At 38.2% G+C, this 144,179-nt stretch overlaps 9 protein-coding genes and 1 pseudogene across 9 annotated transcripts; 9 read left to right on the forward strand and 1 right to left on the reverse strand.

Annotated features, from left to right (window-relative positions):
* The first annotated feature begins 22,926 nt into the window (after positions 1 to 22,926).
* On the forward strand, positions 22,927 to 26,473 carry LOC115805203 (popy Class I histocompatibility antigen, A-1 alpha chain-like). The gene is made up of 6 exons (XM_030765720.1): positions 22,927 to 23,149; positions 23,600 to 23,869; positions 24,910 to 25,197; positions 25,862 to 25,972; positions 26,160 to 26,195; positions 26,356 to 26,473. The coding sequence occupies exons 1-6, from the start codon at positions 22,927 to 22,929 to the stop codon at positions 26,394 to 26,396; spliced, it is 969 nt and encodes a 322-aa protein (XP_030621580.1). The 3' UTR covers positions 26,397 to 26,473.
* Positions 26,474 to 30,589: 4,116 nt separating this feature from the next.
* On the forward strand, positions 30,590 to 32,543 carry LOC115805211 (T-cell surface glycoprotein CD1b-2-like). Its single transcript, XM_030765732.1, has 4 exons — positions 30,590 to 30,956; positions 31,441 to 31,725; positions 32,266 to 32,307; positions 32,506 to 32,543. Exons 1-4 carry the CDS (start codon positions 30,590 to 30,592, stop codon positions 32,541 to 32,543), a joined length of 732 nt encoding a protein of 243 aa, XP_030621592.1.
* A 4,690-nt stretch (positions 32,544 to 37,233) lies between these two features.
* Positions 37,234 to 39,836, forward strand: LOC115805221 (major histocompatibility complex class I-related gene protein-like). Its single transcript, XM_030765746.1, has 6 exons — positions 37,234 to 37,417; positions 37,801 to 38,085; positions 38,463 to 38,747; positions 39,258 to 39,368; positions 39,554 to 39,595; positions 39,799 to 39,836. The coding sequence occupies exons 1-6, from the start codon at positions 37,234 to 37,236 to the stop codon at positions 39,834 to 39,836; spliced, it is 945 nt and encodes a 314-aa protein (XP_030621606.1).
* A 3,615-nt stretch (positions 39,837 to 43,451) lies between these two features.
* LOC115805228 (class I histocompatibility antigen, F10 alpha chain-like) lies at positions 43,452 to 46,055 on the forward strand. The gene is made up of 7 exons (XM_030765759.1): positions 43,452 to 43,575; positions 44,015 to 44,206; positions 44,237 to 44,320; positions 44,707 to 44,991; positions 45,483 to 45,593; positions 45,784 to 45,825; positions 46,018 to 46,055. Exons 1-7 carry the CDS (start codon positions 43,452 to 43,454, stop codon positions 46,053 to 46,055), a joined length of 876 nt encoding a protein of 291 aa, XP_030621619.1.
* A 6,108-nt stretch (positions 46,056 to 52,163) lies between these two features.
* On the forward strand, positions 52,164 to 70,128 carry LOC115805237 (class I histocompatibility antigen, F10 alpha chain-like). Its single transcript, XM_030765771.1, has 6 exons — positions 52,164 to 52,221; positions 63,135 to 63,392; positions 66,199 to 66,474; positions 67,979 to 68,269; positions 69,112 to 69,225; positions 70,088 to 70,128. Exons 1-6 carry the CDS (start codon positions 52,164 to 52,166, stop codon positions 70,126 to 70,128), a joined length of 1,038 nt encoding a protein of 345 aa, XP_030621631.1.
* Positions 70,129 to 81,571: 11,443 nt separating this feature from the next.
* LOC115805246 (DLA class I histocompatibility antigen, A9/A9 alpha chain-like) lies at positions 81,572 to 83,618 on the forward strand (annotated as a pseudogene).
* Positions 83,619 to 92,897: 9,279 nt separating this feature from the next.
* LOC115805256 (class I histocompatibility antigen, F10 alpha chain-like) lies at positions 92,898 to 98,642 on the forward strand. The gene is made up of 6 exons (XM_030765793.1): positions 92,898 to 93,084; positions 93,437 to 93,754; positions 94,152 to 94,436; positions 94,922 to 95,032; positions 97,969 to 98,259; positions 98,629 to 98,642. Exons 1-6 carry the CDS (start codon positions 92,898 to 92,900, stop codon positions 98,640 to 98,642), a joined length of 1,206 nt encoding a protein of 401 aa, XP_030621653.1.
* Positions 98,643 to 100,145: 1,503 nt separating this feature from the next.
* Positions 100,146 to 116,442, reverse strand: LOC115805266 (HLA class I histocompatibility antigen, Cw-3 alpha chain-like). Its single transcript, XM_030765805.1, has 8 exons — positions 116,328 to 116,442; positions 115,586 to 115,699; positions 104,191 to 104,439; positions 103,689 to 103,982; positions 102,086 to 102,373; positions 101,152 to 101,265; positions 100,622 to 100,663; positions 100,146 to 100,186 (listed from the first exon to the last, which is right to left on the reverse strand). The coding sequence occupies exons 1-8, from the start codon at positions 116,440 to 116,442 to the stop codon at positions 100,146 to 100,148; spliced, it is 1,257 nt and encodes a 418-aa protein (XP_030621665.1).
* Positions 116,443 to 119,299: 2,857 nt separating this feature from the next.
* Positions 119,300 to 122,467, forward strand: LOC115805275 (class I histocompatibility antigen, F10 alpha chain-like). The gene is made up of 7 exons (XM_030765817.1): positions 119,300 to 119,357; positions 120,053 to 120,310; positions 120,670 to 120,945; positions 121,251 to 121,541; positions 121,793 to 121,903; positions 122,067 to 122,108; positions 122,315 to 122,467. The coding sequence occupies exons 1-7, from the start codon at positions 119,300 to 119,302 to the stop codon at positions 122,350 to 122,352; spliced, it is 1,074 nt and encodes a 357-aa protein (XP_030621677.1). The 3' UTR covers positions 122,353 to 122,467.
* A 7,535-nt stretch (positions 122,468 to 130,002) lies between these two features.
* Positions 130,003 to 134,437, forward strand: LOC115819744 (class I histocompatibility antigen, F10 alpha chain-like). Its single transcript, XM_030783249.1, has 5 exons — positions 130,003 to 130,088; positions 130,485 to 130,760; positions 133,522 to 133,809; positions 134,080 to 134,190; positions 134,378 to 134,437. The coding sequence occupies exons 1-5, from the start codon at positions 130,004 to 130,006 to the stop codon at positions 134,398 to 134,400; spliced, it is 783 nt and encodes a 260-aa protein (XP_030639109.1). The 5' UTR covers position 130,003; the 3' UTR covers positions 134,401 to 134,437.
* The last annotated feature ends 9,742 nt before the right edge of the window (positions 134,438 to 144,179 follow it).

Raw genomic sequence — 144,179 nt, forward strand, 5'->3', positions numbered from 1 at the left:
GCTGTGAGGACACAGTGCTAACCACTGAGACACCGTGAAGCTCCGTGGCTCACTGCTTGTTGCTCAGTCTTGGAGTTGTCCTGGTTCTGAGCTCTGTTGTACAAGTGGAGTCAGTGAATTTTGAAAGTGCTTCAAGCCTTTAAAAGAAAGCAATTTTAGAATGAAACAAGCATAAAAATGAAAAATCCCCATAACCATTATTATCCTTCTTCAAAAGGGTGTGACAACTATGAATAATATTTCGTTAGAGCAAGAGCACTGTTTAAACGTTTTTCGTTAAGTCAATTAAATTTTCTGTCAGTAACAAGTGGTACCGCATAATGCCAACTAACTGCCAACTTTTTGCTTACAGTTTACACACATGAAATCCTTGCACAAATTTGTGTATTCAGCTAACCAGTTGTTCCCTACACTGGGTTCTTCTGCGAGGAGTTCAGACATTTGCAGCCACGCATCTGTAGTTTCGCTTTAATTCTTCATTGCTGACACGCAAACGTTTCCTCATACTTTTTGCTTGTCTCAATCTAATACCCTAAGCGAAAGATCTTGTAATCTCAGAATCTGCACAGGTGCCGTAGTCAGGACATCACTAAAATGTGGCATCCAAATCTGTCAGATTTAATCTTATCGTCGGATGATACTTATGTAAACTAATGGCGCAAATTCGATATTGCAAGTATTTATGTCGTCTCTCGGATCTCCTGTTCACATCGAAGAAACTTCCATCGGTATGAACTATCTCATAGGCGCACTGTGCATTCTTTCGCTGGCAACAGTGGTCGGTAAGTCGTTAAATAACTTTTTCAAAATACACAAATTACTTATTAGGAAATGGCCGTTAACCATCACATTTCAAAATGTCAAATTCAGACTATTAATCCATTCTCTATTACAATAACTGAGCACGTCTGTGACGGTGCGGTTGCGCTGCAGTCACTTAAATCGCGATAATGCGCTCCCGATATTTAGAAAAACCTTAACTTACCTATATTAATGGACGGGACCAAATGAATAGTTACTAGAACGGACTGACTGAAATACGAGTGAGTTCATCAAACCAAAGACACTACCCGCTGATGGACCGATAAACTATGACATTTTATTTGTTATTTCCAGTAAATATGAAAAACCATTTAACCGTGGTTGAGAACTAAGTGTTGGCTGTCTCCAGACTGCTAAAGGTCTTGTTTCACTATGGCAGACATTGGCAATACGTTTTTGGTGGTGCTTTATGGTGCCGTTTGTGAAAGAAAGTATTGAAAATGCATTGTGGAGAATGGGTTCGATTTAAGCCTAGATAATGTGAAGCGGAGACTATGGGAGAGAGAGGCTGTTCTGGCATGAGAGTGTGTGGTATAACCAGTTACCAGGACAAGTTCTTTGTCATCTTGAGTTTTTTTTTTTTTCATTTTCAGTTCTGTGTTGTTTGTTGTTCTTCTCCTTTTTCTGTTCACCTGCCGACAGATTCAAACCTGAATAGAAGAAAATCACCGTACCTGCAATATTTACCTGTACGCCTGCTCCTCCCATCTGCCGGACACGCTGCATTACAATGGCACCATGTGATGAAACCGATCACAAAGATCTTTTTTCACAAATGAGTGATCGCTAGACCCACAAAACAATGGATGTATTAATAAATACAGAGTTAGCGTGGGAAAGTGGCCTACTCCCTAGAGAAATCTCACCTAACAGGTCAATCAGCCAACACAAGTTTCATGTAACTCGAAGTGGAGGCTGCATCAAGTTTCAGACGAACTCAAGCAAGCAGTGCAAACACGATGATACAAACAATAACCTTAACAAACATGCCGTAATGTATGTCACGCTGTCAAAGGTTATTGCCTGTGCCATAAGTCATAATTTCATTTTTTCTTCACTTCACGTGCTTTTATATCATAAATTATTGCCATGTACCACGAGTAAAATAAGACCTTGTTAAAGGAAAGGTAATGATTTACCTTAAACAGTTAATCAATAGGGGGCACTGACAGATCATAATAGGAATTACACCCAGAATTCTATTATGCTAAGGGTGATTACTTTTTCATTTTTGATCAAAAGCATTCCTTCATCTTTGAATCTCACTATTTTTGTCACATAAACTTTTAAATGAGTGTTCTTTGATCTCTTTATATTATTTTCGTTTTCTTTGAGGAAAACATTCGTGTCAGTAGTAGTTTGCACTGGTGAACTTTTCTCACTCTTTTTCTTTTAAAACATTATTTTAACCAGATATGTACCCTTACCTTTACTCTAAAATAAAGAAATTGAGATGAAGACGTGCTGGGACAGATGCCTCACTGAACACCGTGATATGTTCATGTTGCTCCCTGCATATTATTGCATTGTTGGATCCTTGAGTTCCCAGACATGTCCCTCATCCTTGATATTGCATAAACACTGGTCATAATCACTGAATTATAGAAATACCATGGTCTGATTGAAACAACTTCATTCAGTACCATTTTAAAGCCATTGCCAAAAACAACACAAGTAAACATGGCAACATTTGTTCAATTCAGTATTTGATTCTGTTTGTAAAATTCTATGTTGGAGATGCAGGTTAGAAACTATTTTTAGTGAACGCTTTGTGAATCCTACCTAAAGTGACCATATTCATACAAACATTTACCGCCACCAAAATTAAAACATATTATTACAAAACAATGTTTCAGGAGTCTATATCTTATCTATCTAAATAACTATGGTAGGACCATTGATCTATGATTTGAGATGGACTGACATTTTGTTGATTCACAGAAAACTCTACGCAAAAACTTGAATCACATTGATTTCAAATAACTTCAGCAACCCTGTCTTTGATTACAAATTGGCAGAACTGTAGAAGCCCTTTTAAAATGTAAACACGCTGAAACACATGACAGTAATGTTAACCTTAGGGATCATTGTAGAGACCAGTAACACTGAATTGTCCTCTAAACGAGTGCTGTCATTAGGTGATTGTACGGGCTCATGTATTGTAGCTCATCTGCAGAGTGAAATTATTTTAGTGAGAAGAATTCAGATTTCACTTAGAATCTTTTGAGTCCGCAAACCAATTTATACAGAAAAGCACATGTAGAATGTTGACTTGTGTAACGACCTCGCCTCCTCCCTTGTCGGCCTCAGCCACTCAGCGCTCAGCGTCGCCGGTCTACTGATCACCGGTCTGATCACTCATCACCCGCACCTGTTCACTTGTTAATTTCATTAATTCTCCTGCCTATTTATACTCCTTAGTTCTGCACTTCCCCTGCGAAGTCTACTTTTGGTTACTTGCCACAGACCTTTGCCTGAGATCACGTTAGAGCCTGTTTGTATTGTTTAAGAGAGCCTTTTGTACCTCTTCAGTTCCTTGTTCCTTTCTGCCTGTTTTTTGGAATAAATTCCCGTGTTGCGCACTTGCGTCCGATTACAGTCTTGGTTCTTGACAACTTGATACTTAAAACTGACAGTGATTCAATTTGGGCTGAAGGGGATCTTTTGTTTGATGTTTTTCTTACCTTAATAAATGACAGTATTTAAAATCTCTTCTCCTCTACAGTTTCTCACTCTTTATTGGTCTTTGCAACGAGTATACTGGGAGAAACACCGTTTCCAGAATTCAGTCTGGTGTTGATGCTGGATGATGTTCAAGTGGGATACTACGACTCAATTAAAATGAAGTACATCCCTCAAAGATATAACAATTTAAGTTCACAAAATGAAGAGACAGAACATGAAGACATCAACAATGTATTTAAAATGCTTTACAATACCATGACATCCCGGGCAGCGCGGTTGCACAACTGTCTGAATCTCACAGACGACGGTAAATATTCCACGTATTTATAAAAGCATTCCGCCGTTACATTTACATGAGCACGACTTCAAGATTGTTCGACTTGCAATTTACATCATTGTTTTCCTGTCTCTGTGTCTCTCAGGAATACATGTTCTTCAGAGGTTTGCTAAGTGTGAGATAGTGAATGGCATTCCAGGACCGACTGTGACAAATAATTCCTTTAACGGCGTGAGAGGAGACGATATGGTTTATGATGTGCATGACAGCAGCTTTATAGTCAAGGAGAGATGGCCGTTAGAATGTTACAGAACAGATGGAGAGCATACTCAATGGCAGATGAAAGCCATCTACCACCCCCTCTGCATTAAATCCCTCACCAAATACCTGAAGGAGGAGAGTAACCTTGTGATGAGAAGAGGTACTGCCAAAGAAATAAATAAATAATGATAATAATAACAGTTTTAATAAATATGATGAAGTAAGAATGCCCTGCACCTCAGTGAAATACATTTCATGACAGCGATGATTTTACAAACTGACTTTATTTTTGTCTAGAACATTATATATTTCACAGTGATATGCTGTTATTGATACTGAGATGTGCATATAACATCACAGAGCAAGAATGAGTTAATTTGGTATCGAATGGTGGACTGCATATTATATGAAAGGCAGTTTTAAACCTTTATCAGTTTATCAAAAGTGGGTGTTACATATTTAAAGATTTTCTGAGTGAAATAAGTCCTTTCCCTCATCCATTTTCCTTGATTACTGAATTTGTAAAACATTTGATCTCTTCCAAGTAACATCTACATACATTAATAAATGTCCGAGCTTTATCTCTTTCTATGTCATACTGTAAAGACCTGAAGTAAATTAACCGTGCAAATGTTAAATAATGAAGTCCAGTTTATGCGATGTAGTGTTGTAATGAAGTTGCAGACTCCTTGCAGATTCAAAACACAAGAGAGCATCTTAATGCTTTAATGTTTTCTTAACCATGCCAGAGCCCTTTTGTTTCTTTTGTTTTTTTATTTGGTAGCATTTTAGAAAAAATATGCATAGTATTTTGTTCCATTCCTCCTAAATCTTTCACCAGATCTATATCTAGGGACTGTGATATGTGATGTCCTGTGAGTCCCTAGGACTGAAGTTTAGTTAAACTGTTGCATAGTGCATTATAAAAAGATGTGTACAGATTTGCATAGAGTTATAAAAGTTAGATTGTAGAATCTATTTATGTTTGAATTTAAGGCCTGATTTGTTTTACTTGTATCTCAGTGACATTTTATTTTATCCTGATTATCTGAACTGTAACCTTCCACTATTGTTGACTGATGCCATTAAAGGCATTGTGAAGCATTTCATCTTCAGTATTTCCACTCTCTCATCTACAGTGAAACCCACAGTCAGTCTCTTTAAGAAGACTCTCGCAGACTCTGGAGGGATTCAGGTGACCTGTTTCGCCACTGGTTTTTACCCTCGTCGCATCGACATGACCCTGCTCAGAGATGACCAGCTCGTGTCTGAGGAAAAGATGACTGGAGGGATACTGTTACCTAATGCTGATGGAACTTATCAGATGAGGAAGAGCCTCAGGGTCAGTGCAGATGAAACAGGAGAGAGGCATAAATGTACCTGCACTACCTCTCACCTCAGCCTTGAGAACAAGCTAAACAGACATATTGGTAATGTATATCAGACTGATTAATAATAATATATGGTACATTTCTGTGAAGATTTTGCTAGCTGATATTTCATCACATTGCTCTCAAGATTCGATTCATTGTTTGATGCGCAGTTTCCTTATGTCTAGTAAGCTGAGCTGAAGAATGGGATGTTCATTTTGATTCGGTACACATTCTGTAAACCATCACAAGTTTCTCGAGGTTTTTGGTGCTCATCAGCAGACGCGTGGTGATGAAGACAGTGAGATGTAGCTGATGGTTTACTATCATGATTTTTTTTGTTTGTTTGTTTGTTTTGCAGGTGTCACAATGTAGTTTTTCTGAGAGATTAGAGACCCCAAAGTAGTGTGTAAAAATCAGAACACATGATAATCCAATCAGAATCGCTAATTGTATGATCCCCTGCCTTTATAAAAATCTTTTAAGGTGTCCACCTTTAGGAACAAAAGATCCTCTGAAATCTACCCTGAGCTGTGTGATGCCCCATGGTCTCCAAATCCAAAAGTCTCCCAATGTTTTCTAAATCTAAATTCCAAAGGTTAGGATTTCTAAGAATGTGTAGTGTGTAACTGGTATAGGTCTCATATATTTCAATATTTGTATTCTGAGGCACATTAAAACAAGCCTCTCCTAAGCACATTTGGCTTTTCTTTCTCTTTTCAAAAAAAAAAAAAGTTTTCTGGCCTCCTTTAAAACTTAGATATGTAGCATTCAAACTGATTTCAGTATCTGTAGCCTACTTTTTTTTTTTAATTTCATCCCATTCAGGATGAAATACAACTTTTGGCTTTATAGTATCCACAGCCTGAAACTAAAGACAGGGACAAAAAACACAAATGGTAGAATGAGACCCATGAAATAACAGTTAACATCAAGTGGGACTAACAGGGATCATGGACATTACTTCTTATTTTGACAACCATATGATTCTCTACAAATTACTAAGAAATTTTCTGTTTACTTCCTTTGACAGATTATGGTCGACCTGAGCGATCCTCAGCAGTTCCTGCAGTGGTGGTCTTGTTTGTGTTGGTGTTGGTATCCATCATTTGCCGGATCCTATGCAGGAAATGTACAGGTACAACAGCACTGAGACATTACCAAGCCAATAAGAGTCACTCTCAGAAAGATCATTCTTGTTATGATATTTCTATGCGAGGTGTACTCCATATACAGTTAAATCTGTTGATTTATTTGAGTCATTGTGTTCCAGGTTCCAGATTTTTCACTAAGGTTGGATCTCCTCTTAATGCAAGTGAGTGAAGTTTTGATGAGTTCATTTCTTTCTTTCTTTCTTAAAGAATTCTGGTGTGTTTAAAGTACGCGTTATGTACCTGTCATGAGACACCTTTGTGTAAATAATCTCTGTGTTATATGCTCATAACTTTCTCTTTTAAAGCACTGCCGTAGTGTCTCCCATCTACAGAGTACAGCAAGTGTTCTCATAGTGTTCTCTCTTTTTTAGTGGCAGTGGAAAGTCATCCCTATACAGAGCCAAAGTCGTGAAGGTGTTCCTGATCAGATGACCCTAGACTCTTTTAATAGATCAAAACTGATCGTGTGGAATTATGACAGGAGTCACAATTGATTTTGAACTGATATAGTTCAGTGTTGATCATGTGACATTTTACTTTGCATGGTTGTTTTCAGCCCTGTTGTTCTGTTTGTTGTTCACTGAGTTCTAAATTCTTATTCAGTGAGTTTACTTTACATTCAGTCTTATAGCCTGAAGCAAAATCAGGTTTTATGCCCTTCAACCAGACTCCAAGCCAAAGACTGTCACCAAGCACTTGCTCACATCACGTCTCACTACCACTGTAATTTCATATTTTTGTATATTAAATAGTTGCATCTTCCTCACAGACAAACACTACTTTTCACATTTGTATATCCTGAAGCCTGGAATGAGGCTGCTATCAGCCTTTATCGTGTCTGTCGTGGAGCTGACAGCAAATGACTTTTCAAATGTAGCTCAGATGTAGTTTTGACCAGTTTTCATTTAATGCTGTGTCTACTTTTTCCACACTCATACTCCTCTTCATTTAACTTGGTCAAACACCTTTTTGAATTCACTCAGCGAGAGTCAGAGAAAGCGGTGAAACCACTCAGAGAAACCAGCGCAAGTGTTTGACTGCTTAAAATAATGCCAAAGCACTGCACAATTCACAATTAAAAAGTTAAACAGTTGTCTGTGTGTGTGTGTGTGTGTGTGTGTGTGTGTGTCTGTGTGTGTGTTTAAGAAAGATTGCATTAACATAATACCATTGACCACTGGAGAACAATGCTCAACCAATGACTGTTCAAGTTCGCCTGCCCATCAGGCTGTAATTTATTAGCTGGTCACCCGCACCTGTTTTCTGTAGTCTAAACTATTTAAGTTCCTTGTTGTTCAGTGCTTGTTTCTCAGTCTTTACATTTATAATTAATGTGTGTTTAGTAATACATTGTTATATAATTTTGCTTTAATGCAGATCATTGCTCTTGGAAAAGGTTTTATAATATTTTACATGAATTTCTCTCTAAATGTTTAAAAAAGTGACAGTTGAAAACTGTAGTGCATTTTTTATTTTCCACAGTGGTAAATGTGCAAAAACTGAGCAAGAAAACAGAAAGTGCAACTTTTTACAAACGGCGCCCCATACGGTTCAGCCGCTTGTCGTACTTTATTAACTTCACGTCAGACTGTAGTAAGATGTTGCAGGCACTTTCATGTTTTGTTGACCAACCAAGAGAGAGAGAGAGAGAGAACTCTCAGAGAAGTAAATAAAGAACTTCCTTAAAAACGTGATTTTGAATGCATTTGTTTCAGAGGATTATTATCCTGGCATTTTCACTAGTAAAATGCAGAAAGCATTATTATAAAGATAATAACGTCGTTATTATAAAGATAATAACGACTAAAATTAAGCTCAAATTAATTAATATTACCCATTTGAAATCTACCTAAAAAAGTGTATGCTGATATTGAGAGAGAATGTTCATACAGTAATGCTTGAACTAAAGCCAGCATATTACATAATTTTTTTTATTACATATTTCATATTACGTAATTTTTTTTGTTTGTTTATTTTTCCTGGCCTGTCCACATACTCATATTTTGGACAGAAGTGTACAGATTTATAAAACAACATAGAAATATACTGCTAAGCTTTTACAACTACAGTCAGTCCAAAGCAATGAATAATATTTCATCAGCCTTTCTGATTCATCAAGATCCTCTAGTAATAACATTTGAACAATAAGTCAAGCAGTACGTTAAATCTGGTGTGACCCCCACCAAAATCAAAGCTATGAAAACTATTAACCTCTCTGCCTACTCTCAGATCTTTATATAGTATGTTATTTTGAAACGTACTATGTCTCTGCATGTTCTGCTTCTCTATAATCATCATCATATCATCATCATAATAATAACAATAAATGTTCGATATTGCAACATGTGTTCACTGCGTCAGTATAATACGGGCCTGCAGGGAAGGAGGAAGGAAGGATCAACAGTTGTGCCTACAGGAAATGGAGGGAGGGTGGGTTAGATGCGGAACCCGAATATGGTCAGGGGTGTCCTCTATGTACTTTGTGACTTAACATTACTGAGGAGTTTAGAGGGACTTTCCACAACAGCAAGTAGGAAACCACAGAGGGTGTTAAATTACTCTAATTTTAACTCCGCAATCAGAGGCTTCTATATCAGTGGACACACGTCCAAAACAGAAAACTCGGTTTGTTGCCACCATTTTAATCCATGTCATGGTTGATGAACTGGTGTTCCGGAATGCTGAATTAGGAAATTCCTTATGCACAATGAACAGACTGAACATTCTAATGTGTCTTCTGACATTTTCATCAACTGTCAACGCAGGTAAGCGTCTCTTTTCACATGATTGTTTTAGTATATTCTTCTTATGACCATTAGGACTTGATATAGTCTAGCCAACTTTCAAAATTTTGAGAGGAGAAGGAGAAGAAGAATAAAAACAAGAAGAATAAACACAAGAAGAAGGAGAAGAAAAAGTGCTTTAATTAGTCTCTCACACACACTAGCAGTGAGTGGTGAAATGTGGCCTCTGCACTAAACCCATCCTAACACCACTGAGCACACACAAACACTACAATCAGTGAACACACACACACACACACACACACACTAGGGGCTAGAAGCAGTGGGCAGCCACACAGGGGCCCAGGGACAAACTCAAGTTCTTTTTGTCAGTGCCTCGGTCAAGGTCACTGACAGGAGTAATAATCCTAGCCTAGGATACATGTCTTTGACCTGTATGAAGTGTTGTGCCAGCTTGCCCTATCACAAGCTGGATAAATTCAGCAGTTTTTTGTGACTGTACTTTATTCTGGTAAAATAACAGGACGAGTATTATATGCCATTTCTGAAATTCAGAATCAAATCTGCATTAAGTTACATATGGACTATTTTACCACAATCGCCTCTTTTTTTAATACCTTATATATGGATTTTTAATGGAAACATTTCAACAGTCGACCACACAAACAAAAAAGAAGAACCATCCCTCCCCTCCCCTCCCACCCCGCCCTTCATGCAACATTGAGGACCTAAAAACAAGAAGTATAAAGATTAACTTAAAAAAAAAAAAAATCCAGAAACGCAATGGGTCCTAGTGGAAAGTAAGAATAACTGAACCACACAGAATGTGCATTTACAGTGAAAGCAAAAAAAGATAAAAATAATTCTGGCATTCCCTCTAAGAAAAAGACAAGCTGTTACATTATACTAATTGTAAACATTATACTAATAAAAACAATTATCCTATTACCCATGCACACGATATACACACGTTACACATCTATAAAGGAGACACAGCTCTTAGGCCCTCTTAACAAAATTGAATATCACTCATTCACCCCCACTCTAATAATAATCGTCTGAAGAGAATTAAATAAAAAAAATGAAAATAAATAGATAGACAGATTAAGGGGGGGGTGTCTTAGAGAGATACATGTAGGCTCTTTGCAAATTCCATAAAAGGAGACCATGTAGCCTTGAAATTCCCTTTGCTATATCTAAGTTTTTCTAAAGGAATTAAGCAGAGCACCCCCTTGACCCAGTGTAGAAATGGGAGGGCCTTTATCTGACTACCAATATTGTAAAATGAGTCGTCAAAATGTGAGTGAGGAAAATGCTGTAGCGTTAGGCTGGGATATAGCAATACCATTCGCTCCCTCAAGCACTCCAAAGATGGCCGTAATGTGATGAGGTTCTATTATTCTATCACATATGAAAGAGAAAGCCTCAAATATACTACTCCAAAATGTATTCAAAGTTGGGCAAGTCCAAAACATGTGACCCAGTATTGCTGCGCTCTGGAGGCACCTCGGACAGCTTGGATTAGTTTTGGGATATATTTTGGATAATCTTTCATCAGAGAGGTGCAAACGGTGTAATAAGGAATCACCTCTTTTTGTTTCATCAAACATTCTGCCCTAACTTTTCAATACCATTTAATCATTGGTGTCAGGCATGGTGGAAGAGGATGGATGCATGTGTAGGTCACTTTATTCAAGTCAAATAAGATTTCAAAAACTTACAACCTGAAGAACTGGCGAACAGAATAGAACCGACACCCTCCACAGAACAGCAAACAACACAGGACAAAGAAACAAGAAAACCAAAGAATATTTATACAAACCTTAACGAGGCTTAATGAACTAAAGACAGGTGAAAACTGAACAGAACTTAACGGGGCTAAACCAGGAGGAGACTAAACTAAAGGGACCAACAGGACTGAACCAAAACCCAAGTGCACAACAGATCCCAAACTGGCCACTAGAAGGGGGAAGAAATAAAACACAAGAACAAAAGAAACAGGGCGTGACAGTTGGCTGCTAATCTGAATCTATTCTGATTTGTTCTGACTTGTTTTGTTTTGTTTTTGTTCTGAAAGCTATCCAGTAAAAGTTTCTACGTTAAGCTGTGTTTCACACTGGACAAAACTGGATTTTCAACAACAAACAAAGAAACAAAGAAACAAAGAAACAAAGAAACAAAATCACAATTTACATTCTATCATACCCACAGGTTCACACTCTTTGCTTGCCTTTGCTACATATATAGCAGGCGAAACACCATTTCCTGAACTTAGTGTTGTACTGATGTTGGATGATGTGCAACTGGGATACTATGATTCAGCTGACAGAAGATATGTCTGCCGCCGCCCGCACACCAATTCAGAAGACTACGATAGTGAACAGAAAGATGCTGCTGTTGTGTTTGGAAATTTGTTTGAGCAAATGAAATATAAAACAACACGCTTAAGGAAACAGTTAAATTCCACTAATGGTAAGTTTTCAGTTTCTCATTTTCTAGTAAAGAACTGCCAATTATTAGTGTTTGAGGATGAGTATTCTACCCTGTTCTTGTAATTAGAGTGTGGATCACTCAATTAATCAACGAGCAGGCTTAATCACTCACTACAGAGTTGCAGGTCAGCAGTTCATGACGTCGATCTCCTTTCATATTTAAGGCCTTGTAGTATTTTGCATAGGCTTAGTGTTTAAAGATGTCTGCTCAGCATCAGCAAACAAATTCCTTTTATGATTTCATCTCTGTAAATGAATTGGCAATCTAAATGCAACCTCACTATTTGATGTCAGATTTTCACTGGAACTATTGTCATGACCTCATCTTTCTTTTACCCCCCCCCCCACCCATCACTGCCACCACCATCTGAAGAGATTGATGTTTTTCAGAGGATCAGTGGGTGTGAGCTGTTGGACGGTGACGTCCAAGGACAATTTAAGTTATTAGATTCTTACAGTGGCTTTGCCGGAAACCTACTGGAACTGAATTTCAACTTGCAAAAGAAGACTTCACTGTGGAGCATGGATTCGATAATCGACTGGGGCATTCACACTGAAAGTGGTACTAAAGTGATAGTGGAAAATATTTATCAGCCTATATGCATCAAAACCTTACAGAGGTACCTTCAGAGAGAAAAAAGATATTTGCTGAGGAAAGGTAAGAACATGTCTTTTCCACTAATTTTGTTGAGTTACACATAATGGGCTCCATACATTGGTTTAAATGTTGGGTTAAATCTATTTTAGTATAGATGGTTTAAACCTGTCCAGGGTGTTTCCCCACCTTTCGCCCTATGACTGCTGGGATAGGCTCCAGCACCCCCCGCGACCCTAATCAGGATAAACGGCTTAGATAGTGAGTGAGTGAGTGAGTGAGTGGTTTAAATCTGTGGTTTTGCTTTGGGTGTGCAGTTTATGATTTTTCAATGGATTTGGCCACACAGGTAAGAGTAAGTCAGATTATCAGAATAGCAGCATATCTGAAATAGTGTGTTAGCCTATGAATCTTTTAGTATATTTTGATCCACACATGTTTTTGGGCACCATCACCACTATAACAGATGTGTGATTGTTGTCCTGGATTTGTAAGGATTCTCAAGAGTGCAACAAATTTTGGCTTGTCTCTACTTCGTCCATCACAGTGAAACCCAGAGTCAGGCTTCTCAAGAAGACACTCACACACTCTACAAGGACTCAGGTGTCATGTCTGGCTACTGGTTTTTACCCCCGCCACATTAACCTGACACTGCTTAGAGATGGTCAGCCAGTACCTGAAGACCAGCTTACTGGAGGGATACTGCTACCTAATACTGATGGAACTTACCAGATGAGGAAAAGTCTGGAGGTCAGTGCAGGGGAAGTAAACCATAACTACACCTGTGTAGTCACCCACCTCAGTCTGGACAACAAGTTGGACATCAGTATGGGTAATGTAATGTACTTCTTTTTTGTTTGTTTGGTTTTTGTAATATACATACAGCACTTTTCATGTCTTCAGACAGTTATCAGTTCAGAACAGTGTACTGTAATCGTTCAGGATAAGGAACATCACTTTTCACAAATGATGTCAATATTTGCCATCAGTAAAAGTTACAAGTGTCAGTAGTTATGATTAATGGTTGATATTACTTATTTTAAGAATCAATATAACATAATCAACTTTATTTTCATCAGATAACTTACAAACTCTCTGTTTCATTGTTATGATAGATTATGATCCGGGTCCATCCATCCTACCCATAGTACTCTTTGTACTGTTGGCCTTGTTTGTGTTGGTGATGATATCCATTGGTGGTTGCATCATATGGAAGAAATGTGCAGGTATAATAAGAACAGTGAGACAGAGTTTACTAAAGCTAATTTGGATCAAGAGATGTTTTTCTTGTTGTGTCCATTTGTGTGTGAAATATAATGCTCTCTTTCAAATATTGTTAAATTCTGTAAATATTGAATATTCTGCATTCCAGGTCACAAAGAACTGACCAAGAGTAGAAACACCGCTACTGCAAGTGAGTGTGTGAAGTTTCAGTAAAATAGAATGAAAACTTGTGCAGTTTGTTTTTTAAAGTTTTGGACATAAATCACCATTGTGTCATTAATCAGTGTGCTACTCTCTCATGGATTAAAATTTTCATTGATAGCTGCAGTGATTCTTGTGTATGGTGAAGAACAAGCAAACACTTACATACCCTTACTCTCTTTTCAGGTACAGAGAACAATGAGTGCTCCCCAGAAACCAAATAACCTGAGAATGTTTTAAAAGGTCCCAACAAGGCATATTGAATTATGTTATGAATCATAACAGAATTAACTTGAATTCTTGGCATATTCTTGGCATATTCTTGGCATAATCTACCAGTTTTTTCCTTACTTGTTGCATTCTAAATTCAGATTCAGTGGGTTTACTCTGAGTCGGGGGGGGGGGGGCGGGGGTGGTTAAGATGATTTGAATGCATGCGATTCTGCTCAATTGGCTCAAGCGAAAACCTTGATGAGTTTTCAGCCCTTTGCAGAAAGTATATTTTACAGTTCCGTTCACAAAAAATCTCATTGTTGTGACCCTTTTGTTCAGAACTGTTTGGACAGATTTCTACAGATAACAAACTTATTTAAACAAAATGTATTTATTCATTCACTTATTGATTAGATAAAACATGCATACTACCAGATGAATGACTACTTACTGCACTCAGCTTAACAGTCATTGGAAAAACTGTTGTAGTTTGTACTGTATTTTTGGGGCATAAGATGTCCTGTCTGAATATTTCCTGTGTGATTTTGAGGAAAGCATTTCATCCAACACAAGTTAAATCATCAAACTGATTCAATGTTGACACTTTTTTCCTTTGTTTTAAGAGCAATGTATTATTGTGTTTATCTTATTCCCTATTGTAACAGATGATGTCTGGACCTAATTATCTAGACTTCTTTTATTTTACTTTGTCTTTTTTATTTTTGCATTCAATGCAAAACATCACTGTAACAACACTCAGACCTAACATTACGATGTAACATTCACATTCTGAACTCAAACAAGATCAGGGCTCACACTCACACCCTGCAATCAGATATCCAACCAAAGGCTGTCACAAAATACATTTACTTTGGATGTAGGCACTCAATGAGTGATTTTGGTGGGAGTGTAAGTGCTGATGCATAAATATTCTATGTTTATGATGCATAATAGATAATTGATTCATAAGTGATTCTGTAATTTCACACAATTAATGAATAAATAAATAATCTATTTGATGAAGTTTTAAAATTGAAATCTGACGTGATTAGTAAATTCATTTTTTACAGTTAAAATACAGTAAGGCACAAAATAACGCATCTGGGGAGAATGCGGAAGAGAAAGAAGTCAGGGTTGGTTGCTGTTCCAATGGACTGTAGGTGAGCAGATGTATGTCGTGAGACCCTGCTATGTTGCATTCAGGGTTATAATTATTGATGTCTGAAGCCAAAGCAGAAAGTCAAAAAGACTTTCAAAAGACTGTTGAGGACTCAAGAACCTCTTTTCATGCCAAGCAGAACAACGAAGTATTTGTTTATTTTTTGTCTTCAGGCTATGTACTGTATAATTTGTTGATGTGTTTAGTACAGTCTTCATTTACAAATATAGTTCTCACGGGCGTGATTAAGGCGTGGATACATCGGTGAGATAAGACGTGCCCAAATAAATGCCCGTTTCAAAGAACCAACCTGTGTCTGTGTTACTAAGAAGAGAACTACAGTTGTTGTTGTTGTTGTTGCTGATGTTGTGAGCATAAAGAGGTAGGACATACAGAGACGCAAGAGGGTTTACAAAATAGCCTACTATATAAAAATCCAAAAGGAAGCATTGAGCTTGATAGTTTTCATTGCTTTACTGTTGGTGGGGTTCACAATAAATTTCATATACTGTTTGACTTCTTGTTCAAATGTTATTACTTACTCAATCTACATCTATGTATATGCATTTTGGCAAGCAAAAGGCCAAGGTTAATGAAATAATATACATTGTTTTGGACTGATCATAGTTGTAGAAGCCAAGCAGTATGTTTTCATAGAACAAGGAGAGATCATTACACAAATACTGTTTTGTAAATCTGTAGACTTCTTTCCAAAATATGAGTATGTGTACAGTTACAGTTATGGTTACAGTGCATACGTTACTGTATGAACATTCTCTCTCAATATCAGCCTTCAACTTTTTTGAATGCTGCTTGCTCACATGTGTAAATCCTGAAGCCTGGGGGTGAGGCAGTTCATGTCATGATTTGCTGAAGAGGCTGGATGCATGTGCAGGTTAGTTTCAGTTTTATTTTAAAAGAACGATACACAAGACTTCTTGGAACTTACAGAATTGCGTATTCAGGCTTCACAACAGGTTAACACAACACACAGACAACCGAAGCCAAATATAGGAGTATTTATACAGGACCGGGTAGGACTAAATTAACAAGAAACAGGTGGGACTAATGATTAAACTAACAGGGTGAACCAAGGAAACCGGGAGGTAACAAAAACCTTAACCAAACTTCACCACTAGAGGGGGAAAGAGAGGACCAAGGTGTGACAGTTCTGTTGTTACAATCAGCATGTGTCATATATCTGTTGTGCAGGTTACAGCAACGAATTGAAAACTCATGAAAAAGAGAAAAAATGAAAGTGATGAAACACAATCCAACTTCATGAAAAACAGACGCGATGCAAATAATGTCTGGTTAGAACTTCAGTGAAAACAGTTTTGTTATTTTATTGGTTTTTATAAGGCCTAGGATTCTTTTATACGGAATGAAATTATAAATTTGGTTTTGAGGCATTTTTCTGCATTTCTTTTAAAATGTAATGCATGGAAACTCCTTCATCAGAGCCAAACATGGTGAAGCATGGGACTTCATAATGTTTTAACTGCATTAAAAGCGTCAGGCAATGACACCTCATCTCCCCATGTCTGCCTTTTATCTCGTCTCTGATCAACAGCTCCCTGTGTACTGGTACAGTTCCCTCTGCCCTGAAGAGCGCACGGGTCAAACCACTGCTTAAGAAGCCCACTGTAGACCCAGCTGATGTCAGTAGCTACCATCCAGTATCTCTTCTACCGTTTCTCTCCAAAACCCTGGAACGTGTAGTCTATAACCAACTCTCTCCCTGTCTTCTCAAGAACAATCTCCTGGATCAGAATCAGGATTCAAAGCTGGCTGCTCCACCCTCCTTGCTGTCACAGAAGAGCTCCACTTGGCCAGAGCAAAGTCGCTCAGCTCTGTCCTCATACTCCTGGACCTCCCCCCAGCATTTTACACAGTTAACCTCCAGATTCTCCTCTCATCCCTTGCTGAGATGGGCTTTGCGGCATCTGCACTCACATGGTTCGAGTCCTATCTGTCCGACTGTTCTTACCAGGTTTCTTGGAGGGAATTGGTCTCCTCCCCCCGCCCTTTCCACACTGGGGTCCCATAAGGTTCTGTACTTGGTCCACTCTTTTTCCCTCTTTACACCAGATCACTCAGACAAGTTATCTCCGCCCACAGTCTCTCTTACCACTGTTACGTCGATGACACACAGTTGTTCTTCTCCTTCTCCCCCTCCGACTCTCAAGTTCAGCCTCGCATTGCAGCCTGCTTAGCCGACATCGCCTCCTGGATGTCCGCTAACCATCTCAAGCTCAACCTGGAGAAAATAGAGCTTCTCTTTTTTCCCTCTGGTGTCCCCCTCCAGAGCAGCCAAAAACCTTGGCGTGACCCTGGACGACCAGTTGAACTACTCTAGTCACATTGTGGCGGTCAGTCAATCCTGTAGATTCTCCCTCTACAACATCAGGAGGATCTGCCCCTTCCTCATGCAACAAGCGACCCAGCTCTTGGTCCAAGCACTTGTCATCTCCCGCCTTGAGGCCGCGCCATCAGGCCACTGCAGCTTGTTCAGAACGCCGCTGCATGCCTGGTATTCAACCTCCCAAAGCACTCTCATGTCACTCCGCTTCTTACTGCACTCCACTGGCTTCTGGTAGCAGCCCGCATCCAGTTCAAGCCACTGGTGCTGGCCTACCAGGCCACAAGAGGCTCCGTCCCATCCTACCTCAAGTCTGTTAACTCCTTATATCCCTGCTAGAGCTCTCCACTCTACCACTTCTGGTCAGCTGACGGTCCCCTCACTTCGGGAACCCGGCAGCCGTTCTTCTCGACCACGCCTCTTCTCTACCATGGCTCCAAGATGGTGGAATGACCTCCCTCACTCAGTCAGGACTGCAGAATCTCCTGCCATCTTCCACAGGAAACTGAAAACCCACCTCTTCAGGACCCACCTGTACCACTGCCTAACCTCCCCTGTCTATATCAAAAAACAAAAGAAAAAAAATCCTACTAACCTTGTCCCTATATCACAAGTCTTGTACTTATCATTTACTGTCACAGAATTCCAGGAGCATAATACGGAGGGTAATTAATGTACAGCCTTACTGTGATCTCTGTTTATGGGGCAATGGGATCTGATTGATGCACTTATTGTAAGTCGCTTTGGTTAAAAGCGTCTGCTAAATACCAAATTGTAAATTGTTTTCATATATTCTCCTTGCTATTCAGCTAACTTCAGCATTTATTCTTTAAAGTGATGCTAAAAGGATCTCAATAGCTGGTTGTCAGATTAACAGTTAGTTCGCTGATGACACTGCATTATTTCCGAATAATGCATCACAGTTTGTTTAGGTTACAAATTATATAAAGATATTTTCTTAAGTTTCAGTTCTACATTTGAATCTCAGAAAATTGGAACGTCTGCCAATTAAGGAATGTACCAGTCCATCTATATACAACATTCCTGTGAAGTACCAAATCACATATTTAAGAATTGTGGTTACTAATGATACCTCATTTTTGAAAATCAGGCACACGGTTCAAAAGTTACGTGCATAAACCCACCCCCAACTTTTGAACCATTGGTGAGGTAGTAGTAGTTGCCACAGAAAGTCCCAAGCCATTTGGCGGATGTCATTCACCCTCTTTCTCGCCTGTCTTCCCTATCTCTCTCTACTATTGCTATCAGATTTGATTATTAGAATTTTCAGTGGTGCAGAAATTTTGGGCAAATGCTTCTGAGGGTATGTTGTAATTTTACTGAAATTTCTTTAGGATGGAAGTGTCCGTACAGAGGACACACCATAAATCTATGGAATTTTCCATTTTAGGATTGAAGGAAATGTCCATAAATTAATCGAAAAGGTACTGGTAATTTTCTGCCAAGACATTATCTGTTTTTCTACGGATTCTTTTCTTGCTGTTTGGTAATCGGTCACAGATGAAAAGCTATTGCCAAAAACGGACAGTCCTAAGATTAAAGGAAGGATGTATGAATTGAACGTTTTATTACCATGTTTGAACTTGTGCAACATGGGCTGTTGGGGAATCCTCTGTATGTTTCTCTTGGTTGTCTGCTCTCTCTCTCTCTCTCTCTCTCTCTCTCACTCTCACAATTCCCAAACCTCCCAACGGCCAGTCTGCGCCTGGTCATGTGTAGGTTAACACAGCGTCAACGGTGCAATGAAATGTGTTGGATGAGAGAAACAGGTTAGCTAAGCAATAAGATCACTAGTCATGGAAATATATAATGTAAGATTTAAATAAAAATGGTATGAGCTATAAATAAAATATAAAACTGTATCAATGGATGAAAAGAGGATTAATATGTAGAAGTAAAGTGACGAGTGCATTGCACATACTGTATTGCACATAGGGTATGCAGTCATGGTTGATAGAGCATTAAACAGTAACCAGTGCAGAGAGCAGGTAAGCGAATATGCAATGTGGAATATTTAGATAAGTGAGTTGAGAGGCCTGATGGACTGGTGGTAAAATCCATCCTTAAGTCTAATAGTACGTGCCGCCATGCTCCTGTATCATCTGCCAGACGGTAGCAAGGAGAACAGTCTTTGATGGTATTTGATGATAACAGGGAGCAAAAAACAGGGGAGCAAAAAGTGAAGGTAGTAAAAATAAAATTCACTACAAAAAGTAAAAGTAACATTCAAAAAGTATTTTGAATTTTTTTCAATTGTACATGCTTTTGTCCCTGTTTTATAGTTTTAGAGGGCTGCTTGCTATTTATATATTTGTTTATTCATTTATTTTTTAATTATTTTTTTCTATTTATTTATTTATTAGTATTAGTGCTTCTCATCAGACAGGTAAAGACCTATTCTGCAGTGTGTGATTGTCTGTAGTGCTGTCAGTTGTGTTGAATTATTTATTCACGTAATCACTGTGTGGTGTAGGTTGGGTTTTCCTTATTTAGGCTTTTTTTCTTGGCATCATAAGCTGGTTGTAAATTAATTACGGATTGCTGTGGACGGCTCCTTTAGATGTTTTACTCATTGGCTGATTGGCAACTGGTGTTCTTTTAAGATTCGTTATGGTCTTACGGCCGTTAAGGCAGCACCTCTAGACCCCCAACATTTTAGCCCATCGTTTGCTTTTTAGTATTTGTGTTTTTATAAATTTCACTTGCATATTTTACAACCTTTTATTTGTAATAAAAGCACCTGTTTATTCTGTGTATCTGGGTCTCGTTCTAGTTGTTGTCTCAGACACTGGTAACCTAAACGTGGGGGCAAGAGCAACTATACTGCTGTCTACCATATTGACACAGTATTGCCATTGAATTATCATGATCAAAGTTCTTTCGCCCGCAGTTAAATATTCGTCAAAATCTTCTATCAGCTCCTGCCTCCAAGCATAAGAGGGTTTCACTTTCGGCTCATTGTGTTAATTGCATTTACAGAATTAAGAATTCAGGAGTTCAGAATTGCGGATACTTAATATTTTTTTAGGATCTACACCTTCAGCAATATGAACATACTGTCTACACTTTTGTGTTTCCTAACATTTTGTGCTGTTGTGAATGCAGGTATTGTATTCAATTTTTACTACTCAGGCTTACCAGTTTTACTTTGTTCTATTTACAAAAGGCTTCCGTGTACCGGGTAATCACAATGTAAGGTCATGTAAACGATAAGAAAATTTAAGGTTTTGATTTCTGTTATAACAATGGTATTTACAGTTTACAACCGACAGTGTTGTTTTCAACATGCAGTAGTTTACCTCAAATTAAAACCAATGTCTCTCTCTCTCTCTGTCCTTCTCTGTGTGTATACAGACTGCTTGAAAAAATGTGAACGTTTTAGGACGTTTAACAGAAATACTTGCGCTTATTGCACTGTCCTATCGTATGTATGCCAAAGGTTTAACCACAATCTAAGAAGGTGTGGGCGAGCGTGACACTCCAGTTTATAGTTTACAAATATTTGGAGAAAACATATTTGAAGACAAATTCGATACAAATTCAAATAAATTCGAAAATAGTTTGGGAAAAGACAAACAATTAGTTAATTCTTAGGCTATGCCAAAAACAGCGGATGCTGAAAGGTGATGTCAGTAACATAAATGAAATGGTGTTCAGTTTTCCCCGCAAGCGCTCGTTTCTCATAGTTGAAGTTGGTTAGACTTTGAAAAGCTGGGCAAAATGGACTTCGTACAGTAATGTGCCGCGACTGAGGGAGTAACAGGTTGGCAGGTTGAAACTGGAGTTACTGGCATTCGGAAAATTATGTAACACTAGATCAGCAAACCCGGCTCTTAACCAAACAAAAATAGCCTGATATAAAATGTCACTTCCCAGCCGACATTTCAAGGCTTACTCATGGTTGAGTCAACGTCATGGATCAAGGTTGAATGACCGCTGAATTTGGTTTCGATTTTGAAAATCGAACCAACGTTCACACAGCGATGTTGTTTCAACGTCTCAATTTTCAACGTGGGTGAAAGTGTTGCGCCAACATTGAGTTAAGTATTGACATTGAAAATAGAATCAACATAGACATCGCGACATGGTTCACACTAGAAGCATTACTTACACTAGAGAATTGAATTATGTTTCGCTTCTAAATTACTCTTATTTGTTTATTTAATTATGTTACAATATGATGCTGTGCTATGACTAAAATATACTCAACTTACTCAGTCAATCTAAACTATAAGATGTTACAATGAAGCAAAGGTCACTTATTAATAAACAAAAGAATCTAAAAGTACAGAACAACCAACCTGATACCTAGGCCTACACTTCACCAAATGGTGACGTCCCAAATTACTATCTGTAACATAAAAACTTAAAACTTAGAAAAAGGCATCCCAAAAACACCGGTAAACATCCCCCAACATACATCTACTTCAAACATGTTGTCTAACAACAAACAAACAGTAAACTTGCCCAACAGAGTAAAAGGGGCGAGGCCAACGACCACTCTCCGACGCTGCAATATTATAACCTAGTTTCCAATTGGATCAACATGACAATACTGTCTTGATCAGGAATTTAATGTAGGCTACACCTCATATGTTTTCAGTGTAATTGCGATATGTAATGCAACTTGCTGTGCATAACTTGCAATACTGATATGCCTATACTATAAACATGAAAATAAACAACTCTAAATAAGTCAATAGTAAAGCTTGAATGTGATCAAATGAAACTCCCTGGAAAAGGATATTATGACACTTTCCTGAATAAATATGAGAGAAAGCAGCTGTTACAATTTCCTTTTGCTTATTGTTGAAGACATTGTTGATTCAATGTACAGATCTTTCACCGTTGAAATTTCAACATTGATTGAAGTATTTTGTTAACATTTCTGCAACCATTGGCATTAATGTAACGACCTCGTCTCCTCCCGCACCGACTCCAGCCATTCAGCGATCGGCATCGCCAGTCTACTTATTTTACAGTCCTCTCCCACAACAACTGACACAGGAACTCTCAACATTATATATGAATTTAAGTAAGGTCTCAAAAATCCACAGTTCATGCAGGCAGCTAGGTTGACAACAGCAAACCTCTGTCCATTATCTGATCTTTTGCATCTTTTTGTTTATGTGGGTCATAGAATTTTAAATTGTAAGTAAGCTTCCTCACTTGCTCTCTCACATACAAATCCATACAGTATGTCAATTCAATAAATTTCTTGTCTTTGTAATTCACTCTGTTGATTGCAAAAGAAGCCTTGCTCTCAAAGCAGTTGACTTTAAAGGCTGAAAAAATACTTTTATACTCACAGGCTCTCACTCTTTGCTTGCATTTGCAACATACATCATGGGAGAAACACAGTTTCCTGAGTTTGGTGCGGCGGTGATGCTGGATGATCTGCAAGTGGGATACTATGACTCAACAGAGGAAAGGTTTTTCCACCGGAGGCACAACAATACTGAAGACTATGTTGCAGAGCAGAAAGATGCTCGCCTTGTATTTGGAAATATGCATAGTGATGTCAAATTTCTAACAACATATCTAATGCATCAACTCAACCACACAGATGGTGAGAGCACTTCAAATTTGCAGCACAGTTATACCTTATCAAGATGATTTTGGGATGCTAGTTACCCAGTTCATATGGAGTCATACTGGCTAGATCCTGTCATGCTTTTTCCCCATAGAATCACCCTATCATGTTTTTGTCTTTCTGAAGTCATGAGTACAATATGTTGGCACATGTTAAAAGCACTTAGTAGTTCTTGATGTATCCTTGATATAAATCATAAAATTTTGAGCAAACTATTTTCATTAATCAGTTAATTTCTGTAACACATTCAATTAGCAATCCTAACTGAAGGCAAGTGCAGTGATACATATCCACAACCACCCTGGGCAAGACTGCTATCCCATACTATATTAAACAGGCTTACAGGCTCATCACATATTACTTGCTACACTCTCTGTGGAATTAGTTAATTATTTATTTGCTTACTTTTTCCCTTGATATTTTCAGGAGTTTATGTTTATCAAAGAATCTTCGGATGTGAGCTGCTGGATGGTAGTAAATCAGGACAAATGAAGTTGCTGGATGCTTTCAGTGGCATGAACGTGGTGGAAGTTCAATTCAACATGCAACAGGGCACCTTTCGACGGAACTTTGAGTCGATAAAGGCTAATGAATGGACCGCAGATGATTTGCTGGTGAGGATGGTTTATCGTCCTATCTGCATTAAAACCCTGGAGAGATACCTTCAAAATGAGAAAAGATATGTAATGAGAAAAGGTAAGACCAAATACAAACACCTGCTCCTATCTGGTCTTATACATTGTTGTTTTGACCTTCATATTATGGAGAAAAATTGATATTTGGGTCAGAGTTCATGAGTCCTCAAGTACACCCTCAAACTTTGTTAAAAAGTTGTTTGATAGTTATATCAGAATTTTATTTTACTAAATTACAGCAAAGCAAATTTCTTAATAACCTAAGTAGGGCTGATCCTATTCCTCATGAGGCTCTTAACAATATTTTCTGAAATCTTTTGTCTCCCAGTGCCATTGTATGAATTGCTTTAAATCAAGATTTGACTCTTAAGACAAAAACATTCTTATATTTTTTCATTGGGCAGAGTAACATTTTAAATTGATACCATGTTGGATGTAGTCACCGACTCAGAGATGTCTGTATTCCTTTTCTTTTCTTTTTTTTTGGAGTGGTCAATTGCTTGCATTACTGTACGTCCCCCTATGGTTTGACACCCATGGGAGTATAGGAGGGTGTGAAATATTGTATGCATTCTCCAATACATGCAAAAGTCAGCCACCACTGTCATTTCTTTTATGCTAGCTAGCATGGCAAATTGTCAGCTTATTAGCATTTATTATTTCTCATGCAACTGTGTCTTAACTTAAATCTAATATTTTAAATCAATGGCTGGGTCTAAGTTTATGTCCTTTGTTAATGCTCAATTCATTTTTCTTATTTGTTATCCCTTAACAATATTCTTTTTCTTAGCTGGCTGTCTGGTTGTAATTATTTACCTTATATCTGTTGAATACTACATATTAATCCAATTCTATCTCAAGAACACTCTGCACTTACATAGTATCAACATTTTGTCCATGTCATGCCAAAATAGTGGTGTGACATCTCTGGTGAAGTAAGAAATTTCCCAGTTTACTTATTTTGGAAAAACACATTTTTGGAGATGCATGGCTGATCACAACAGATTTAGCATAATTCAGCACCACAAACACCACAGCTGGTAATGACTCATTGGAATGTGCTGAAGGTTTTTTTTAGAGTGTCCATTTTCTCTACCACAGTGAAACCCAGAGTAAGACTCCTGAAGAAGACACTTAGAGACTCTGACAAGGTTCAGGTGACATGTCTGGCCACTGGTTTTTACCCTCGTCACATCAACCTGACTCTGTTCAGAGATGGTCAGTCTGTGTCTGAGGACCAGATCACTGGAGGGATACTGCTACCTAATGGAGATGGAACCTACCAGATGAGGAAGAGTTTGGAAGTCAGTGAAAAGGAACTGAGGGAGAGACAGTACACCTGCACAGCCACCCACCTCAGCCTGGACAACAAGCTGGACATCAGTGACGGTAACATATATCATTTTGGTTCATAATATACAGAACACTTTTGTAGTGCTGTTGCTGGGCAGCCTTTCATTTTGTCATGTTGTGCAAGTTTGAAATTGACTGTTTTGTGTTTATTATTTGTAGTTATTCTAGATAATTGGCAGCCCTTTTGGTAGTGATATCTTTGCATGGGATAATTTTGTGGCCTCACTGAAGGTTTGCTTGAAAGCTCTGTTTTCACTGAATATTAAATCATCTTTTAAGTGCAATCCTATCCTGAAAAGAAAGAAAGAAAGAAAGAAAGAAAGTACTGTTTATAGGATTACTTGCACCTTTTCATTGTAAAACAGTATTTGAGATTTGGTATTTGCTTAATAAGGGAGTTAACAATTATATTTGGCATTTCAACGTGTGGAGGTACCCCTTTGTGCTTTGACTCTTCATCTTAATCTTGTATATGGCTCTAGCCAATCGTGAGCGATCTGTTTTTTAAAAGTAAAGGAATCCCATAAATGTAAGCCAAAGATGAAATGGCATATGGAAAGCCTGTGTGTAGTACATGACTCAAACTTGGTATTTGGTGTGATTTTCCCACCATGGCAATGAAATTAATACTAAACTTTGCACAATATTTTTTTTTGCAGTTTTAAATATTAACAAAGTCTCTGTTTACTTGCTTTGACAGATTATGGTCCAGATCTGCCGATTCTACCCCTAGTGATCCCTATACTGGTGGTCTTGTTTGTGTTGGTGATGACTATTATCGCTGGCTATGTCATATGGAAGAGATCCACAGGTACAATAACAACAGCGAGAGAGATATTAGCCAAGTTAACAAGGATCACAACCAGACAGATTATTTCTTATTGTAACATCTGTATGTCAGCCATCACGTGCCCTGTCAAATATTGCCAAATTCTGTAGAGGCTGAGCATGGTATTTACACTGTAATGTGTTGATTTATTTGAGTCATTACGTTCTAGGGCAACGGCATCAGGGAGAATACTCTGCTACTACAAGTGAGTGTTTGAAGTTTTAGTGGAACTAAAGTTTTACATAATAGCTCGGCAGTATGTTTAAAGTGTATGATATAATCCTGTCATTTGACAGCTTATTTTAATGATCTCTGCAGTGTACAGTGTATCACACCCATATTCACAGTCTCCTCTCTGTTTTCAGATGCGGAACAAAATATGCCATCTGCAGATCCCACATTATGACACAGTTTCTGCTCAAATGACCTCAGAATACTTAGTGTATCAAAGCTAGTAAAATTGAATTATGGCGTGAATTGTAATTGATTCGGACCTAAAAGCTTTCAGTGTGACATGTTTTACTTTGCATGATTTTTTCAACTTTACTGCCCTATTTGATCTTCACTTTGTTCTAAATTCTTCATTTCAACTCAGTGAGTTTAACTTTTCGGTCTTACTGCCTTAAGCAAGATCAGATTTCACATCCTCACCTTTCAACCAGACTTCAAGCTAAAGAGTGACCAACATTTTCCCTTATCACTACTTACTGCTACTGTAAATATTACATGTTAAATAGCTGCATGTTCCTTAAAGTTATAGTTTTGTTAACAGACTTACTGTCACAGCCTGCACCACATTTTGGACTTTTGTTTTGATATGGCTTTTGCTCTTGTTCTGTGTCTGTCTCTGCCCCTCACCTGATCCTCTTTATTCTATTTATTAACCTTGTTTCAGCCTTGTTAATTTGCACCAATCATGTTTCTCCAGCTTAGTTCTCCTCTTGTATTTAAGCCCTTGTGTTTGTCTTGTCCCTGGTCTATTGTTGTTTGTTTTCATTTGCAGACACTGTTTGGCTGCACTGTTTATATCCAGTTTTTGTTCCTGTCTATTTATCTACATTTTGTAAGTAAAGTCCTCCTTTTAGTTATCACCATCAATGTGTCTTGCGTTTGGGTCCAGCTCCACTGCACGCCTTACATTTGTACTATCTTTTAAAACCTTTACCAAGTGAGTGCAAATGTACCTCAGATGTAGTATTATCCAGGGCTCATTTAATATTGTGTCCACTATTTCACACCATTGACTTTCTCCTTTAGTCTGGCCACAGATATTTCTGAGCTCACTCAGAGGAAGTCTCAGTTAAGAGACTGAGTAAATTCTGCCAGGTACCCTCTAAAGCTGACTTCTTAAAATAATGCCAATGACAGCACAAATCATAGCTAAACAGTTGTGTGTGTGTTTAAGAAAGACTGCATTAACATAATGCCTTTGACCACTGGAGAACAATGCTCAACCAATGACTGTTCAAGTTCACCTGCCTATAAGTCTGTAATTTATTAGCTGGTCACCTGCACTAGCAGGAAAACAGAAGTTGCAACTTTTTACAAACGACACCCCATATGATTCAACCACTTGTGGAACTTGATCAGCTTAATGTCAGACTGTAGTAAGATGTTGCAGGGAGTTTTTAAATTTTCATGTTTTGTTGACCAACCGAGAGAGAGAACTCTCAGAGAAGCAAATAAAAAACGTCCTAAAAACATGTGATTTTGAGTGCATTTGCTGCTGAAGATTATTATCCTGGCATTTTCGCTACTAAAATGTGGAAAGCAACTCTTAAATTAAAGATAATAGTGACTAAAATCAAGCTCAAATTAATTAATATTACCCATTTGAAATCCACTTAAAGTTTATGCTGATATTGAGAGAGACTGCTCATACAGTAAAGCATGAACTAAAGCCAGCATATTACATGGCTTTTTTGTGGTGGGGGGGGGGGGGTCCAGACCTGTCCACATAGTCATATTTTGGACAGAAGTGTACAGTTTTATAAAACATAAATATACTGCTTGGCTTTTGCAACTACAGTCAGTCCAAAGCAATGAATAATATTTCATCAACCTTGCTGATTCATCAAGAACCTCTAGTAATAACATTTGAACAATAAGTCAAGCGGTATGTTAAATCTGGTGTGACCCCCACCAAAATGAAAGCTATGAAAACGATCAACCTCTCTGCCTCCTCTCAGATCTTTATATAGTATGTTATTTTGAAACATACTGTGTCTCTGCATGTTCTACTTCTTTATAATCATCATCATATCATCATCATAATAATAACAATAAATGTTCGATATTGCAACATGTGTTCACTGTGTCAGTACAATACAGGCCTGCAGGGAAGGAGGAAGGAAGGATCAACAGTTGTGCCTACAGGAAATGGAGGGAGGGTGGGTTAGATGCAGAACCCGAATATGGTCAGGGGTGTCCTCTCTGTACTCTGTGACTTAACATTACTGAGGAGTTTAGAGGGACTTTCCACAACAGCAAGTAGGAAACCACAGAGGGTGTTAAATTACTCTAATTTTAACTCCGCAATCAGAGGCTTCTATATTAGCGGACACACGTCCAAAACAGAAAACTCGGTTTGTTGCCATCGTTTTAATCCATGTCATGGTTGATGAATTGGTGTTCCGGAATGCTGAATTAGGAAATTCCTTCTGCACAATGAACAGACTGAACATTCTCATGTGTTTTCTGACATTTTCATCAACTGTCAACGCAGGTAAGCGTCTCTTTTCACATGATTGTTTTAGTATATTCTTCTTATGACCATTAGGACTTGATATAGTCTAGCCAACTTTAAAAATTTTGAGAGGAGAAGGAGAAGAAGAAGAATAAAAACAAGAAGAATAAACACAAGAAGAAGGAGAAGAAAAAGTGCTTTATTAGTCTCTCACGCACACTAGCAGTGAGTGGTGAAATGTTGCCTCTGCACTAAACCCATCCTAACACCAGTGAGCACACACAAACACTACAATCAGTGAACACACACACACACACACACACTAGGGGCTAGAAGCAGTGGGCAGCCACACAAGGGCCCAGGGACCAACTCCAGTTCTTTTTGCTAGTGCCTTGGTCAAGGTCACTGACAGGAGTATCAATCCTAGCCTAGGATACATGTCTTTGACCTGTATGAAGTATTGTGCCAGCTTGCTCTATCACAAGCGGGATAAATTCAGCAGTTTTTTGTGACTGTACTTTATTCTGGTAAAATAACAGGAGGAGTATTATATGCTATTTCTGAAATTCAGAATCAAATCTGCATTAAGTTACATATGGACTATTTTACCACACCTCGCCTCTTTTTTTTTAATACCTTATATATGGATTTTTAATGGAAACATTTCAACAGTCGACCACACAAACAAAAAAGAAGAACCATCCCTCCCCTCCCACCCCACCCTTCATGCAACATTAAGGACTACAAAACAAGAAGTATAAAGATTAACTTTAAAAAAAAAAAAATCCAGAAACGCAATGGGTCTTAGTGGAAAGTAAGAATAACTGAACCACATGGTGGAAGAGGATGGATGCATGTGCAGGTCACTTTATTCAAGTCAAATAAGATTTCAAAAACTTACAACCTGAAGAACTGGCGAACAGAATGGACACCCTCCACAGAACAGCAAACAACACAAGACAAAGAAACAGGAAAACGAAGGAGTGTTTATACAAAACTAAACTAAAGACAGGTGAAAACTGAACAGAACTTAACGGGGCTAAACCAGGAGGAGACTAAACTAAGGGGACCAACAGGACTGAACCAAAACCCAAGTGCACAACAGAACCCAAACTGGCCACTAGAGGGGGAAGAAATAAAACACAAGAACAAAAGAAACAGGGCGTGACAGTTGGCTGCTAATCTGAATCTATTCTGATTTGTTCTGACTTGTTTTGTTTTGTTTTTGTTCTGAAAGCTATCCAGTAAAAGTTTCTACGTTAAGCTGTGTTTCACATTGGACAAAACTGGATTTTCAGCAGCAAACAAACAAACAAACAAATGAAATCACAATTTACATTCTATCATACCCACAGGTGCACACTCTTTGCTTGCCTTTGCTACATATATAGCAGGCAAAACACCATTTCCTGAACTTAGTGTTGTACTGATGTTGGATGATATGCAACTGGGTTACTATGATTCAGCTGACAGCAGATGTGTCCACCGCCGCCCGCACACCAATTCAGAAGACTATGATAGTGAACAGAAAGATGCTGCTGTTGTGTTTGGAAATTTGTTTGAGCAAATGAAATATAAAACAACACGCTTAAGAAAACAGTTAAATTCCACTAATGGTAAGTTTTCAGTTTCTCATTTTCTAGCCAATTAATAGTGTTTGAGGATGAGTATTCTACCCTGTTCTTGTAATTAGAGTGTGGATTACTCAATGAATCAGCGAGCAGGTTTAATCACTCACTACAGAGTTGCAGGTCAGCAGTTCATGACGTCGATCTCCTTTCATATTTAAGGCCTTGTAGTATTTTGCATAGGCCTAGTGTTTAAAGATGTCTGCTCAGCATCAGCAAACAAATTCCTTTTATGATTTCATCTCTGTAAATGAATTGGCAATCTAAAAGCAACCTCACTATTTGATGTCAGATTTTCACTGGAACTATTGTCATGACCTCATCTTTCTTTTACCCCCCCACCCATCACTGCCACCACCATCTGAAGAGATTGATGTTTTTCAGAGGATCAGTGGGTGTGAGCTGTTGGACGGTGACGTCCAAGGACAATTTAAGTTATTAGATTCTTACAGTGGCTTTGCTGGAAACCTACTGGAACTGAATTTCAACTTGCAAAAGAAGACTTCACTGTGGAGCATGGATTCGATAATCGACTGGGGCATTCACACTGAAAGTGGTACTAAAGTGATAGTGGAAAATATTTATCAGCCTATATGCATCAAAATCTTACAGAGGTACCTTCAGAGAGAAAAAAGATATTTGCTGAGGAAAGGTAAGAACATGTCTTTTCCACTAATTTTGTTGAGTTACACATAATGGGCTCCATACATTGGTTTAAATGTTGGGTTAAATCTATTTTAGTATAGATGGTTTAAACCTGTCCAGGGTGTTTCCCCACCTTTCGCCCTATGACTGCTGGGATAGGCTCCAGCACCCCCCACGACCCTAATCAGGATAAACGGCTTAGATAGTGAGTGAGTGAGTGAGTGAGTGGTTTAAATCTGTGGTTTTGCTTTGGGTGTGCAGTTTATGATTTTTCGATGGATTTGGCCACACAGGTAAGAGTAAGTCAGATTATCAGAAAAGCAGCATATCTGCAATAGTGTGTTAGCCTATGAATCTTTTAGTATATTTTGATCCACACATGTTTTTGGGCACCATCACCACTATAACAGATGTGTGATTGTTGTCCTGGACTTGTAAGGATTCTCAAGAGTGCAACAAATTTTGGCTTGTCTCTATTTCATCCATCACAGTGAAACCCAGAGTCAGGCTTCTCAAGAAGACACTCACACACTCTACAAGGACTCAGGTGACATGTCTGGCTACTGGTTTTTACCCCCGCCACATTAACCTGACACTGCTTAGAGATGGTCAGCCAATACCTGAAGACCAGCTTACTGGAGGGATACTGCTACCTAATACTGATGGAACTTACCAGATGAGGAAAAGTCTGGAGGTCAGTGCAGGGGAAGTAAACCATAACTACACCTGTGTAGTCACCCACCTCAGTCTGGACAACAAGTTGGACATCAGTATGGGTAATGTAATGTACTTCTTTTTTGTTTGTTTGGTTTTTGTAATATACATACAGCACTTTTCATGTCTTCAGACAGTTATCAGTTCAGAACAGTGTGCTGTAATCGTTCAGGATAAGGAACATCACTTTTCACAACTGATGTCAATATTTGCCATCAGTAAAAGTTACAAGTGTCAGTAGTTATGATTAATGGTTGATATTACTTATTTTAAGAATCAATATAACATAATCAACTTTAATTTCATCAGATGACTTACAAACTCTCTGTTTCATTGTTATGATAGATTATGATCTGGGTCCATCCATCCTACCCATAGTACTCTTTGTACTGTTGGCCTTGTTTGTGTTGGTGATGATACCCATTGGTGGTTGCATCATATGGAAGAAATGTGTAGGTATAATAAGATCAGTGAGACAGAGTTTACTAAAGCTAATTTGGATCAAGAGATGTTTTTCTTGTTGTGTCCATTTGTGTGTGAAATATAATGCTCTCTTTCAAATATTGTTAAATTCTGTAAATATTGAATATTTTGCATTCCAGGTCACAAAGAACTGACCAAGAGTAGAAACACCGCTACTGCAAGTGAGTGTGTGAATTTTTCAGTAAAATAGAAGGAAAACTTGTGCAGTTTGTTATTTAAAGTTTTGGAAATAAATCACCATTGTGTCATTAATCAGTGTGCTACTCTCTCATGGATTAAAATTCTCATTGATGGCTGCAGTGATTCTTGTGTATGGTGAAGAACAAGCAAACACTTACATACCCTTACTCTCTTTTCAGGTACAGAGAACAATGAGTGCTCCCCAGAAACCAAATAACCCGAGAATGTTTTAATAGGTCCCAACAAGGCATATTGAATTATGTCATGAATCATAACAGAATTAACTTGAATTCTTGGCATATTCTTGTCATATTCTTGGCATAATCTGCCAGTTTTTTCCTTACTTGTTGCATTCTAAATTCAGATTCAGTGGGTTTACTCTGGGTCGGGGGAGGGGGGGTGGGGTTAAGATGATTTGAATGCATGCGATTCTGCTCAATTGGCTCAAGCGAAAACATTGATGAGTTTTCAGCCCTTTGCAGAAAGTATATTTTACAGTTCCGTTCACAAAAAATCTCATTGTTGTGACCCTTTTGTTCAGAACTGTTTGGACAGATTTCTACAGATAACAAACTTATTCAAACAAAATGTATTTTTTCATTCACTTATTGATTAGATAAAACATGCATACTACCAGATGAATGATTACTTACTGCACTCAGCTTAACAGTCATTGGAAAAACTGTTGTCGTTCGTGCTGTATTTTTGGGGCATCAGACGTGCACATAAGATGTCCTGTCTGAATATTTCCTGTGTGATTTTGAGGAAAGCATTTCATCCAACACAAGTTAAATCATCAAACTGATTCAGTGTTGACACTTTTTTCCTTTGTTTTAAGAGCAATGTATTATTGTGTTTATCTTATTCCCTATTGTAACAGATGATGTCTGGACCTAATTGTCTAGACTTCTTTTATTTTACTTAATAAAAGTGAGAACTTTGTCTTTTTAATTTTGCATTCAATGCAAAACATCACTGTAACAACACTCAGACCTAACATTACAATGTAACATTCACATTCTGAACTCAAACAAGATCAGGGTTCACACTCACACCCTGCAATCAGATATCCAACCAAAGGCTGTCACAAAATACAATTACTTTGGATGTAGGCACTCAATGAGTGATTTTGGTGGGAGCGTAAGTGCTGATGCATAAATATTCTATGTTTATGATGCATAACTGATAATTGATTCATAAGTGATTCTATAATTTCATACAATTAATGAATAAATAAATAATCTATTTGATGAAATTTTAAAATTGAAATCTGACGTGATTAGTAAATTCATTTTTTACAGTTAAAATACAGTAAGGCACAAAATAACGCATCTGGGGAGAATGCGGAAGAGACAGAAGTCAGGGTTGGTTGCTGTTCCAACGGACTGTAGGTGAGCAGATGTATGTCGTGAGACCCTGCTATGTTGCATTCAGGGTTATAATTATTGATGTCTGAAGCCAAAGCAGAAAGTCAAAAAGACTTTCAAAAGACTCGTGAGGACTCAAGAACCTCTTTTCATGCCAAGCAGAACAACGGGGTATTTGTTTACTTGTGGAATGTTGTTTACTTGTGGAATGTGAATGAATTCATGCAAGTGCCATTTGTATATTTTTTGTCTTCAGGCTATGTACTGTATAATTTGTTGATGTGTTTAGTACAGTCTTCATTTACAAATATAGTTCTCACGGCGTGATTAAGGCGTGGATACATCGGTGAGATAAGACGTGCCCAAATAAATGCCCGTTTCGAAGAACCAACCTGTGTCTGTGTTACTAAGAAGAGAACTACAGTTGTTGTTGTTGTTGCTGATGTTGTGAGCATAAAGAGGTAGGACATACAGAGACGCAAGAGGGTTTACAAAATAGCCTACTATATAAAAATCCAAAAGGAAGTACTGAGCTTGATAGTTTTCATAGCTTTACTGATGGTGGGGTTCACAATAAATTTCATATACTGTTTGACTTCTTGTTCAAATGTTATTACTTACTCAATCTACATCTATGTATATGCATTTTGGCAAGCAAAAGGCCAAGGTTAATGAAATAATATACATTGTTTTGGACTGATCATAGTTGTAGAAGCCAAGCAATATGTTTTCATAGAACAAGGAGAGATCATTACACAAATACTGTTTTGTAAATCTGTGGACTTCTTTCCAAAATATGAGTATGTGTACAGTTACAGTTATGGTTACAGTGCATACGTTACTGTATGAACATTCTCTCTCAATATCAGCCTTCAACTTTTTTGAATGCTGCTTGCTCACATGTGTAAATCCTGAAGCCTGGGGGTGAGGCAGTTCATGTCATGATTTGCTGAAGAGGCTGGATGCATGTGCAGGTTAGTTTCAGTTTTATTTTAAAAGAACGATACACAAGACTTCTTGGAACTTACAGAATTGCGTATTCAGGCTTCACAACAGGTTAACACAACACACAGACAACCGAAGCCAAATATAGGAGTATTTATACAGGACCGGGTAGGACTAAATTAACAAGAAACAGGTGGGACTAATGATTAAACTAACAGGGTGAACCAAGGAAACCAGGAGGTAACAAAAACCTTAACCAAACTTCACCACTAGAGGGGGAAAGAGAGGACCAAGGTGTGACAGTTCTGTTGTTACAATCAGCATGTATCATATATCTGTTGTGCAGGTTACAGCAATGAATTGAAAACTCATAAAAAAGAGAAAAAATGAAAGTGATGAAACACAATCCAGCTTCATGAAAAACAGACACAATGCAAATAATGTCTGGTTAGAACTTCAGTGAAAACAGTTTTGTTCTTTTTATTGGTTTTTATAAGGCTCAGGATTCTTTTCTACGGAATGAAATTATAAATTTGGCTTTGAGGCATTTTTCTGCATTTCTTTTAAAATGTGATGCATGGAAACTCCTTCAACAGAGCCAAACATGGTGAAGCATGGGACTTCACACTGTTTTAACTGCATTAAAGGTCTCAGACGGTCACAGCCTGTGAGGCCTGGGATAAGGAATATGGACCCAGAAGCAAACTCTTGAGAGGTTCTTTTTAAAAAGGTGATTTTAATGATCAAAAAATTTCAACAGTACAGAAAACAGTTGGCAGTGTTCGCAGTCAATTCACAGACAGGCAAAATGGGGATCAGGCAAAAAATGTGGTTTGAATCCAGGCAGAGTCTTAAAAAACTAGAGATAAGGCCAATACAAAAAACAGAGGTACAGAGGAGGGCAAAGCAGTAATCAAAAGTGAGCAGGCACAGGTCACATACTGGGAGGGCAAAACAGTCCAGGCATTTCCCAAAAACCAAAGGGGCAAGACAAGACCAAAAATCCAAGAAACAGGCAGAAGTCAAAACATGAGCAAAAAAAAAAAATCAGAAACACATGACACCCCAAGAGATCCTTCCAAAAACTGGCAAGGATAATCTGGCAAGGGGTAAATGTTGAGTCAAGGCTTTAAAACAGACTAATGAGAAGATGGTGAACAGGTGAGCTGAGGGAAGGCTGGTGATTGGTGTGAATGCAAAACATGGAGTGGAACCCAGGAACAGGACACAAACGGGAGAAAGGGAAAATGTGGCTTAGACAGTGGAAGGACCAGGCTGGATTGTGCCACAGGCAATGACACCCTATTTCCCCATGTCTGTTCTCATATATTCTCCTTGCTATTCAGCTAATTTCAGCATTTACTCTTTAAAGTGATGCTCAAAGGATCTCAGTAACTGGTTGTCAGATTAACAGTTATTTAGCTGATGACACTGCGTTATTTCCAAATAATACATCACAGTTTCCTTAGGTTATAAATTATATGAAGATATTTTCTCAAGCTCCAGTTCTATATTTGAATCTCGGAAAACTGGAACTTCTGCCAGTTAAGGAATGTGCCAGTCTATCCATATACAACATCCCTGTGAAGTACCAAGTCACCTATTTAAGGATTGTGGTTACTAAGAATGTGGATATTAGATGCTCCTTTAACTGAGGGGAGGACTGAACTATTGAGAAAGGATCCAGAAATATTTCAACCTGTGGCTGCAAAGAGACTTGACCCTATGAAGTAGAACTCTACTAACCACATGAGATATTGAGAATGACATAAACAGCATGCTCTCTTTATGTGCATAACTCTACTGGTAAGTCGACAGATAGAACATTATTCACTATCATTATTTCTCTGGCAATCAGAACTCATTATGTAAAGGACTTTGTAGTCGTGACTTCCACAGATTAGAGTGGTCTCAGTTTTCTTCATTTTTCCCAAGTTATGTATCCTCTCTTTTAGGCAGCCTCCTCCTTTTTAATGTGTTATTACTGTTCTAATCAACCTGTTTTGCTGCCCTGTTTTCTTAAACAAATGCATTTATCATAGTTCCTAATATACAACCATAATTTGCTTTCCCATAGCTACCTAATTCGTTCAAATTAATTAAGTAATATTAACCATCTACAAGACACCCAAAAAAGTTGAGGGCTGATATTGAGACAGACTGTTCATAAAGTAATGTGTGTACAGAAACCAGTATATTTCATGTTTTTTTGGACCTGTCAGCATAGTCATATTTATAAAACATCATCTGTGTAATAATTTTTTTTGTCAAATAAAAATATACTGTTTGGCCTCTGCAACTATGATCAGTCCAAAATAATGAATATTATTTCATCAGCCTTGTCCTTTTGCTTGACAAATCAATTTCTAAAATGCAGAAACAAATCCGTAATTTGCTTGCTTGTTTGTTTTGTTCTAAGAACTATCCGATAAAAATTCTAATTTAAGCAGTGTTGCACATTGGACAAAACTGGATTTTCAACAAAAAGGAAAACAATCAAAATTTACATTCTGTCATATAGGTTCGCACTCTTTGCTTGCCTTTGCAACATACATAATAGGCGAAACACCATTTCCTGAGGTTAGTGCTGTTGTGATGTTGGATGATGTGCAACTGGGATACTATGATTCAGTTGACGGAATTGCTCTCCACCGCCTACACACCAATTCAGAAGACTATGATAGTGAACAGAAAGATGCTGGCGTTGTGTTTGGAAGAATGTTTGAGAGTATGAAATATACAACAACACGCCTAAGGAAACATTTTAATTCCACAAATGGTAAGTTCTTCAGTTCTTTACGGTCATTTTCTGGTAAAGCAGTGATGAATAGTGTTTGGTGATGAATGTTCTATCCTGTTCTTGTAGTTAGAGTGTGAATCAATTCAGTGAATCAGCCAGAAATCAATCTTTACAGAGCTGCAAGACAAAGATTCATGAGGTTGATCTCCTTTCATATTTCGGGTCTTGCAGTACTTCTGTACTGCTTAAAGAAACCTGCTCGCTATCAGCAAACAAATTCCTTTTGTGGGTTTATCTAAATCATATATAGTTGGCAATCTAAATGCAACCTTACTATTTGATATCAGACCCTCTCACTGGAACTACTTTCATGATGTAATCTCCCCTCCCCCCACCCCCATTACTACCACCACCATCTGTAGAGATTGATGTTTTTCAGAGGATCATTGGGTGCGAACTGTTAGAAGGTGATGTCCCAGGACAAATTAAGTTATTAGATACTTACAGTGGCTTTGCCGGAAACCTGCAGGAAATCAACTTCAACATGCAAAAGAACACTTTAGCATGGAGCATGGATTCAGTGATTGACTGGAGTTTTTTCCCTGAAAGTCGTATTAAATGGGTGGTGGAAAATATTTATCAGCCCATATGCATCAAAGTCTTAAGGAGGTACCTTCAGAGAGAGAAAAGATATTTGCTGAGAAAAGGTAAGACCAAGTGTTTTCCACCAATTTTGTTTACAGTTAAGTTAAATATAAGAGGCAACATAGGTTGGTTTGAAGGTTGGGTTAAATCTATCTTAGTGTAGATGGTTTATTAAATCTGTAGTTTTGCTTTGGGTGTGCAGTTTATGATTTTTTTGTGGATTTAGCTACACAGGTAAGAGTAATATCTTTAGCGCTGTAGCTCAGTTTATCAAAATAGCAGCATATCTGCAACAATGTGTTAGCCTATTAAACATTTAGTATATTTTGATCCACACATGTTTTTGGGCTCCATCATAGATGTGTGATTGTTGTTTTGGATTGTAATGATTATGTAGAGTGTCAGGAATCTTTTCTCGTCTCTACTTCATCCATCACAGTGAAACCCAGAGTCAGGCTTCTCAAGAAGACACTCACACACTCTACAAGGACTCAGGTGACATGTCTGGCTACTGGTTTTTACCCCCGTCACATTAACCTGACTCTGCTTAGAGATGGTCAGCCAGTACCTGAAGACCAGCTTACTGGAGGGTTTCTGCTACCTAATACTGATGGAACCTACCAGATGAGGAAAAGTCTGGAGGTCATTGCAGGGGAAGTAAACCATAACTACACCTGTGTAGTCACCCACCTCAGTCTGGACAACAAGTTGGACATCAGTGTTGGTAATGTAATGTACTTCTTTTTTGTTTGTTTTGTTTTGTTTTTGTTACATACGACACTTGTCATGCCTTCAGAGTTATCAGTTCAGAACAGTGTACTGTAATTGTTAAGGATAAGGCAGTGGTTCTCAACCCCAGTCCTGAGAGCCCCCTGTCCTGCACATCTGTGTTTTAACCCATCATTATCACAGTTAATTGAGCTAATCAAAGGCTTGATGATTAATTGATCAGTGGAATCCGGTTTGTCAGTCCTGAGCTCAGAGGCATTAAAACAAAGACGTGCAGGACAGGGGAACCTCAGGACTGAAGTTGAGAATCACTGGGAAAAGGAACATCACTTTTCACAACTAATGTCAATATTTGCCATCAGTACGGGTTATGAGTGTCGGTAATTATGATTAATGGGAGTCATGGTTGATATTAATCATATTAAGACAACCATTAAGACAACCATTAAGACAACTCTATTTTCATCAGATGACTTACAAACTCTCAGTTTCATTGTCATTACAGATTATGATCCGGGTCCATCCATCCTACCCATAGTACTCTTTGTACTGTTGGCCTTGTTTGTGTTGGTGATGATACCCATTGCTGGCTGCATCGTATGGAAGAAATGTGCAGGTATAATAAGAACAGTGAGTTTACTAAAGCTAATACGGATCAGTTCAGGAGAGATGTTTTTCTTGTTGTGTCCATTTATATATCAAATATAATGCACTCTTTTAAATATTGTTAAATTCTCTAAATATTGAGTATACCATTGTCTACTGTCTTCTCTTGATTTGCCTGAGTTTTTTGTGTTCCAGGTCACACAGAACTGACCCAGAATAGATACATCGCTACTGCAAGTGAGTATGTGAAGTTTTAGTAAAATAAAATGAAAAGGTGATCAGTTTGTTTAAAGGTTATTTAAAGTTTCTAACGTAAATCACCAGTGTAGCATTGATCAGTGTGCTATTCTCACATGGATTAAAATTGTCTTCAATACCTGTGGTGACTCTTGTCTGCTTAAGAAGAAGCATACCCTTACATACCCTTACTCTCTTTTCAGGTACAGAGGACAATGAATGCTCCACAGACCCCAAATGACCTGAGAATGCTTTAATAGATCCCAACAAGACATATTGAATTATGTCATGAATCATAACAGAATTAACTTGAATTCTTCAGTGTTCATAATCTGCCAGTTTTTCCATACTTATCATTCCGTTCACAAAAAATCTAATTGTTGTGATCCTTTTGTGCAGAACTGTTTGGACAGATTTCTGCAGATAACAAATATATTCAAACAAAATGTATTTTCTCATTCACTCATTGATTAGATAAAACATAAAACAACTCTCTTTGATAGCTGCGGTGACTCTTGTGTGCTTAAGAAGAAGCATACACTTACATACGCTTACTCTCTTTTCAGGTACAGAGGACAATGAGTGCTCCACAGACCCCAAATAACTTAGGAAGGTCCCAATAAGGCATATTGAACTATGTCGTGAATAATAACAGAATTAACTTGAATTCTTCAGTGTTCATAATCTACCAGTTTTTTCCTTACTTGTTGCATCCTAAATTCAGATTCAGTGGGTTTACTCTGGGTTTGGGGGGGCAGTGGTTTAGATTTGAATGCAGTTCTGCTCAATTGGCTCAAGCGAAAACATTGATGAGTTTTCAGCCCTTTGCAGAGAGTATATTTTACAATTCCGTTCACAAAAAATCTAATTGTTGTGACCCTTTTGTGCAGAACTGTTTGGACAGATTTCTACAGATAACAAACTTATTCAAACAAAATATATTTATTCATTCACTTATTGATTAGATAAAACATGCATACTACAGATGAATGACTACTTACTGCACTCAGCTTAACAGTCACTGGAAAAACAGTTGCAGTTTGTACTGTATTTTTGGGGCGTTAGACATGCACATGAGATGTCCTTTCTGAATATTTCCTGTGTGATTTCAGGAAAGCATTTGATCCAACACAAGTTAAATTTATACAGGGCCAGTCAAGTCTAAGTTAATAAGAAACCAGTCGGACTAATGATTAAACTAACAGGGTGAACTGAGGAAACCAGGAATTTACACAAGTTCAATATTTGAATCTGGGAAGTGGGAGCTCCTGTAAAATTAAGGAATGTGCCAGTCCTTTTATATACAACATTCCTGTTAAGCACCAAGTCAACTATTTAAGGATTGTGGTTAGTGAGAATGCGGATATTAGATGAGGGGAGCACTGAACTATTGAGAAAGGATCCAGAAATATTTTAACCTGTGGCTGCAAAGTGACTTGACCCTATGAAGTAGAACTCTACTAACCACAGGAGAAGGGATATTGAGAATGACATAAACAGCATGCTCTCTTTATGTGCAAGTCAACAAAGAGAACATTATTCAGATTTCTCTGGAAATCAAAACTCATTATGTAAAGGACTCTGTAGTCATGAATTCCACAGATTAAAGTGGTCTCAGTTTTCTTCATTTTTCCCACGTTACGTATCCTCTCTTTTAGGCAGCCTCCTCCTTTTTATTCATTTGTTATTAATGTTATTAATGTGCTAATCAACCCGCTCTCCTGTCCAGTTTCCATAAACAAAAGCATTTATCATAGTTCCTAATATACAAACATATTTTTTTTTCCACAGCTACCTAATCTTGAGTAACTGTAATATCCTCTCTATATATAAAATAAATAAATAAAATATTTCAAGGACTGATGTATCAACATTATTTCATTGGTCACTCGGCAATCTATTCACAGGGCCTTTTACTTGCCTACTCTGAATTCCTTAATAAATATGGTGTTCTGGTAACACCAATAAAGTGTTCTGTTGTCATGATGAATGCTATATCTAAAGGGGTTTATGATGCTACTTAGAGATGCACCATTGTCTTTTGAAACCCATATGATACTCCAGTAGGGAAAATGTGCTTTATATCTTTCCCTTCTACCAACAACAACAACAAAAAAGGATCTCTTTTCCACAAGAAATTGTTACAGATTCCTGCACCATCCCACACTGGAATTCTTTGTTGTTGCTGTTAACTAGAAAAATGTCTTGATCGTCCCTCCTTCTTATTTATATCTTCTTATAAGAAGGGGGCGGTATTGTTCAAATTAATTAATTAATATTAATTAACTAGAACCCACCCAAAGAAGTTGAAGGCTGATATTGAGATAGATTGTTCATAAAGTAAAGTGAAGAAATCAGCGTAGTTCATGTTTTTTGGACCTGTCAACAACATACTCATATTTTGGAAAGAAGTGTAAAGATTTATAAAACATCATCTGTGTAATGATCTTTTCTTGTTACATAAAAATATACTATTTGGCCTCTGCAGCTATGATCAGTCCAATGAATATTATTCCATCAACCTTGCCCTTTTGCTTGCCAAATTTCATACGCATAGATGTAGATTTAGTAACCAAGAACTTCTAGAAATAACATTTGAAGAGGAAGTCAAGCAGCATATTAAATCTATTGTGAACCCCACCAACAGTAAAGCTATGAAAACTATCAACCTCTGTACTTCTTTTCAGATCTTTATATAGTATGTTATTTTGTAAACCCTCTAGTGTCTCTGTATGTCCCACTTCTTTATGCTCACAACAACAAGAACAATAATAATAATAATAATAATAATAATAATAATAATAATAATAATAAGTCGGCAATACTGCAGCATGTGTTTGCCATGTCAATGTAATACAGGCCCGCAGGGAAAGAGGAAGAAAAGGCCAACAGTTGTGCTTTGACGGAGTGTAGGGTGGGCGGTTGCATATGAAACTCGAATATGGTCAGTGGTGTAATCTGAGAACCTTGTGACCAAACATTGTTGAGGAGTTTAGAGGGACTTTCCACAACAAGAAGTACGGCACCACAGAAAGTCTTAAATCATTCTGAAATAAGCTTAGCAAAGAGAGGCTCCTACATCAGAAGACACATGTCCAAAATAGAAAACTTGAGTTTGTTGCCACCGTTTTAATTTGCATCATGTTTCATGAATTGGTGTTCCGGAATGCCGAATGTGGAAGTTTCTTCTGTACAATGAAGAGACTGAATATTCTCATATGTTTTCTGACATTTTCATCAACTGTCAATGCAGGTAAACATCTCTTTTCACACAGTTTAGTACACTCTTCTTATGACTGTTAGAGCTGGATATAGTCTAGCCAACCTCAAAAACTTTTAGAGAACAAGTAACATGTCAGCTTACTCTGGATGAATTCAACTGTTTTTCTTTTTTTTTCACTGTATTTTACTCTATGTTACAGATCACAACACTAAACTAATCAAAGAGAATAAAATGTTTCAACTGTTAAAATAACAATACGAGTATAACATGCCATTTCTGAAATGCAGAGTCAAATCTGTGTTAAGCTACACGTATATGGACTGTCATGGGACTTCTGCCAAAATCGCCTCTTTCTCTTTCATCAAACATTCTGCCCAAACTTTTCAATACAACTTAGTTATTGCCTGCTAATCTGAATCTATTCTGATTTGTTTTGACCTAAGTTCTACAAACTATCCAAAAAAGTTTTAAGCTAAATTAAGCTGTGTTTCATATTAGACTAAACTGGATTTTCAGCAAAGGGGAAAAAATCACAATTTACCTTCTGTCATATTTACAGGTTCACACTCTTTGCTTGCCTTTGCTACATATATAGCAGGCAAAACACCGTTCCCTGAAGTTAGTGCTGTAGTGATGTTGGATGATGTGCAACTGGGATACTATGATTCAGCTGACAGAAAATATGTCCACCGCCACCCACACGCTAATTCAGAAGACTATGATAGTGAACAGAAAGATGCTGGTGTTGTGTTTGGAAGTATGTTTGAGGACATAAAACATAAAACAACACGCCTAAGGAATCAGTTTAATTCCACAAATGGTAAGTTTCTCTGTTCTTTGTGGTCATTTTATGGTAAAGAACTATTGATTAATCATGTTATGTGATGAACGCTCTATTCTGTTGTTGTAATTGAAGTGTAGATCACCCAGTGAATCAGCCAGAAATCACTCATTACAGAGTTGCAAGTCAGTTGTACATGAGGTTGATTTCCTTTTATATTTAAGATCCTGTAGTCCTTTGTGTACCATTTAAAGGAATCTGCTCATTATCAGCAAACAAATTCCTTTATGACTTTATATCTGCAAATCATAGTTAGCATGATTTGAGTTAGCAATCTAAATGCAACCTCACTGATCTGGTCTTCGACTATCATTGGAACTATTTTTATGATGTAATCTTTCTGTTATCCCCCACCCACCACCCTCACCATCTGAAGAGATTGATGTGTTTCAGAGGATCATTGGGTGCGAGCTGTTGGATGGCGACGTCCCAGGACAGGTTAAGTTATTAGATTCTTACAGTGGCTTTGCAGGAAACCTACAGGAACTCAACTTCAACTTGCAAAAGAAGACTTTAGTGTGGAGCATGGATTCGATTATCGACTGGGGTATTCACACTGAAAGTGGTACTAAAGCAGTGGTGGAAAATATTTATCAGCCTATATGCATCAAAATCTTACGGCGGTACCTTCAGAGAGAGAAAAGATATTTGCTGAGAAAAGGTAAGAACATGTCTTTTCCTCTAATTTTGCTTACTGTTACATTTATTGCAATGGGCTGCATGAGTTGGTTTAAAAGTTGGGTTTAACCTGTTTTGGTCTAGAATCTAGACTCTAGATGGTTTAAATCTCTGGTTTTGCTTTGGGTGTGCAGTTTATAATTATACCATGGTTTTGACTACATGGGTATGAGTATGAGTAATTTCTTTAGCCCTGCCACAGTACAGCATATCTACTATAGAGTGTTAGCCTATTTACCTTTTAGTATATTTTGACCCACACATGTTTTTGGGCACCATCACTATAACAGATGTGATTGTTGTCTTGGACTTGTAAGGATTCTCAAGAGTACAAGAAATTTTGGCTTGTCTCTATTTCGTCCATCACAGTGAAACCCAGAGTCAGGCTTCTCAAGAAGACACTCACACACTCTACAAGGACTCAGGTGACATGTCTGGCTACTGGTTTTTACCCCCGCCACATTAACCTGACTCTGCTTAGAGATGGTCAGCCAATACCTGAAGACCAGCTTACTGGAGGGATACTGCTACCAAATACTGATGGAACCTACCAGATGAGGAAAAGTCTGGAGGTCAGTGCACGGGAAGTAAAACGTAACTACACTTGCGTAGTCACCCACCTCAGTCTGGACAACAAGTTGGACATCAGTGTTGGTAATGTAATGTACTTCTTTTTTTTGTTTTTGTTACATACGACACTTGTCATGCCCTCAGAGTTATCAGTTCAGAACAGTGTACTGTAATTGTTAAGGATAAGGCAGTGGTTCTCAACCCCAGTCCTGAGAGCCCCCTGTCCTGCACATCTGTGTTTTAACCCCTCATTATCACAGTTAATTGAGCTCATCAAAGGCTCAATGATTAATTGATCAGTGGAATCCGGTTTGTCAGTCCTGAGCTCAGAGGGGTTATAACAAAGACGTACAGGACAGGGGAACCTCAGGACTGGAGTTGAAAATGACTGGGAAAAGGAGCATCACTTTTCACAACTGATGTCAATACTTGCCATCAGTATAGGTTATGAGTGTCAGCTATTATGATTAATGGGAGTCACGGTTGTTATTAATCATATTAAGACAATCATATAGCATAATCAACTCTATTGTCGTCAGATGACTTACAAACTCTCTGTTTCATTGTTATGACAGATTATGATCCGGGTCCGTCCATCCTACCCATAGTACTCTTTGTACTGTTGGCCTTGTTTGTGCTGGTGATGATACCCATTGCTAGCTGCATCATATGGAAGAAATGTGCAGGTATAATAAGATCAGTGAGACAGAGTTTACTAAAGCTAATACGGATCAGTTCAGGAGAGATGCTTTTCTTGTTGTGTCCATTTATATATCAAATATAAGGCACTCTTTAAAACATTGATAATTCTGTAAATATTGAGTATACCATTGTCTACTGTCTTCTCTTGATTTGCCTGAGTTTTTTGCGTTCCAGGTCATAGAGAACTGACCCAGAATAGATACATCGCTACTGCAAGTGAGTGTGTGAAGTTTTAGTAAAATAAAATGAAAAGTTGTGCAGTTTCATTAAAGTTTCGGGCATAAATCACCATTGTGTCATTAATCAGTGTGCTACTCTTACATGGATTAAAACTCTCTTTGATAGCTGTGGTGACTCTTGTGTGCTTAAGAACAAGGATACACTTACATACCCTTACTCTCTTTTCAGGTACAGAGGACAATGAGTGCTCCACAGACCCCAAATAACTTAAGAAGGTCCCAATAAGGCATATTGAACTATGTCGTGAATAATAACAGAATTAACTTGAATTCTTCAGTGTTCATAATCTACCAGTTTTTTCCTTACTTGTTGCATCCTAAATTCAGATTCAGTGGGTTTACTCTGGGTTTGGGGGGCGGTGGTTTAGATTTGAATGCAGTTCTGCTCAATTGGCTCAAGCGAAAACATTGATGAGTTTTCAGCCCTTTGCAGAGAGTATATTTTACAATTCCGTTCACAAAAAAATCTAATTGTTGTGACCCTTTTGTGCAGAACTGTTTGGACAGATTTCTACAGATAACAAACTTATTCAAACAAAATGTATTTATTCATTCACTTATTGATTAGATAAAACATGCATACTATCAGATGAATGACTACTTACTGCACTCAGCTTAATAGTCATTGGAAAAACTATTGTCGTTTGTGCTGTATTTTTGGGGCATCAGACGTGCACATAAGATGTCCTGTCTGAATATTTCCTGTGTGATTTTGAGGAAAGCATTTCATCCAACACAAGTTAAATCATCAACTGATTCAATGTTGACACTTTTTGCCTTTGTTTTACAAGCAATGTATTATTGTGTTTATCTTATTCCCTGTTGTAACAGATGATGTCTGGACCTAATTATCCAGACTTTTTTTTATTTGACTTTGTCCTCTTTATTTTTGCATTCAATGCAAAACATCACTGTAACAACACTCAGACCTAACATTACAATGTAACATTCACATTCTGAACTCAGACAAGATCAGGGTTCACACTCACACCCTGCAATCAGATATCCAACCAAAGGCCGTCACAAAATACATTTACTTTGGATGTAGACACTCAATGAGTGATTTTGGTGGGAGTGTAAGTGCTGATGCATAAATGTTTTATGTTTATGATGCATAACTGATAATTGATTCATAAGTGATTCTGTACTTCCATGCAATTAATAAATAAATAAATATTTGATGAAAGTTTAACATTTAAATCTGATGTGATTTGATGTACAGTAAATTCATTTGTTACAGTTAAAACACAATAAGGCATGGCATAACGTGTCATGTGAGAATGCACCGCTGCATTTGGCGGAAGTGACAGAACTCAGGGTTGGTTGTTGTTCCAATGGGCTGCAGGTGAGAAGATGTCTCTCACAAGACCTTGCTATATTGCATTCAAGGTTATAATTATTGATGTCTGAAGCCAAAGCAGAAAGTCAAAAGGACTTTCGGAAAACTCGTGAGGACTAAAGAACCTCTTTTCATGCCAAGCAGCCAACGATTTGTTGTAGTTGTGGAATGTGAATGAAAGCGTATTCATGCTAGGGCCAAGCGCCATTTGTATATGTACTGTATAATTTGTTGATGTGTTTAGTACTATGTTCATTTACAAATATAGTTCTCACGGCGTGATTAAGGCATGAATACTTCAGAGAGATAAGACGTGCCCAAATAAACGCCCGTTTCAAAGAACCAACCTGTGTCTGTGTTGCTGTGAAGAGAACTACAATTGTTGTTGTTGTTGTTGTTGTTGATGTTGTGAGTATAAGGAAGTAGGACTTACAGAGACATCAGAGGATTTACAAAATAGCATACTATTTAAAGTTACAGTACACACATTACTGTATGAACAGTCTCTCGCAATACCAGCTTTCAACATTTTTGGATGTATTTTAGATGGATAATATTAATTAATTAATTTGTAAGATACCCCCACTTCTATCTTAAAAAGAAGATATAAGTTAGTTAAGGGTATGGTCCTGTCACATCCTGTTCCTCATGTTTCCCCCTCTAGTGGTCAGTTTGGGTTCTGTCTCTGTGTCCCTCTTGTCTCCCCCTGTAGTGGTCAGTTTGGGTTTTGTTCCCCTGTTGCTCTCGTTTCCCCATTGCTCCCATTTCATGCCCTGCTCCTCTGGCTTCCCTCTTTCTATTGGTCAGTTTATGTTTATTTCTTGATTCTTTAGTTCAGCCCTGTTTAACCTTGTTAGTTTAATCATTTGTTCCACCTGTCTTTTGTTAGTTCAGCCTCATTTAGTTCTGTTTAAATACCCCTGCTTTTCAGCTGGTTCTTTGTTTGACTTTGTTTAGCCCATGTCATGTTGATTTCTCTGTCTTCTTGAATCCTTGAACCTGCACTTTGTATGTTTTTTGAAACTCTTTTTGTTATGTTTGCTTTTAATTAAGGAGAACACTGACCTCCCAGAAACAGCCCATCCCTCCTAATACAATCTCATCGAAAGTACTGTAGGCTACTGCATTTTTAGATGCTAACACTGAAGAAATGATATACTTTTGCATTCACGTTCGACAAAATACACAGAAAGCTTATGAGTGTTTGCAATTTTCACATTCTGCTTTAACTACAAATCTTGACGATTGAGACAGAGATATGCAATTTTATATAGGCCTATATAAAATCAGGGGTGGACAGGAACGAATAACATTTACTTGAGCACTGTACTTTAGTACATTTTTCGAGTATCTGTACTTGAGTGGGTTTTTTTTGGAAACTCATGACTTTTACTCCACTACATTTGAGAGACAAATACTGTACTTTTCGCTCCCCTACATTTTATGAAGGTTCTTCTTACTTTGAAGCATAGCTTCGAAGTCAGCGGATGAAGTTTCTTTTCTAAATGCGATAGGCCATATTGTGTTCGTCACAGGAGAAAAAACAATCATAGTAAACTACTCCAATGCTGTCAGTCAAGAGCATGCTACATTTTTTTACGGTGGAAATTGGTGGTTTTACTGATGGCCACTATTACGGCAGATAAAGATAATAAGGATAAAGGTTCCTCACCGTCACCAGAGCACCCATAGCCATTAACTGGTTTTCAAGCTAACTGCCTTCCGCGACTTGAAAATCACGATTAATATGTTTGTGAATGTGTTACGAATCAGGTGACAGAGGCAGACCACAACTGCTGTTAACACAGTGTGTGAACACGTACGGAAACCAGTTAGCTTGGAAACCATCTGGGCAATAACAACGGGTCCTGTGTGAATCCACTGCTGACGCATAGTTAGCTAGCGAAAATGCCGAGTTAACGTTACTGACAAAAGTCTTTTCAGGAATAGGCTATATGTTTTAATCTTGTCGGATAAACACAGTACTATTCGTAAGGCCGCACGAACGTAGTGGATTCACGTTGGACCAGGTCCTAATAAGACGAGGACGAGGGGGAGCAGGAATCATGAGAACAATCATCCAGCTGTTTCACATTTCAGGCAGTGCTATGTAGTGGAAGTAAAATTAACCAGGCCTACAAGATTATGACGTGTTTTTCCTTTAAAGCCAATTGGAGTTTACCAAGGGCCTATTCAAAGTATGCCACAGTTTTTTTTATAGAGGAAGCATTCGATTTAACTGTGTTTCTATAGGCTTTATGGCATATTCCACAAACTTTTATTTGACAGCAAAAAAAATTATAACATGGCAGTGTTAAAATAATGTTTGTCAGGTATATTTTATGTATATGCGGAAAGAAACGGTATTACTTTTTACAAATTCATGTTATGCTTTACAGATAAGAATATGTACAGATATAGTAAAATTATGTTAATATGAAGGGTTTAAAGAAAAAGGTGACATGTCAATACATCAGTAGGCCAGTAGTAAAACTATACTATAGTACCGTAGTGCAATGTCATTTGGTAATATTTATAGTACCTTAAGGCCATTTTAAATGTAAGAGTGGCGATTACTTAATTATCGGGAAAGCAGACAGCCTGGTGAAGTTAATGGCTAGTGGCTGAGTTCGCGCCCAGTCTACCAGTGAATGGAGCTGTGCGTCTGAATGCGAACAGTAGCACTGGTAAGATAACAATTCACTTTCTTCAAACTGGAAAGACCCTACTGTTTGTTACCAGAACAGCAGTCAGCAGATTGAGAAGCACCATGCCCACACACAGATATAACGCACACACACACACACAAAGACAACAGGGAGAGCACAAGAGATGCAAAGGAGAGGGAAACACTGGAAATGTAGGGAAAGGCCGTAAACACCTCCGAGACCGTGACCCGTGACAAACAGTAGCTGCTGCAGTGACTTGTGGGTTAGGGGACTTGTCATTGTACCTTTTTACTATTATAAGTGATTTTAAAATAATAGCTTGAAAAAGATGATTGTGAACTTTTTTGTTGTTAATGAAGCTGTTTTATTATCAATACACTCGACTGTTTCTTTTATTTCCCAAGGTGTTTTTTCTCCAACCCAGAGAAGAGAAGAAGACAAACATCCTGTCTTCAGGTGAACCCTAGAGTCCTGACATTGAATCAGGAACTCTCAGGTCATGAGTGGTGTGATGTTTGAAATTGTCCTTAAGACATTTTTGGGAGGAAAGTCTTTTCCCTCTTTCTCGCCCTCTCTTTCTGTATTTTATCTCCTTCACTCTTTGTTCCTCTCATCTTGATTTCTTTCCCCCTCTTTCCTCTTTCAGTTCTGATGTTTGTAAAGTACATATTAGGAATATGTACGCTGAGAAATAACATATGTTTTTGTTCACTGCTCTGAGGTTAATAAATTCTTGGAAAGGCAAGTTGTTGTTGTTGTTATTATTTAACTCTCAAGGTATATCTAGCTTTGCTTTTCAGTTTTTAAATGCTTAGTCTGTGTTCACTGGGTTACATTTTTCACATTTTCGGTAAAAGTCAAAGATCTTTTAGAAGGCAGTGCAGTTTAAGTGAAATCGTCTAAGCTGAAAAGTGTTCAATATGCCTGTAATGTATAGAAACTGTTTCTATACATTCAGTGAGCAATAATCCTAACAGGCGATGAGAAATGCTTTTAAACAGTTATACGGTTTGTATTTAAGATTGGCATTAGATAGGAGTCATAAAACAGGATTTTATGCCTTTAAATTGTAATGAATAAATTTTACAAAATGTTCAGTTGCAGTATTGAGGTGTTACTTTCACTGTTAACTTGTGTCATTAATACTGCAAAAGATACTACATTATGAACCACTTTTCAGTAAAATTTGCAGAAAAATCCAGTTAAGTAACAGTCTTATGTGGCTTTTACAGTTGGACAGTGTTCATTGTTTGGTATTTTTCAGTGAAACTGAATGGGATTCAATGCACAATAAGCAACAACTCCATGTAAATCTTTCTGAAAAAATTTGTTTAATAGTAGCATGGTCATGCTAATTTATCAGAAAAAGGCTGTTGGAGTTACTGGTTTAAAATGTAATTTTTTGTAAATTACAATGGTTTTAAACTGTAAATTGTACAGATTGTTCTGTAACACCATTCACATTTTTACTGTATTTTTTTACAGAATTATTCTAGCAAACACAGCTGCTAGTTTGTTTGTTTTTTTTTCATAAAAACAACAGGATTATTTTACAGTGTGTGTGTGTGTGTGTGTGTATATACTGCCTGGGCAAAAAAAAGTCGTCGTTTCGAGCCTCTGGAAGCAGTGTTATAATCTGCTGTTGCTTCAATTGGTCAGGTCTAGGCTCAGCTGTTTTACGTGGCAATAATAAAGTCAGCTAGGTACCTAAACATACTGAATAACCAGGTTATCCCATCAATGGATTTTTGTCCCTGATGGCATGGGCATATTCCAGGACGAGTCGTGACGTTGCATTAGGTTGTGGAAACAATCTGCCACGGCGAATGCGCGCCGTAATCAAAGCTAAAGGTGGTCCAATGAAATATTGGAATGTGCGCCTTTTTTTGGCCAGGCAGTGTATATATAGCTAAATATGCGGAACTGTGACGTCAAACTGTTAATCAGTATTTCATTTTTGTTGACCAACCAGGGTAGAGCGAGAGAAGCAAATAAATAACTTCCTTAAAAACGTGATTTTGAGTGTATTTGTTGCAGAAGATTATTACCCTGGCATTTTCACTAAGTTGCAGAAAACTACTCTTAAACGGAATGCAAATCAGCATGGTTTGGTAGAACCTGAAAATCACGTCCCCCTCTCTCCCAGCTGCTTTTCGTCATCCACAGAAGAGTTTACTTTTGGTTTCACTTCTTGTTTTTTGTTTTTTTCTTTTGGTTAAGAACGTTCTAGAATATTTCTTGATTAGCGACGGGAACAGAACAGTGCTGAACAGAATTCTGAGCTCACAAGATTTGTGGCTTCAGGAAATGGACCAGTTACACGCACTTATATACTTTTTGACCTTTCCTTCAACTGTGAATACAGGTAAAAGTCTTTTTTTATTTCAATTTACTTAGTTCGGTTAAACCCATATAAGGCAGATCTTGGTTTGTCTTATTACATTGCTTCAAAATACTTGTGCTGGTTTTGTTTCTATGGTGCCTGAAGAAGTGATGACGTGCTGCAGCCGGTTGCACCAGCAGAGCGTAAATTCAAACTTTACCTAGTTCGAACGTAAATCGTTACTACGTTCGAGTTTACCAACAAATTTGCAAAAATTACACCCTTGCACCAAATCATACATTCAACGTAGATGTAAGTTATATCTTAAAACTTACACTTAACACAAACTAGGTGCAACCTCGGCCGTAAAAATAAATAAATAAATACATACATAAACAGAAATAAAAGATCATTTTAAAAGCGTATTAGGCTAAGGCTTTTCGGTTTGAGCAAGCGGAAAACCGGATGCAAATGAAGAAAATGAAGAAGGACAAAGTTTAGGCAACAAGATTAAATCCACTGGACCTGTAGGACGACACTGATAGCGTTTCAGATTTCGGCTCACAGAAATTCAGCGAATAACAGACCCCCTTTGCGTTGGCAATTGTTAAAACGTTAACTTATCTCTTATTGTTTCATCGTTTTTGTGTAGTTTTAATGTTACGGTTTACAACTCCAGGTGGCTCTTTTGATAGTTGTTCAGCGAAATTTATTCCGTTAAATCGGTTAAATATTGTTGCTAAACAACCTTCAGCACCTCGAGAGAAAGCGCACTCCACAAACCATAGTGAATGAGCATATGCACATCGGTACAAAATGAATACACACAAGAAATGTTTCACTTCTCCTCAGTTACAGTGAGTTGGACTTAATAGTCTCTAGCGGTTGCTTGTTTATGTTCATAATGAATGTCTTTTTTTCTTGTATTTCACTTAATGCTAGCGATAACACTCAGAGAAAATCAATATTTTTATTTTATATGGGTGAGAAGGCAATTTTTTTTTTTGCATGAAACACACTCAAAACCGGAGGTTGAAAAATTCTGGGTAAATCAAGGGGGAGATGAAATTCCTCTTGACCACAGTTCTATTAAATCAGCAGGATTGGCTATTCTGTTCTGTAGCTCATCGAGTAAAATAGTTACATCTGGAATTAACAATAATGGTCATTGGCTAGTCTGTGTCCTGAGTAATACTTGATGAGTAATATTGTGCTCTGCTCAGTGTTTATGGATTTAATAACCTAACTCAAAACAGACAGTTAATTTCAGATGTTTCTGTCGCCATTGAAAACCTTAAGCTCACCTATCTGACTCTTGGCGCGTTAAATATCTAGACCCAAAGCCATATTCCTGTTTCATCTCCTTGCCATACAAGATGCAAAACAGGAGTCCCTTGGGTTTAGCCCAGCTGAACTTGTATTCGGTCACAATGTTCGTGGCCCACTCAAGGTATTAAAAGAGCGGTTTATGTTGAGTGCTTCTCCAAAATCTAGCGTGCAAGGTTTTGTTTCTCAGTGTAAGGTGTGTCTGCATCATGCATTTTCTCTGGCAAAAGAAGCCCTTTCCTCCTTGCAGGAGAGTATGAAGAAGCACTTTGACAGGAAAGCAGTTGAGCAACAGTTTCAGCCCGGTGATCAAGTTCTGGTCCTATTGCCAGTGCCTGGGTCTTCTCTTACCGCCCATTTCTCAGGCCCGTATGTCGTGAAAAGTAAAGTGTCTGACACAGATTATGTCATCTACACCCCTGAATGGAGAAAAAAAGACACGGTTGTGCCATGTTAACATGCTCAAGCCCTATCATTCCAGGGAGGCTGCTCAGGGGGAGCAGGAAAAAACTCCAGAGACTGCTGCCCCTGGTAAGACATCTTCTTCCTTGGTTTGTGTAGGATCTTTGTCTGAGGATGGCTTGAGAGGGCCAACTGTGGTAGGTTTTCGAATTCTGAGTTTCTGTCTAAAATAGAAACCCACTTGTCCTGTCTTCCTAAGTGTCAGAGGGATGATGTAGTCACTTTACTACCCCACTTTGTTTGATGACGTACCATCACGCACAAATATATTAAGCCATGACATCGATGCTGGTAGTGCTGCTCCCATTAAACAACATGCTTACCGCTGTCCTGTACAGAAGAGGGAAATAATGAAGAAAGAGGTTAAGTACTTGTTGGAAAATGATTTAGCCAAAACCAGTTGCAGTCCCTGGAGTTCCCCATGTTTGCTAGTTCCCAAGTCTGATGGCACCCATCGTTTCTGTACAGATTTCCATAAGGTTAATGCAATTACTGTACTAGATTCATTCCCATTGCCTCGTATGGAGGACTGCATTGACAGCATTGGCCCAGAGGTGTTTATCACTAAGCTTGATCTCCTAAAAGGGTACTGGCAGGTTCCTTTAACACCCAGAGCATCTGACATTTCTGCATTCGTGACACCTGACCATTTCCTACAGTACACGGTTATGGCATTCGGCATGAGGAATGCGCCTGCCACATTTCAGCCCTTGATGCACCTGGTGTTGGGGGGTGTTGCCCATTATAATGTCTACCTTGATGATCTAGTAGTGTACTCAAATAACTGGGCAGACCATATTGCCAGTCTAACTATGGTGTTCCAGCGACAGGTTGGTCAGGGACAGGTCCGTCCAGTCGATGCCAAAGTCACAGCAGTGCTGTCCTACCCAGTTCCCACTACCAGACATGAACTGTGTCGTTTTCTGGGCATGACTGGTTATTTCTGATGTTTCTGTAAAAACTTCTCTGTGGTGGTTGCTCCCCTCACCAAATTGTGTAGTCCTGCTGTTCCTTTTGAGTGGAATGATGAATGTCAACATGCCTTTGACGCTGCTAAGTCTCTCCTCTATAGCGCTCCGGTCCTGGCTGCACCTAACTTCTCTCTTCCTTTCAAACTAGAGGTTGATGCTAGTGCCTCTGGAGCCAGTGCTGTATTACTGTAAGATGGGGACGGTGATGTGTGCCATCCTGTATGCTATTTCTCGGTCAAGTTCAAACATCGTCAGCTGAACTACGCTACTATTGAAAAGGAAACCTTAGCCATGCTACTTGCCCTTCAGCACTTTCGAAGTGTATGTTGGCTCCAGTTCATCTCCCGTAATTGTGTACACTGATCATAATCCTCTTGTTTTCTTGGCCAAGATGTACAACCATAACCAGCGGTTGATGCGTTGGGCTCTACTGGTGCAAGGCTGCAACATTGAAATCAAACATAAAAAGGAACAGACAATGTTGTGGCTGATGCACTTTCTCATGGGTAAGAGCATCCATTTAAAAAAAGAAAAAAGAAAAATGAAATGGTGTACACGTTAGGTTTGTGTTTATGTAATGTCATTTGTATATTTATAGTGAAATACCTGTTCGCTCTTATGGGAGGGGGTGTTACGGCTGTGGTGTTGGGGTATGTTTTTTTTTCTCTATGTCTCTCTCCAGGTACCGCCCTCCCCTGTTCTCATCGTTGCCATGAGTGGTTAACAGCGCCAGTGCTTAATTGTTCACCAGAACCGGCTGTTTTAAAAGACCTGGGGAGATCTATAGATGGGGCCAGTGGGCCAGATGGCAGGGTTGACGCTGTGTGTGTGTGTGTGCGTGTGCGCACGTGTCTTGTAACTATTACAGTGTATATCTGTGTGTATTTTATTGCCTGTTTACAGCAGTTATGCTGTGTGTATAAATCGGATGAGGGCGATTAAATAGATTTGGATATTACTTTTGGTTTTGTTATAACCCTTTATTTTCTCTTGACTCAATAAATTCACAACCCACATATTTCCGTTTCCCATCTATCTTTTTAAATTTTTTGTTGTTGTTGTTGTTACCTCCCACAGTCGCTAGACCTAACTCGCGGGGACGTAACACAAGACTGTCCTATTTCTCCATTTCTCTTTATAATCGCTACAGAGATGCTCTCTATCTTCATTAAAAATTCTAACATCGCTCTGTTAGATGGATTTGGGAAACCAGTAATCATTAGCCAGTTAGCAGATGATACAGCCATTTTTATTAAGTAGCTAACTGAAGTCCTCAAGATACTACAATCGATTCACACTTTCTCCAAAGCCTCTGGTTTAAAGCTAAACTTGAGGAAGCCAATTCATAAAAGTCATCTAACTGGGGGATACAACATTCCTATTAAATCCACTGTCAAACACTTGGGCATTCATATATCTAATGATATATAATCTAATTCAACTGAAAGTGAAAATGTGAATGTGGACGGTAATAGATGAATGCCACATTAGACTTAACTCATGCTTGTTGAGAGACATTAGTTTACTTGGTTGAATCTTTTTGACTAGAATGGAAAGCATCTCAAGGTGTATCTATCATACTCAATTGCTATTCCAAATAGAGCTGTTAAAAAGATCAATTAGGTTCATTTTGATTATATTTGGAAAAGGAAAATCCACCATGTTAAGCGAGCAGAGATGACCAAAGAATTTACAGATGGAGGCCTACAAGCTATTGATTTTGATTTTATGAACGGAACCTTGAAAATCAATTGGATAAAATATTTCCTTAATAATGGATATATTACAATTAAAAACAAATGGTTGTACAACAAGGACTGGATGGAGAAAGGTATTTGGTTAGTGATACACTTTGTTGATAGTAGTGGCTATATCATGTCAAATGAGAATTTCTGCCTTAGATATGACTTAATTAGCAATCATAACATATTTAAATCCATGACTAAAGCCATCCCCTACTCTATTATGTTTAATTACTACTCCTATCACGCCTTGTCTCCCACAACTTTTAGTTGGAGGCTTTAGTGAAGTCAAAATCCCAAACAAAACAATTAGAAATATGTTTAATAACATGTCATACCCTACTCTATCTTATAGAAACTCAGTTTCTATTTGAATTGTATTATTCAAAAGTAACAAACTAAATATTTAAAATTCCGCATAGCTCCCAAAGCAAAAGAAATACATTAAAAAATTTTAAATGGAAAGTATCCATCCAGTTACTTGTTACAACAGCAGTGTGGGATTGAAACCAATAATTGAGTATTTTGTGATGATACTGAAACCACTGGTCATTTAATTTTCCAGTGTATGTATTCTGAGGCTTTGTGGCTTGATGTACATGACTAGCTTTACCCAAAGGTTCTTCAACTTGAAAACTTTCCTCAAAAGGACATTGTTTATGGACTTGTCATGGACAATAGCAAATATGACATTCTAATAACATTCTTGTTTTTGAAAAATTTTATATACACAAATCAAGGTCTATGAAAGTTTAGTGCAGTGATTCTCAACTCCAGTCCACTGTCCTGCACACCTTTGTTTTAACTCAGGACTGATACACCTGATTCCACTGATCAATTAATCATCAAGCCCTTGATTAGCTCAATTAACTGTGATAAGAACCACAGATTTAGTGTGTTTCATAATGAGCTTCCTTCTTACATAAAACCCCTTAAAGTCATAAAAAATAAAAATGCAATGAAACTTTAATAAACTAGAAGAACATGACTTACAAAAAAGCCCTAGCCCTTTTAGTTATTAATTTTTCCCCCTCTACCTCTATTTGTTATGTTTAATATTATTTTTTCAGTCTTGTCTGTTTTGATTTGTCTTTTTCTGTCTTTTTGGTATGCACCTGTTCATACTGCTATATGCTAAGATTTCAAAGCCATGATATTTGTGTATGGAAAAAAAAAAAGTTGCGTCTTAAGTGATCATGGTGCAATCAAAATTCAGTAGGTTAAGATGGACTTTACACCCAAACTTACAATCGAACTTACGCTCTGCTGGTGCAACTGGACACTTTTCTCCCTTTGTTGTTGCTGAACAGATTTTGATACTCTGCCAAACTCCAGTCAAAACAACAAGATTTAACAACTTAGCTCTGAGGTTTATTAAATCATTAAGTCATACTAAGGAAATCCAAAACAAGACAATTTAGTGGTGTACTCCTAAATACAAAACTCAATAGACATAGCGGTATACTATATAAAAAACAAACTGCTCATACACATTAACAGGTAAAGTATTGTACTTTAACAGTTGTATTTGTGAAATGATTATCTATGGCCTGTATTAAGATGACTGGTTTAAATGGTTTCATATTTAAAGGGAATGCTGGGAATGGAACACTGATGAGATTTCTTTTCTCTTGAAAAGAGAAACACAGCATGCAAGTACATAGATATCACAGCAACAAAACAGCCAAATTAATCGTAAAGTGAAAGGACAGAGTAGGTGAGCAACACTGGTAAATTAGTTGTCCAGCCAAATGTGTCAAATTCACTTGCTTTATATGTTCGGTGTAATTACTTTCAGAATCAACATTGTATTCTAGTTCGATCAGAGGGGAAAAATTAAGGAAACAGACATCCTCACATTTTAACACTGTTTTCCATTTGTGAAATGACTATTATTAATCAGCAAGAGCTGATTGTTGTAGCCACCTTAATCCAGCCTTGCTGAGCTACTAAGGCAATGTTCACATTGTCAGTCCAAATCTGATTTATGTGCATATCCAATTGGAATCATATGTAGCAAGTCTGAACAGCCAAAAATCACATGAGATCCGATTGTTACAAATTCGTTTCAAACCACATTCGTATGTGGTTTGAAAACCAGTTCAAATCACATTTTTGCAAATCCGTTTAGGTCTGACGGCACTGATAGGATTTCAGGTGTTTTCTTTTTACGCTTGTGGTTGTAGGTCATTGGACAGTGATACCACTGGTGATGGCTTCACAAAATGAAGCGGCAAGCCTTCTCCGTCTCTGACGCGGTCTCATTATTTTTTTTATAAAACTTGCACTGCAGCTCCACATTGCCATGTTGTAAATAAGCAAGTTCATTTCATTACCCTCCACTTTAGTTTGTTTACATCAACTACTTCTACTTTCGGGTGCAGTGTCATTACTATAGCAACAAATGTGGATAAGACCAAAAATGAGGATAGCCACCCGGACACACGGATTGGATCTGATCACTTGCAATATATAATGCGAACAGTCAGTCAGGAAGATCGGATTCTGATCGGATATGCAGAAAACTGGGTTTGGATTGACAGTGTGAACCTAGCCTAAGAAACCATTTGCACAACAGTCATTTTTGATGCTCTACTTCAAAATTTCGGTTGGTGGAGACAATCAGTTTCAGTTTTATGTAGAAATATATTAATAAATGAGGTGGGTCATGCAAAATCCAGACTTCAATATTCTTGAAGTATGGTCTTTATAAAGGAGACTCCTCTGGAATTACAAGTTCACTGCCCCCATGATAAAGCCAGGGTTTGTTGCTTACTCCAGCCTGCACTCTTCAACTGAATCCTAGAGCTTGTTTTAACAACTCTCAGTTTCCTAATTTTTCTCATCTGGGTCACTCCATACCACTCACCTAGGCCCTCCAGCTCATGTCATGGATTTTCTTGAAAAAAATTCATGCGGAAATCATGCGAAACTATTAAATCCATGAGACCTTGCTAAATCCTGTAGCTCTACTCCAAATACTTTTTTAGTTATGAATTTGTCAAGTTTGGCTCTCGGCACTGAATTTCATCATTTTTGGGGTTCTTTCTAAGTCTTACCAATTACTTATTTTTCACTGGATTGTGCAGAACTTTGTGCTGAGCATCCAAGAAACCCTAAGGATAATTTGCACCAGGTATTCATAGAAATAGTTGTTGCTGAATGTCAGTAATCAAATTAATAAAAATAAATTACCTGAACAAAGAAGAGGGAAAAAATGAACACAATCAAGATGTCGGTTAATAGTCACTTTAAAGCAGTGTTACAATATGCTCAGTGCCAGCCACAATCCAAAAGACGTCAGTTCACAAAGTACAGCTCCAAACACAATAAATCATTCTTAAGATTCAGTTCACCAGACTTATTTACACATAAGGGTAACAATGAGCATTCTTTCACCATGAAGAAGTTAGATAAAAGATAAAAAAAAAAAAAAAAAAAAAAAAAAAAGAGCAATTTCCTTCCTAAGAACTGGTCTATTCCGTAAAGATATGCAGATATCCCACCTGGTAGCAACAGCAATATACAAAATCGTTGCCACCAATGTCAGCTGAATTTCAAAAGGAGGGAGAGCGTCAGACAGGAAGGTTTAAGACGGGAGGCAGTTACCTGGGGGAAAGCCAACAGGAAGAGTGAGGAGTCAGGGCAACAATTCGCATGGAAGTCTAACAACCGCTATTCCAGTGAAATAATCCTTTTCGGTAAGGAGCAGGTAATCCAATGCCAAATGTACAAAACGAGTCTCAGTGTAGTAAACCACTGCACTAATTAAAGAAAACAGAGAGCATACGCCTCATTGACAGGAGGGAATAGCAACGCTATTAGCTCAATCTTCCCTCACCTTAGCAGGAATCACACCTATATTCTACGGTGGCCTACCCAAGTCAATGACGAGTAACCAATGATGTTCCGCAATTAAGAAAATAGAGAAATAAGTTTTATGATGGAAAGATCAATATTTATAAAAAATATAGTAAAGAGAAAGTGATAGGAAAGGAAAGTGCAGTAGAAAATAGAAAGGCAAGTTATGTAGCGAATTATTAAAATAAATGAGCAGGACATTGGGAAGGCTCCATGTCATAATCTTACAGCCAGTGAGAGGTATGAAAAATCAGCTATTTTCAAAAAATTATGAAATGATGGAGTGATAACATCTTTAAACTTACACCTTACAGCCAGTGAGAGGTATGAAAAATCAGCTATTTTCAAAAAATTATGAAATGATGGAGTAATATAACATTTTTAAACTTCTTATATATCTGCAATGAATAATAACACTTTCCCATATAAAACAACCAGTCAAAATATCGTAAAATGTGGGGTTTTCAGCTCTGAGGCTATATCTAGCAAGATACATGGCAAGATATGTTTTTATGCAGGAACAAATAACTTCTCCATGTGATAGAACTGTATTAATACTACACAGAATCAAAATTTGGCTGCAAGACAGTAAAAAACTAGTGGACATATTAATTTTGGAAAATTAAAGATTCTTTGTTCGTGTAATTTATTTTTATTAATTGTTGTAATATCTAGGCAATCTTGCAGATCATTGTTAAAATACATGACACCAGTGCTCCAAATATTCCATTTTTATCATTCATCTTTGTGTAAGCTCACATCAAAATGCCTCAGATGTACGCTAAAAGTGTATTCCTGCATGGATTGACACAAAAACAAATATTTCACAAATGTTAGTGATTTTAATAATGTTTCAGCATGAAATCCTTCAAGTTTCAGGGACTGAAAGAAGGCCCACACTTCAGAACTCAGAGTGGAAGGAGGTGGTATAGGGAACAAACTGGAGATTTGTGATGACAAGTTTCCCTTTGAAGTGTTGTGGTGACCCCACTTGCAGATCAGGTGTTCGCAGAAGAAATGAGGAGATAAAAAAAGATTTAACTATGCTTTTTTTACTGTTCTTCTGCACTATTTTCATTTCTGAGGAATCCAGTTACCTTAGATACAACAGAGCCACACTGCTGGGACTCGACAATCTCCTACACAATTCCAGAATTTCTCCACTGGAACCCCCTACTCACTCGAAACGCTGACGCTGAGGGCCCACATATTACAGCGGTGCTCCCACAAAAGCGTTGGAGGTGTCGCCGGAGAAGAGGAAGAAGAGCCGGTGTGCTGGTGAGGCGCGTCAGCCACCTCCCACTCCCCAGCATTCTGCTAGCAAACGTTCAGTCTCTGGACAACAAGCTGTGCGAGCTGAGAGCAAGGATCACCTTCAGCAGGAAACATGGGATTGTGACTCTGCTTTGCAGAGACTTGGTTGTCGGAAGAGATGCCAGACCTTGCCATCATACCCCTGGTGTTATCCGTGCTCCGCGTGGACAGAACAAGAGAACACTCTGGGAAAGGAGAGGGAGGGGGATGCGTGCTTCATGGTCAACAACGCTTGGTGTGATCCTAGTAACGTTCATCCCTTCAAGTCTCTCTGCTCCCCTGACCTAGAATATCTCACAATCCTGTGTCGGCAGTTCTGGCTGCAGAGGGAGTTCACGGCTATTGTTGTGATAGCTGTGCACATCCCGTCACAAACCAACACAGACCTGGCATTCAAAGTACTATATGGGACAATTGGTAATTCGGAAAAAAAAGTACCCAGAGGCTGCCTGGTGATGCTTGGTGACTTCAATCAAGCATCTCTGAGGAAAGTATTACCGAAATACTTTCAACAAATCAATGTAAACACTCGAGGAGACAGTTTACTTGATCAATGTTACTCTCCCTTCCACTATGCCTACAAAGCCCTCCTCCGCCTGCCGTTCGGCAAATTGGACCACTCCTCCGTCCTGCTCCTGCCCGCTTAGAAGAGGCTGAAACAAGCAGCACCCACTGTGAGAACGACCCACAGCTGGTCTGACCAATCAGATGCTGTACTACAAGACTGTTTTGATCAAGTGGAGATGTTCCGGGTGATGGCCACATCATCGGGTACACAGATACAGTCACATCCGGAAGTGTGTAGAGGATGTCGTCCCCACAAAAACCATGCGGATGTATCCAAACCAGAAACCATGGATCAACAGCACTGTTCGAGCTGCAGACAGCCCAGAACATCAGTGGATGTTCATCCAGGATATTTACAATGGTCACTGCATCAACAATGCCCATAGGATTATCAAACACTTTTATACTACCTTTCCTTACTATTTTTGCTACAATTTTCCTTGTATTTTGCACACACTTAAAACTAGTTTTATCTCTCCTTTTTTTTTACTATACTGTTGTTATTCATTACTATTGCTGCTGCATCTGTCGAGGAGCCAAAATCTAAGAATTTTATTCTCTTATACTTGTATAATGAAACGTAACAATAAAAGGAATCTTGAATCTCAAATGACTTCAAAATTACTGATGTATTGTCATTTTTGTTCAAGCACATGGTCTTTAAATCCTGTGAATTCTTTGTGAATTTTGGATTTTTTCTTTCTACACACAGGTTATCACTCATTCTTTGCACTGGCAACCTTTATATTTGGAGACACACAATTTCCGGAGTTCAGTGCAGTGCTGATGTTGGATGATGTGCAAGTGGGATACTACGATTCAGTTGAGAAAAAAGCAATCCACCGTGTATACAGTAATTTAAAGGACTATGATGCAGAGCAGAAGGATGCAAAAACTGTAATGGAAACTATATACGACGGAATGAAAACTCAGGCATTACATCTGACGCATAAGTACAACTTAACTAATGGTGAGTGTTACATAAACATAAACATAAGTATAACTTAACTGACGGTGAGTGTTGTGTAAATAAACTGACATTCATTCATTCATTTTCAAAGCCGCTTATCCTAATTGGGGTTGCGGGGATGGTGGCGTCCATCCCAGTGCTTGCAGGGTGAAAGCCGGGGGAAACACCCTGGACAGGTTGCCAGTCCACCACAAGGCAGACACACACACAAACACACTAATATTCATACCTAGGGGCAATTTAATTTCTCCAATTTGCCTAACCTGTGGGAGAAAACCCACGCAGACACAGGGAGAACATGCACACTCCATAGGGAAAGGACCCCATTTGCCTGGCCAGGAATTGAACCTCCTTGCTGTGAGGCGACAGCACTACCCACTGTGCCACCCCATAAACTGACATACAGTATCAATTTAGGCCCTTTGTAATACATTGCATAGCAGGTACTTGCCACACAGAACATGGTGACCTAATTGGCAAGGCTCTGCAGGAGTTAGTAATGACACTGGGTGCAGTACATACTTGACACCACCTATCTACTAGGTTCGCTACAGAGGATTTGGAGCACACCACACCAGGAATATGGTTTGAGAAATATTGTATTAGAAAAAACATGACATGCAAAAGCAACTGACAATGATAATGAGGCCTCAAAAATAAGAGAGAAGAAAACAGAGCTCTCTAAGTCCCAATGCTTTTCTACCCAGGTAGTATGTAGTTTTGTTTGTTCCAATGGATATATGTATCTCTTGGGTTTCCCTAATATGAATTCTCTGTTCAGTTCCTAGGAACTTGTGTACACTTTGTTTTTTCTTATCTGTCACTCTGGTTCTGTCACTGTCCCTATCAAAACAGTAACAGGGTAGATGTTTTGAATCACAGGGACTAGGCTCACCACTCTCACGCCTTTTATCCTCTTGGTGTGCACGGCTAAAATCAGCTTATCAAAAAAGAAACAATTTGTGAAATGAAGTACAATCAATATTACTTTTCACATATCACTATACTTAAATCTTAACACTCTACAAAAAACTGTGTATTTAGAAATACTTCATGCCGACATATAAAACACCTTCTGAGCATGTGACACTTCGTCCGATGCACTGGACAGTATGCATTACTTCGATACATGAACTCTCTTGTTGCACGAACATATTCTAAAATTCTATCACTAATCAAGGGGGTAGGTTTGGTCTTAACATTGCCAGAGGAGGGGGGAGTACACTGCAAAGTGCCTAATGCAAAACCAATGAATAGGGAGGGTGTGTGACCACTGCAAAAAAAAGAAAAAAAAAAAAAAAGGTCTGCTTAATGCCAACAACCGAATGGTTTATTAACATGTAAGATCTGTATTTACATTATATGATAGAATATTAGGATCACATTAATTGGGGGAAAAAAAGCTGAGATTGAGACTAAAGTCATAATTTTACAAGAACAAAAACATAATGTTCAGGAAAATATATTACCAGCATCCAAAAAATGGGCGAGAGGTCCTGACACTTATGGCGCTGATGTATCAGAAAACTAAGTATCTTTGTGAAACCTACTATTGCATCCTTGTTACAATGTGATATACAGAAGCAGACATTAGGGGGCGAGAATATCATACAGGGGAAGCAGGATGGAGGCAGAAGGGAGTATGTGCCGTATTAAAAAAAAGAGAGTAGAGAGGATAGTAAAGAGGCTCAGTCAATGAACACTGTATGGGGGATTATTACAACATTACTCTTATACTAAAGTATAACTTCACAAGAACCACCTTGCAGTGTTAATTTTGGCAGGTGATTTTGATTTAGTCTTAGTTTTAGTCTTTTGATGTGAGGCGTGCAGTGGAGCTGGACCCAAACGCAAGACATAGTGATGGTGGTAACAAAAACGGAGGACTTTACTTACAAAATGCTGATAAATAAACAGGTGCAAACCGGAACAAAAACTGGATATAACCGGTGCAGCCAAACAGTGTCTTCAAATGAAAACAAACAACGATATACAAGGGACCGGTCAAACACAAGGGCTTAAATACAAGAGGAGAACCAAACAGGGGAAACGTGATTAGTGGAAATTAACAAGGCTGAAACGAGGTTAATAAATAGAATAAACAGAATCAGGTGAGGGGCGGAGACACACATGGAACAGGGGCACAATTCAAAACAAAAGTCCAAAAACGAGGTGCAGGCTGTGACATTTGACTAAAATACATATTCATTATGGTCATATTTTAGTCATTTGATCATTACTAGTTTTAGTCTAGTTTTAGTCAACGAAAACTAGACAAGTTTTAGTCAAATTTCAGTCAAATGCATTTGTCACATTTTCATCAATTTGCATTTTTTTTTAATTAAATCATTAGAGTCATCTCATCAAGCACACAGATACTCTTAGGCTTGCTATCCTATGCACAATTAACATTACCACGTCAAGTGAACTAGAAAACATAGCCGTCTGCTTCTAGCTAACAAAAACGATGAAATGAACACTGCCACCTTGGCCACTTTAATGCAAGCAGCAGGCTGCTCTTCTGATATTTCCCCTGTAAAATAACACGTAGCCAAAAGTTACGACTTTATTCTCCTCAAATAACGACTTTACTCTCCATAAAGTATTCAACTTGTCCCTTCAGGAGCAAAAACAACTCGTGTCAAGTTACATTTCTCTACATTACAGTTCTCATATAAAAGGACAATACAACCAGGTATTCACTGCATGATAGATGGCATTACATTTATAACCTATGACTTGCTACATTGTCAGATATCACTATACTATAAATATCATTGTAACCACCCCTTCCTTTCTGTCCCAGGAGTTAATGTTCACCAGAGAATTACCGGGTGTGAGTTTTCGGAGAGCGACAATTCAGGAAAAATGACAGTAAAGGATGCTTTCAACGGTGTAAAACTGGACGAAATGCAGTTCAGCAAGCAAAAAATCAGTCACCAAACCAATGGGAAGTGGTCGGAATTCTTCAATTTTAATCCTGTTCATTACGAACTGGTGTACTCAAACATCTATTATCCTATCTGCATCAGTGCATTAAAGAGGTACCTTCACAGTGAAAAAAATATTGTGAGGAGAAAAGGTAAAGATAAATACACAATACTCTTTGTAATAACCCTGTTTAGCTATGTTATGACTGCTGCTGTGGAAGATTATTGTTGATCTGTCTAGGTATCACGCATCAAGTTAAGAATTAAAGTTCAGTGTTTTTTTAAACATAAAGGATAAATATGACAAGTTTATTGAGAGACATGGTGAGTAAAAAATGGATTATGGACCCAGTGTAGTAGATGGAAATGCATTATCAGAAGAGTGCACTAAAACTCTTGAAAGCAGTATGTCTTGCTGATATTTATTCCAAAGATGTATTGAAATGCCTAATTTGGCACACATTTTCAGATCATCTGGATTATACAGTGATTGCAGCAAGTTCTGTTGTGCCTGTTAATTTTAATAACAATGGGCCTCACTCACTGTCCGTGAGGGTAGCGCAGGTAAAGGAAGAACCCATTAAATTTTTGGAGCGGATACGAGGCACGAGGGGGATCCACGTATTATTTTCCACTTTCGTAACACCGGTGTCTCTGGCAAAATGAACTGATTTTGTGGCGCATGGGCGAACCCGTTGTACTTACAGAGAATAGTGTGCCGCGCCATGACCAAAAGAGTGGATTGTTAGCTTTGACGGAGGTCTGCGCTCTCCGAGTGCCCTTCTACATTTTCATACTTTTGTACAATGAACAAAAAGAGCAATGTGAGAATATATTGGTTGATGGATACTGTGATAAGTGAACAGTAGTTTCACATACACTGCTTATGGGTTATCGTATCTGAAACCAGAGAGACTGTGAAGCAGGTGTGTGACAGTCAGTTGATTTTACTTTTATTCATATGGAAAAATACTGAAAACCTGGACAGAGCAGACGTAGCCATTGTAGTCTTCGCTCCTGTCTGCTACCATACCCGCGTATTGAACCGTTAAAGCGGGAGCGGAATTGCTCAAGTTAAGTACTTGTTGGTTGATAGAATAACGAGAAATAAAGTTGGAATTCCGAGGTGGGAAAAGTCAGAATTGCGAGAAATAATGTCGGGATTGTGAGAAATAAGTCGGAAGTCCTAGAAATAAGTTTGCAATTACGCAATTTTTTTTTTTTTTTTTGATTTGTCAGAAACGGGCCTCCATAGATTTCTGTGTGTGCACACGGCCTTGCAGTCTTATGCCCTTTTATGGGGATTGGCGGGCCTTTTATCTGTGTTAATTAGGAACAACTGGCACGCGCTTTCAACTTACCAGGACAATGGGATTCATCACAATCAGAACAAAGGTGCGAATAATTGTGCGGGTTAAGAACACGTCATGAATCTGACGTAGACTTTTTCTTAGGGACCATTCTCAAGAACAAATTTAATAAAAAAAAAAAAAAAACTTAGGAAGATATTGGTGAATGAGGCCCGCTGTCTGTTTGATCAATATTTTTAGTATATAGTCGATCATGTTGAATCCCTTTACAAACTGAAATGTTCCTGGGCATTACAATGATTTTATGAAGTGTTTCCAGTCTCATTGTTTAATCTGCTGTACACAGTGAAGCCCAGAGTAAGACTCTTACAGAGGAGACTGCTCTCTAACTCTGGAGGGATTCTGGTGACCTGTTTGGCAACTGGTTTTTACCCTCGTCACATCAACTTGACTCTGCTCAGAGATGGCCAGTCTATGTCTGAAGACCAAATCACTGGAGGAATTGTGCTACCTAACTGTGATGGAACTTATCAGATGAGGAAGAGTTTGGAGGTCAGTGAAGAGGAACTAAGAGGGCATAAATACACCTGCACTGCCACTCACCTCAGCCTGGATAACAAGATTGACATAAACATTGGTAATGTATATCTGTCATATGTATATTGCATTTTTTTATAAAATGAATTTGAGAAAACCATATGTTTGTCAATAACAAATGATAATGTCCACGATCCCCACTACTCACACTCATGATGTTAACTCATTTAACATCACAGTGTGAGTAGTAGGAATCATGGTCTAAGTCAATGCATACAATGAAGGCTAAAGCTGTATTTCAAGGTGAATGGGAAACTGTAGTCTACAGACACGGAAATCAGTTTGAATACTAGATAAGTAACATGACAGAGATAACCTTCTTTATCTTCAAATGAATCTCATTTATTTTCATACCAAGAGGTGAGATTACATGAAATTCAAACCCCTGAGATAAATAAAAATGTATTTGGGCATATTTTTCAAGAGAAGGTGCATGGATGTTTTCATATTTGTAACATTACAGAAGTGAAATTAATTTGTAGATTTTAATGAAGTAGGGGCCATTTTCCAAGGCAAGTGTAAGTGGATAATCTGCAGGTAGTCAGCTTCCAGTCTAAATTTATTAATGTTAGCATAAAAGGACAGCAAAAGATTTTTATGTTCGCCCTTAACAAAGATCTGCGAAGATCTGTAGTCTGCTAAAGGTGCCACAAGTTTTGTTGAATGCGATTAATTTGCAAAAAATGGCATTTAGTAATCATAACACTCTCAATTTTCACACCACCAGCCTAAATGTTCCCACCACTTCAGAAAATTAACTATGTCTGTGTACAGATACAGTGAAGTGCTGAAAAGACTGAATAACTGAAGAAATGAAAACTTAATTTTCATTTCCCTAACTATCACATGATAAATTTCAAAAAATATTCTTTGTGCTGACAGAATATAATCCAGGACCACCTATTGCAGTCATAGTGTCCTCTATACTGGCAGTGATCCTGCTGTGTGTGATTGCAATGACAATAGCTGTCAAAAAATGCAGGACAGGCACTGCAGGTAAGATATGAACAAAAAAAGAAGACATTTTTGTAATTCAAAAAGTTTTTATTTTGCAATGTTAGTATAGAGTGTATAGAATCACCAAGGACATTTTCTAAGACATTTTTGAAGCTCTGCTATAACCGTATATTATTATAGAGCATGTTGTGACAAATTGATTTTCATGGCCTGAGATATTTTGTAAAGTGCGATCAGCAGCTGAGAATCAAATCTCCTTTTAGGGAGGTACAGTTCAGCCAGTTTTTTGACTCTGATGAAAACAGTTGAGATTACTTTCTATTCGGAAACATTTTTGCCAAAGAAAGTCAAATTTTCATCGAAAGAAACAAAACTGTTTCATCTTAACAATTAAATATAAAAAATACATATATTGTAACTAAGCCTTTTGAATCATTTCCTTCTAGGTTCACAGGCATCGCTTCAGTCTGAATGCACTGCAGCTTCAAATTGAGTATATCAGGTTACAGTGAAATTTGTGTGTCAAATTATTGTCTAGTTCACTTAAGAGAAGTCAATGAGAATCTAAATATTACTTATATTCATCATATAATATATAACATTACATTGCTTTTATTAATAAGACATTATTTAACATGCTATCACTACCTCTGTACTATGCATACACAAACCAATTGATCTTTTTCATGAAGATTACAAAATCTTCAATTTTCAGTGTGTATAGTAAATCACATTGATCAATGAATAGTTCCCCGCTTATCGGATACTTCACGTCAGTGTGTCCAACCTCATAGATTTCTCGTACATGAAAGTAAAAGCTAAAGGCCTCTGGTTCTTATGTAACCTAAAATACTGTAAGTCAACAAGGGACTTATGAGTAATCTTGTGTCTTTCTCTTTAGAAACAGAGAAGCAAGAGATGCCTGAAGATGCCGCATCTTGAATCCTGTCTTGCTCTTGTTGGGCAGACACTATGCAGCTTTCAGAAAGAAAAGGATATGGGGCGAGCACAACTATTTGTAGGAGCGGGCTGAATGCACTAGTTTAGTTTCCTGTAGTGTTCGATTCTCCTGTTTCCTTGTCGAGCATTAAGTTCCACTCCTATTCCTGTTCCCTTTCCTGTGTGCATTGAATGCTAAGCAGTAAGCTCTCTATTCTCCCTCTCTTTACTAACATATATTTTCACAGTTAATGACAGTAGTTTGTTATTCGCAGCAAGAAGCGCAGCCGTTCTTAGATATTTACGACATATTGATGTCCCTTTACCTGATGTTTAAGAGTAAGTTTACTTGTGTAAACCTGTTATGTACCCATAATTAATATACATCATAAATAACCGTTTGGTAATTTGATAATGACTCAGCATTTCAGTTAGTTAACACTGCGCACTTTGTCCTTGTCGTTCCTGTAACACGTATGCCATCTGGTGGATGATTTTACATACTGTGTATATGTTCCGTGTGTGTTAATATTCCAGAACTGGCACTATGTCAAGAAAAAAAATCCCACTGAATTGCTATCTCACATCAATGCATGCTAGTTTAGATCTTTTGCATTTTTTATGCTATCAAACCATGCCTCTGTGGGTCATGGAATTTTAATTTATTTCATCATCTTGCTCATTCTCTCTCACACACAAACAAATGCATACAGTATATCAATCCAATAAATTTCCTGCATTTGTTAATGCACTCAGTTGACTGCAAAAGAATTCTTGCTCTCAAAGCAGTTGACTTGAAAGCATTTGTTAATGCACTCAGTTGACTGCAAAAGAAGTCTTGTTCTCAAAGCAGTTGACTTGAAAGTCTAAATAAATTCTTTTATACTCACAGATCCTCACTCCTTGCTTGCGTTTGTGACATACATCAGGGGGGATGCACAGTTTCCTGAGTTTGGTGCAGTGGTGATGCTGGATGATGGATACTATGACTCAACAGAGGAAAGGTTTTTCCTCTGGAGGCGCAACAATACTGAAGACTATGATAAACAGCAGAGAGATGCTGGTCTTGAATTTGGAAATATGCATAGTGATGTAAAAGTTCTAATATATCTAAGGCATCAACTCAGCTACACAGATGGTGAGAGCAACACAAACTTGCAGCACAGTTATACCTTATCAAGGGGATTTTTGTGATGCTTGTTGCCCAGTTCATATGGAGTCAACCTGGAGTTCAATTCTTTCGGTGGGCTTTTCTACACAACCACCCTATCATGTTTTTGCCGTTGTGTCCCTTTCTGAAGTCATAAGTAAGCTATGTTGACTCATGTTAAAAGCACTTAATTGTTCTTAATATATCTTTGATATAAATCATTTTGAGTGAACCATTAATCATTAATCAGTGCACTTCTGTAACACATTCAATTAGCAATCCTAACTGAGGGCAAGTCCAGTGATACAGATTGAAGACCATCATAGGCAAGACTGGTATTAAACAGACTTGCAGACTTATCACATCTTACTTGCCACACTCCCTTAGGAATTGAGGGAGACTTTACCTTATGAAGTAGATCTCTACCAACCACAGGAGATGGGATATTGAGAATGACATAAACAGCACGCTCTCTTTATGTGCAATACTCTACTTGTAAGTCAACAAAGAGAACATTATTCAGATTTCTCTGGAAATCAAAACTCATTATGTAAAGGACTGTCACAACCTGCACCGCCATTTTGGACTTTTAGTTGGATATGTCTTTGTGCTCCCGTTCTGTGTCTGTCTCCGCCCCTCACCTGTACCTGTTTGTCTCATTATTAACCTTGTTTAGTTTCAACCAATCCTGTGTTGCCCTGTTCAGTTCTCCTTCTATTTAAGTCCTAGTGCTTGCCTTGTACTTTGTCTATCGTTGTTTGTGTTTTAGAGCACTCTGTCATGCTGCACCTTTTGTTATCGGCTTTTATTAGTTTGCACTTGTATTTTTATCCTCATTTTAAGTAAAGTCTTCTGTTTATCACCGTCAAACATCGTGTCTTGCACTTGGGTCCTGCACCACACCACCAGCCGTGACAGAACGATAGACCTAACAAGGACACAGCAAGACACTTCTGTCTTCCGGGCAGAGACGGCTCCAGCTCCTGACCTGGGTGCGGCGGGGCTCCCTCTCTCGGTAGGTTCTCCAGCCCCTAACCCAGGGGGGGGAATTTTTTGCGGGGGGGGCTCCCAGCCCTAGACCCAGGCACCACTTGGATTGTGGTGCTGGGCCCAACCATCTCTAGGGCTGTGTCCGCTCCTGGGTCTCCTGTCTCTGCCACCCTGAATCCCCTCAAGCCCCTTCTTCAAGCAGTGACTCCGAAGGCTCCATGGAGGGTGCGCTGCCCAGCGCGAGGAATGCGCTGCCCGGCGCACCATGGAGGGTGCGCTGCCCAGCGCGAGGAATGCGCTGCCCGGCGCACCATGGAGGGTGCGCTGCCCAGCGCGAGGAATGCGCTGCCCGGCGCACCATGGAGGGTGCGCTGCCCAGCGCGAGGAATGCGCTGCCCAGCGCGAGGAATGCGCTGCCCAGCGCGAGGAATGCGCTGCCCGGCGCACCATGGAGGGTGCGCTGCCCAGCGCGAGGAATGCGCTGCCCAGCGCGAGGAATGCGCTGCCCGGCGCACCATGGACGGTGCGCTGCCCAGCGCGAGGAATGCGCTGCCCGGCGCACCATGGACGGTGCGCTGCCCAGCGCGAGGAATGCGCTGCCCGGCGCACCATGGAGGATGCGCTGCCCAGCGCGAGGAATGCGCTGCCCGGCGCACCATGGAGGATGCGCTGCCCAGCGCGAGGAATGCGCTGCCCGGCGCACCATGGAGGATGCGCTGCCCAGCGCGAGGAATGCGCTGCCCGGCGCACCATGGAGGATGCGCTGTCCTGCCCTGTTCCTGAGGCCGCTTTCCCGGCCCTGGTCAGCTCCCATGCTGACGCCCTGTCCAGGTCAGCTCCCATGCTGACGCCCTGTCCAGGTCAGCTCCCATGCTGACGCCCTGTCCAGGTCAGCTCCCATGCTGACGCCCTGTCCAGGTCAGCTCCCATGCTGACGCCCTGTCCTGGTCAGCTCCCATGCTGACGCCCTGTCCTGGTCAGCTCCCATGCTGACGCCCTGTCCTGGTCAGCTCCCATGCTGACGCCCTGTCCTGGTCAGCTCCCATGCTGACGCCCTGTCCTGGTCAGCTCCCATGCTGACGCCCTGTCCTGTTCCCGAGGCCCTTTCCCCGAATCAGCTCAGCCCTCTAGCCGACGTCGAGGCTGTTTGAAGAGTTTGCTCCATTCCTGTTCCTCTGCCAGTTTGGAAAATCTGTTCCGGCCAACCCCTCACCTGCTCGGCCGCAGAGGGGGCCCGTCGGCTGCAGCACCTTCGGTCATCCCTCTGTGCGCCCCCCCCACCCACCCGGTCTGTTCTGGACTTTGTTTTTCTTTTGGGCCGTCTGGGAGCCGCCCCTTAAGGGGGGGGCTCTGTCACAACCTGCACCGCCATTTTGGACTTTTAGTTGGATATGTCTTTGTGCTCCCGTTCTGTGTCTGTCTCCGCCCCTCACCTGTACCTGTTTGTCTCATTATTAACCTTGTTTAGTTTCAACCAATCCTGTGTTGCCCTGTTCAGTTCTCCTTCTATTTAAGTCCTAGTGCTTGCCTTGTACTTTGTCTATCGTTGTTTGTGTTTTAGAGCACTCTGTCATGCTGCACCTTTTGTTATCGGCTTTTATTAGTTTGCACTTGTATTTTTATCCTCATTTTAAGTAAAGTCTTCTGTTTATCACCGTCAAACATCGTGTCTTGCACTTGGGTCCTGCACCACACCACCAGCCGTGACAAGGACTCTGTAGTCATGAATTCTACAGATTAAAGTTGTCTCAGTTTTCTTCATTTTTCCCAAGTTATGTATGCTCTCTTTTAGGCAGCCTCCCCCTTTTTATTCATTTGTTATTAATGTTATTAATGTGCTAATCAACCCGCTCTCCTGTCCTGTTTTCATAAACAAAAGCATTTATCATAGTTCCTACATATTTTTTTTTTTTGTTCCACAGCTACCTAATCTTGAATAACTGTAATATCCTCTCTATATATTAAATAAATAAAATATTTCAAGGACTGATGTATCAACAATATTTCAGTGGTCACTCGGCTATCTATTCACAGGGCCTTTTACTTGCCTACTCTGAATTCCTTAATAAATATGGTGTTCTGGTAACACCAATAAAGTGTTCTGTTGTCATGATGAATGCTATATCTAAAGGGGTTTATGATGCTACTTAGAGATGCTCCATTGTCTTTTGAAACCCATATGATACTTCAGTAGAGAAAATATGCTTTATATCTTTCTCTTCTACCAACAACAACAAAAAAAAATGGATATCTTTTTCACAAGAAATTATTACAAATTCCTGCACCATCCCAGACTGGAATTCTTTGTTGTTGCTGTTAACTAGAAAAATGTCTGGATCATCCCTCCTTCTTATTTATATCTTCTTATAAGAAGGGGGCGGTATTGTTCAAATTAATTAATTAATATTAATTAACTAGAACCCATCCAAAGAAGTTGAAGGCTGATATTGAGACAGATTGTTCATAAAGTAAAGTAAAGAAATCAGCGTAGTTCATGTTTTTTGGACCTGTCAACAACATACTCATATTTTGGAAAGAAGTGTAAAGATTAATAAAACATCATCTGTGTAATGATCTTTTCTTGTTATATAAAAATATACTGTTTGGCCTCTGCAGCTATGATCAGTCCAATGAATATTATTTCATCAACCTTGTCCTTTTGCTTGCCAAATTTCATACGCATAGATGTAGGTTTAGTAACCAAGAACCTCTAGAAATAACATTTGAAGAAGAAGTCAAGCAGCATATTAAATCTATTGTGAACCCCACCAACAGTAAAGCTATGAAAACTATCAACCTCTGTACTTCCTTTCAGATCTTTATATAGTATGTTATTTTGTAAACCCTCTAGTGTCTCTGTATGTCCCACTTCTTTATGCTCACAACAATGACAACAACTGTAGTAATAATAATAAGAATAATAATAATAATAATAATAATAATAATAATAATAACGTTATTTTGGTGTCTGTGACTGATAAATCTTTTCTCAGCTGAATCAGTTCAGTAGTATCTCACCTGCATATCATCCAACACCACCACCATGAACTCAGGAAACTCTCCCATTATGTAGGTGGAAAATGCAAACAAAGCATAAGAGTCTATGGTCAGACAAGAGCACACCATGTAAAGTATTGTGATACCTTGTGTGTGTGTGTGTGTGTGTGGGTGTGTGCGTGCGTGCATGCACGTGTGTGTGTGAGTAAGAGAGAGAGAGAGAGAGAGAGAGGATTAAGTAACCTGTGACTTTGTGGGTGCATTGGGGTATCTCCTGCCTTGCAACTTCCATGAGTACTCTCATGCTGCAGCTAAAAGTAACTCTACTTTGATTTTTTCCCTTTCATGTGTCAAAGACCAAATGTTCACAGAGAAGTGTGAAGAAAAAGTGTCAGTAGTAATAATCCGTAGTTATGTGACTGGATTTTTAGTTTTATCATCGGTAATTATTAAACCAGGGGTAAAAGCTTTGACTCTCTGCTGGAACAAGCTTACCACGAATGAGCCATTGAAATAACCCATTATTTGTTTCAGCGCCACCTCTCACCAAGTTGACTTGAAAACCACTTAACATTCTGTTTGTTTTTCCTCTTCCTCTTCTTGTTCATTTCCTTCATTTTATAAACCCATTTTCTCCTGCACATTTCATGAGACAGCCTAAGATCATGTGGTAGGCACACTTCAGCCCTCATGACTTTTTTGATACACTGAACAGTGTTTGATTAAATGCTGATTTTACAGAAAATAGCTGTGGTTGTGGTGATTTTCTTGGTGGCCCACACAAATACGATAAGCAGATGATTATAAGCATTACCACTCAAAAACATTATGCTGTTTTTCCTCGAATGTAATTGGTAAAGTTAAAACGAGGTGTATGTTCTCTGAAAACTGTCCTATTTTGCAACTCTGTGACTGTAAAAAAGTAACTTTACCTCCCTTAGCTACATTCTGAATGATATAGGACAGACTATGATATGTTTACTAGTCCAAACCCCAGTTAACTGTGTATTGTGTTAAGCCACATGGACAAATTGTGCACATTCCATATTTCATCACAATTTAAACAGCAGTAAATACAGGTAAGGTGTCTGATTTCTGAAAAAAAAATGAAATTGTTAGTTTGTAAACACCAGGGGGATTGTATGCATCATTTATTACTTATTTAAAAATGTGGTGTTCGTTGATTATGTGGTGTTGTGAAAATGTGTAAAATTGTGTTGCTCCAAGATTATATAGTTCTTTTCTTGAAGTGATCTTCAATGCAACAAAATACTACTGTTTTCCTTGTGAGCAAACTGACGGCAAGCATCACATGTACAGCCTCTCCATTGTCGGTAGAAAACAACTTTACTTAAACAATTAAACCAGTGCCTGATATGTGTGCATGAATAACTTGGGAGAAAAAAAAGTACAAAACGGATTCAAAACTACAACACTCTGAGGGGGGGGGGGGGGGGGGGGGGGGGGGGGTCAGCATGTGGTGGTTTCAGCATGTGGACCTCGTGGACCTACAGGAACACAGTGTGCTGTGGTGGCTCAATGATATAAGCTGACACCCTCCCCTGCTCAGACTGTTACATGTTTGAATCCAGTTTGTACTTTGTTTTTCCTTCCAAGTTAAGGTTTTTAGCACCTCCAGTGGACATTTGTTTCTAAAAACCAGCAGGATTCGGTATATGTGAACCGATTTTCAGGGCATCAACACTCGGTGTGCGTATTCCGATTTCTCAGGAGACCATGTTGGAGCAGTCATTGCAACATTTAACTTTTAAATAGTAGCCTAAGCTAAACTTGTATGAGATTCTTAAATGTTTCGATTTTTTGTAAAAGACAAAATATCAAATATATTTACTCTGAATATTTATATTCTGGGGCACTTAAAATTTGTGTCCATCTGAAAAATTTGCACATTTATGTAACATTCATAAAAACTTTCATATTTGTAGCCATAGGTGACATAGACCTTTTGATCATTTTGGACACACAGAGGGTGTGTTAATCCTGAAATTAAAAACAAGGAGACTGCCATTAAAGTATAAGCAGTATATAGGCTTTTTCAAAGCGTCACAGATATAGTTCTGTCAGATTCTCATCAAAAGTTATTAGCTCCATGCCTATGCATTTCTTCCCTTATAAGTTTCCAAGCTTTGTCCTGGATAATAAATTTGACATTTTTAGCCAGTCTAAATAATTATTGACAAACATTTTTAAGGTTGCATAGAACTGACTGCCAAGCATGGGAAGCACAATGCAACAGCTTTCTGAATCTGTTTCTTACGTTTCTTACGTCTCACGATATGTATACGATCTGCAGGATTACCTGTTACCTAGCTTTATGACGACGACATACTATGTTGTATGTATGTCCTGTTGTCAGACTCAATAAAAGGGGGGGGGGGCAGAACTTCGCGTGTCCTGGTCCCTCGTTGTTGAACGAGTGAGATTGAGATCGCGGCCTCGTAGATGGCCGTTACAGTTGAGGAATTTAACACCATTGTTTCATCTAAACCGGTGTCCAAACAGCATCTAAAATGACACCGACCTTGCACAACTCCAGCACATCTTTTCCAAACGATCTCAGAAGAAGCCCCAGTACATTGTTAGGGATGCCTGACACCCATCTCCTGCTCTGCTCACCCATTGCTGTCACTTTATTTCTCTTGTTTGCTACTTATTGTGGCTCTAATATTTTTGTGTAGCATGCGATACCCACAACCCACCCCCTTCTTCTTATTGTACTGTACTTCCCTTTTACACTTTTTATGTTGTTGCAGTAAATGACTTTGCTCTAGCAAAACAATTTAATTGTATTCAAATGCCCTCTGTGTCTTGAATGCATATGACAATAACTGTTGCAGGCGTGCTGTGTTTTTGCGTGTGTCTGCAATTAAAGCGGAAAAGACAAGATTCTGTAATCGGTTTCACTTTCACTTCTACGCAGTTGTATTTAAGACGCGCTTATCAGAGTACAGTTTCAGAACATCAAACTGTAAATGTTTGTATGCTTAAACCGTAAAGTAAGTTGATTGTGTCAAGTCCAAATTATCTGCATTAAGGAACCTTCCTTCTGCAAAACTGAATTTGAAAGTTAAACTTTGTTCAGCGACATGAAAGTACTGCTCCTTCTTGCGTATTTTCTCACATTTTCAAACATTACAAAAGCAGGTAAGGTGATCGCTTTTACTGAATATGGTATTTTTCCTAGATTTAAGACTTCGAATTGCAATTTGGAGTAATGCATTATTAGTTTTCCTCTAATTGTAAAGTGCATATGTTTCATGGCGTCATGCGTATGAGAGACCGTTTTATTGCGCACTATAAGTACAATCATGGAAACGGATTCAATATATTCATAATAAAAATAACCAAATTTGGAATCCAGCTATATATTTATGTTGCTATAGTCTGAGAGTTGATGGTGGAGCCCAAATAACTAGTTAGCAACAATGGGTTTGCATATATGAGACTGAATTACTGTCACTTTCAGCCTTCTACACAGTTGTTTAAGACGATTAAACAAAGTCTTAACAGAGTAACTTTTCTGAATACTGCCAAAATAAATTAAACATTTTTAAATATCAGTACAGCACTAAAGTATAAATATAGTTTTGCCCAGAAAATAGTTTCGTGAGTTGCCGTGGCACGGCACAACTTGGCTTGTGTCCAGGGGCGGAACCTATTCTTGTAAACATTCGGGGCTTAGCCCAAATCTAGGTGGTTCAGAACCCTGATTGTGATAATCTTACAGTGCTGTCCAACTAAAAATAAAAGCACCAAAAGACTTGGGCTGCATGTTTATACATGATAGGTGAACAATACATATTCAGCTCTAATCTCAAAAAAAGACTGGTGGTGATTGATAAATATCATTTTCACCACTTTACTAATACATAGCTTTAATAAAATGTTCAACTTTTTTTTCACTTGACATAATCTGAGTTAATTTAGTATCATGACAGTAACTTTACGTTATCTTAAAATAAGGATAACTTGCCACATATCAAATTCATCATGTTTATAACAGTAAAATATTCCAAAATAACTTCACATCTGTGAAATATTATTTCCTGTTGCTTGGTTTTGGTATTTCTTCCACTAGAACATCCAAAAGTTGCACAAAAGTCGGGCATTTTCTACTATTTGAACGAGTCAGAGCACCTGTGCAAGACGGCAGTGGCACAGACGCATCTCACAAGCTCCAATGCGGCATACACTGTGTATGTCTATGCTCAGACACAGTCAAATGAGACAACATTAGCTAGCAAGCTAACCGCTGCTAATGTTCACTAGCTAGGCAGCAGCAACCGAACTGAATGAAACACAACGCAAGACAATAACCCCCCAAGTCGATGTTAGGGCAGACCAAAAAAATGTTGTTATTTCCCAAGTAATAAATCATTTGTTCAAATGACCTGCCGGTCCAGCCAGAGAGACTGAGGGGGAAATGACACATAGTTGAAGTTATTTTAAAAGCCAGATTCGGGGCTTTTGAGAAGACATTCAGTCCTTGAGCCACAAAAGCCATCCCCTGCTCCCCCGTTGCTTGTGTCATACTGAAGCCTCACCTTCTCTGAGCAGAGACTTGATTAATAAAATATTTATTAGGACTTGAAACTTGACTCATACTGGACACCATAGATTTGACACCTGATTTGGTCTCTAGATAAGAGATTTGATGCTTAATTTTGACTTGCATTACCTGCAATTGCATGACCTGTAAAAGTATATTGGATTGAGCAGACTTGCTTAATTCTCGGCTGACTTCACTTAGTTCCCTTGATTTTGCTCTATTTACTCAATTTGAAAAATTCAGAGAACTGGCTCCGCTTGAAATTTGAAGGTTAGCTCTTTATCTGTCACTTGCTTCCTTTTTGCTGCAACTGTCATTTTATTGTTTGGAAGTTAATGATATCATTTCTAAGCGTCAGCTGAAAAAAAACATATTTAATGGTACACAATCTTTTAACAGATTTTCATTCATCATGACAAACATGACTGACATATAAAATTAACACAGTTCATGTTTTGTTCAAGGTAAACATTGCCAATAGTAACAAGAAATGAGAAACAAGTTTTTTCTTATGATGTACTTTTTAAATTATAATTTATTTATCATTGTATTTATATTGTATACATAAACTGTCTTCACACAATCCATTGTTTTTACATTGTCTTATATCTCAAAATGATCTGAACCGCATATTTCTGCACTAAATTGATTTTGTTCAATCACAGTGACAACTGTGCTCTGCTCTGTTCTTTGTGCAGTTTAGAAATATGTGTGTGTGTGTGTGTGTGTGTGTGTGTGTGTAATGGTAGCCAGCGAGTAGAGAGCTGCGCAGTGAGTATACCCCACTCCCCACTCCCCCGACACCTTAAGTGGCATACTAGCGACTGATGCTATCGCCCGTGGGTTTTAGCCTCCTTTCTAGCACGCCTGCTCCCATCCCAAGTGTCGCCGGTTCGAGCTCAGTGTGATACACAACGCAGAGCAGTAACACATGTGTGTGTGATGAATGTGGTGGGGGCTAGAGCCACTGCGAGTCCAAATGTCTCTGCTTCGAGTGCTGTGAAAAACGGGAAAACATCTGGGTCAGAACAAATAGAAAGCATACCTTTATTCCCATGATAATAACTTAAAAAGCTCTCAACTGAACTGTGGTCTTTTACCTTTTTTCCAAAATGTCATCAAACTGTATAATGAACTTAACTAACTTAACATTTTTGCAAAACATTACATATATGGCTGGTGGTAAAAAACAAAAAAGCAAAGAGAACCCTAAATGTGTAGGAAGGCTTGTCTGATATTGTGTCTGAAGTAAAGAAAGGCTTGTCTAAGTTTGTTTTATGCATCTGTGTAACGTGTATGTTACTCTGTAGTGCTTCTACAAACCAAAAATATGCAAACAGGTAGTCAGGGCTGGGAGCAATGACTTTGCTCTTTTTAAGTGCCAGATCACAAAGTTTAAGTGTGTAGCTCTGTCTGAAATCATTTTGATGTTGTGTTTCTCCACAAGGCTGTTGTGTTTTGGGCGTCAGTTTTTATCATTTCCTTTTCTATTTACAGGTTCTCACTCTTTGTTCATATTTGCAACATATATAGAAGGAGAGACACAGTTCCCTGAGTTTACTCTTGTGGTTATGATGGATGATGTGCAAGTTGGATATTATGATTCAACCAATAGAAGATATATTCGTCATATGCTACACCATTCAGAGGACCAAACAGAAAAAGAACAAAAGGTTGCCATTGTATTTCAGGATATTTGTGAGAATGTGCAATTTCGAACATTATATCTAAAACAACAGATGAATTCTACTGATGGTAAGTGTAAGACAATTGGGCGGTATTCTCATGAAACAACACACTGTTTAGAACTAACATGAATTCATCGTGAGCATCGATGAATCTGACAGAAACAATTGGACACTAGCTCATGTCCCAATACTTTCCACACTGTTCGTTGTAAATGTCATCATTAATTATTTCATCATTTTGGTTTTTTTGTACTCCCTTTGTCTTTCTCAGAAATTCACGTTCATCAGAGAATTGCAGGGTGTGAGTTAATGGACAATGGCATTCCGGGTGACATGATGACATGGGATGCATTCAATGGTGTAGATATAGGGGAACTGCACTTCAGTTACCAACAGAGCAACATACAAATGAAAGTGGAGCACTTTGGGTTGGATGGCATAAGTCCAATCATTGGAAAATTGCGGTACAAACACATTTATCATCCTGTCTGCATTGAATACTTAAAGATGTACCTTCAAGAAGAAAAAAACAGAGTACAGAGAAAAGGTAATATCAAATACATATCCCTATAGCTATCTCAGAACTATGGGTTGACTACAACAGGATATGATCCAAAAAAAAAAAAAATTGAGCATAAATCTAATCTAGTCTAATTAATGTCTGACATTCTTATGAAGAGAGAATTAAAATAAGATCAGAAATATCATCTGTGATATTCAGATAATTCTGCTACAACATGCATGCCATTTGAGCTATTTACATATGTTATATGACATACTAGATGTCCAGGGCAGCAGAAAGTTATAAGTTAAGTGTCCTGTCTTAGCACATGAATTAATACATTTGGAATGCAAAGGAACCTTTCCTCCAGTTGTAGCTGGTGCCCAAAGATGGTGACAGAAAATTTGTTTATTCTTCCTCCACAGTCAAACCAAGACTAAGGCTCCTCAAGAAGACTCTTACAGACTCTGGAGGGATTCTGGTGACTTGTCTGGCCACTGGTTTTTACCCTCGTCACATCAACCTGACTCTGCTCAGAGATGGTCAGCCTGTGTCTCAAGACCAGATCACTGGAGGAATCCTGTTAACTAATGGAGATGACACCTACCAGATGAGGAAGAGTGTGGAAGTCAGTGCAGAGGAACTGAGAGTGAAAAGAAACTATACCTGCACGGTGACTCACCTAAGTCTGGACAACAAGCTTGATATTAGTATTGGTAATAAAATTCATTTGGAGTCATGCACTTTTTGTTGTTGTTGTTGTTCTATCGCTGCTTGCAAGCATTGTTGCTTCTTTCTTTCATAACATAATGATTGTAGGTATTGAAGGTCCATTAGGGTACTGATATTACATATTAGTATTTGTCACGCATCTTTATGTGATAATAAGCATCAACACAACCGCGATGAGGACACTGATTTTCTCAGCTTGGGATTCTTCAGCTTTCTTACATTTTCTCGTGTTATTTTCCATGACAGATTATGACCCAGATACATCCATGTCTCTGTGATGTCCTTGGTCCTGGTAGTGGCTGCGGTGATGCTTGTATTGACGGTGATATCTGTTGCTGGATTTATTATATGGCCCAAAAGATGTGCAGGTATAGCAACACTAGTGTGATGGAGAATAAGCAAGCTGCAAAACGACAGACCAGGATGTTTTCATCCTGTGTCCACAGTAGTCCTAATGACGAAATTAAAATATTCAGTCACATAAGAGATAGCCTTTTATTTTAGCAATTTTGTGACAAATATACTTTGTGCTACTAGGATCTTATTTTTATGTACTTGTCTTTTATCATTATACTCCAGGATCCAAAGCAGTGCTTCAAGATGGATATACTGTTACTTCAAGTATATGTATGAAGTTTTTGAAAAGTTAAAATTTGTGTGTAGTACATTTAAGTTTTATGTTCTGCACACAATATCAATGATACTTGTATTTATAATCTGTTTACTATTTTACCTTAGAACAATGGAAATAAAATTGTTAACAAAAGTGAAACACAAAAATGGTGTAGGCTAACCATTTTAAATGTTGTCTCTCTGTTTTCAGGTGCAGAAGGAACTACTACAGACTCCAGTTCCTCAAAATAGTCTTGCTCTACAGTACAGATTTTTTTTTAATGTTCTTACATTTTAACCCTAACACTAACACATTTACCACCCTAATACTGATTTATGCTTTTATATTATTATTTTATACATAAAAAAACCTTCACAGTCATATAAACTTTTTTCTTGATTATTGCCATAGCTTCAGGTAACTGGAATGATTCCCACCAGAGGCTGTTGTGGAGATACTCTGATTCCTCCAGAAGATTTGCCCTGTGTCACTGATTACTCCTTTATCTTGTTGTGCTCCTTGTTTAAGCTTTGCTTATTTTTTGCTCTGTGCTCAATCCTGAACCAACTTTGATAAAGGCAAATAAGAGTGCATTGTGTCTTTGTTCTTGACTTTCATGGTTTTTGTAACCCTTTCTACTCCACTGCTCATTTTCACTTTGTCCTCCCACAGAGTGTGTTGTTTGAGATCTTATCTAGTAAAAGTTTAATTTTTGATTTCACAACTTTCTTTATAAAGGAGTTGCCAAGAGCCAGCCCCAAATAGGCTTTAAGTTAACAATTTCTTACAAATACATAAATAAACTCAAAATCACACAAGATCTTTGGTAGCACACGGTAAAGTGATTTATTGAGGTATTTGATTCATTCAGAGCTTACTTTTGTTTAACAGATTGAGGTGAGTTGTTTCTAATTAATCTTGGTTCTTTGGACAGTGAAGACGGGACACACAAGCTTTCCTGGAGTAAGGTTTTTTTTATTGAGAGATGGTCCCAAATGGCCCTGAGGGGATACTCCAGAGCACTCCCTTATCATGTTCTTTTCTATATTCCTCAAGTTAATGGGAGGTCACAGAAGCAGTTCATTGCTTTGGCAGTCATACAACTGATCTGCAGACATTTGTGCACTCCTTAATATCAGAAGATATGGCAAAATTAAAATACAACTTTCTATAAAGTTAGATATACAGGAATTCACAGCAAAGCATATGGTGGTTAAAAGAACTTGCATATGGTGGTTAAAGTAATTACCTTCCCACAGATTAGATGTTAAGTTAATATTTAGAGTTAGATCTTGGTTTGTCACTTTTATATCTACCGTGTGCCCTGCTTTGCCTGGTACCTATGGGGACCTTTTTCCCACTTAACAGGCCTGGGCTATTCCCTGTTAGTTTAATGTTAATTCTATGTTAACATAAAAACTGTTAAAAAAATGACACTGGAGTAAGATACTGAGTAAAGTCAAGAACATACACAATAATTATAACAAATAAATATCAGTATGTCACTGATTTGAAGTCAGGTCATACTGTTACTATACCTCGCATGCCTGCCTTAGTTATACCGACTGACAGATATACTCTCATTAGAGCAAGACAGGATTCAAGATGTAGCATCTGCAAATGTCCCTGACTCTTCTCTGTCTAAAGAGAAACACACAAGATTATCCAGAAGCCTTTTTGCTCCCTTATGATATTAAATAGAATCCAAAACCCTTTTACTTTCATTTATGAGAAGTGTATGAGATTAAGTGAAGCATCCGCTGAAGAAGAATTGTCAACGCATCAACGAGTACTTTATGGTACACACAGACTGAAAATGTCCAGAGACGTTTTTGTAATCGTCACTAAACGGATCCATCGGTTTATCCATTGGTTTATATACTAGTGGCGTTAGAGGCAGAGACTATCCCTTTAAGAGAGGACCTAAGTGCCTATACGAAATTATGGGGCGAGCACAAATATTTGTAGGAGTGGGCTGAATGCACTAGTTCAGTTTCCTGTAGCGTTCGATTGTCCTGTTTCCTTTTCGAGCATTAAGTTCCATTCCTATTCCTGTTCCCTTTCCTGTGTGCGTTGAATGCCAAGCAGTAAGCTCTCTATTCCGCCTCTCTTTACTAACATATAAATATAGTTTGTTATTCGCAGCAAGAAGTGCAGCCGTTGTTAGATATTTACGACATATTGATGTCCCTTTACCTTATGTTTAAGAGTGAGTAATTTTACTTGTGTAAACCTGTTATGTACCCATAATTAATAAGCATCATAAATACCCGTTTGGTAATTTGAGAATGACTCAGCAATTCAGTTAGTAAACGCTGCACACTTTGTCCTTATCGTTCCTGTAACACGTCTGCCATCTGGTGGACGATTTTACATACTGTGTATAGGTTCCGTGTGTGTTAATATTCCATAACTGGCACTATGTCAAGAAAAAAAAAATCCCACTGAATTGCTATTTCACATCAATGCATACTAGTTTAGATCTTCTGCATTTTTTATGCTACTAAACTATACTTCTGTGGGTCATGGAATTTTAATTTATTTCATCATCTTGCTCTTTCTCTCTCACACACAAACAAATGCATACAGTGTATCAATCCAATAAATTTCCTGCATTTGTTAATGCACTCAGTTGACTGCAAAAGAAGTCTTGTTCTCAAAGCAGTTGACTTGAAAGTCTAAATAAATTCTTTTATACTCACAGATCCTCACTCCTTGCTTGCGTTTGTGACAAACATCAGGGGGGATGCACAGTTTCCTAAGTTTGGTGCAGTGGTGATGCTGGATGATGTATACTATGACTCAACAGAGGAAAAGTTTTTACAATACTGAATACTATGATACACAGCAGAAAGATGCTGGTCTTGTAATTGGAAATATGCATAGTGATGTAAAAGTTCTAATATATCTAAGGCATCAACTCAACTACACAGATGGTGAGAGCAACGCAAACTTGCAACACAGTTATACCTTATCAAGGGGACTTTTGTGATGCTTGTTGCCCAGTTCATATGGAGTCAACCTGGAGTTCAATTCTTTCAGTGGTTTTTTCTACACCCTATCAGGTTTTTTGCTGTCATGTCCCTTTCTGAAGTCATACGTATGCTATGTTGGCTCATGTTAAAAGCACTCAATTGTTCTCAATATATCTTTGATATAAATAATTTTTGAGTGAGCTATTTCATTAATCAGTTCATTTCTGTGTCATATTCAATTAGCAATCCTAACTGAGGGCAAGTCCAGTGTTACAGATTGAAGACCATCATAGGCAAGACTGGTATTAAACAGACTTGCAGACTTGTCACATATTACTTGCCACACTCCCTGAGGAATTGCTTCATTGTTTATTCGTTCACTTTTCTGTCCTTATTGTTTACAGGAGTTTATGCTCATCAAGGAATCTTCGGATGTGAGTTGCAGGATGGTAGTGAATCAGGACAAATGATGTTGTTGGATGCTTTCAGTGGCATAACTGTGATGGAAGTTCATTTCAACAGTTCAGATCCACCTACTCTACCCCTAGTGATCTCTATACTGGTGGTCTTGTTTGTGTTGGTGATGGCACCTATCAATGGCTGCATCATATGGAAGAAATGTGCAAGTACAATAACAACAGTGAGAGAGAGATTAACCAAATTAATAAAAAATCACTAATCACTACCACTCTCGTGGGCCCACCACCTGCGAGGGGAGAGATAGGGGCCGGGTGCGATGCCACACGGGTGGCAGGATGGGGCGAGGGCCCCAGCGGACTGGACTTACGGTGCAGAAACTGGCTTTTGGTACGTGGAATGTCACCTCTCTGGGGGGGAAGGAGCCGGAACTTGTGCGGGAGGTGGAGCGATACCAACTAGATATAGTTGGGCTCACTTCTACGCACAGTCTTGGCTCTGGAACCAAACTCCTGGATGGGGGCTGGACTCTGTCCTTCTCTGGAGTTGCCTGGGACGAGAGGCGGCGGGCAGGTGTGGGGTTACTTGTTAGCCCCCGACTGAGCGCCGCCGTGGTGGAGTTTGTCCCGGTGAACGAAAGGGTTGCCTCACTGCGCCTTCGGGTTGCAGGGGGGAAATCTCTGACTGTCGTGACGGCGTACGCGCCGAACGGCAGCTCAGAGTACCCAGCCTTCCTAGATACACTGGAAAGTGTCCTAGTGAAGACACCATCTGGGGACTCTGTAGTTCTACTGGGAGACTTCAATGCTCACGTTGGCAATGATGGAGAGACTTGGAGGGGAGTGATTGGGAGGAACGGCCTACCTGATCTGAACCCGAGTGGTGCTTTGTTATTGGACTTCTGTGCGAGTCATGGATTGTCCATAACGAACACCATGTTCGAGCATAAGGTAGCTCATAAGTGTACCTGGTACCAGAGCTCCTTAGGCCAACGGTCGATGATCGACTTTGTAGTTGTCTCATCAGACCTGCGGCCGTATGTGCTGGACACTCGGGTGAAGAGAGGGGCAGAGTTGTCAACTGATCACCACCTGGTGGTGAGTTGGATCAGATGGCGGGGGAGGCTGCCAGACAGACCTGGTAAACCCAAGCGCATAGTGAGGGTGAACTGGGAACGGCTAGCTGAGGACCCTGTACGGAAGATCTTCAACTCACACCTCCGGCGGAGCTTCTCCCTGATCCCGAGGGAGGCTGGGGACATGGAGTCTGAATGGACCCTGTTCAGAGCCTCCATTGTTGAAGCGGCAGCTTTGAGCTGTGGCCAGACGGTCGTTGGTGCCTGTCGTGGCGGCAACCCAAGGACCCGGTGGTGGACGCCACCGGTGAGGGAAGCCGTCAGGCTGAAGAAGGAGGCCTTCCGGGCTTGGCTAGCACGGGGGACTCCGGAATTGGCTGAGAGGTACCGGCACGCCAAAAGGGCAGCAGCGACGGCTGTCATGGAAGCAAAAACTCGGGTATGGGACGAGTTTGGGGAGGCCATGGAAAAGGACTTTCGGTTGGCCTCAAAGAAGTTCTGGCAAACCGTCAGGCGACTCAGGAAGGGCAGGCAGGGCCTCGTCCAGGCTGTTCTCAGCAGGGACGGGGAGGTCCTGACCTCAACTGAGGATGTGGTCGGACGGTGGAAGGAACACTTTGAGGAGCTCCTAAATCCGACTGACACGCCCTCCATAGAGGAGGCAGGGCCAGAAGATTCAGGAGGGTCGTCACCCATCTCTCTGGCAGAGGTCACTGAGGCAGTTAGAAAACTCCACAGTGGCAAGGCGCCAGGGGTGGATGAGATCCGCCCTGAAATGCTGAAGGCTTTGGATGTTGTTGGGCTGTCATGGCTGACACGCCTCTTCAACGTCGCGTGGGAGTCAGGGACAGTGCCTGTGGAGTGGCAGACGGGGGTGGTGGTCCCCATTTTTAAAAAAGGGGACCGGAGAGTGTGCTCCAACTATCGGGGTATCACACTACTCAGCCTCCCTGGGAAAGCCTACTCTAGGGTATTGGAAAGGAGACTGTGGCCGATTGTCGAACCTCGGATACAGGAGGAACAATGTGGATTCCGTCCTGGCCGTGGAACAACGGACCAGCTGTTCACCCTCGCACGGATACTGGAGGGATCATGGGAATTTGCCAATCCAGTCTACATGTGTTTTGTGGACCTGGAGAAGGCTTACGATCGTGTCCCCCGGGGTGTCCTGTGGGGGGTACTGCGGGAGTATGGGGTGCCAGGTTCGCTGCTGCGAGCCATTCGGTCCCTGTACAGCCGCAGTGAGAGCTGTGTCCGTATTCTCGGCACAAAGTCAAGCTCATTCCCAGTGAGTGTTGGACTCCGCCAGGGCTGTACCTTGTCTCCGATCTTGTTCTTAATTTTCATGGAAAGGATCTCAAGGCGCAGTCGGGGTGAGGAGGGTGTCCAGTACGGTGGCCTTAGGATTGCGTCTCTGCTTTTTGCAGATGATGTGGTTCTGTTGGCCTCATCAAACTGTGACCTCCAGCACACATTGGGGCGGTTTGCAGCCGAGTGTGAAGCGGTCGGGATGAGGATCAGCACCTCCAAGTCCGAGGCCTTGGTCCTATGCCGGAAAAAGGTGGCTTGTCCCCTCCGAGTTGGGACTGAGTTCCTGCCTCAGGTGGAGGAGTTCAAGTATCTTGGGGTCTTGTTCACGAGTGAGGGTAAAATGGAGCGGGAGATCGACAGGCGGATCGGGGCGGCGGCGGCAGTCATGCGGTCGTTGTACCGGACCGTCGTGGTGAAGAAGGAGCTGAGTCAGAAGGCAAGGCTCTCAATTTACCAGTCGATCTTTGTTCCAACCCTCACCTATGGTCACGAACTCTGGGTAGTGACCGAAAGAATGAGATCGCGGATACAAGCGGCGGAAATGAGCTTCCTCCGCAGGGTGGCTGGGCGCACCCTTAGGGATAGGGTGAGGAGCTCGGACACCCGGGAGGAGCTTGGAGTAGAGCCGCTGCTCCTCCGCATTGAAAGGAGTCAGTTGAGGTGGTTCGGGCATCTCGTCAGGATGCCTCCTGGGCACCTCCCTATGGAGGTGTTCCGGGCGCGACCAACTGGGAGGAGACCCCGGGGAAGACCCAGGACACGTTGGGAGAAATATATATCTCGGCTGGCCTGGGAACGCCTTGGGATCCCCCAGGAGGAGCTGGTGGATGTAGCCGGGGAAAGGGATGTCTGGGCGACCCTCCTCAGCCTGCTGCCACCGCGACCCGGTCCCGGATAAGCGGGAGAAAATGGATGGATGGATGGATAATCACTACCAGATGGATAATTTCTTAATATAATATTTTATTCCAGGTGTAATGTACCCTGAGAAATATTGTCAAAATTTGTAAATACAGTGTAATGTGTTGATTTATTTCAACCGTAATGTTCCAGGGCTCAAACAGTTTACTCGAGGAGAATATGCTGCTACTGCAAGTGAATGCAGCATAAGTAAGTTTTAGCTGAATTGAATGCTTCCAAAATAGTTCTACATTGTGTTTAAAGTGCACGTTATGCTCCTGTCATTACACATCTTTGTGTTAATAATCTCTGTGCTGCAAGCCTAGAACCTTCCTTTTAAAAGTGCAGTTCTGCTAATTTACATGTACAGTCTGCCACACTCATATTCGCAGTCTCCTACGTGCTGGGGAAAATGTGTCATTGGCAGACTTCAGATGAAGATTATAAATCCCTTCCCGAACAATGACCTCAAATGCTTTTGTAACAGTTAGAAATGACCCCTATTGTGAATTACCACAAAACTGATATGCTTGTAATACATAGGTATGATTTTAGAACCACCTAGTGGTTTAATTGGGCAACTGTACAGATAGTTTCCCTCTTCATGCACCGTAAGTACCTTCACGCACCGTAAGCAAAAGAAAAATACCTCTAAGCTGGAGATCTGAATGTTTACAGTTCCATAACACACTGTCGTCAGTGTGTGTTGCTGATTTTCGTACCAGTAAAGAGAGAACCAGAGTAAGAGCGAGTCCTGTGTGGCCATGCCTTCCTTCCTACACCATAGACATAAGGGGACACATCCACCAAAAGTCCACAGAAAGACACAACCTGTTACACTTTAATAGACCAAAGCTAGTAATGCTGAATTATAACATAAATCATAATTCTGACCTTAAAGCTTTCAGTGTAACATGTTTTATGGTGTATGATTTTTTCAGCTTTGCTGTCTGTCACTGTGTAGTAAATTCTTCATTTCAGCTCAGTGAGTTTTACTTTTCAATCTTATACGCTCAAGCTATATCAGCTTTCACACCAAGACCCTTAGATTTCAGGCCAAAGAGGGACCAAGCACTCTCCCTTATCAGCACTTACTGCCAATATAAATATCACACATCAAATAGTTGCATGTTCCTGAGGAAAGGTCATAGCTGTGTTAACAGAATAATACTGCCTTTTACATCCAAAGCTCTTCCTGCTTGCTCACATGTAGGGAAAATATGCTTTATATCTTTCCCTTCTACCACCAACAAACGAAAAAAAAAAGGATCTCTTTTCCACAAAAAATTATTACAGATTCCTGCACCATCCCACACTGGAATTCTTTGTTGTTGCTGTTAACTAGAAAAATGTCTAGATCGTCCCTTTTTCTTACCTATATCTTCTTATAAGAACGGGGGGGGGGGGGGGGGGTATTGTTCAAATTAATTAATTAATATTAATTATCTGGAGCCGACCCAAAGAAGTTGAAGGCTGATATTGAGACGGATTGTTCATAAAGTAAAGTAAAGAAATCAGCGTAGTTCATGTTTTACTCATATTTTGGAAAGAAGTGTAAAGATTTATAAAACATCATCTGTGTAATGATCTTTTCTTGTTATATAAAAATATACTATTTGGCCTCTGCAACTATGATCAGTCCAATGAATATTATTTCATCAACCTTGTCCTTTTGCTTGCCAAATTTCATACGCATAGATGTAGGTTTAGTAACCAAGAACCTCTAGAAATAACATTTGAAGAAGTCAAGCAGCATATTAAATCTATTGTGAACCCCACCAACAGTAAAGCTATGAAAACTATCAACCTCTGTACTTCCTTTCAGATCTTTATATAGTATGTTATTTTGTAAACCCTCTAGCGTCTCTGTATGTCCAATTTCTTTATGCTCACAACAATGACAACAACAACTGTAATAATAATAATAATAATAATAATAATAATAATAATAATAATAATAAGTCTGCAATACTGCAGCATGTGTTTGCCATGTCAATATACGACAGGCCCACAGGGAAAAAGGAAGAAAAGGTCAACAATTGTGCTTTGATGGAATGGAGGGTGGGCGGTTGCATATGAAACTCGAATATGGTCAGTGGTGTAATCTGAGAACCTTGTGACCAAACATTGTTGAGGAGTTTAGAAGGACTTTCCACAACAGCAAGTACAGCACCACGGAAAGTCTTGAATCATTCTGAATTAAGCTTAGTGAAGAAGTTTCTTCTGTGCAATGAAGAGAATGAATATTCTCATATGTTTTCTGACATTTTCATCAACTGTCAATGCAGGTAAACGTCTCTTTTCACACAGTTCTTTTAGTACACTCTTCTTATGACTTTTAGAACTGGATATAGTCTAGCCAACCTCAAAAACTTTTAGAGAACAAGTAATGCTTGCTCTGGATGAATTCAACTGTTTTTCTTTTTTTTTTCCACTGTATTTTACTCTATGTTACAGATCACAACACTAAATTAATCAAAGAGAATAAAATGTTTCAACTGTTAGAATAACAAGACGAGTATAACATGCCATTTCTGAAATACAGAGTCAAATCTGTGTTAAGCTACACGTATATGGACTGTCGTGTGACTTCTGCCAAAATCGCCTCTTTCTCTTTCATCAAATATTCTGCCCAAACTTTTCAATACAACTTAGTTATTAGTTATAAAACTATCCAAAAAAAGTTTTAAGCTAAATTAAGCTGTGTTTCATATTAGACTAAACTGGATTTTCAGCAAAGGGGAAAAAATCACAATTTACCTTCTGTCATACTTACAGGTTCACACTCTTTGCTTGCCTTTGCCACATATATAGCAGGCAAAACACCATTCCCTGAAATTAGTGCTGTAGTGATGTTGGATGATGTGCAACTGGGATACTATGATTCAGCTGACAGAAGATATGTCTGCCGCCGCCCGCACACCAATTCAGAAGACTATGATAGTGAACAGAAAGATGCTGCTGTTGTGTTTGGAAGTATGTTTGAGGACATAAAATATACAACCACACGCCTAAAAAAACAGTTTAACTCCACAAATGGTAAGTTTCTCTGTTCTTTGCGGTCATTTTATGGTAAAGAACTATTGATTAATCATGTTATGTGATGAACGCTCTATTCTGTTGTTGTAATTGGAGTGTAGATCACCCAGTGAATCAGCTAGAAATCACTCATTACAGAGTTGCAAGTCAGTTGTACATGAGATTGATTTCCCTTCATGTTTAAGATCCTGTAGTCCTTAGTGTATCGTTTAAAGGAATCTGCTCATTATCAGCAAACAAATTCCTTTATGACTTTCTATCTGCAAATCATATGAGTTAGCAATCTAAATGCAACCTCACTGATCTGGTCTTCGACTATCATTGGAACTATTTTTATGATGTAATCTTTCTGTTATCCCCCACCCACCACCCTCACCATCTGAAGAGATTGATGTATTTCAGAGGATCACTGGGTGCGAGCTGTTGGATGGTGATGTCCCAGGACAGGTTAAGTTATTAGATTATTACAGTGGCTTTGCAAGAGACCTGCAGGAAATGAACTTCAACTCACAAAAGAAGACTTTAGTGTGGAGCATGGATTCGATAATCGACTGGCGTATTTACACTGAAAGTGGTGCCAAAGCGGTGTTGGAAAATATTTATCATCCTATATGTATCAAAAGCTTAAGGAGGTACTTTCAGAGAGAGAAAAGATATTTGCTGAGAAAAGGTAAGACCAAGTCTTTTTCATTAATTTTACAGTTACATTTATTGCAATGGGCTGCATGGGTTGGTTTAAAAGTTGGGTTTATCTTATTATGGTCTAGAATCTAGACTCTAGATGGTTTAAATCTCTAGTTTTGCTTTGGGTGTGCAGTTTATAATTATACCATGGTTTTGACTACACAGGTATGAGTATGACTAATTTCTTTAGCCCTGCAGATCAGTTTACCAAAGTAGCAGCATATCTACTATAGAGTGTTAGCCTATTAACCTTCTAGTATATTTTGATCCACACATGTTTTTGGGCACCATCACTATAACAGATGTGTGATTGTTGTCCTGGACTTGTAAGGATTCTCAAGAGTACAAGAAATTTTGGCTTGTCTCTACTTCGTCCATCACAGTGAAACCCAGAGTCAGGCTTCTCAAGAAGACACTCACACACTCTACAAGGACTCAAGTGACATGTCTGGCTACTGGTTTTTACCCCCGCCACATTAACCTGACTCTGCTTAGAGATGGTCAGCCAGTACCTGAAGACCAGCTTACTGGAGGGTTACTGCTACCAAATACTGATGGAACCTACCAGATGAGGAAAAGTCTGGAGGTCAGTGCAGGGGAAGTAAAATGTAACTACACCTGCATAGTCACCCACCTCAGTCTGGACAACAAGTTGGACATCAGTATTGGTAATGTAACGTACTTACTTTTTGTTTGTTTTGTTTTTGTTACATACGACACTTGTCATGCCTTCAGAGTTATCAGTTCAGAACAGTGTGCTGTAATCGTTCAGGATAAGGCAGTGGTTCTCAACCCCAGTCATGAGAGTCCTGCACATCTGTGTTTTAACTCCTCATTATCACAGTTAATTGAGCTCATCAAAAACGTGATGATTAATTGATCAGCGGAGTCCGGTTTGTCAGTCCTGAGCTCAGAGGCATTAAAACAAAGACGTGCAGGACAGGGGAACCTCAGGACTGAAGTTGAGAACCACTGGGAAAAGGAACATCACTTTTCACAACTAATGTCAATATCTGCCATCAGTATGGGTTATGAGTGTTGGTAATTATGATTAATGGGAGTCATGTTAATTGTTAATTATATTAAGACAACCATGTAGCATAATCAACTCTATTTTCATCAGATGAATCTCTCTGTTTCATTGTTATGACAGATTATGATCCAGGTCCATCCATCCTACCCATAGTACTCTTTGTACTGGTGGCCTTATTTGTGTTGGTGATGATACCCATTGCTGGCTGCATTGTATGGAAGAAATGTGCAGGTATAATAAGAGCAGTGAGACAGAGTTTACTAAAGCTAATACGGATCAATTCAAGACAGATATTTTTCTTGTTGTGTCCCTTTATATGTCAAATATAATGCACTCTTTTAAATATTGTTCAATTCTGTAAATACTGAGTATATCATTGTCAGCTGTCTTCTCTTGATTTGCCTGAGTTTTTTGCATTCCAGGTCACACAGAACTGACCCAAAATAGATACATCGCTACTGCAAGTGAGTATGTGAAGTTTTAGTAAAATAAAATGAAAAGTTGTGCAGTTTGTTTAAAGGTCATTTTAAGTTCCTGACATAAATCACCATTGTGTCATTAATCAGTGTGCTACTCTCACATGGATTAAAATTCTCTTTGATAGCTGTGGTGACTCTTGTGTGCTTAAGAACAAGCATACACTTACATACCCTTACTCTCTTTTCAGGTACAGAGGACAATGAGTGCTCCACAGACTCCAAATAACCTGAGAATGCTTTAATAGATCCCAACAAGGCATATTGAATTATGTCATGAATCATAACAGAATTAACTTGAATTCTTCAGTGTTCATAATCTGCCAGTTTTTTCCTTAGTTGTTCCATTCTAAATTCAGATTCAGTGGGTTAACTCTCGGGTGGGGGGGTTAAGACAATTTGAATGTAATTCTGCTCAAATGGCTCAAGCAAAAACCTTGATAAGCTTTCGAATGTGCACTTTATGAAATATAAGCTGTCCAGAGGCAAAATATTCAATCATGTATATTTTATATAAACACATACACACACAAATTCATTTGGTTACATGGAATAACAACTGCACTTGTTTGTGAACTAAATTTAGATTTCATTAAATATAAACTGTTCAAAAATAGTATATTCAGTCATAGATATTTTTGCATGAACACAAATGCACACTCACACAAATACATACATACAAAAACACACACAAACATATGGGACTTTTTTTCCTTTTTCCTCTACCCACAGGTGCTCATCCATTGTACTTGTTTAACACATATATATATTGGGAGAGACACAATTTCCTGAATTCAGCTCAGTACAGATATTTGATGATGTACAAGTAGGATACTATGATTCTACCGACAGAAAATAATTCCGCTGGCGGCACAATCAATGTGTGTGTGTGTGCGTGTGTGTGTGTGTGTGTGTGTGTATTTGTGTGTGCGTCTGTCTGTCTGTATTTTTTTTTTTGAAAATAAAGATGGTTCAGTGACAGAGACTGAACTTAAACATCTTGAATTGAGATGTTCCAGCTCTACCTGTCTCACCTTGAAATGCAAGTAGTTTACTTTGTATCCACAGTAACTTTGCCTCTAAGACCCAAAATGATAGCGACCATTTTAATTTACATCAGGTAAGATTTCACTAACATGTAAGAACATTTTACCAAAAGCTTTTGCAAAAGCCTCCCTAAATTCTGCTTGAAATTTCACGTTCAATCACTCTCTTGTTTGAGCAGTTCTAGCTTTGAAATGTAATATCCGCAGATTTTTGTCTGTACCTAAAGAGAAAAAGAAAGCTCTCAGTGATATCACTGTCAGGTCACAGGATATAATTCTGTTTTTTTTTTTTTCTTGGGGGGGGGGGGGGGTTTATGCACTGAAAAACAACACCTTTCCAGCTTCCAAAGGTTAGTGTGAACGATTATGTAACGACCTGGCCTCCTCCCTCGCCAGTCTCAGCCATTCCGCGCCCAGCGTCGCTGGTCTACTAATCACCGGCCTGATCACTCTCATCCCGCACACCTGCCCTCACTTTAGTTTCCCATTACACATCTCCCTATTTAAACCCCTCCGTCGGATAAGTCAGTGCGAAGTCTACACCTTCCTGTGTCTACTGAGCCGGTCGTCTGTGTGTTTTGGAATTGTTCCGTGTTTCTGAGCTCTCTGTTACCTGTGTGGACTCCTCTCTGGTCCCCTGTTACCCCGTCTGTGTAAAGCTCCTTTTGTTTATTTGATTTATTAAAACCTCTGTTTTGCCCGCACTTGTGTCCTCCGCCTTGATGCTTCCTGACAGATTAGCTCATTAGATTGGTGTGAGCTAATGTGACCCCTAATAGAACACGCAACCTGGGATCAACAGTTGCCCTGCAGCATGCATGTTTTAATTAACCCTCTCTGTTTTCCATTAAGGTCCTCAGCTTACTCACCTTATGTCACCATGATGCCTTTTTCCACTCTTTGTATTTAATAGGACCCAACACCAGTTATGCGTAACACCGTGTAATGAACTGTGACTGACATTGTAAAAGTTAGCTGGTTATTCACTGAATCAATATAGCTGATAACATGAAAGAGAACTAAAATGAAGGTCATAACGCCAATAGGCATCCAGTGCTGTCTGAAATCACTTCACTGGTTAGAGGTAAAACAGAGAGGTACAATAACAGTTATGCAATTAAATTAACAGATATATATGAATCTATTTGCACTAAAGCCTTGAAGAAATACTATCATAAAGAGAGAAGGCATGTGATTAGGGAAGGTAAGAGAAAAAACCTGAGAGCCAGTCATAGCTTTATGCAACACTAGATACATTACACTCTTAATAAAGAAAAAAAAAATATTCAGACATGAATTCAAGCGAACAGGAAAGTAATACAGGTTTATTTTTAGGTCAAGCGTCTTAATTTAGTACTGTAAATTTAAAATTGAAAGAAAAATTTAAATTTGTCAAGACATTCTTTGGCATTAAAACAAGCAATAAAGTTTACATAAGTATGTGCAGATCTAATTTTTCACAACAAGATCAATTTTTAATCAACAATCCTCACTTAACTAATAAAGTGATCAACAATCCCTCACCCTTTCCTTCAATTAATCAAAACAATGATAATGTTAATCCAACACTTAATATTCAGTACGGTAGATTTTTAGTAATAAGGTTTAAACATCTTTTGTAATGTTTCCATTTCTTCTGCTACAGTGAAGCTTCCAGTCAGTATCCTCCAAAAGGCTCTCAGAGATTCTGGAGGGATTCAGGTGACCTGTCTGGCCACTGGTTTTTACCCACGTCACATCAACTTGACCCTGCTCACAGATGGCCAACCCTTGTTTGAAGGCCAGATCAGTGAAGGGATGCTATTGCCTAATGCTGATGGAACCTACCAAGTGAGGGAGTGTCTGAAGATCAGTGAAGACGAACTAAGAGAGAGACACAAATATACCTGCACTGCCACTCACCTCAGCCTGGACAACAAGTTAGACATACATATTGGTACTGTATATCAGTTTGGTTAAATATATGAGGCACATCTCTGTGCTAGTAAAGATTTTATTTCAGCACACTACTTTCAGGTTTGAATGTGCTGTTCCATATTATTATAATTCAAACTGATAATAATGTTGTATAGAATTACATAGAATTATGCATAATTATTTTTATTAACAATTTATAATGAGCAATTTTTAGTATTAAGATTTTACAGTAACCAAAAGGCATTTGATATATATACACCAGTTAAAACCAGTTAACCTCAGAACATGTACTGAGACTCAAACTCAAACATAATTGTTCTTGGTTCTGATCATATTCTGGAACTTTTAATATTAACAGCGTAATGAACACATTTATTTGTCACAACAGATTATGACCCATGAACATTCACTATGACTGTGGTTTCCTCTGTGTTGGTGGTGTGTGTGTTACCTATGGCATATACCACCAGCCTTGTCACATGGAGGAGAAGAGGCACAGCAAATCAGGTGAGATTGAGATTAAGAGAGTCACAAAAACAGTTGAGGAAACGTTATTACTAGATTGGCTCAAATGCAGAAATCAATTCATTCAGTCAATTAAGTGATAGATTTCTGTTTTAAGATTTTCACACCAGATTATTAATTACATCATGGCTCATTGCCTTCTTTTGCACTTTAGGCTCCAAACCATTGTCTCAGAGTGGATATGCCTTGACTAAAAGTATGTCTGTTAAGTTTTCGTGAAGCTAAAATTGTTCAGCACATAATATTAAGACATCTTTTTTTTTCAACTATAATTCAGTTATCATACTACCCAAAAATCAAATTGTTGACAAGAATGAAACCCATTTATCACACAACCATACTAAATACTTTCTCTCTTTCTCCAGACACAGAGAAAATTGACTCTACTCCATATTCCATATCTTCAGAATAGCCCTGCCAAAATGTATTATGACATCTGTTGGTACACATTGTTTTCATTAGGATTCATCAACTTCAGGTGTTTTCGTGGATCTTCCAGTCCAGTTGTTTTTTGTTTTTTTTGATGTTGTGTAATTTCATGTCTAATTATGTCGATTGTTCAGTATCAATAAAGGGTTCATATATAATTTTATCTCTATCTGTCTAAACTTAGATGACGACATAAATATATATAAAAATGTCTTTTTGTATGTCTCTTAGAATCAGTAGAAACCCACACAATCATCATTTTTGACCCAATGAAAACTTGCTCTGTAATGAGAGGATAGGGTTTCTCTTTTTAATGTCAAATGAATGCTTTAGTCTTCGGTATAAATATTTTTTTCTAACATTTTTAATTAAATATCCTTTCAAATATTTTTGATTATTAGAAAAAACATTAGAAAAATATGTGTACACTAATATTCTAACATTTAAAATACTCTAATATTTTAAATATTAGACAAAGAAAAGTAAAACACATTAAAAAATTTCGATTCTGAGCTTTTCCCTCAAAAATTAATTACAGAACAGAATATATAACTGACAACAGTAAAGGTGTCTGGATTAGTTGTGTTTTCTTCATACCACCTCATATCCTCATAAAATGTGCCAAACCTTTCCTTGTACTTTAGGATGACTGTTTTCTGTTCCTCCTTTTATTTTTATTTATTTTTTTAATAATATTTTTTATATCAGGTCTGGTCTATTCCATGTTTCCACATTTGATATTAATTGTCTAAACAGTGAAAACTTGAAACTTATAGAAGATACTGTGTACAACACAGGACATACACAAAAAAATAATGAGCAGAGATAAATATTCATGTGCCACTTCTCTGATGTCAGATCAAACTGTTACTTTACTTCACATGTACATAGTTGTTTGGGACCTGAGCTTTACCTACTGACAAATGCACTTTTCTTTGAGGAGGACAGGGTTCAAGATGTGGCATCTGCAGATGTCTCTTGTTCTTCTGTGCCTAAAGATAAAAGCACAAGATGACTCACTGGTCTCTTGTTCTCTTTTAGTATTTTAGGTCAGGTAACACAGGATTCAAAGGCCTTTAACTTTTACTTTCACATACAAGCAATGTACATGGATGGGCATGCTGAACTGAATTGTCCGTGGACATGACCCAGATTGTGATGTTAAACAGGCTAAAAATGTAAGATTTTTTGTAATCTTTACTAAAGAGCTCCATTGGTTTGTCCACTGGTTTGTGTATTAGTAGAATATGATTAGCAATTACATGGTAATGACATTGTCTATTAATAAAAGTAATATAATTTTAACAAAGTAATATTTTGATTCTGATGTTATATCCGTGAAAACTGAACCATTTTGATTCAGAGATGCAGTTCAAAAATTCTTGATTTCCTTCCAGCACATCCACCTGATAATCTGATATACTCACTTGAAGCTGCTGTGTATTTAGACTGAAGTGATGACTGAGAACCTAACAGAAAATTATTCAGCAAAGTCAATAAATGTTACAATATTACATAGTAATCTGTGAAATATTAGTAAAATCTGTATATTGAGGGATTTCAATCTCAGCTGTTTTATCAGAGCAACAGAACTGGCTTAACTGTGCCACTCTATGAGAAGATCTGATTTCCAGCTTCCAGTCTCATTTTACAAAATCTGTCATGTCTCTTTGGCTACGAAAACCAGTTTGTCTGAGTGTACTCTATTATGAAGTGTTAATAATAGCAGAACTTCTGTAATTAAAATCTATTTACAGAATGCCCTTATAGATTTGATACACTATAACCAAGTTCATTCATACATAAATGAATAAATGTTCCTGTGGGAAGTCAAGCATATTATTTTCTTAAATCTACAAAGCAAATTAACGTTAAAAAAACATGTATATGAAAAGGAAAAATATTACCATTTTCTTTGTTTTGCAAATTTGTTTCTTTTTTTATGGCAATAGCTTACCTGCATGCTTTCTCCTGCACATGATAATGGCTACTACAATTGCAATCACACACAGCAGGATCACAGCCAGTACAGAGGACACTATGACCTCAAGGGGTGGTCCTAGATCATATTCTGGACCTGTCAGGATAGAGAAAAGGTTTTATTTTTTTATTTTTATTTATTTTTTCTCAAATATGCTATACAGTAGTTGGGGAAATCAAAAGTATGTTTACATTTATTCAGCTCTTCAAGTTATCTTTTCAGCAATGCACCAGGCATAGATACATTTCAGAAAGTAATGTAGGAATGTACAGGTGGGTAATCAGGTAGGAGTATTTTTGGCAAGTGGTGTGAACATTGAGGGTGTTATGGTGACTACATGTCCTTTTCTGCAAATCTATCACATGTAGCCAGATCCATGGCGCCTTGAGCAGACTACTGAAGATATTCTTAGAGTGCAAGGTTGAAACTTCTTTGCAATCCTCTTATACTAACAAACAAGCATTAGCAGTTTTAAACAGACAGCCGACTATCTGCAGATTGCCTACTTGTACTTGCCTTGGAAATTCAGCCTTATATGAATAAAATTTACACATTAATTTTACCTAAATGGTGAATTATGAGAAATATGGATATATTCATTCATGTTCTGTTGAAAATGTGTTTTTAATGGATTTTCATTTATATTTTTTCTCCCATGTGTTTTAGACTATTAAATGATTGCTAAGAAAAAAATTGCCTTTGAAAATTACAAAATTACATTAGGAAGAAAATCTCCCTCTCAGTCGAGGAGGAAACTATGTATCGATACATGTTTTAAATGGTACATATTGGTATTTATGTGTAGTTTGATTTTACATTTAGGTCATGATCAGCAGTGTGTGGTTTGTAGTCCATACTGAATTTTATTTCCCAAATCAGTGTTCACAGTTACTGTTCACAAGTTAAGTACCCAAGCTGATGTCCAGTTTGTTGTCTAGACTAAGATGAGTAGCTGAGCAGGTGTAGTGTCTCATTCTGAGTTCTTCTGCATTGACCTCCAGACTCTTTCTCATCTGGTAGGTTCCATCATCATTAGGTAGCAGCATCCCTCCAGTAACAAGGTCTTCAGGCACAGGTTGGCCATCCCTGAGAATGGTCAAGTTGATGTGTCGGGGGTAAAAACCAGTGGCCAGACAGGTCACCTGAACCATTCCAGAGTCTGTTAGTGTTTTCTTCAGGAGTCTGACCCTGGGCTTCACTGCAGGGCAGGAAGTGTAAAGGCTTCACAGTTAAAGAATGATTTTGTGAAGAATCATTACAATCTAAAAAGTGGTAGTTTAAATGTCAATAAACAGCTGGAAAGTATGGATAAGCCAGTTACCTCGCTTCGTGGTACAGACTCGAGGTAATTCTGGTTAAGTTTACTCAGAGTAAGTAGTAAGTAAGTAAGAGTAAGTAGTAAACCCCCTAATAGTAGAGTCCTATTAGGAGGTTTACTACTTACTCTGAGTTCACTTAACCAGAAGTTACCTGGATAAGCCAGTTACCTCGCTTCGTAGTACAGCCCACTGGTTTTCCCATCTTTCTTTGTGTGGAATTGTATTGTCAATCTTGTGTCAAGAATAGAAAAAGAGAACTTCCTACAAAACCTAACAATAATGCTATCATAAGTCATTTGTCCCCTATTCCATAGGGCTACTTTATTTATCAGGGATGTAACGATGCACAGATCCTAACCGTGACACCAGGTTTAATGTTCACAACACAACTGCTTATAATTATTATTATTATTATTATTATTATTATTATTATTATTACTACTATTATTATTGTCATGATGATGATGATGATGATGATGAAATGTTATGATATTCGCATTACGGTCTTTCCCATTAATATGTAAAAACATGAAACATTTTTCTCCTGTTGCTGAACTTGTTGAACGGAGAATGTCACATCACATGTTGAGTGACAGCGGACACATTTATGATGCATATTTACCAGCAAAAGTCTATAAACAGTGTAGTAACTGTCAAATAAAAATGGCTTGTTGGAAAGTATTGCCCCTCACACCAACCCCCTCTCTCTCTTTATCTGTCTGTCTCTCCAGATCTTGCTCTCTCTCGTTCATAAATGAAATCTGTTGATTTGTTCATCTTCTATATTTTCCTTACAACCAGTGTCACAAATATATTAAAAAAGTGAATTGTTTGCAGTACATCGAATTGCATCTGATCCTATCAAATTGCATTATCATAAAACGAGGCCAAATCTTATTGTATCAAAGTCTTTGGCTGCTTAAAATCTGCCTCTCATGAATGGGATCGTTGATCACTTATCGTGTTTGTCTTGCCAGTCTCTGACTGAGGGATACACACCCCTGTTATTTACTGAATAGGTCACTGAAAAAATTCATGCTGCCTTTTGACATGTCCAAACTTTGTGATTCATTCCTAACTTGCCAGTAAACCAATCTAATGTTTTATAGATTTGAGGCTATACAAACATTACTGCCAAGCCTGAAAATCCCCACATTTTAGAAGGATAAACATGTGAAAAAACTTAGGCCTTACCTTTCCTCATCACGTTGTTTTTCTCAATGTGAAGATACTTCTTTAAGGTTTTTATGCAAATAGGGTAGTAAATTTGTGCATATAGGCGTTTAACAAGACTTAGTTTTTGGAAGTCCCAACCTAATCTGTTCAGATCAGAACCAGAATCAAAACCGTTCTGTTGCATAGAGAAGCCAAGTTTTACTATTGTTAAGCCATCAAAGGCATCCCATGACTTAATTTGCCCTGGACTTTCACTGTCTGATAATTCACATCCTGCAAGTCGTTGATGAACATGGATTCCTAAGAAAGACAAAGAGAAAATATAAATAACAACAACATTTGTAATAATAATAATAATAGCAACAACAACAACAATAATAGTAATAGAAGTTCCTCTGAATCACTGTGTAAGGAGAAGTGTATTTCAACTTCTTATCTCTATTTATTTATATGAAAAATAAAGCAAACATTGAAGGTCAGGATATCCTGTTACATGATCAAATATTTGTGTTGCACTCACCATGTGTCAAGTTAAAATGGCGCCCCAGTTCTGATGCTCGATTTGTGATACTTTTGTAAATATCTTCAAATACAGTGGTAATATCCTGCTGCTCTCCACCATAATCGTCTGTGTTTTGTGGCTTCTGGTGGATATTTGCTCTATCATAGTATCCCACCTGCACATCATCCAACATCAGCACCACACTGAACTCAGGAAACTTTGTCTCTCCTATTATGTAGGTCGCAAATGCAAAAAGAGAATGAGGGCCTGTGAATAGACAAAAGCACACTACGTAAAGTATTGTGATGCATTGTGTTTGTGTGTATGTGTGTGTGTGTACATATGTGTGTGTTTGTGTGTGTGAATGTGTGTTTTTAGAGAGTGAGATTTAAATAACTCAACTCTATGGGTGAATTGAGATATCCTCTGTCTTGCAAACTCCGAGGCTATGTTTAAACTATAGCTAAAAGTAAAGTAACTGGGATTGCTTCCATTCTATGTGATATTAGCAGTGTAGTAGTAAAAACAGGGGTGGCAGGTGGGGGTGGCGGGCGTGTGTGTGTGTGGGACGGGTGTGTGTGTGGGGGGGGGGGGCACAGACACATTGAACCACCTTTCCCACTCCAATTTGGACAAGGGAGATAGTGTTATGACCACAGAGATCAAATACAAAAGTTTGGTTGAGAGAGGACAGCCATTGACATAGTCTGTGATTAGTTTTAATGCCACCAGAGAGATTGTGTCAGGATCTTGGATGTGGTTCTAAATGACCTCCAGATTTGGGTCACCTTTGTTGACTGGCTCTTCACATTGTCTCTCTCAGAATAGCTTGGTATTTTTGCAAAATAGTGAACAACTGCAGAAAATGTATATCAAATGTTTAAGCTTTTTTTAGGGGAGGACTTCAGTGGGCCTAACTTATGTGACCATAGCATCCTAGATGCTGGCGATGAGGGGATAAAACTTGACCTGAAACAGCAAAGAAAAGTTCTAGCAGTTGGAAGGGACAGAGTCACACTGCCTGAATGTAAAGTTCACACAGCAGCATCAACACTGAACCATTTCACTAGTGGAAGTAGGGCATGAAGGTATTAGGCTTGCTTAATTGTTTTCCTGATTTTACATACATGAAATCTGCCCTTAGAGTTTCATTTCCAAAGAAAAAACAGTCCAACAATTTCCTCACCTATATCCTATTTACCTCAGCTCCCTTTAATTTGAGTCACAATTGCGTTACACAGCATAGAAGCCAGACTGTTTTGTTGCTGTTGTTGCTGTTTTGTTTTGTTTTGTTTTTTAAATGAAGGTCACATAAAGAAAAATCTGAGAAAGCTGCATCTTCCTCATCATATACATATTGTGAAAAGCATCTTTGCGCTGTCAAATATTTAACACTGTTTATAACTTTATTCTCAACACAACAGTGACATTTACATGCCCTTTTTGACATCCTCAACAAAGTCTTTATTTTAAACAGTTAAAATGAATCCTACCATGACATCTTCGGAGTGGGAACCAAATCAAGATTGCTGCTCACGTTTATTTATTTTTTTTTTTCATAGTTGCGTCGTTTCAGAGGGTGAACGATTTTAGAGCATTTCTTTCTCCATTTTTTTTTTTTTTATATAATAGTTCTACAGTCCAAGCAGTGGACCTACGCTGCTTGTGAACGTCAGTGGAAGGTAGTCATTTTTTTTTTTTTTTTTTTACAGCAGGCATCTCGAGTGACATAGTAACCATTTACCTTGCCTGTAGTTTTTGAATAGTTTAGGTAAGTTATGAATATCATAGTTTTATGCTTAATTAGCAATGTACAAATGTTTAAAAACACCCAAACTCAGCTTAATCTTGTACATAATTATGGATGTTGTATCACTGGAGATGGAAAATTTTGACGTTTTGATATTTTTCATATCTCAGAAATTGTGACTTACAAACATCTGAGTGAAGCTAAAGCAACATTTACTATAACATTTCTTCCATGTCTAACAAATGTGTGAAATGTGAACCTTAGCAAGGCTGTATTAATTTCATGACAAACATAATTACTATACTCCAAATTAATAAGCCTGTCCAAAAAAGCTTGTGAGGCAGTTTCATAATGCTTTAAAGCTTGAATGGCATAAGAACTTATTTGATAATAAATTAAACATACATAAATCAGTGGTATAACATGTTTGGGATAAAGTGAAACTCCTTACCTGCGCTGGCAGTGCTAAAATGCATGGCAAAATACACAACACTGAGCACTTTGTTCATGTTGCTTAGTGTCACAGCTTTTCCTTTTAAGCGTGACAGAGGGTTTACTATGTCCTCATCAGCCCAGTAAATCAGAAATAGATCGCATTAAACCATGATCTTTCATGCACTACTGTGATCAGATCAGGGACTGAACAAAGTTTACGCCTCACACTCCAGGAAGTGTTGAAGTGTTGCAAGGGTTTTTTTTTTTTTTTGGAACAGAATGGTTTATTGGTGTAACATGAGAACATTCCGGTTCTTCAGGCTCCGTTGTCATGGGTGTTGGCATGGAAACCACTGCTCTTCATATTATTACCATATTATTATCTTCGTCGTCTTCTTCTTCTTCTTCTTCTTCTTCTTCTTCTCCAACAGAATAATCTTTTCTACTGCTTTCAATTTACAGCCTAATTCTATTTGGAATGTAGATTCAAGCATTGATGGAACCGGTCTCTATTACTTTCTAGCTGTAGCAGGGCAAGAAAACAATCCTTGAGTACCAAGGGAAGGATGTGAGCCAGTGCATTTACTGCACATTTTAAAAGCTATATTCATACATATTTGACTATCAAGAATGATAATCACCTGTTTTGGTCAGAACATATTTATACTTGTTACTTTGGGCCTTTGGAGTGAGCCTTTCAATATTCTTTATTTGGAAGGTTTATTTAATGTCTTCCAAGAACATGTTTTACTTCTCTTGCAACACACTGGAGATTCAGAATTTCATTTCATTGCGTAAACATAATACTTATTTGTGTTCTAACTTTGCATTTCGTGAAATATAAGATATTCAGACTTAAAATAGTCAAAGGTATTGTCAGAGGTTAGTTTCCCGTGAGAATGGAATTTAGACCATTCCTTCACTCACTCACCAACTATACGGAACAAAAGAAGACTAAACAAACCTGTTCAACACTACAGAATAATTGTGCATATCAAGCCTGTAATGAATAATACAGCCATAAAGGTGCTGTGTGCTGCATGTGTGAAAGGGCAACTTCGGACAAAATGCGAACCTGATTCTGCAGTTATAGTCCGTAGTACACATGTGAAAATGCCTTAAGTCTGAGTTATTTTGAATCCTTTCTTTATCCTGGCTTGTTTCTGTGTCTTTGTTTTGTGTTTCTGTGCTTCTGTTTCCTGGCCTACCCCATGTTAAATAAAAGCTGATGAACTGCACATGAATCCAGTCTCTTGTCCAATTTGTGACACATTTAGACTCACACATATCACCTCTTTTGTGGGCCATTATGACTTTCATCTATGATTTACGGTGATGAGAGTCAAATCTTGAAACTTCCTGTTACTATTGCACAGGCTATTTCACATGCTGTTGGGAGATAGAGTGCAGTAACTCATTATTTAGTAGCGGCATCAGTGATTTTCAGAGCTAATCTTTCAATAACACATTATAAGGGTTTTTCTTATACCTCTTTTTGAAACTGTGATAAGCATCTACAGCTTTAAATCTTTGTGAGAATAAGCATAATTATTGTTTAACTGTTTGAATATTAATTGAATATTATTGTTTATATATCAATACATATTTTCAACACAGCAATTTGTGTTTGTGCACCATGGTAAATCCTGCAGTTGAAAGGACCAGGGTGATTCTGTTTCTGACTGAAATGGCACTGTGATGTTGCAGTTAAGGTTCTCCTGAAGTGCGTGATGTGTATGTTGTGATTTTTATATATCCTTCGTGATTGAAATAAGCTTGAAACTATTAAAGACGAAGGCGAAACTACAAAAGAGAAATAAGCCCTGGAAATAACAGTATTAAAGTCAACTATGATTCCTAAGAATCAATGACATTATGATTATATGATTCAAACTATGAGTTTTTTTCTTCATGTTCTACTGATGATGCTTTGCTGCATCTTCATCTTTAGCTGCATTTCTCAGATTCCATCAAAATCATGGCCCACTTAAGATACACTTATTCCTCTTGTTTTTACAGGCTGATGGGATTTCAGAATCAGAATAGCTGTGAAATTGACCAGGCATATAGTTTTTAATATAATCTATTACCATCTGGCAATGACATTCTATGTAGAAAAACATTTTGTTTGCATTTAACAGTCATGTTAGTGATATTGCAACTAATATTAATTGAATTTAGTTAAAAAAAATCTTTAGTCACATCATGTCTCATTGATTCCCAGATAGAAAGAGAGAGGGGTTTTATGAAAGAAAATTATCCTTCCTCAATGTGTCAGTCAAGCTAAAAAAAACCCCAGAAAATAAGCAAGTGATTTTATTTCAACAAAGGTTAAAATGAAAAAGGGATTAATCAAGATGAGGATGAACATGATGACATTTAAGGCAGGCATGTAAATACAACAGAAATCATGGTTTACAAAACTTTTGTTTTCAGAAGCTAAGTAGGCTTAGTAACTCTTACAATGAGTAGAATTTGCAGTGAGGAGACAAAACAGAGGGCTATATATACACAGGGTGATGAACAGAAATCTGGTGCAAGTGATAAATGAATGAGAGGTGGTTTTGACCACTCATTAGTATATCGCCAATGCCGAACACTGATAGGCTGATCACGAGAGAGGGAGAGACATGTGACACGTCCACACTACTACAACGCCCGAAATTTCATTTTATTTCTTAAATTTTGTAGATCATTTGAATGTTTTAAATGAGGGGAATGCACTAAAACAAGAGAACTTCTGGAAGTTTAGCCATAAGTTCAGGAGACTCAGTTTACTACATCACATCCCCCATGTCCATTCAGTGCATTCAGCTAGATATTTAAACATCAACATCTGCTCAGCTGTCTTTTCAGTTCATGCAGAGTTCACCCATTGACTCCCCATCACCAGCAGCTAAAGGCCCTGTTTACCTGCAGGAGTAGGCTCCAAAGCCCCAGCATGCACACCTGAAGTCTTCCATCTATCTGGAAATCTTTCAACACATTTTGTGGAGCCAAGAAGAACATTAAATTCCTGTTACACTTTACATAATAAAACTTTATCTTTTTGTTTCTTGAGTCTCTGTGGTTGAACATTATGCAAAATGCAAATGCCCCCCTTCCCAAAAAACACAGCTTCTACTAATGAAAAGCCAATTTTAAAATATTATCATAATATTAATAGAAAGTAAATGTCCACATTTATCAAAATCCTGTTTAACTAAGCAGATGACACACAGAATGGGTATCTTTAAGATACATGGGCTCAAAATAATGCATGTATTTGTTTTCAGATTAGCTTTCTAATATTAAAGTTATTGTCATTTATAAAGTGCTCTGCACTCATGTGAACTTGACATCCTTCCATACAGAGAACAAAATGTCCTCACTGATATTAGGTTTTGATATATGGTAAACTAGTTTCATTTCTTTTTTACTTTGTTTTTGCGTGCGCATGTTTTGGGCGTATTAGGTCAGACATGCACCACTGAAGCACTACATGGGAGAATTGTAAAATATAATGAGTAATCAAAACACCAGGCTGTGATCATAAGAGAAAAAAATAGATTTGATGCACCTTCTGGTCCTGTTTGGAATCATATAAGAACTATATGTAAACCAGACAACAGTTGTCTGAGTAGAACATATCTCTTTTCATGAATACAGTTATCACTGTAACATGGAAGCTGTCTCTTGGAAAAGAGGCAGCAACCTGTGTGATGATCATAGCTTAAAATACTGTTACACACTGATGAAAATACTGTTTGTTTACATTGAACAGTTTCTTCTTTTACCTCTATAATATGTTGTATGTTTTTTTTCTCTCTCCAAGGAGTCAAAATAAGTACAAATAGCTACATTCAGTATTCTTTGTCCACCACGGTTAGAAACATTAAACATCTCCCTTTTTTGCACAGTTATGTAACTGAGACACAAACTAAGTATTGTACTTTTAATTTCAAGCTCTTGACATATGATTTTTATTAACCAGAAGAACAAGATGTTTTTAACTGGATGATTCTCGATCATAAGGACCAAAAGAATGACTGCTGACAGTGTGAGGTTGTACATATTTGAACAGACAGTTGAAGAACCTAAAACCACGAAGTGCGTAAAGATGACCTAATCTGAAGAAAGGAAATTTCAACATTTGCGTAGCTATAATTATACCTATTAAATATACATAATGATAGCAATGCATTTTGGTCTTATTGTATTTGACTGCCGACTGTTTGGAGCATTTGTAGCAGTTCTGGCATTTACGTGCTCTACACTTGGGAGATTTATCTGCTGTCTTGCAAGAACTTTGCGTTTGGTTTTGCAGAAGAGTAAGGATTCAGTAGTTAGACGACTTGTTTTGCTGGACAAACTCAGCAATAGATCATGCACTAATTTTGCATTTTGTATTTTATACTCTCACACACACAATATGTTCAAATATTTTTAATGTTCTGTATGTTTTATTTAAACTTATGCCACTTGTGTCATGCGACAAATTTATTCTTTCTCTTTCTTTGCCTGTTTAACTGGTATGTCCTTTGCATCATTTTATGATGATTGCTGAACTACTGTTACACACAGTAAGGTCAACATCACCACACAGGATTCCAGATACATAACAGTTATATTTTACAGCTGACAGTCATTTAAGTCGTATATCTTGAAATACACACTTTTCTTAAACGTTTTGTAAACATGATGATCTGTAAAACTGGAGCCATTTCTCTGTCTGACTTAATGAAATTAAAAGTAAGGTTAAAGGGCAAAGTAGCTAAAGAAATGAGAGAGTAATTTAAAAAACTGACTTCCACAGTAATAAGTTTATAAGGTCTCTTGGAGGAGATACGGAAACTTCAGCAGGAATTTGGGTTCAACTGAACCATAACCAATTGGAAATATAAAAAGAAGAAAAACTTTTATTGTGGCACGGACGATAAGCTTTTCTGATAAAGGCAAACATCAGGGGTAAATCTGAGATAGTAGAAAAAAAAAAAAAAAAAAGGTTAAAAATTCTCCATGCTGTTTCAAGCTCATTTATGTATGCACATTTCAGATATTTGAAACATATAACTAACATAAGATTTCCAACACGTTAAATATTTAGCTGTAATACAAAACATACCTTTTATGCAATTAGTATTATTTTTTCCCCTTCCATCTCTATTAGGCGGTTTTATAGAGTCAAAAAACAGCCCATCTGTGTGAGAGTGCACATCACTGGCAGTGTGCTGTCAAAAGGAGATGGGAGGAGAGAAAATCCTTCATGTGGCTGCAATTATTTTACTTGTTTTGTTTTGTAGGATAATAAATAATGAAATATATTTAATAACAGTCTAGTCTGTAGTCTTTCTGATTTTATAAAACATCCAGATGAGTTCAGTTCTATCACAAACTCAAACTGGTTTCTTCTTGGAAGGCTAAATCAACAAAACTGAGTTACTTCAAGGAGGTACAGCCTAGACAGCAGGTACTTCCTCTCAAATAGCCCCACCTACTAACTACAAGAGAGATCACTTGTTAAACAGATTCTAGACAGTCATTTGGCAGTTGGCTCTGTTGTTTCCATGAGCCTGTCAGAGAACGCACAGGTGAGGCTATTGGTTCATAACTTGGGTGAACTCAGGACTCAACAGAATGAACAGATTGCACACATTCATAGGTTTTCTGTCTTTTTCATCAACAGTGAATTCAGGTAAATTGTTTCCTTTCTTTCATGGTGTGGGTTAGTTTATTTGATTATATTAGAAGCAATGTTAAAAAAAAAATTATAGCAGTTGTATTAAGAGTTAATGCTGATGGTTAGGAAGCACAGCAATGACTGAATACAACTACCTGACAATGAGCATAGTTAAGACACATTTTATTTTAATATAGTTCACATATTAACATCCAGTTGTATTTTGCACAAACACTTAGCTTGCATTACAGATTTGTACATCGTAGTGTCTCTTGCAGAAAGCAAAGTGCAGAAAAAGCTCAGTTTTCAACATTAGTGAACACACTCACAGTGACAGTCATCTGCAGTCTATGACTTCAATGCTGTAGTAACGAAGGAATTTCCTTCATTCTTCATAAATGCCACCACCCACCAAATGCAAACAAAGTTATCAGGGCAAGAGCCACACAATACACTAAAGCAAACAGTTGTTTGTAAAGTAAAAGCAAAGTTTCAAAGTGGTCATTCATATCTAGAGAGGTTGTGAAAAAAACTATTGCAAATACTGAAAGGGCAAGTGTAGCCAGGGCAGCAAGTGCATGTGACTCTTTTAAAGCAAATAACTTTAAAAGAATATCTTTCTTACGTAGATTAGTGTGTTATCATTAGGATTTCCTGTGCTACACACCTTTCCATTCCGTTGACCCCATATCCTCTGTCTTCCTTTTGGCTTCGCTGTTTTTTTCTTAAATGATTTCAAATATCCTTGATCCACCAGAAATCACTACACCTATATGCTTGGATTTACCAAGCAAGTCAATCTATGCAATTATTGCAACATTATCGCGACATTTGGAGACACCAGTCCTAATGGACAAATAGATTTACAGATGTTGGAAATAGATTCTCTAACTACATTAATGATGATGAGATGAAATATTACATAAAATGAAAATTACAGGAGATGAAATACAGAACATCAAGTAAAATGGAAAACAAGTTATAAAGCGACAGTATGTAACAAACCAAACAGAGAGTAAAAGGAGAATCTAGCAGTCACATTAAGGTTATGTCTAACAAGTTAAATGCTGATATCCATAATGAATTGAGAAATCATTTTGTATTGGTCATCTAGAAATAAAACTATCATTAAATATTAGTAATTTGCCGGTCATGAACTGGCATATAAACTACATAAACTAAAAGCAACTGAAGAGAAAGAAAAAAATGCTTTTGCCTTTTCCTCCGAACTTCAATTAATGCTTTAATAAATTGTACTTAGCTCTAAGATTGGAATATTCTCAATCCATTTACTGCAGCAGAAATCAAGACACAGAACTGTGGTTAGAGAAAAAAAACAAAACAACCCTTGTTCACCTTAGAATCAATATCTGTTTTAAGTTTAAGTTTATTTCCTTTATTAATCCCACAAACAGGTAAATTTGACCCATCCAAAGCAGTGAACACACAATACACACTATGAACAATGAGCAAATGAGCACACACACATGCTAGGAGGTAGTGAACACACACCCAGAGCAGTGGCAGCCACACAACTATAGCACCCAGGGGGCAGTTTTGGCTGTAAATGTTCAGGGAGGGGAAAACACTGTTCATGCACTCCCCCCGCCCACATTTTTTCCTGCCGGTCCCGCGGATTGAACTGGTGACAATCCGGTCGCAAGCCCACTTCTCTGACCATTAGACCACAGCTGCCCCATTTCCAGCCTATTGTTCCTCTCCACAATATAAAATTGATCTACCAAACGACTTTCATGAAAAATCCAGTAGGTGTTGAAATGAGAACGAAAATGCCAGATAGACTAGTTTGTGCCTCAGTAAATGGGATCTTATGACATCCCTGAACCCTGATAACCTTGAGGACATTAGTCTACAGAGGGACTTTATTTGGCTGAATGGTTCACTGTGTAAAAGCATTGTTCATATGCTGTTATTCACTGATTTAGTATAAATCATGATTACAATCACCTGTTTCAAATCACATATTATTATTTTAGCTTGTTACTAGCTCTAAATTGCCCCTGTCCCAATTTTTTTTGGGATGTGTTGCTGGCCTGAATGGCAGGAGTGGATGTATATTTACAAATGAAAAGAAGTTGACCAAATGAAACACAAAACATTTTGTGTTCATACTGTCTGCAATGAAATACAAGACAAAGTAAATTTAGAAATCACTGCTTTCTTTTATTATTTCCATTTTCCATCCTGTCCCGATTTTTTCAAAGTTGGGTTTGTAAGTGCAACACAGAAATGAAGATTCATATATATACTGATGCGGCACGGTGGCGCAGTGGGTAGCGCTGTTGCCTCACAGCAAGAAGGTTTCGGGTTCGGTTCCCGGCCGGGTCCTTCCTGTGTGGAGTTTGCATGTTCTCCCCGTGTCTGCGTGGGTTTCCTCCGGGAGCTCCGGTTTCCTCCCACAGTCCAAAGACATGCAGGTTAGGTGAATTGGAGACACTGAATTGCCCTTAGGTATGAATGTGTGTGTGAGTGTGCGATGGACTGGCGACCTTCCCCGCCTTTCGCCCTATGTGCGCTGGGATAGGCTCCAGCACCCCCGCGACCCTAATCAGGACAAGCAGTTTAGATAATGAATGAATGAATATATACTGATTTAAAGTCCTGTCAAACCTAATATACCTTACATGTGCATAGTCATTTGTACCTGATCAATGCTGATTGACAAATCTACTCTCATTAAAGAAATAGAGGGTTCAAGATGTGGCATCTGTAGACGTCTCTTGTTCTTTTGTGTCTAAAGAGAAAGACAAGATTACTCACAGGTCTCTTGTTCCCTAATGATATTTTAGGTTACATAACATAGAATCTAGAGGCCTGAAATTATGATTTCGTTATCTTCACTGAACAGATAGTCATGTTAATTTATCCATTTGTTTGTGATTTAACAGTATATGGTTCATGATTACATATTCATTAAATTGATAATATTAAGAGAGCTGTATTTTATGCTTGATACTATAACCATGTAAATGGAGCAATTTGCTACACTTTTAAGTGAACTAGCATTTCATCTGACACACAAAGTTAACTGTAACCTGATACAGGCTACTTACTTGAAGCTGCAGTGTATTTAGACTCAAGTGATTACTGAGAGACTAGCAGAAAATGAGTCATTTAATGTCAGAAATACATAATATGTAAAATATACACTGATATACACTTTATGACATGAGGTGTCTTTAACTAGGTTACCAAAAAACGTCTCCCAGAATCTAGACTGTTAATCTAGACTATTTATATCAAAACTGTCTTAACTGTACCTTCCTAAGAGAAGATCACAGTCTCAGCTTACGGACTCACTTTACAATATCTCAAATGTTTCACTGGGTCTGAAATAGCAAGCTGTCTTAGCATGCTCTGTCATGTTCTAGTGAAGCAGCAGAGCTTCAAACCCTGCATAAACTATGTCCTAGCTGAGTCTGTGTACTCTACAGCTAGATTCCAAAATTAAAAATAACAAAAATAAATAGAATACTCTGAACATGTGAAGGAAAACATTACCATTCCCTTGCAAAATTCCTTTCTTCATTTGTATGCTCATATCTTGCCTGCATGTTTTCTCTTGCATTTGATGATGGCTTTTGTCATTGCACTAAGACACACCAAGATCACTGCCAGTACAGAGGACACTAATGCCACAATGGGTGGTTCTAGATCATAATCTGTAATGACAAAGCATCAAATACTTTTTAAGATATGCTGTACAGTGGTTGGCAAAATCAAAAGTATGTTTTCATTTATTTAGTTGTACAACTTATCTTTTCAACAGTACACCTCCACAAGGTGTTGACAATTAACAAATAATCTACAAATAAAATTTTTACCTCTGACACAGATACATAGATACATTCACTTTTATGTGCTACTGAAAATATGACAAAATATATCGCTTTTAATTTATCCCGAGAGTCACACATTATTTAAACTCTTTGGATAAATACAGAAGAGATTCATTTGAACACGGAAAAGGACGTCATCCCTATCACGTCACTAAACATTTAATATTTCAAGAAATCAGAGTGTGAACACACCAAACACAATGAAAAAGTCCACTCTAGCTTTCAAATCATGTAAAGAACAACTAGCTTACATAATCTGAAAAAAGAAGAGAGAAAAAAAAAACAATCAGCAAGAAACCTCCACAAGTTTGGGGGGAAACTATGCATCTACATATTTATTAACTGGTACATGTCATGCCATTTTAGCATTCTGTCTATACTGTCTATACTGATATTCACCCCAAGCATTGCCATTAAATGAACTTCAGTTGGAAACACTGAGGTCAGTTACCAAAATTTGTGCTAAACATGTCCAGCTTGTTGTCCAGACCAAGGTGAGTACCCATGCAAGTATAATTGTGTCTCTGTTTTAGTTCCTCTTCATTGATCTCCAGACTCTTCCTCATCTGATAAGTTCCATCAGCATTAGGTAGCAGTATCCCACCAGTGAGCTGATCTTCAACTGGTGGCTAGCCATCTCTTAACAAAGTTATGTTAATGTGACGAGGATAAAAAACAGTGGCCAGACAGGTCAGTAGAAACTTTCCAAAATCTTTGAGTTGTTTCTTTATGAGCCTGTTTCACTCTGGAATAAGACAAAACACATCACAATCCACAGACTCTACTCTATTTTAATGTCTTTTCTATTTTAATATGGTTGTCCATCCAGTTATGTATTGCGATTAGATAAGGAGAAGAACTTGGCCTTACCTTTCCTCATCACTGCTGTTCTCCTCATCAGGATAGTTCCTCAAGTTGTTAGTACAAATAGGATGGTATATGTATGTGTACTGGAAATTACCAACAACTAGATCAAAGCCACTCCACCCAAACCGCTTCTCAGAAACCTCTAATTAAGCCAGTGGCAAAAGTATCTTCTCTGAGAAGTCATAGTATGTCACGTGTACATCATCTCCCATAACCACTGAATTTAGGAAACTGTGCCCTTGTATATATGTTGCGGCCACAGACAAAGTGTGAGGTCCTGTGAGTAGCAAGAAAGTCAAATAGTGAAAACAATCAACTAAAATTATAATTTTATAGTCATTATTAAGGGGAAAATTGGATATTTGTTATATCTATTATTTTTTAAATATATTTATTAATATTTAAATATTAGATATTTTCTTTGTTTAATAATGCGAGTACTCAGACCTCAGGTAAGAGCAATTATCAGTGTTTTCTCAGAAAACACATAGAGTTGTGCAGAATACAATTTGCCATCACAAAATGAGTTCATCAAACTATGCACAAAAAATCTCAACTTTTCCTTCATTTTCTTGGCGTGTAAGTTACCACAAACATGAGATAAATTGAACGTGTTCATGAGGTAAATATAGCTCATTTAGCTTCAGTCAAGAGAGCCCAATAATGACATTGAGAACATCAAAAGGATTTACTTGTGTGTCCAAAAGATTATCTCTACTGTCACAAAGATTGCATGAAATCATAAAAATAGCATTAAGCTGATGAGACACGTCTTCAGCTTTAAAAGGATCAAACCTGTGAATGTATGTTGCTAGAAATTCTACGTAAAGCCTATAGGCCTATAAGTACAACATTTTGGCAAGTGATCACAACGTTTTGGTTTGGTCATTACTAACTGATTTACAAAATAACGAAAATGGAAAAAGATACAACTCCAAGTTCATTTTCCTGTTAGGCTGATAACTGAAATAGGGAAAGCTGCATGCCCAGTCTCCTATGCTATGGTTTGTCACACTGTTGGTATAATCTCAGGGAGTGATTAAATGAGTTGGTTTGGAAAACCTAATCTGATCTTTATTACTGTAAAATCTGATTAATGTACTTCTTCTACCGTGGACATCACTTAATTTGGGCTAAATTTTAGTCGATATCATCTTTAGTTTAGAGTTGTTTTCTGCATTTTAGTAGTGAGAATGCCAGGCCCAACCGCCATTTCAACGTTTATGCAAGGTTGAGTCAACGTCATGGTACAAGGTTGAATCACTGCTGAATTTTGTTTCGATTTTGAAAATCGAATCAACGTTGATATGGCCAAGTTGTTTCAACATCTCACTTATCAACATGGATGAAGGTGTTGCGTCAACACTAAATTCAATTTTGATATTAAAAAATAAAATCACCATCGACATCGCAACATTTATCCAACGCCTTTCCATAATCCATTAATTATACTACAAATTGAAATTCGTATTTATTTTTAATTAAACTTACTTCTGTAAACTTACACTGTAGTGCCATGAAAATCACATACGCAGAGAAACAAAAGATAACTATATAGAATACAAGTCATAGAATTTTCTATTACGATTAAATGTATCATTTAAGAATAGGACAACCAGCCTGATACCTCTGGCTACACTTCAAGTGGTGACGTCCCAAATTACTATCTGTAACATGAAAACTTAAAACATAGAGACAGATATCCCAAAAACACCAGTAAACATCCCCCAACACACATCTACTTCAAACACGATGTCGAACAACAAACAGTGAAACTTGCACAATAGAGCAAAAGGGGCGAGGCCAACGACCACTCTCCGACGATACAATATTGTAACCTAGTGTGCAGTTGCATCAACATGACAATACTGTTTGAATCAGGGATTTACTGTACATGTTATATGTTTTCAATGCAATCGTTATATTTAATGCAACTTGCTGTGCATAACTTGCAATACTACTATCCCTATAATATAAACACAAAAATAAACAAATCTAAATGAGTCAATACTTAAGCTTGAATGTGATCAAATGAGACTCCCTAGAAAAAGATATTATGGCACTTTCCTGAATAAATATGAGGGAAAGCAGCTGTTACAATTTTCTTTTGCTTGTTGTTGAAGAGATTATGTCGATTCAACATATAGATTTTTCAGCGTCGGAATTTCGACGTTGACTTGTATTGTGTTAACATTTTTACAACCATTAGCATTAAACGTTGTTTCACCGTGGAAACAACAACTGACATTATTGCAACCACATTTCAACGTTGAAGGTCGGTCACGTGCCAGCTGGGAATCTTCTGCAACAAATAAACTCAAAATCACAAGTTTTGAAGGAAGTTCTTTATTTGCTTCTCTCTGTCCCCTGGTTGGTCAACAAAACACGAAAGTTGAAAAACTCCCTGGCAACATCTTACTACAGTTTGACGTCAAGTTAATGACGTTCCACTGCCGCACATGGTTGAACCAGGAAGCTGAGCTGTATTTTTTTTTACCAGGGGAATAAACACTGTGTATCTCTATCTTAACCTTTAACATTTGTAGTTTAGATAGAATGTGGAGATTGCAAACACTCGTAAGTTTCCTGTGTATTTCATCGAACGTTAATGCAGGTAAAGAATTTAATTTTTTCAATGCCAGCCCCTAGAAATGCAGTATGCTGCGGTACTTTCGATGAGATTGTTTTAGAAGAGATGAGCTGACCTTACTGAAAAACAGGTTTCTAGTTAGATGACTTCTGATAATCAGATCTACATATACTGACAAACCTTTCGTAAAATGGCTAAGCTTTATTGGACACTGAAGCAATAGTGAATGAGAAATTTATTATCGTGGCATGCAACTACTGCAACTACTCTTCGGTATCTGTGGCAAGTCTGCCGGACTGTTGCAGGTTGGGTGGCAGCTCATGGCAGTGCTGACACAGGTGTCACACCAGTGGGAGTGCTTCACAGAGAATATTCAACCGAACGCCAACTCACCTATTGGCCACTATAGCCTACAAATCGAAACCGCGGATTTCTCGTTCATGTTTTCGGTGAACAGTACACGTTTTAAACTATTGATCACATTCATAATCTATGTGAATATGTATTTACAGTAAAGTAGAGCGACTTGCACCATAAATGTCCTGACTAAAACGTAACATTTATTTGAAGACTGACACCCTCCCAGCAGGATTCACAAATACACGCACAGACAGAATAATAATAAAAAAAAACACTCGTACATTTATTCAGCGCGTTACGTGTTGAGGAAGCAGTCGCTGATGTGAATTTAGATTTTCATTATCTTCTTGTTCCCACAGGCTCTCATTCTTTATATGCATTTGCAACCTTCATAATAGGAGAGACACAATTCCCTCAATTCAGCGTTGTGTTACTGTTGGATGATGTTCAGGTGGCATACTACGATTCAACTGAGAGAAAAGTTATCCATCGTAGACACAATAATACTGAAGACTACGATGCAGAGCAACGTTATCTTGGCCTAATATTCGAAGATATATATGATGGAATGAAACATCGTGCATTATATATGAAGCATCAGTACAATGCAACACATGGTGAGACTTATATAAATAAACTGTTCGACAAAATTAAGACCACTTTTATTATTTTGCTTGTATTACACTGAGACACTGAATCATTTTATTTAATTTATTTCTCTGTTCTGACCTGAACTGAAGCACCGCATTCCAATGTTTAGCAACAACATATTTCTTGTACACATAAAGCTGTAAGTAATCAATGAATCCGCAATAAATATTTTTTAATGTGTCCAAGTTTCTGATTTAACATCACAATAAGTAGATTAATACTTGCTGTGCTGAGGAATTATAATGCTCTCTCTCTTTCTCTCTCTCTCTCTCACCCCTTCCCATCTCTCTTTCTCTTTCTCTCTTTTTTATTTCTTTTTTCTCAGGGGTTCATGCTCAGCAGAGACTCGCAGGATGCGATTTTTATGAGAGCGACAATTCAGGAAAAATGATGCTGTGGGATACATTTAACGGCATAAAAATAGATGAATTACACTTCAACACCCAACAGTTCAGTTATGAGGTTAATAGCAAGTGGTCAGATATCTTCAGTATAAACAAGGTCCAGTTTCAACAGCTGTTCTCAAATATTTATTATCCTATCTGCATCAGAACACTAAGGAAATACCTTCTCATGGAAAAAAACAGTGTAAGGAGGAAAGGTAAGGACAAGTGCATATCCCTTTGAAACAGCCTTACACTACTACTTGTGTCCAACAGCTTCTTTGGCTCTCTTTTTGATATAGCACAGTTGATTTTTTTAGTTGAATCAAGTGCTGTTGTGCATGGCAGGTGATGTTGTGTTTTAATATTGTATATTTAAACATGATCAACAGCCATTTCAGGCTAGATGCAGTTTAGATGACAATGAATTCACATTTAACACTTCATTAAGGCAATTATTGTGAAGGAGTGAGGATGAATGAGGTTGCTTCCCTTTTTGGGATTTGTGTGTTCATTTCTACAGTGAAGCCCAGAGTAAGAATCCTCAAGAAGACACTCACAGACTCTGGAATGGTTCAGGTGAGCTGTCTGGCCACTGGTTTTTACCCTCGTCACATCAACCTGACCATTCTCAGAGATGGTCAGCCTGTGTTTGAAGACCAGATCACTGGAGGAATTCTGCTACCTAACACTGATGGAACTTATCAGATGAGGAAGAGTCTGGAGATCAGTGAAGAGGAACTAAGAGAGAAACACAAATACACCTGCACTGCCACTCACCTCAGCCTGGACAACAAGCTGGACATACATACTGGTAATGTGTATGACTTTGCTTTATAATACATGGTAAATGTACTTGAGCAAAGACCTTGTCACTTGCTTCTCAGAATCTCAGTTCTTCCTCAGATTCTCAGCTTTGTAAATACTTAGCCATGATTGAATGAAAATAATTCTCTCCAGGACTTTCCAGGAAAGCATTTTGTTGCCCTTTCTTTAAACTTACATATTTATCTGTCATTTAAACAGATTTCACATTACAAACTCTCTGTTTAATTGCTTCAACAGATAATAGTCCAGACCCACTTATTCTACCCCTAATGATCTCTATACTGGTGGTCTTGTTTGTGTTGGTGATGGCACCTATCACTGGCTGTATCATATGGAAGAGATGTACAGGTACAATAACAACAGTCAGAGAGAGATTGGCCAAGTTAATTATCACTGCTAGACAGATCATTTCTTAATATAATACTTATATGCCAGATAAAATGTACCCTGTCAAATACTGTTAAAATTTTACAGAGTAGTGTGTTCATTTATTTGAACCATTATGTTCCAGGGCGCAAACAACTGACTCAGGGAGGATATGCTGCTACTGCAAGTGAGTAACATTTTACTGGAATTAAATGTTTTGAAAAATAGTTTGTATTGTGTTTAAATTGTATGTTATGCCCCTGTCTTTACACATCTTTGTGTTAATAATCTCTGTGCTACATGCCTATTAGTTTTCTTTTAAAAGCACAGTTGCAGTGACTCACATGCACAGCACACCACAACCATATTCAGTCTCCTATCTTTTTATTTTAGATGCAGAAGAAAATGGGCCCTCTGCAGACTTCAAATGAAGATTATAAATCTTTTCCTGAGCAATGACCTCAGAATGCTTTAACAGAACAAAGCTAGTAATGTTGAATTATGACATGAATCATAATTGATTCTGACCTTAACACTTTCAGCGTGACAAATTTTACTCTGTATGATTTTTTCAGCTGTGCCATAGGCCTACTGTTTGTTGTCATTATAATGTAATAAATACTTTATTTCAATTCAGTGAGTTTTACTTCTCAGTCTTATATACTCAAGCAATATCAGGTTTCACGGCCACACCCTTTAACCAGACTTCAAGCTGCAGAGTGACCAAGCACTTTCTCCTATCACTACTAACTGCCAGTGTAAATATCACACATCAAATAGTTGCATGTCCCTGAAGAAAGGTCATAGTTGTCTTAACAGACTAATGCTGCCTTTTGCATCTTAAGCTCTTGCTGCTTGCCCAAATGTGTAAATCCTGAAGCTTGGAAATAAGGCAGTTCATGTCACGATTTGCTGAACAGGCTGGATACATGTACAGGTTAGTTTCGGTTTTATTTAAACCAAACGTGATTCACAAGACTTCTTGGAACTTACAGGATTCCAGATACAGGCTTCACAACAGGTTAACACAACTCACAGACAACCAAGGCCAAATATAGGAGTATTTATGCAGTACTGGGTAGGACTAAATTAGTCGTGACTTCCACAGATTAGAGTGGTCTCAGTTTTCTTCATTTTTCCCAAGTTACGTATCCTCTCTTTTAGGCAGCCTCCCCCTTTTTAATGTGTTATTACTGTTCTAATCAACCTGTTTTGCTGCTCAGTTTTCTTAAACAAATGCATTTATCATAGTTCCTGATATACAACCATAATTTGTTTTCCAATAGCTACCTAATTTGGAATAACCTTCATAAAATACATAAATAAATCTACTTATTTCAAGGACTCCTTTACCAGCAATATTTTACTAGTCACTCAGCTATCTATTCACAGGGCCTTTTACTTGCTTGCTTCCTTAAAACATGATGTTCTGGTAACCAAGAAAGTGCTCTGTTGTCATGAAGTGTTCTGTGTTCTGTTGTCATGAATGCTATATCTAAAGGGTTTATGATGCTACTGAGAGAATCTCTATTGCTTTTTGAAACCCTTATGATACTCCATTAGGGAAAATATGCTTTAGATCTTTGTCCTCTATTGATGTAGTAAACATAAAAATACAGTTCTGACTTTCACAACTATTTTCTTATGTTTGCTTCATCAATACTAGGGTCTTATTGAGATATAAGATGAATTGAAATGTCTACATGCTTTGGCTGGCCAATAGGACCAGGCCTGACCTTAGAGGTCAACCAAAAAAAGCACTTTTTTGACATATAATCTGTTTTCACAGATTTCTGGGGACTTTCACAACTGTATTTTGATGTTTATATCATCAATACTAGGGTGTTATTGACACATATGATGAAATGAAATGTCTACCTCCACTGGTTGGTCATTAGTACTAGGCCTGACCTTAATAGTCGACCCTAAAAAGTGCTTTTATGACATATAATCTGTTTTCACAGTTTTCTGAAAACTTTCTCAACTGTATTTTTATGTTTATTTCATCAATACTAGAAAGTTATTGACATGTAGAATGGAAAGAAATGTCTACATCCTTTGTTTGGTCATTAGGACTAAGCCTGACCCTTGAGGTCAACCCCAAAAAGCACTATTTTCAATTGATTTTTTATTTCACAGATTTATGACAACTTTCAGAACCATTTTTAAGTGTTTCCTTCATCACTACTAGGGCATCATTTACATATAAGATGAAATTAAATGTCTACATGCTTTGGTTGGTCACTAAGACTAGACCTGACCTTTGAAATTCACCTTAAAAAGTGCCATTGACATTTAATCCATTTTCACAATTGTCTGAGAAGTTTCACAACTGTATTTAGATGTTTATTTCATCTATAGTAAGATGTTATTGACATACAAGATGCAATGAAATGTCTACATCTGTTAGTCACTGGGACCAGGCCTCACCTTTATAGTTGACTCAGACTCATTTTAGATATATATTCCGATTTCACTGTTTTTGGAGAAATTTCACAACTATACTTTTATGGTAATTTCATCAATACTAGTAGATTATTTACATCTAAGTTGAAATAAAATGTCAAAAATGGCTGGTTGATCACTAATACTAGGTCAAACCTTTGAACAGAAACGTCCCAAAACATGTTTTATAAAGTTAATGTTATCATTCAGAAGAGCAATCATGAGTAACTCCTTACTACTGTTTAAAGAATAACTGAACATAAAATATAAATATTCAAAATTTGTTGACCATACCTGGCCTTATACTTCACAGATATTCTGATTGCGGGATGCAATAACATGCCTTAAATTGTTGCTCATTCGCATTTAATGTCATGTTCGAACACTAATTATAATTTCACAACTGAATACAAAGCAGGATAGTATGATGTGTAAGTAGTTTATTTCACTTTTCATGAGAAAGAGATCTACCTGTGTGGTGAATGTCAGGCGAATATCGAATTTCAAGCTAACTTCACCGCGGCTGCTGGTATATAACCATGATACAGATTTATGTGACATTTATCTGACTGTGAAGCAAGGTGAAAGAGGGACATTTCACCATTAGTGTTTGGGGAATAACTGTGCAAATAGAAAAAGGGGCAAAGAGAAGCATAAGGAGGTTAGCGCGGTAAAGTTGGTTTTATATTCGCATATTCGCTTGATATTCGGCGGCCTTGTAAGGGACCGTCTGCAAGTTACACATTTTATGGATGTTTGCTTTTTCACATTCAAAGAATATTCACTGAAAATTAATAAAATCAACTGTACACGTCTTCAACATTCTAGTGATTCCAAAATGAAGTACCTGATTTCCCACAATGCATATTTGGAAGAAATTCCCTGTTTCAGGCGATTTCTTAGAGAAATAAACACTAAAAATACATACAATTACTTTTTCTCATTCTACATTAGAGTGTATCACTTACTACAGGTGAGAATTTGTCAAAAAGTGAAATTACTAGTAATTAAAGAGGATTTATTTCTGAAAAATAGTCACTAAAAATCAAAGACATGACCTTTTCTCATTCTGATTGCTGTAGTACTTGCCAACAACAGTGTCTTGCTTACTACAGGTGAGATTTTTCAGAAAGGTCAATGTATATGAAAGCAGGAGTCATTTATTCTTGAAAAATATTCACTAAAACCAACTACAATACTTTTTCTCATTATGAAAGCTGTAATAGTTTCTAGTTACAGTGTCTTGCTTACTACAGTTGAGGTTTTTGAGAAAGGTCAACATGCATGGAAGCAGGAGTCATTTATTTCTGAAAAATATTCACTAAAAATCAATGACATGACTTTTTCTCATTCAGATTGCTGTAGTACTTGTCAACAACAGTGTCTTGCTTACTACAGCTGAGATTTTTCAGAAAGGTCAATGTATATGAAAGCAGGAGTCATTTATTTCTGAAAAATATTCATTAAAAATCAGCTAAAAGACTTTTTCTCATTCTGACTGCTGTAGTACTTGCCAACAACAGTGTGTAACTTACTACAGGTGAGATTTTTCAGAAAGGTCAACATGCATGGAAGCAGGAGTCATTTATTTCTGAAAAATATTCACTAAAAATCAATGGCATGACCTTTTCTCATTCTGATCGCTGTAGTAGCTCCCAGTTACAGTGCAAAACTTACTACAAGTGAAATTTTTGTGAAATGTTAAGTTATATGTAAGCAGGGGTCAATTATTTATGAAAAATATTCACTACAAATCAACCAATATACATTTTCTCATCCTGATTGCTGTAGTAATTCCCAACTGTAGTGCGTAACTTACTACAAGTGAAAATTTTGTGAAATGTCATCTTATATGGAAGCAGGGGTCAATTATGTCTGAAAAATATATTCAATAAAAAACAAAGACATGACTTTTTCTCATTCTGATGGCTGTAGTACTTCACAATGAGAGTGTGTAAGTTACCATAGATGAGGTTTTTGAGAAAAGCTCAGGCTCTAACTAGGGACTAGTACAGCCTTTGGAATTCAGTAATGTCATTTACTTTTTATGACTGTGTTTAAAAGAAATAATTCACACTTGCTTCCACTGAAGGGCGGCATGGTGGCACAGTGGGTAGTGCTGTTGCCTCACAGCAAGAAGTTCTCGGGTTTGATTCCCAGCCAGGCGGCCAGGGTCCTTTCTGCGTGGAGTTTGCATGTTCTCCCCGTGTCTGCATGGGTTTCCTCCGCGAGCTCCGGTTTCCTCCTGCAGTCCAAAGACATGCAGGTTAGGAACACCTAATCAGAATAAGCGGCTAAGATAGTGAGTGAGTGTTTCCAATGATTGAACCGAACTACTGCTGTTTTCCTGTCTAGGCCACCTGTGAAACTGGAGGGCTTTGCCATATCTCCGAAAATAGACAGTCACTTCTTGATCCTATGCTTGAGGTGGCTGCCAGTGCAGGTTGCAGGCTGAAAAAAAAAACCTCAAGTCTTTGACTTCATCTCCCTGTTCAGCTCCCATTTCACAAAAATTCCACATGCAGTAAGCAAGACACTCTACAGTGGATCTCCTACGGCAATCAGAATGAGAAAAGGACATGTAGATGATTTTTAGCAAATAATTTTCAAAAATAATTGACCCCTGTTTCAAAATAAGATGGCCCCTCTCAAAAACCTCACCTGTAGTAAGCATGACACTTTCATTGTGAAGTACTACAGCAATCTGAATGAGTAAATATCATGTCATTGATTTTTAGTGAATATTCTTCAGGAATAAATGGCTCATTCTTCCATGCATGTTGACCTTTCTGAAAAATCTCACCTGTAGTAAGCAAGACACTGTTGTTGGCAAGTACTACAGCAATCAGAATGAGAAAAGGTTGATTAGTTGATTTTTAGTGAATATTTTTCAGGAATAAATGACTCCTTCTTTCATATAAGTTGACTTTTCTCAAAAATCTCACCTGTAGTAAGCAAGACACTACTATTGTGAAGTACTACAGCGATCAGAATGAGAAAAAGTCATGTCGTCGATTTTTAGTGAATATTTTTCAGGAATAAATGACTCCTGCTTCCATATAAGTTGACTTTTCTCAAAAATCTCAGCTGTAGTAAGCAAGACACTGTAACTGGAAACTATTACAGCTTTCATAATGAGAAAAAGTATTGTAGTTGATTTTTAGTGACTATTTTTCAAGAATAAATGACTCCTGCTTCCATATAAGTTGACCTTCCTCAAATTTTCACTTGTAGTATGTTACGTACTGTAAGCAATCAGAATGAGAAAAGGTGTATTGGTCAGTTGATTTTGTGAATATTTTTCTGGGAGGAAAAGAATCGCTCTGAGTTCCATGTAATTTGACTTTTCAGGAAATTCTCATTTGTAGTGAATATTTCAAAACCTACTGTTATGTCAGAAGGCGAACATCCATGAAATGTGTAATTTGCAGACGGTCCCTTACACAGACGTAGCGACTGGAGGTATAATGAAAGTGTCGTGAAGCTGTTTTTGGATAAAAATCGATAGTGACAACAAAAATTGTTATTTGCTTCTCACATACCACATTATAGTGTACAGTCCATGCCCTCGAACATGTAATTAAGCTGGAGTGTTTTGCCGTGTCCGAATTTAGGAAAGCTTAAAACCGAATATCCAGCGAATATCCCAATCTAAAACCAACTTTACCACGCTAAGGAGGTTTGGGGAATGTGCTTGTGTATCGGTTCAAAGAGAAAAAATTAATGAATAACGATAACTTATACTTTCACGTCCCCCCAACTTATAGGGTAGGCTGCGGGGACAGCGCCAAAACCTCGAATCGGTCAAACCCTTTCCGGTGTTTCAGTGACGAACGAAGCTTCGGCCGTCATCAGTCACATGTAAATGGCAATTTGATATTAGCTTCAACACACTTGCAAACCAGTATACTTTGCGAAAGTGAAACGAGCTGCAGCATCTCGGTATCAAACGTCCTGTCACTACAACTAGGCGTGGAGCAGGCAAAGAGAAAGAAATACTTTTCCTGTCATTTTGGGGGCTCTGGTATTTTTTTTACTACGAACACGCAACTGTTTGGCCGACTGCTAAATGATCAGAGGCTTTTCATTAGCCTACTTTCAAATTTTAACTTGGGTTTTGGAATATTACTACTAGAAAGTCGAACAGCTTCAGCGACATGAATGCATTACTCGCATTTGTGTATTTTGTTTCAGTTTTCACAGCAATAAATGCAGGTAAGATGTTTTGAACGTTTTAAATATCAAAAGCTGAGTTGGTCCGTGTAGTCAGCGTTGTTCATTCTTTCTGTGTGAATTTGAAACACACAATGACATAAGGACCAGGTAGGTTTACTCTTTACTGTACTGTACCCTTCCTCAAAGTGCAATTTTGACTGAAAAAATAACAAACATTGAAAACTTTCAATGTTATTTATTTATTTATTTTAATCCAACATGTAATCCCAAACCATGCATCTCTAGTCATAATCACTGCTTGGAGATTGTAGGACTGAAGTTTTTTTGTCGGCGGATTAAGGGGGTGTTTCTATAAATTCCCCTAGTTTTCCCTGGTGTGGATATGTTGAATTGTATGGAATACAGAGTTATCAATGTGATGTCCACATTAAACTTAGATTTATAGCCAGTTAAAACAATGGCTATTCCTAATGAATCTGGAATGTATTCCACTCTGATTTATATATCTTTTTCTCCAGCCTGGTTTTATCACAGTCATGTTTGATCTGTATGCCTGTTTCTTTATTGTGGGTTATTTGTTCCACTTGTGTTCAATCAATCAATCAATCAGCAACATGTATTTTTTCCTTCTGTGTACACTACTAACCTAAGACAAAAAGACAAAAAAAGACAAAATTTAAGCAAACTTCAGTTAAGAGAGAAAACCACTCATCACAAATACAAGTACTGTGCGTACTGTTGGAGAACAATTTGGCAGACATGTTCAACCAGCTAAAGATTAGAAAACAGTACACTAAAGAAAGAAATCCAATTTTTCAACTCATATATTTCATATTAAAAATGGAACACATATACAAAAACAACACAATAAACAAACACAAATGTGACAACACATTAGTGGATGCCACATTACCATGCATTAAACTTTCAAGAACTTGATTAGAATGGGCACAAATAACTTTTTCCTTTTTTTTCCTTTTTCTTTTCTTTTCTTTCTTTTTTTTTTTTTAAGTCAAAATACTCCATACGAGCAGACATGGGTCTTAAATAATAGAAAGGCAAAGACTGTGAATCACTTCCTTCTCCTTTTATGACAGAAATAAAGTTGTTTTTGTAATGGCTTATAGTGCTGGAAAGTTTACATTAGGGCTATTGATAATGAATATGCAAATACAAGATTAAATGTAAGAGATGCAATAAAATAAACTCTTCCTTTCTGACATCCAGCATTCCTGTGAGGCAACAGCATTTTCAAAAAAGCCTCACCCTTTTTTGTCTTCTTTTCTACACACAGGCTCTCACTCTCTGTATTTATTTGGAACATACATACTTGGAGAGACACAGTTTCCTCAATTCAGTGTGGTGTGGATGCTAGACGATGTACAAGTGATATACCATTACTCAGTGGAGGACAAGTGTATCCGTCGTATGCGCAGTCATTCGGAAGCAGATGATAACTACATGTATGACACGGTAGTTAATCATATGTTCAGTTCTTTACAAATCAGAACACCATATCTAAAGGAACAGTGTAATTCTACTGATGGTGAGTACAACACAAATGCCCACTATGATCATAAAACAATGATATGCACTGTTATAGTGAGGGAATAGTTAATGCTGCTTGACGTTCATTTCAGACTGACTGTTTGAATTAAGTTGCATTTTTACCAAGAACTATCTTAACTAATCATATTCAGATCATAGAAAACAGGTAGTCATACCTTATTTAAAAGATCAGTAAACTGACTTTGTTCATCATACTCACTCTGTCCAGTATAATGAAAAAACAAATACATTATTGCACAGGGAGAACATGTATAACAACATTTTTCCAGTGTCATATTGCTGTTAATTATTAAATTATCTTGTATTGATCATTCCTCACTATTTTCTCTTTTCTTTCTTTCTTTCTCTCTCTTTTTTTTTTTTTTTTTTACAGAAATTCAGGTTTATCAAAGAATTGTAGGGTGTGAGTTGTTGGACACTGTTGATTCAGGAGAAATGAAAGGATGGGATTCATTCAATGGCTTATTAATTGGGACAATGAGCACAAACATGGAACCAGACAGTCTTCAGTTTAAAATAGAGCGGTTTGGTGTGTATGGCCTTAATTTAGAAGTTTCAAAATGGAATACCAAGTATGTATATTATCCTTTCTGCATTAAAACTTTAAAAAGGTTCCTTGAAGAGGAGAAAAACAGGGTGAAGAAGAAAGGTATGTCAAAGTATTCTTCTTGTTTTTTAACCCTTTTTCATTCCCAGTTTGGAATGTCCTGTCCTGTGCATAGGCTCAAAGCATTGTGCGACTTCCGAGTCAGTCTTTGAGATTGAGGGCTAATGCATGCATCCTTTGGTACATTCAAAAGGAACCACCAATATTTTGTGTGTACCAGTTTTCATGTGTCTCCTTGGACCACTGGATTCACCTGCAACTCTGCAGGCACTGCATTGACAGTAGGACTTGGTGCAGTGTGACAGCAGGGACAGTGTACCCAATACAGATTGCGGTAACACTACACTGTAAAATGTGATTAGTTGATTTTACTGAAAAAAGTTTGGACACCTGTTGAATTAGGAAAACTAAGTAAATTAACTTGTTAAGGATAAGTAATGTAGAATTGAAATATTTGTTGGGAATACTTGATAAACTGAGAACTTGTAGTACTCAACTTTATGTGACAATGGAAAATATGTTGTGGTCCCTGTTTTGTCAGTTCAACTAACTCACACTGGTTAAGTTAAAATCACAAAAGAAAGAATAAAAGATCCTAACTCTGAGACAGATTGTTGTCGTCGCTAGGCTCACTTCACCCGAGTCACCCCAGGAGATAGTGCCAGCAATCTCACGTCAGTAATGAACATCAGCCTAACCGGAATCATTGTAGTGCTGTCCTATTATATTAACACGAGATTCTGACTTAGAGGCATTCAGTCATTATCTCACAGATGGTAGTATCGCACCATTGGCTTGTCAGTCAATCACTGCACCAAATGCAAAGTAGTTGTAATGAAGACTGCACTCTTTTCAGTCACTGTAGAAAGTTCGCTAGGTCAAATGTAAATGTGAGCATCCCACAATGCACCGCGGTGCTGTCGTTGGACGTCGGAACACCAAAATTTTAAATTACAGTGATATAATAATCTGGAGTTTGTATTACTTAATCCAAAAATGATTTGAAATTAATCAGAAGTTTTTAGTTTGCATAAAATATTGGATACGTGTTATAACAACTCAAAATTTTTGAGTCAGTAGAACTTAAGGTCATTTTAAGTTTACACAACTTAATAGGATTAAGTTATTTGAACATACGGGTTTACAGTGTAATATTTGAATTTACGACCGCATCATGGAGGAACAGTGCCTTTTACCAGTGTGGCACCTGGACATACATTTCCCTACATAACCATATTACTCAACACTGTTTGAACTACCATATTAAATAGGAGAAAAGTACTCTGTTTTTCTCTGAAAATGCCCTGGAGTAGGTTTAATGAAAACTTAATTAAATTAACTAAATCATATATTCAGAGTATTTACCTATAGACTTTAAAAACAATATGACAAACATCATACATTTTTTACACAACTGGCAGTGTCTTTATCTTTTACTTTGTTCACATAATGTCATTGTAATTAATCATAAATGTCTTTTTAATAATGGTGATTTTGCCCAACGGGATAATCTTTATGTGATGTGATAGTATTATATTTTCATAGCAGTTGGACAAGGGAATGTGTGGCTGCAAGGCAGTTCCTGTGTCTTGCCATGCCAATAAATAAATTTAGAATATAACTAAATCTCTACATTAACTAGGGGTGACCACAAATAGTCGCCTATTCGATGATTCGCTCTAAGCAGCCTGATTCAGCTGCCAATCTCATAGCCGAAACTTCGCAATATGTGGTTATGAAACAAGGATCATTCCATTCTGGCTATATGGGGCTTGTGAATAGGTGACTCAAGACTGTGACATGCTCCGGGACGAAATGCTCACTTGTTGTCTCTGGCTCCCTCTCTTTCTCACATTTGTTTTTCTTCGGACTTGCAAGGGAGCAGGGTACATTTGAGCATACAAGGGCTATTTGAGCATAAAATCGGAAGTCGGATACAGGCTCGGAACAGCGCAGAATTCAATAGTTAATTCGAAATAAATAAATAAACAGAAATTAACAAGAATGACCCAAACATACACTCCTGATAACTTATCAAAATATCTTAGGAACATTAGCAAGGGTGAGCCGGGGCAACGTATGACAGATGTGGAAGTCATGCAACCAGTGCCTGGACATGGCAGCAAGCTTGCACATTTGGCTCTCTGCAGTTATTTATTTGCTGTTTATTAGGTTTATCCCATTCTGTTTAATTCAAAATCTTGTGGTACATTTTATTCTACTTTGCGTTGACGTTGTTCTGCACTTCATGACATTAAGATGCTCATCTTATGTTAATGTTAAGGAATCGTTTAACGAATAATGTTTATTTCATATTTCCTGTAATTTATAGTTTGCAGGGATTCGACTTGAGAAAAAGGATGGAACACGCCCTATTATAAAATGAATTCATATGCCAAGTCAAGAAGACAGTGTTTTATTGGGTGTTTCAGCTCTTTTGTCAGGTGTGGAAAAAAATGGAAGCCAATGTCGCAAATGAGAATATGGAACAATGAGCAAAAAAAAAAGAAAAAAAAAGCCACGATTCGATGATTAGTCGACTATAGGCAATTCTTGGAACTATGGAAATTCTTAGGACACTCCCAACATTAAAATAAGCAAATAAGTGTCATTACAGCTAATGTGGTTTTATTAAAAGCCTGTATGAAAGAGTCACAAATTAAATAGATTTTCCTTCTGCAATTGATCCACATACATTTTTGTAATGATTTACGATTGGCATAACATTTGCACACATACAAGCAATACAGTGTTTCTTGACTGTGATTCTTATGAATGTGATATGTTTACTCTTTGTTCAAAGTGAAACCCAGAGTCAGACTTGTGAAGAAGACTCTTGCAGGCACTGGAAGGATTCAAGTGACCTGTTTAGCCACCGGTTTTTACCCTCGTCATATCAACCTGACTCTGCTCAGAGATGGTCAGTCTGTGTCTGAAGATCAAATTACTGGAGGAATTCTGCTGCCAAATGTAGATGACACCTACCAGATGAGGAAGAGTCTGGAGGTCAAGGCACAGGAATTTAGGCTACACAACTACTCTTGTTCAGTTGTTCATCTAAGCCTGGACAACAAGCTGGACATTGCTTTTGGTAATTCACGCTAGCATAGATAATAAATCTGAGTCTGAATATACATCTCTCTCATGCCAAAGCTTTTGGACATGATTTAATATTATTAAAGTATGCTTGATTTTCATTTGTCATCATCCCAGTTAACTAATATCAATATAATAATCAGTGTGAGAATTGAATATCTGTGTGTGCAGATGAAATTATCAAAGGCTACCATTCAAGACGACAAGTGTTTGATGTTCTAAATTTCATGCTTTAAGTGTTAAAAACTTCTACCCGTCATGACAGATCATGATGCAAATCCTTCCATGGTGCCCATTTGGTGGCCTTTTCTGGTTGTTCTCTTTGTGCTGGTGATAGTACCAGTTGCTGGCTTCATCATATGGAGAAGATGCGCAGGTATGTATTAAAAGCAGAGAAAGATGAAGCCTAAGCAAGCTGATTATGAGCATAAAAGGGCTGTTGAATGTTGAAGACAATTCATTCATTCTGTCAAATTTGTTTTGAATTTTGGCATTTTCTGTAAAAACTCTGTGTATCAATGCCCATGACTATCTGTTGATTTAGTTGTTCCATTACATTCCAGGTGTAGGGGTCGCCAGGCCGTAGAACATATTACCCATAATTCCCTGCTTGACCGCATGGGTAATCTGTACCCATCTTCTCAAGTTTCACTGTAACGGTATTGGTTACCGCAGATACCAGATACAGTGATGACGCAATTTTCGCCATAAAACCGCGGAAAATTCCAAACTCTACCCCTCTTTTCCAGCCTTTTCCAGCTCCACCATATCAGTATTAGTTTGCCAAGTAGTATTGATTGTGTTAATAAATAGTATCATTGAAATAAACTGTTGTCCTGTCTGTTTCTGCCACAGTATTCATTGAATGCCAACCTCTGCCATCAAAGCACTCCCAATTACCTTCACCAACCTGGTTGTTCATGAGTGTTATGGATTTAGTAGTGTAATTGTAATACATTAGTACTGCAATACTCTCTAAGACTGTAGCACAGTGTTACAGCTAGCTTATCCCATTAATCTTGGTTGTTTAATTAATAAAATATTGAACACCCAAATTAATGGTTAATAAATTTTATGAGACTGATTTATTAATCCTATCACACCTACATCTTTTGGTGTCCCTGTGTTAGGACTGCAATTGCACCTACATCTTTTGGTGTCCCAAATTCAAGTAAAAAAGATTTTTTTTTAATCCTATTGCAGGATATACCCAATTTTTGCAGAGACTTTTTCGCAGAAAGTGTGTGATCTGTCACTGATTTAAATTATTCAAGTCTGTTTGATTTTTACATTTTTAAGATACGACAACGCTTTTCAGGTCCACAGAAGCTACAAATCCTGGACCACAATGTCAACCCAAAGCATACATTTTGATGCCACCAAACTAGGTGGTTTTCACTAAAAAAAGTCATCTTAATCATATTGATGACTGTTTTTTTTATTTACAGACAGACATAATTATTTTAGACCACAGACTTTAATCCTTTTTGATTCATGAACTCTCCCTTTAATAGGTAGAATTAAATATACTGTCTCTGTATTCCCTGTTTTGAACGACATGTACAAACGTAACATAAAACATAAACATTGAACATAGATTACTCAACTCTTTGAATCTGAAATCTTCTCTTACTACTTTCCCTTTATTATTACACAGCGATGCACTGTGTGTTACATTATGTTCTAAGAGCAATTTTTGTTGAATACTCTATTTCTCTGTAAATGTGTCTGATATAAAAATAAGCATTTTATGTAATAGATTTCAGCTGACAGTGAAAACCTGAGCAACTGAAAAGGCTGCTACGGTTTTATGTGCACATACGGTGCATCGTAACCAGACTGACTTTTTCCTCTCTTTCAAGGTTCAGAAGAAAGCAATCTCGGTGGAGAACCCACAACTTAAAGCTTATGTAGCTCAAATGACTTCACAGAAGATGTGGTCCAAAAGAACAAGAACATGTTGGAAATGTAACTGTATCATTTAGTTAAAACAGCTTAGGTGTTGATTTAATGCTTTGTTTACTAGGATTTTACAGCCAGCCAAGACGAATCCTGGGTTCTTTCTATCGAATACTACACAGCAAGTTATAAATCAGTCATTTGGGAAACAGCAAGCTGCTTTACAGTGAGGAATTTTTATAAAACAATAGTATCTAGACATTTTTTCATCCTCACAATTTCTCCTCATTGTGCATAGTATGTACATTGACCTATGTTGATATTGTGTATGGCTTTTCTTTTAAAGTAAATTGCCATTCTTTCATTACTTTTCTTGATTACTGCCTTAGTTCTACTGCAACTGAGACAAAGCTATTTCTCAATAAAAACTGTTTCCAACACACTTTGACCTATGTCTCCATTACATCAGTTAATGTTAATGAAAGATTTGCTCTTAACATCATTGATGCAGCTACTGAATTATTCGGTGTTGCACACTCTATCTTCTACCTCATGTGCAATAGCCTGTGCAATGGTAACAGAACATTTAAATGATTTCACTGTCATCATCTTAATTTGCAGACAAAAGTTACAGTGGACTAAAAATGAAGTTACATGTAGGACTTTGAATGACAACAGTGTCACAAATTAGATGAGAGGCTGAATTCATGTGCAGTTGATCTGGTTTTATTGAAGGAGCAGCCCAGTAAACAAAGGCACAGGAATACAGAACAGAAAAAAGACAGAATAAATAAAGGATTCAAAATAACTCAGACTTACTAGTGGCACTCAAATGTATCAAGGTAGTCAGGTTAGGTTACATCAACATTTCAGAAAGGAAGAAAGAAAAGGCAGGGGTTGTTGTACAGAACAGAAAACAAGGCATGATTAACAGAAACAGATGGACACAGTGATTGAACAGTTAAGTGAATAGAAAAAAAGAATACCTAGAGAATGCCTAGCTAAAAATGGCTACCAGAGGGGGAGAGTGAGAACTTAGAGCATGACACAGTGACAAATTTTCTTTCCAGCATGTGTAAGTAGTAAAGCGATTTGAATGGTGGGAGACTTTAAAAAATTTGTATGTGTGTATATATATATATATAAATGTGTGTGTGTGTGTGTGTGTGTGTATGTATACACACACACGCACATATATATATATATATATATATATATATATATATATTCAAATGCATTTTTGATCACTATTGTTTTACATAATTCTGTGTAATTCTATGTAACATAATTATCAATTTGAATTATATTTGTATGTAACAGTGCATTCAAACCTGAGAGCAGTGTGTTGAAACAAAATCTTTACTAGCTCAGAGATGTGCCTCATATTATTAACCAAACTGATGTGTAGTATCAAAAGGTATGCCAAGCTTGTTGTCCAGGCTGAGGTGAGTGACAGCGCAGGTCCATTTGTGTCTCGATCTTAGTTCCTCTTCACAAATATCCAGACCCTTCCTCACTTGATAGGTTCCATCAGTATTAGGCAATAGCATCCCTTCACTAATCCGGCCTTCAGACAAAGGCTGGCCATCTCTGACGAGGGTCAAGCTGATGTGATGTGGGTAAAAACCAGTGGCCAGACAGGTCACCTTAATCCTTCCAGAATCTCTGAGAGCCTTTTAGACGATACTGAGTCAGTGTAGCAGAGAAAATGCAAACATTACACAAGATGTTGTAGGGGCTGCCAGACCCATAGCCCATAATTCCTTGCTCAACTTTACCAGTAATCTGAACCATCTGTGCCCGGAAGCACGATCCGTTCTGCACATGCATTCGCTGGCAAAGATGACTGCACTCTGCAGCAACAACATGTGTAGCTGTCGCAGGAAAGTGTATTAGTTTCTTAATATTTAGGGGTCCAAGTGCAGCTGGAACCCTCTTGTATTTACTCATATTATTATTATCGTTATTGTTATTATTATTATTGTTCCGTAACTTTTCCAATTTTGCCCATAAACCAAAACCATCCATCGAAAAGTCACCAAATTTGGTATGATGGTAGAGGGTCATCTCCTGAACAATTATGTACAATATGGCGTCCATAGGTCACAGAACCTGACAGGCATCTTGGATTGAAATCACCATTTTCAAAAGCTCAGCCCCCTTGACCCATTTGACGAAAAGTCATGAAACTTGGTATACAGGTTCTCCTCATCACAAGGAACAACTTTGCCTCATGAACCTTTCAAGTCCGCCATATTGGATTTTGAATTAATTTGCATAATTATGATTTCAGCAAAAATTACACCTTCTCCTGAATGGTTGGGCCGATTTGTGTCAAATTTGAAACATGTCATCTTGATCCAAATGCTGACCTAAATTGCAGGGAAGAAGCTGCTAAATCATAAAAGTTGGGCGCCAAAAGCCAATCAAGTTTACAAATTGATATGCAAATGAGCCTACTTCATTCACCGTTGTATCAATCATTCTGAAATCCGTCAAAAAACACAGACCCCACAAGCGCTTGAACACACACATTTTTAACTCAATTTTTAATATGTGAAAATTACACATAAAAATCTTCTTATAAACCGTACCTTCAATTGAAGCACAATTTCACTTGTAGGGCCTTTGCGGTATGCCCTATCTGAATTGTGGAGGAATAGTCGCTACATCAAATTACACAAGAGCTATGTGTCAATGAAATTGCAATGGTGGCATAATGAGTATTTTGACATTTAATACTTATGTGCTTCTGAACCACTGCTGCTTGCAGCTATATTTTTGAATGCCTTTGCGGAAAAAATGGCTTGTTTTATTGTGATATGTAAATAATGTTTTGGCTTTTGATTTTTCAGTGTCTCTAGTGGTGGCGACACCTACTGTTCAAATTAGCAAGTTACGTTAAATGGACAACATACTGTGGTCATGTGACCAAGCTAACTAACTGGAGAGGAAATGCATATATTGCCAGAACCATTGGGAGCTACACACGGAATAAGGCATTCTTGCCAATGAAGAGTGTTGGTGTGAAATTAAAAGATTGTAATGACTCCTAAATTTCTGGTCAGAAGGTGCACACGGTATGTGATTGTTACTCATTCTACCTTTGTGTGATTCATTTATTCTTTCAAGAGTTAATCTAAGTGTAAATTTCAAGAGGACGTTGTTGTTAGTTTTTGTAAGAAATGGCTATTTGTCAGCAGAGACTCGCTGGTAATATGCTCATGTTTATAAAATGCGATATGTAATATGCTCATGTTTATTAAATGTAATATTTATAATGTTTTAATATATTTAAGTTTTGCAAGATTAACCACAGGGATAAGTTCTGAAAAATGCATCATTATATGATTTTGTCGTTGTGCGAACATCATAGACTGTACTTACACAAACCTAGATGGTAGGCTATAGCCTACGACACACCTAGGCTATATGGTACAGCTTACACAGCAAGAAGGGTCCAGGTTCGGTTCCCAGCTGGACAGCCAGGGTCCTTTCTGTGTGGAGTTTGCATGTTCTCCCTGTGTCTGCGTGGGTTTCCTCCCGTAGTCCAAAGATTCGGCGAACTGGAGAAACTAGACTGCCCTTAAGTGTGCTCTGCAATGGACTGGCAACCTGTCCAGCATGTTTCCCTGCCTTTCACCCTATGAGGGCTGGGATAGGCTCCAGCACCCCCCACGACCCTAATTAGGATAAGTGGCTTCGAAAATTAATGAGTGAGGGGTATCTTGCCAGATGAGTCAGTGGAGGTGGGGGCTAGTGCAGCTCTTCTAACGGAGGGCTCCAACACAAATACCCCTTTTCCACTGCCGCGGTGCCGGTGCCGGTGCCCGATCGAGCACCGGCACCCGCGCTTTTCCACTGACAAAATACTGGTGCCAGAGCCGAAAAGCTGGCACCGGCACGGCACCACAGAATTGCTGGTCCCAAAAGTTGGAACCGCTGACGTCAGAGGCTATGCAAATAAAAACCACGCGAGAACCAATCAGTTCAGCGTTTGATACGTGACGTTCTTTAGAGAGGCGGGAGTAACAAAAAACGTCTGACCAAGTAGCGGTAGGCTAAAGGATATTTGTAGCATGAAAATGTATATGATTAAAAGATGCATGAGTAACAATTTGTGTCTACATCAATACGGGCTGTTGTTTACATGTTACATGAACGTAGTCGGACCCAGAGTGGTAGAAAAAGACACACTCTCTCTCGGCTCTGGCTGGTGCAATTAAACCACTTCATGCAGACCTTCATTTAAACACTCGTTTTAACTTTTGAGCTAGGTGACTTACTATTTTCATGAATTTTGCCCCCAGAGCGAAAAGTTCTGGGACAAAATTCGTGAGGTGTTTCGCTGTGTGGAAGCCTAGCGTAAAAGTAAATTTATAAAGAGCAAGCAATGTGTTCTGTCCGACATTATTTTTTCCCCACGGAAATTACCCAAACTTTCGCTATGTAGCGTACGGTTCCCAAACCAGTGGAAATGCGGGCCGGTTCTCAAAAGGCACCAAGGCAGCACTGGCTCCGCACGGGCACGGGCACGGGCACCAGCACCGTCGTAGTGGAAAAGAGACAAAAGCTTCCCACTCCCAACATCTTGCTATGATCCTATGCTGGCAATAAAGCTGAAAGAGTTAGAGCTGGAAATGAAAAGATTTCGGTCTCGGCATGCGTGAGCTCTGAGAATTCGACAGCTAAGGAGGGAGATTCAAACTTGGCAGTGCGCGCCTGTTAGACTTCGTCCATTAAAAGTATAGTTTATCCACCTAATTCTCCATCTAATTAGTTATTCTCCAACCGGATTAAAAATACAAAAATCTCATCGTGGAGCAACTTGAGAGATTTATCAACGATTGCTGTTGGAAAGGCCGCTCCTCTGCGCATGCGCCACGCAGAACTTTCCAGCGAGTCCCTAAGAATATCGAAGCGAAGTACTCAGAGAAGCCCTGTGTGTTAAGTGTGCGTGATTGCTGTGAAAGTGAGTTCTACCCTGTTCATTAATATATTCATTGTTAGTTTAGCCTTTTCCATATATATTTTAGTATTGTTATAGTTCATGGGGTCTCTCGGAAAGTATAATGAGGCTTGTTTACCTCGCATTAGTCTGCGTCATTGTAAATCGAGTTCACTGCCTGTTCACGGATTAAGTAATTGATGCCGTCATGTTTATATCGTTACACTTTCAGTTAATTCCTTATTCGTTGCACAAATGTACTCTTGTATATACTTGTCATGCCACAGTTACCGCCTTTATTTTGTGTATAAAGTGTTCGCTCGTTGTCGCAAATTGAAAATAGCCTGGTGGCCATGTTTGTTTTATCTCCCAGAGCTTCGCGTCCGCCTTGTCGTTAATTCATAAAGCGCCGCTAGATGGCACTGTTAGACCGTATTCATTATTTAACGTTCTGTAACGGCAATGCAAGTTCCCTGCTCTAACGATGTTTATGGGACTACTATTAATGTAAATAATGTAAATTATTGTTTATTATCACCTGTATCTGTCACATTAATGTACATGTGGTCTTGCTGTTTATTGTTACAGACCACACTGACACATACCATTTGTATCCTGCTGTCCTTGGACAAAAAAGAGTAAAGTTTGAGTTGCATTAGACGGACTACTGTGTGTCCTGACCGACACCCCAGGGAGACACCCACTTCACTCATACTACACCTTACAGTCCATCCATTCACCAGCTATCCAAAAATTGCTTTTCGCAGTGCGTCATGGAAGACACTTGCCTGCCAACAGAAAACACTAACCCGGCGAAGAGGAAAAAAAACAACTCCTCTACCAGTACGGACGATCTCACCACCACCGGAATCGAGGTCAGTATACTCGCCTCCATTAATAAAAAACTTGATATCCTTGGCGTGCTGCATCAAGAAATAAAAGAGCTGTGCGCCAGCCTCGAGTTCACACACCACCAGGTTGAGATTCTCCAAAAACACAACTCAGAACTCCAAACTACGACAAAAACCCTTACGAACCAGATGAACTTTGTTTTGGAAGAGAATAAGGCTATGAAAGAAACCATCCTGGATTTACAAACTAGAAGTATGCGAGACAATCTGATATTCTCTGGAATTCCAGAAAGCATACCAGACAACCCGGAAGCCCTCATTAAAGATTTTATGCGGCGCGATCTAAAAATTCCACCAGAGACTGTGGACAACATAACTTTTCATCGCATTCACCGCCTCGACGCACGCACAAACAAAGGTCCCCGCGCTATCATTGCAAAATTCGAACACTTCCAGCAAAAAGAACTGGTGAAACACAATGGGAAGGAACTGAGGGGCACCAAATTCGGCCTCAACGACCAGTTCCCTCGGGAAATAAACGAGCGCCGCAAAATATTATGGCCAATTCTTAAAAAGCACAGGGAACAGGGCAAGCGGACTTCCCTTGTTGTGGACAAACTCTACATCGATGGACATCTATTTCGAGACTGTAACACCACACCCTGGCTTCTCTGAGACCCCATTATACCAACAATGCCGACTGCTAACAATTAACCCTCCTACTGCTGTGTAACTAACTCCACTGTCTTGACAACCTCAACACCAACACTCACACCCTCTATCTTACTTACTTATTCACTCTCTCTCACACACACACACACTACGTACACACACACACACACACACACACACATATATATATATATATATTTCTTTCTCCCTCTCTATGCTCTATTCTATCTCATTGTTATCTGTTTGTCTTTGTCTTTCTTTCTGTATTTCTCTGCGTCTGTGTGTCTATCTTTGTTTAGAAAATTGGGAGAGAAGGGAAACTGGGAGAAAATGGGGATATGCAATTAACCTCTTAATTGGGACGACACTGTATTATGATGTAAGCAGGATGATTATGGCAAAGTCGCTTCTCTATGATGTTATTCATTTTACTGTTAATGGATCGTTATTACTGCAGGTATCTCATTTTTTGCCAAATGTGGTATTGCAAACAAACACCAGCCCACTACTAATTTCACAATCATATCTACTCTTCCTATTATATATAACACACACAATACTACATAACACTCAGCTTTAAAACTGACTTCAATCCTTATAAAACATGTCGCTCAAATTCATAACCTGGAATATCCGTGGGATTTCCTCACAGGCGAAGAAAGTTAAAATTCTCAACCACCTAATCAAATTACAGGCTGACATATGCTTACTACAAGAAACTCATATAACAGCAGCTGAATCTCAAAAGTTAAAAACCCCACATTTCAATCAAGTATTCTCATCAACCTATAACTCAAAGAAAAGAGGCGTATCAATTTTAATAAACAAAAGAATACCATTAATTCATAAAACCACCATTACTGATCCTGAAGGGTGATATGTCATCATCAACGCTTCCATTAACAGCAACAATATCACCATAGCAAACATATACGGCCCCAATACTGACGATCCCACTTTCTTCCATACATTTTTCTCTTCACTGAATGAAACCCCAAATTCAACAATAATAATTGGAGGTGATTTCAACACTGTCATCAACACCAACCTAGATAGGTCTAGCATATCAGGTAATTCTAGAAATTGGCACTCCACCGAAACACTAAAGCAGTATATGAAAGATTTTGGCCTTGGTGATAGTTGGCGATTAAAAAACCCTTCAACCAGAGAATACACGTACTTCTCACCGGTTCACCAGTCATTCTCTCGCATAGACTTTTTTCTTACCAGTAATTCAATTATATCTGATATTTCAGACTTTCACACCCACCCCATCATAATTAGCGATCATGCCTCTGTATCCTTCAATCTAAACACTAAACAATTTAAACAACCCTCACCCAGATGGCGTTTCAATATCTCGCTGCTTAAAGATCCTGATTTTAACACTTTCTTCAGAGAAGAATGGACATCCTTCATGGAAATAAACGATTCCCCGGATATCTCACCCTCATTACTGTGGGAAACTGCTAAAGTAGTACTGAGAGGAAAAATCATATCATACTCATCACACAAGAAGAAAAAGGAAAATGAGATTGAAAAGAAATTGGAACAAAAACTCAGAGAATTAAATGTCAAGTATGCTAATAATCCCACAGAACAACTTCTGAATGAATTAACAACAACCAATTTTCAATTGAACACTATTATAAACAAGAAAAACCAATTCATACTGCAAAGACTAAGACATGACAATTTTGAATACAGCAACAAATCTGGTAAATATCTGGCAAACCAATTAAAACGAGCCAAAGACAAATCAATTATCCCGGTCATAAAGAACTCAGCAGGGGAAACCATGCAAACACCTACAGATATAAATAATACATTTCGGGAATTTTACATTAAATTATACACCTCAGATCATGAACCAATATTGACAGACATCCACTCCGTCCTCAGTAGTACTGACCTTCCTCAGCTTAACAAGGAAACAGCAAATGAACTAGATGCACCATTATCATTGGAAGAATTCTATAACGCCCTCAACCAGAT

This window comes from Chanos chanos, chromosome 1, assembly GCF_902362185.1.
Source record: "Chanos chanos chromosome 1, fChaCha1.1, whole genome shotgun sequence".
Lineage (NCBI taxonomy): Eukaryota > Metazoa > Chordata > Actinopteri > Gonorynchiformes > Chanidae > Chanos > Chanos chanos.

Coding starts and splice junctions, on each gene's coding strand:
- LOC115805203 (XM_030765720.1), top strand. CDS start 22,927: ATGGGAGAAACACAGTTTCCTGAGTTTGGTGCGGCGGTGATGCTGGAT. Junction 25,198..25,861: donor CAAGCTGGACATCAGTGACG/GTAACATATATC, acceptor TTGCTTTGACAG/ATTATGGTCCAGATCTGCCG. Junction 26,196..26,355: donor AGAATACTCTGCTACTACAA/GTGAGTGTTTGA, acceptor CTCTGTTTTCAG/ATGCGGAACAAAATATGCCA.
- LOC115805211 (XM_030765732.1), top strand. CDS start 30,590: ATGTCAGATTTTCACTGGAACTATTGTCATGACCTCATCTTTCTTTTA. Junction 31,726..32,265: donor CAAGTTGGACATCAGTATGG/GTAATGTAATGT, acceptor TTTGCATTCCAG/GTCACAAAGAACTGACCAAG. Junction 32,308..32,505: donor TAGAAACACCGCTACTGCAA/GTGAGTGTGTGA, acceptor CTCTCTTTTCAG/GTACAGAGAACAATGAGTGC.
- LOC115805221 (XM_030765746.1), top strand. CDS start 37,234: ATGTTGGATGATGTGCAACTGGGATACTATGATTCAGTTGACGGAATT. Junction 37,418..37,800: donor ACATTTTAATTCCACAAATG/GTAAGTTCTTCA, acceptor CACCATCTGTAG/AGATTGATGTTTTTCAGAGG. Junction 38,086..38,462: donor AAGATATTTGCTGAGAAAAG/GTAAGACCAAGT, acceptor CATCCATCACAG/TGAAACCCAGAGTCAGGCTT.
- LOC115805228 (XM_030765759.1), top strand. CDS start 43,452: ATGTTGGATGATGTGCAACTGGGATACTATGATTCAGCTGACAGAAAA. Junction 43,576..44,014: donor TGCTGGTGTTGTGTTTGGAA/GTATGTTTGAGG, acceptor TTATCCCCCACC/CACCACCCTCACCATCTGAA. Junction 44,992..45,482: donor CAAGTTGGACATCAGTGTTG/GTAATGTAATGT, acceptor TTGTTATGACAG/ATTATGATCCGGGTCCGTCC.
- LOC115805237 (XM_030765771.1), top strand. CDS start 52,164: ATGGACCAGTTACACGCACTTATATACTTTTTGACCTTTCCTTCAACT. Junction 63,393..66,198: donor TAAGTACAACTTAACTAATG/GTGAGTGTTACA, acceptor TTTCTGTCCCAG/GAGTTAATGTTCACCAGAGA. Junction 66,475..67,978: donor AAATATTGTGAGGAGAAAAG/GTAAAGATAAAT, acceptor TGCTGTACACAG/TGAAGCCCAGAGTAAGACTC.
- LOC115805256 (XM_030765793.1), top strand. CDS start 92,898: ATGTTGGATGATGTGCAACTGGGATACTATGATTCAGCTGACAGAAGA. Junction 93,085..93,436: donor ACAGTTTAACTCCACAAATG/GTAAGTTTCTCT, acceptor GTAATCTTTCTG/TTATCCCCCACCCACCACCC. Junction 94,437..94,921: donor CAAGTTGGACATCAGTATTG/GTAATGTAACGT, acceptor TTGTTATGACAG/ATTATGATCCAGGTCCATCC.
- LOC115805266 (XM_030765805.1), bottom strand. CDS start 116,442: ATGAGGAAGAGTCTGGAGATCAATGAAGAGGAACTAAAACAGAGACAC. Junction 101,266..102,085: donor CAAACTGGACATCAGCTTGG/GTACTTAACTTG, acceptor TGACAGGTCCAG/AATATGATCTAGGACCACCC. Junction 100,664..101,151: donor GTGCAGGAGAAAGCATGCAG/GTAAGCTATTGC, acceptor ATTTTCTGTTAG/GTTCTCAGTCATCACTTCAG.
- LOC115805275 (XM_030765817.1), top strand. CDS start 119,300: ATGTGGAGATTGCAAACACTCGTAAGTTTCCTGTGTATTTCATCGAAC. Junction 119,358..120,052: donor TTCATCGAACGTTAATGCAG/GTAAAGAATTTA, acceptor TTGTTCCCACAG/GCTCTCATTCTTTATATGCA. Junction 120,946..121,250: donor AAACAGTGTAAGGAGGAAAG/GTAAGGACAAGT, acceptor TCATTTCTACAG/TGAAGCCCAGAGTAAGAATC.
- LOC115819744 (XM_030783249.1), top strand. CDS start 130,004: ATGTATGACACGGTAGTTAATCATATGTTCAGTTCTTTACAAATCAGA. Junction 130,761..133,521: donor AAACAGGGTGAAGAAGAAAG/GTATGTCAAAGT, acceptor CTTTGTTCAAAG/TGAAACCCAGAGTCAGACTT. Junction 133,810..134,079: donor CAAGCTGGACATTGCTTTTG/GTAATTCACGCT, acceptor CCGTCATGACAG/ATCATGATGCAAATCCTTCC.